The sequence below is a fragment of the Seriola aureovittata genome, chromosome 18 (assembly GCF_021018895.1).
Source record: "Seriola aureovittata isolate HTS-2021-v1 ecotype China chromosome 18, ASM2101889v1, whole genome shotgun sequence".
NCBI classification, from domain to species: Eukaryota; Metazoa; Chordata; class Actinopteri; order Carangiformes; family Carangidae; genus Seriola; species Seriola aureovittata.
The window spans coordinates 906,509-1,050,687 of record NC_079381.1 but is presented as its reverse complement, the minus strand read 5'-3'; the positions used below and the strand labels follow the sequence as shown (position 1 = coordinate 1,050,687).

Here is a 144,179-nt window from a genome sequence, read left to right as displayed (position 1 = left end):
TGCCATGCTTTCATTGATTTCCCTCGTGCTGTTTTGAGGACATTCACAGTGACTTTTAAACAACCTGTATTTAACAAAATGTTGATGGAAAATACTTCAGAAATCTGAAAGAACAAGATGAAATCTGTAGGATTAATACAGAAATATAATATTAATAAACCAAAGTGACTAAATCTCATTCCTTTGGCTGAGGTGTTGTACAGCCTGATGGCAACGGCAACAAAGGATCTCCTGAACCTCTCCGTTTCAAAAATGAAAGAATCTGAATGTTTGAATGTTTACCCCTGCAAATACACTTTCATTTTATAACTATTATCATTATATGTCACATAGAATGACACCTATGAAAAAACAAGCAACAAATTGACTCAGATTATATTCAGATTTATGATTCAAAGCATCACAGATCATTAACATAAATGATGCAGCACAAAGTTTCACATTATAGCAAACGCTATATAAGAATATGTGAACTAGCCCTTAATGTTTTGTCACATTCAATGGGAGACGCTTGGGAAAACACATATGTGGAAGGGAAGAGGAGCCACTGGTAACGTCTATAATAAGAGTATTTGTCTTTACTAAGGGCTGGGGTGTTGCTGATGGAGGAACTGAAGGTCAGTGTGAGATTAAAAAATCAAATCCCTGAAAACATGAAGAGCCTCGCCTGTGTGGCGATATGAAGTTTCTGTCTCTATCATTAGCATTAGTGTCGGTCTGAACGCAGCACATTAGCTACAGGTTTTACTGTGCTATAATTAATCCTCTTCACACTCATCTATAATTCATGGAGGTGGGTTTTTTTCTTGGATTTGGAAGAGAGAGAGGAGCTTATTTAAATTTAACAGTTTGATGAAAACAAGGTAGTGGTGGTGTGTGTGTGTGTGGGGGGGGGCACTCTGTAATTAAACTAATTTTTAATGTTTAATTTAATGTTTTAATCTTAATATTTTCCCCCACTGCATGGCTCTGTCCCTGGGGGAATTTTTTTTTAACCTTTAATCATCCAGAAATAAGAAAAACCAATAAAAACTACGATACAATCCAGAATAACAGGAAGAACAATGCCCAAAAAATCTCCTGTGTTCAGTCCCTTTCAGTTTGTCCTCATACACAGGTTGTTTAAGCCTTTTTTGAAATTTAAATTCAAACAAACCTTGATCATGTATCAGTCTGATGACCGTAGAATGAAGCTTTACATAGTTAGAGAATTAAATCTGTTACATATTGTTTCTATAAAAATAAAAAATAAAACATTTTGGTCGAGCAAAGGGAGCAGATTCAGCTCTTTGTGCTAAAATAAGATAAACAGAGATTAAACTGATCCATCTTCTTATTAAACATGAATGTTTATGAAATTTAGTGGTAATCCATCCAACAGTTCAACATTTCACTGAGAACCACAAACATCAAACTCATGGTGTTTAGTTACTGAGAAAGTGATGGACAGGCCGAATCATGTTCTTAGTCTGGCTGAGAATCGTGTAGTGCATTAATACTGCAGCGACCTGCCTTATAGACACACACTGATTTTTTATTGGAAACAGGCTGAAACACTCTGCTTCAGTAAATAGTCTTTTAGCACTCACACACAGACAGTAAAGTCTTGACAGGATGGAGAAGTCTTGTTTCTTCACATTGGAAAAATGTCTCATTTACAGAGCTTCAAAGATTATATGTCTCATATGTATCAAGATTATATGTATCGTTTGCACAGGGAAAGTGATGGTTATATGTTGTGCGCAGAGGTTTTTTTACCACATGTACAAAATAATAATGATAAATAATTGTAACAATAACAGAATAATAACTTTATCTATATAGCACCTGATGATAAGAAGATGACATCACATAAAGCAAGTCTGTAAGAATGAGTTTTAAGTGATTAAACTAAGTTACTAATTCTAATAGGATGTAGATATAATAGATATAACATATAAGATATAGATATAAAATGTTACATGCTTGAGACACTAATAATATATTGATCTAATAAACTGCATTATATATGGTTCTTGTGTGCAAAAGATAATTATCATCTTTGGGAAAACAATTCCTGACGTTGTCTCTTAACAAACAGATTAAACGACCAGAACATCTTTAAATGATCAAGCGAGTGTTTGAGAAAGTTATTCATATTTTAACATCCTGAATCTTCTCATCACAAACACATTTTAGTTGTAAACTTAAAGTTAATAATTGTCTTTTCCTAAATGATTGTTTTGTAAATTAAACCATGGTGCCTTTTTTTTCCCTCTGAAGCCCCTGGGAGTAGATCAGAGTCTAATCAACATGGATGAATCACTTGGAGAAACGCTCCAACATCCTCCTGCTCGGCGTTACAGAGCCGTGAGTCACTCCAGTGAAGGAACCCAGCGAGGGATGAAAGTGGTATTAGTGCCGGTTAATTCATCCTGACAGTTGGAAATGTTAAATCCTGCAGGGGGCTCAGCTTAGCATGCTCGCTCTCTGCCTAAGTAGGTTAAATACAAACCAGTGTGATCAATCTGCAGACACTAAATAAATATACGCAGCCCAACCAAACACTGGCTGGAGACTGTTGTGAGGGGGAAACACAGGGAGAGTGAATGAGCAGAGCCTCCGACAGTATCACAGAGGAGCCCTGGATTAAGACATTCAACCACCAGCTGCCCAGAGGCAACCAGCACACACATAGATGGATTACTACCCAGAACAATGAGACCAGGTCCCCGGGGACTCTCATCACCAGGAGCCTTTGACAACCAGGAGCCTTTTACCACCAGGACCCCTGAGCACCAGGACCCCTGAGCACCAGGACCCCTGAGCACCAGGACCCCCTGAGCACCAGGACCCCCTGAGCACCAGGACCCCTGAGCACCAGGACCCCCTGAGCACCAGGACCCCCTGAGCACCAGGACCCCCTGAGCACCAGGACCCCCTGAGCACCAGGACCCCTGAGCACCAGGACCCCCTGAGCACCAGGACCCCTGAGCACCAGGACCCCCTGAGCACCCGGACCCTGTGACCACTAGAAAACAGGAACAAGGAAGAACAGAAGAACAGATTCATTTGGAAGAGGAAGACTGGCATGCAGATAGAAGAAGAGAAGAAAAGGGAAGAAAAAGGGAGGAAATGAATTTAGAAAAGGAAGACATGACTGGAATAAAGAATGGAAGACGGAAAAGAAAAAAAGAGAATATTGATTTATTTATTTTTTAAAATCTTTTTAAGCATTGCCACCACGGCAGAGCTCTGCCTCTCTCACATGTGAAACAGTGAGACACAAACACAAACACACAGCAGCATTAGAAACATGAGGTGAGAGGCTGCTGTTCCATGCACTTCCTGAAGCCAACACTCCCGTGTTAAAATGTCCAACTTGGCAGCAGAAATAAACATTTACAGCCTGGTACAAAAACAGCCTTTATCGGAATGTGTGTATTTGTATTCCTACTCCTGTTAATAGACTTATCATCATGTGTAGTAGATGCAGAAAGTTGTAAAGCTTGTGTAACTCATATGTTTACACAAGTCACCTGTTTACATTTTATTAAGGCTTAAAGTTATGTAGAATTGAGGGCGTGGCCTCTTTGAGTAACAGGTGGGTGAGCGTACCCTTGCCACAAAACACATGAACTGACATAAAGTCTTTGCTCCAAACAAGCGCCACCTTTTTGACCATTTTTGGATTAGCTGGGAGTTAAGGGTCAGAGTCAGGCACTGCCAAGATGGTGACGGTGGAGCAGCTCACTCTGAGCTTCAGAAACCTGTGGGTGACATCACAGAGGCTACGTCCATCTTTATTTCCAGTCTACGGTTCAAATCTGACCCCGCTGATTAAGACTTGGATATATCTAATAGGCTCAAAACTCATGCACATGAAAACCGTGCACATGCACGTGTCATGATCACACAGAACAGTAGCCGCAAGCGTGACAGCGTCCTCAAGGGGAGCATTTCTACATGCTTGCAACAGCGCAACAGTCACTCGCTCACTTTGAGACTTTGGAGACGGGAACCAGTGGCTGATGTCTCCGCTCCTTTGATTGGTCCCAGCTGCTGTTCTGTTCGCTCATGTCAGTGTCTGTTATCTGATGATGATGATGATGATGATGATGTGGTAAATGCCCCCAGTCATAACACTGTAATTCCTCTTTATATATAATTTACTATTTTAATTTTGCAGCCAATAAAAATGTGTCTACACCATCAAACATGACGTCCATCAACACTCAGGGACCAGACTCAACTATAATTTTCATAGATCAGGAAATTAACAAAGTGGCTTAGTTATCATTCAAACCTGCTTTGCTTATCTGTCACGTTCACACCATGACATCAATATACAACTATTGATTTCTACCATTTCTATATGAAATCAAATTTAACAGACGTGGAAATGAGAAAGAAAAGGAAGCTTTTCAAAATGAAAAGGTCCACCTTGTACATCTGAGGGCCCTAATCAGTGGATCACAGTGGACGGACAGTGAAGTATTAGAACCAGCTACCATATGTCATCATAACCTTTGTTGATTATATTTGTACCTCTATCATCGTGGTGGGCTGCAGTTCTTTTACTGTTAATTAGATCAACTCAGGCCACACCAGAGTTATAGTTTTGCTGCACTGAGAAAGTTTAAGTCATAAAATAAATGAATATGTGGTTGTTGTGAATGGATGAAAGGCTGGTGAAACTATCACTTATAAAAGAAATGACCTACAAAATTAAAATGCCCTGAAGAAAAGTGTTAGGAATTAAAAATCACCTACAGCGTCATATCAGTGAATTTATCGATTGAAAAACAATTATGTTTGAGAACGGAGGCGAACAAGTGAACAATAACTGCCATGCAAAATCACAACAGCAAAATACCTTGATGTGTACGTAGGAAGACTCACCTTTGTGTCCTTTATTCAGTTTTTCCTTTCATTTTTTCACCTCCATACAGAGTTTGCTTTAACCTGGCAAGCATACTCAGTTGTGAGACACAGCACAAGTGTGTGTAGAGTGTTCAAACACAACGGTGATGTCACTCAGAAACAAATGACTTTTCTGGGATTTGGAAGGTTTTACAAAGATTAAAACCCCATGAATTAAAAATATACAAAGACAAAGAGTGTTTACAGCTGGAGGTGTCCTCTCAACAGTTTGACAGGCGTCTCTTTTACAGTATCTTATGATACATCCATTGTTGCCCAATCACACAAGAGCCACAGGATTTTATGGCCATTGTAGGTAAAGGGAAAAATGATAATATTCTTGGTTGGTCAAGCATTTGTTTTGGTCTGAGATAGTGGCAGTGACACTTGTTTGCAGAAGCTTTAAAGGTTGTTTGTGAAATACCAGTGTTCACAATCTGAGTAATAACATATGCAAACGGTGCTCATTTAGAGTAACAATGACACATTTGCAGTGTAGGACAGTACATGTCAGGATTGAAAAAAACACTATCTTGTTTTTTTTTTTTATAAATTTGTGGAGGTAATTTCTACAGAGGAGGATCAGGGCCACATATGAAAAAAAAGACCAAACATTTTCACATGTGGTCGTAATCCTTCTCTGTAAATTTTGGATCAAAAAAGTATCATGCACATGTACAACTTTAATGTTGGTGTTTCGTCTCAGAGTATTACCCCCCCCCCTCCCTGGCACCATCATTTTTTATTTTACTTGCAATGGCCCCACTATGTTGACAGTCTTAAATTTGACAGCATAGTGCATTACATCAGCAACAACACATACCCCATCATTGTGGATACGTAAGGTTTCCAGGTCAGAGGTCAAACTCATAGTGTTAAAACAAAAGGGGAAAAAATCACATAAATATTGCCTTTTAATATACGTAGCTGCGCCCTGTTTAGTTTTCTCTTGCACAGTCCCCAGCAGGCCTGCTTATGCAGTTCACACATCATGTGTAAATGGTTCCTGACATCCAGATCTCTGCAGCCTGTGTCGTTCATTCAGCTACGTGCAACTGTGACCATGTATGAAAGCCAACTCAGCTGTGCGTTAAACAGTTTACCCGTCAAAAGAGTGAGAGTGCTGCTCACAGCTTTCTCTCTCTCTCTCCCACACGTCAGTGAGCACTGAACTTTAATTTATCAATTATATTAACTTGTGTTTTGATATATAACAGTGCGCTCTTTGACACTCCTTCAACCCATCTGGCTCAGATGTCAGACTCATGTCTTACACATAACATCATCTCATCTAAGTCCTTTATTTTTAGGTTATTTGTTGTAACTCATTGGGGGTGAAGATTGTGTGTTAGCTCTGTATTTAAATCCTCTCCCCACCCCAACTAACTTCCTACTGTCTCTTGCCAACTAACCTTGCCACCTAGTTATAATGACTATATTACCAGGTGTCGGAGCCCATTGACTTATTTTAAATATTTGTTTAACATAATAATTGTTTTTGGATTATTTGTAAATTAAGTTGAAAATTAATTTCTATGGGTAAAATAAGAAAAGGAATTAAGAAAGAATTAATATTTATTATTATTATTGTAATGTATTGTTGATTAGGATCCTCCTCCTCCTTGTCGCCCGTGATTACAGGGGGACCACAGCTGGCTTCTTTGTGTCTTTTTGCCTGTTGGATTGAGTGAGGCATGGGAGGAAATGATACAGTTTTTCGACCGCTAAATACGTTAACAATAACAATAAAGACTCTAAACTATAAGTCAACCTAAGTTTCTTTTCCTTTTTATTTATTCATTTGTTTATATACCGAAAGTCAACCGGAGATCGTTTTTTGTTTATAGGAGTAAAAACCAAGTTTTTAGTTGAAGCCATCTCCGTGCGTGCTTATTTTGTTTTAGTGAGTCGTAGCCCTCCTCCTCACAGACTGTTCTTTTATTTTGAACTTTTTTGAATCATTTTTGACTTTGTTGGAATACAAGAGCAGCCATAACAAGTCGAAAAACTTCACGGACGACTGGAAAGAAGACGGAGAATCCGCGGATTCAAGCAATCGCTCCACTCGCTGATAGAAACAATGGAGAGGCCAGCTGGCGTGAGTAAAATCAGCTGATCGATGGAATTTAAGAAGGAATGCGCCGCTGCGCTACAAGTAAGCAATTGGACACTATTGAATGCAAAGTTGTGGACTGTGGATGTGGATTGGAATAAAACGGGGATGTTTGAAGGATGTTTAAGGATCGGCTAAACTGAAGTTAAAGGAATTTGTGCGATCATGTCTGACTCCCAGGGGACCGCTGTGGAGAAGAAGGCAATTGAGCCACAGGACGTGCGCAAATCACGGCTTGCTTCACGTAAAGCCAGATTGGGAGCATGCACGAGGAAGTTGAATGAAATAAAGACTTTGATGGATGACGCTGGAAATGTTGATAAAGTCAGTGATGCGTTAGAAGTGTTTAAAGGAACAGTGGATGAATTTATGAATGTTCATGAATCTGTGCAACAACTTCTAACAGAGGAAGAAAAGGATGATGATTATGTTGACTGGTATGAACCCAGAATAACTAACCTGAATTATTTTATCAAAGAAGTTGAATCATGGAAAAGAGAGATTGCACAATCGAAAGTTGGACCACTGGACAGCATGTCAAATGTTTCACGCAGATCAAAGTCTTCCACTTCTTCAGAGCTCAAAAAGGCCCAAGCAGATCAGGCTGCTGCCCTGGCCCGAGCCGCTGCATTGAAAGAAAAACATGCTTTGCAGCTGGAGGAAATCAAACTGAAATCAAAGATGGAGCAAATGGAGTTGGATGCGGACCTTGCAGCATCAGCTGCTAAAATAAAAGTACTTCAGAGTGAAGAGGATGATCAGGAAGCTCCAGTTGATTATATGCAGGAGTATTATGACTCTCGTCAGGAACCAGAAACAATGGAGAGCCAAGTGGATTTTGTGCAATTGGGTGCCATACCCAAAACCCCACTTCACCAAACCATCCTAAGTCTCCACCGACCATCACCTACAACAGCTACAAGAGGTACCAAAACATCAGACAAACCCCAAAACAAAAGGTCAACTAAAAGACATGAAACAGAAATTGAAAATCACAGTCACACCATAACTCATGCTGCACAAGATTATTCAGATATGGCTGTTAATGATGCTCGTAATAACTTGGATGTGGTTATCCAAAAACAAAGTGACATTGCAGAACTTATTGTCTCACAGCAAAGGCTGTCTAGGTTACCTGCCAGAGAAATTTGTGTGTTTGATGGTAACCCATTGGCATATCAGTCTTTTATTCATGCATTTGAACACTTGGTTGAAGACAATACTAAAATTAATCAGGACAAGCTCTACTACCTTGAGCAATTTACCTCTGGTTTGCCTAGAGAACTGGTTCGCAGCTGTTTGCACATGGAGGGGGGCAGAGGTTATCATGAAGCAAAACAACTTTTGAAGGAGCACTTTGGGAATGAAATTAAAATTTCTGGTGCTTACCTGGAAAAGGCCTTGAACTGGACAGCAATTAAAGCTGAGGATGGGAAAATGCTGCATGCATATGCAATGTATTTGAGAGGATGCTGTAATGTAATGCAGGACTTACAGTATTTAGAGGAACTTGAGATCCCATCGAACTTAAGGCTAATAGCATCCAAGTTGCCCTACAAACTCCGTGAAAGATGGCGAACCACAGCCTATGAGACACAACAGAAGACTGGCAGGAGAATCAGATTTCAGCACTTTGTGGATTTTGTGGAAAAACAGGCTAAAATGCTTTTGGATCCGTTGTTTGGAGACATTCAAGACCAAATACCGACAAAAAAGTTTATCCCAAGAGGCAAAAGTGAATCGAAACCAATAAGAAGCAAAAACAGCAGCTTTGCTACCTCAGTAGCAGTGAATACAGAGAAAGCAGGATGCACTGTAAAACAATCATCTGTTCCACAACAACCTTGTCAAACCGCAATCAGCTCTTCCTGTGGATTCTGCCATGGGAAACATACACTTATAGACTGTTCACAATTCAAAACACAGTTACGTGATGACAAAGTTGAATTTTTAAGAAGCCATGGACATTGTTTTGGTTGCTTAGTAAAAGGTCATCTGAGCAAAAACTGCAAGAAACGATTAATGTGTCAAGTTTGTCAAATGAAGCATCCTACTGTACTCCATATTCACAGTGCAAAATGCTCAAAACAGGAAAATCAAGTAATGCCCACTGCTGAGACGGAAGAGACCCCCATAAGCAGTGCTCTTGTTTCAGCAGGTGATGCAACTGGGGCCGGGAGGGACTGTGCACTTGCAATTGTTCCAGTAAGAGTTAAAGTGGCGAAAGGGAGTAAATATGTTCAAACCTATGCCTTCCTTGACCCAGGCAGCACCGCAACATTTTGCACCGAAAATCTAATGAACCTGTTAAATAAGAAAGGACGTAAAACAAAAATACTTTTGCGAACAATGGGACAGGAAAAGCCCACAGGGACCTATGAGGTCAAAGGACTGGAGGTGGGAGATTTGGAAGGCTGTACATATCTGGACCTGCCGAAAGTTTACACACAAACTAAAATCCCTGTGTCAAAAGAAAACATAATCACACAAGCTGATGTGAAAAGATGGCCTCACCTCAGTGGAATCCAGTTAAAGGAAATTGAGGCAGAGGTTGAGCTCCTCATTGGGACTGATGTTCCCCGAGCGATGGAGCCATGGAAAATAATAAATAGTCATGCTAATGGACCATATGCAGTGCAAACCTTGCTGGGGTGGGTGGTAACTGGACCGATCAGTGTTGATAGTGCGGCAGAACAAGCTGGGCCCATTGCGGTGTTGAGTAACAGAATCTCTGTGGTTGAGTTGAAGGATTTACTCATCAGACAATATAACCAGGATTTCTCAGAGAATAGGTATGAAGAGAAAATTGAGATGTCTGTCGAGGATAAACGTTTCATGGAGATTGCTTCCAGCTCAGCATTTCTCAAAAGTGGCCACTATCATCTCCCACTGCCCTTCAGAGATGAAGCCAAGGTCATGCCAGATAATTATGATATGGTAAAAGAACGCACATCGCAACTCTTGAAGAAATTCAAGAGGAATAAGACATATGCTGAAGAATACACCACCTTCATGGAGGACATTCTCAAAAAAGGTTATGCAGAAAAGGTTCCACCTCAGCAGCTTAACAAAGAAGACGGACGGATCTGGTACATCCCACATCATGGCGTCTACCACAAACGAAAGCTTAAACTGAGAGTGGTATTTGACTGCGCATCATCATTTAAAGGAACGTCTCTAAACAAGGAGCTCCTTCAGGGGCCAGACTTAACAAACACCCTCATTGGAGTTCTCTTGAGGTTTCGCCAAGACCGAATTGCAGTTATGGCAGACATTGAGGCGATGTTTTATCAAGTTCATGTTGATGAAAAGGACAGAGACCTTCTAAGATTTCTATGGTGGCCAGAGGGTGATATCAGCAAACCACTGGATGTTTACAGGATGAAAGTTCACCTCTTTGGTGCCGTATCTTCCTCGAGCATCGCTAATTTTGCCCTGCGTCAAACTGCTGACGACAATCAAAAGCATTACTCTGATGAAGTTGTGAGAACCATCAAAAGTAACTTTTATGTGGATGATTGCCTCAGATCTGTAGCAACGGTGGATCAGGCTATAAAGCTCGTCAAAGATCTCACTGAAGCCTGCAAACAGGGTGGCTTCACGTTGACAAAATGGATCAGCAATAACTGGAAGGTGTTGGAGAGTATTCCTGAGCATCACAGAGCAAAGACTGTCAAAGAGCTGAACCTCGATAAAGAAAAGTTGAAAGAGCAAGCCACAGTTGAGCCTGCACTTGGAATCTATTGGAACACTCTAAGTGACACCTTCAGCTTTAAAGTGACTGTCAATAGCCGTCCTGCTACCAGAAGAGGTATACTCTCCATAGTAAGTTCAGTTTATGACCCCTTAGGTTTTCTCTCTCCTTTCATCCTAAAAGCCAAACAACTACTCCAAGAGCTCTGCAAATCCAGGTATGGATGGGATCAAATTATTCCACAGGAATTTGCGAGGCCATGGCAAAGATGGATCGAGGAGCTAAGCCATTTGCGTGGATTTCAAGTGACAAGATGCATCAAGCCTGAGAACTTTGACCCAGTGGTGACTGCTGAGCTTCATCACTTCTGCGATGCAAGTGAGTCAGGTTACGGTACAGTAAGCTACCTTAGACTCACAAATCATGAAGGCAAAGTTCACATCTCCTTCATATTTGGAAAATCCAGGGTCTCACCTCTCAAACAAATTACCATTCCCAGGCTTGAACTCACTGCAGCAACAGTGGCTGTAAAAGTGGATCGGATGCTGAGGAAGGAATTACACTTACCTCTTACAGATTCAACTTTCTGGACAGACAGTACATCTGTATTGAAATACATCCACAATCAAACAAAGAGATTTCACACATTTGTATCCAACAGAGTTGCAGTGATCCATGATCTATCCCACACAAGCCAGTGGAAGCACATAAATTCAAAAGACAATCCGGCCGACGACGCCTCCCGGGGGATGCATGTAGAATCTTTCTTAAGGTCAAAATGGCTGAAAGGTCCTGAATACCTTGGCAGAGACAAAAAAACATGGCCGAAAATCACACAAAGTTTAGAAAAAATATCAGCAAATGACCCTGAGGTGAGAAAACAGGTTACAGTCAACAGTGTGCAGATTGAAAAACAACATCCAATATGCTCATTAATAAGATATCATTCATCATGGAACCGACTTCAGAGATCTGTGGCATGGATATTAAAGGCAAAAAAACTACTTCGACTACTGAGTCACCTAAAAAAGAGCCAGACACACGTGGGTGCACAAACAAAGAAAAAATTAAAAGACGAACAAAGAACACGAAACCTATCAGTGGAGGACATGCAAGAAGCTGAGAGGGTTATTATTTGTTTTGAACAAAGGTGCTACTTCAGCCCAGAGTTTACTTCCCTGGAAAATGGCAAAACCCTCAGTTCAAGAAGCACCATCAACAAGCTGGATCCAATACTTGATAATGGCATCTTGCGAGTAGGAGGTAGAATAAACAAATGTGCAATGCCAATGCACCAGAAGAATCCGATTATTCTCCCTAAAGATTCTCATATATCCAACCTCATCCTACGTCATATCCATCATCAAGTTGGACACTCAGGAAGAAGCCATATGCTTTCCAGGCTAAGTCAGAGGTTTTGGCTCCCTCATGCAAACTCCTTAGCAAGGAAAATCATCAGGAACTGTGTATTCTGCAGACGCATGCAAACAAAACCTGGAGAACAGAAAATGGCCGATCTTCCTGAGGATCGTTTATATCCAGATTTACCACCTTTTAGTCACGTTGGCATTGACTACTTCGGCCCTATTGAAGTGAAGAGAGGCCGAGCTCAGGTGAAACGGTGGGGGGTCATCTTCACTTGCCTGGTGAGTCGAGCTATTCACCTGGAGATGGCAAACTTCCTAACCACAGACTCATGCATAAACGCTATACGCAGATTCATCTGCAGAAGAGGATCAGTTTTAAGTATCAGGACTGACTGTGGAACTAACTTTGTGGGGGCCCAAAAAGAACTGCAAGAAGCTTTGAAAGAGCTAAATCATCAGAAGATTCAAAACACTCTTTTGTCAGAGGGAATAAAATGGACATTTAACCCACCTTTTGGAGCCCATCACGGAGGAGTTTGGGAGAGGCTCATTAGACTAGTCAAAAAGAGCCTCACCTCAGTTTTAAAACAACAAACATTGAATGATGAAACTCTGTCGACAGCCCTGTGTGAGGTAGAAGCAATCCTGAATGACAGGCCAATAACCACAGCGTCAAGTGATACCAATGATTTGGAGCCATTAACCCCAAACCATTTGCTTCTGCTAAAGGCGAAAACATCTATGCCACCAGGAGTTTTTGAGAAAAATGACCAATATTCAAGAAAGAGATGGAGACAAGCACAGTATCTCGCAGATCTGTTCTGGAGACGTTGGACAAATGAGTATCTTCCTCTCATGCAAGAAAGAAGCAAGTGGAACACCAAAAGGAGGAACCTCAGCCCAGGGGATGTGGTCATCCTGGTGGATAACACAGCACCAAGGAGTGCTTGGATTATGGGCCGTGTTACCAGGATATTCCCAGATGCCAAGGGCCTTGTGAGAAGCGCTTTGGTTAAAACCAAGGCCAGCGTAGTTCAAAGACCCATAGACAAACTCTGTCTTTTGATGGAGGCTGATGAATGAATTTATGTTGTTATTCTTTTTTGGCTCCTTTGAATGTTATTCATGTAATTGTTTTCCTATGGCCAACAATTAGGGGCCGGGATGTCGGAGCCCATTGACTTATTTTAAATATTTGTTTAACATAATAATTGTTTTTGGATTATTTGTAAATTAAGTTGAAAATTAATTTCTATGGGTAAAATAAGAAAAGGAATTAAGAAAGAATTAATATTTATTATTATTATTGTAATGTATTGTTGATTAGGATCCTCCTCCTCCTTGTCGCCCGTGATTACAGGGGGACCACAGCTGGCTTCTTTGTGTCTTTTTGCCTGTTGGATTGAGTGAGGCATGGGAGGAAATGATACAGTTTTTCGACCGCTAAATACGTTAACAATAACAATAAAGACTCTAAACTATAAGTCAACCTAAGTTTCTTTTCCTTTTTATTTATTCATTTGTTTATATACCGAAAGTCAACCGGAGATCGTTTTTTGTTTATAGGAGTAAAAACCAAGTTTTTAGTTGAAGCCATCTCCGTGCGTGCTTATTTTGTTTTAGTGAGTCGTAGCCCTCCTCCTCACAGACTGTTCTTTTATTTTGAACTTTTTTGAATCATTTTTGACTTTGTTGGAATACAAGAGCAGCCATAACACCAGGCATCTGGCTCTGCTTGTTTAGCCAGCTGAACTTCGTTGTCCCACTTGCTGAAATGAGCACACTGGTGTAAATGTGAACATGAGGGCACTTGTGCACACAATTATTTTTAAATTAATGTTATGTGTTGTTCACAAATGGAGCATTGAGACAGTTTTTGAAATCATCCACCATCACATAATATGCTCAAGTGTTGACATACAGCAGGGTCCAAAAGTCAGGGCTCACTTTACTGAAGTCAGTGCCCAGTAAGTTAGATTTGATTCAATTCAATTTGTTTTCACAGTAACTACTATACTATACAAATATAGATAGTATTGTTTTATTTATATTTTGTCTGTAATGGCCAAAAAATAAAAGTTTATAACATGTGTTGTGTGATTATAAAGCAGGTCTAGGTTCTATATTAATACTGTGAAAGTAACAAAGTGCTGAGTCCACAGAGAAATGAGAGCTGCAGAGAGAAGCCTGAGAGAGGAGATGTAAAACTACACTGAGATGGTTCTTGGTTCTTAAAACCACAAATATATCAACTGATGGATCAACACTTCAAATAAAACACAGGAGAAGAAGAAAAGATGGAGCTTTTAAAGTTTCCTACTTAAAGAATAGTTTTTGATGTAGTTAACCTCAAAAATGTATCAGCTAATTAAAAAGTGTAACCTGCAGGCTCGTTTGTACGATGTGTCGTGTGACTATTTAAAAGGCAAACGTGCTAACTGCCACATTGGAAGGTGCCATCATCGAGAAGATTGAGGCATAATAATGATTAAAGTGACATTAATAGTGCACACTTCAGTCATACATAGACATTCATGGTGTTGAGCTTGTTTGTACACACAAAAGTGGCAGAATTAATTGTGTAAGGACTAAAACAAGAAAGAGAAGGTCAAAGTTAATCAGGTAAGTTTTAAACAGTGTTCACACCGTGGTCTTTAGCTGCTAAACCCTATTTACACGGTTGAATATCTTTGCTTTCAACAGAACAATATACGACTGAACAATTACAATCTTTCTAACTGATGTCATTGTGGGTTGTCTTGAGCTTCATTTTGGATTTTTGATGTTCATCTTTCGACCTGCTCAGGGACTGGAAACGTGATCAGACAGTCAGACAGACGGACATTGGAGGAAAAGGCCCTACAGCTGCTCTGCTGCATAAAATTACAGAAAAAAACACGACAAGGAAATTTATGCTGCTGCTGCGTCTTTGTGTTCACGCTGCTGGAGAGCAAGCTGAGCGGAAACTGATCAGATCTGATCAGAGCCACATTCAGGACAAGGCCAGCGGTGCAGGGCTGACTCTGGGTGTGTGTGGTTGTGTGTGTGGGGGGTGGGGGGCATTGCACATTCACGGAGCCATAAACTAATTTCATCCAGAGTCGTGGTTGCAGCTCGTCTAAAAATAATAACGCCTCACATGTTGTATCTTCAAACTGGAGGTCAGAATCAGAATCAGCAGCAGCTTTCCCTTCTTTACTGCAGCTGTCCTACATTTACAGATTTAGTTAAAAAAAAAATTTAAAAAAATGTCTGATTTTCATGTTATTTTATTCCTTTGTAACTTTGATAAATATCTTTCAATAAATTTTACATCTGCATCCTTACTATAATCCCCATTATGACCTTTTGCCTGATTTCAGACTTCATTTTATAAATCTATTTATTTATTTATTTAGTCTAATTTCAGTTTTTAAAGAAAATATTGAAGATGATATTGGGATCAATGTGTTTTATTCTGGAGGTCAAAGGTCATCACTGATCAAAATGATTTATAGACCCAAAACTTCAGGCCGAAAACTGGCACTTTCAAGGAGCAGACCGCTTCTTTCCATACACACAACTCCTAATCATTCACATCCTGAACCAAGTCATCTACACATCATGTGTTAGGACTTCTAATGAAAGTCTGATTTCAAAGTAAAAGCACAGTCAAGCTGTTTTTGCCAGTCTGATTTCAAAGTAAAATATGGTGGCCCTGAGAGCTCAACACACTGCAAGTCAAGAAAACACATGCAAACAGACAAAACACAAACAAGTTCAGAAAACATCTTCATCAATTTGACAACATGTGCTGTAAATACTGTGTGCTGCCTCTTGACTCTCTTCCTGTTGTTAACCAGCGATCCATTTTCATTTTCCAGTTTATCTTGGTTACCATTCTTGTTTGTCACCCCACAATATTTTGTTACGGTCTGAATGTAGCACAGTTAGCAGCCTGTGTGAACATATCTTGTGATGTAGGATGCAGTTTTTCTGCGGGTATTTATTGGACTTGCTAACATTCACAGCAGCTACAGAACAGACACAAACTGGGGCCATGGTCGGCCAGTGTTCTGCTATTTATACTTGGCACAGCTGCTGACATATGACATAGACCTGATAGATCTGAGTCTAACCAATCACATCCCAGTCAGAAAGAAACCAGATAGTTTGGCTGAACCAAACAAATAAATTCCAAAAAAGCACTTTTTACAGATGTTTTTAGTTGGACAAATCAGCTGTATTAACATCATATGACCTCAATAATGTAAATGATTATGTGTACAGCGCAAAACATTTAGTGTGGAGGAAAACAGCCCGGACTGCAGGACTGAGCTGAGGCGGTTTCAGTGTGGCCAGGACTCAATCTGTTTCCGCAGCCTCAGATTAGAAATATCACCTCTACTTCCTCATGTTTGAAGTTTGTTCAGTTTGTCTTGAAGCGGATTATCTATCTATCCATTTTCTGCTGCACATGTTTCTGAATTAAAGCTGACAAATCCCAAACAAATGACTGACACAGATGTGTGTGTGTGTGTGTGTGTGTGTGTGTGTGTGCGCGCGCATGTGTGAGTTGATGTTGACATACATTCAGTGTTAATTTGTTACGCCGTCTGCACTTTCAGATTATTATTAGCAACAAGGCTTAAGGTGATACACACATGAATTATTCATTAGTTTTGTCTACATACAGGATGTTTACATGAATCCATCACAAACTAAAACAATGTTAGATTCTTCTCATTGATTCTTGTCTCAACTGAAACAACACGCCCTGCTCTGATAGACTTTAGTAGCTTGTTCCACCATCAGGGAACCACAGACCAGAACAGTCCGGACTGACGCTGTCTTGTGTGCAGGGATGGGGAGCCAGTGTAGGTAGATGAGCAGCAGAGTGACATGTGACCTTTTAGGCTGATCAAAGACCCAATTTTGGTCCCAGCAATCTGGACCCTCTGTAAAGGTTTCTCTGTGTGAAGGGAGGTCCACCAGAAGAGCTCCGCAGTAGTCGAGGTGAGAGATAACTGTACTGAGTCAGGTAAGACCTGATCTGCGGCCGTGTTTATTGTATTATTCCATCAAGATGATGGAAAATGACAACAACAATAAAAGCCAATATTCTTTTTCTTTTAATGGTATGAAAATTGGAAAATGACTTTCCTGTTTTCATTTTCACTTATTTACTGTCTCTATGACCTTATACAGTGTTTACTTTCTGTAATAAAACAACTGCAGCAGGAAACATACAAATACATTCATTTATGTAATAACACACAGATTTCCTTTCAAATACAGGGACCGAAGCCTCTTTCACACATGGGATCTCTGCGGCTTTATTAAAGGGGAACTCCACTGATTTTACACATGAACTTAAGTTCACTCAGCCTGTGTTTTTTCTGTAGTTCTGGTGCAGCATTCTTTAGTCTGAATAAATAACCCTGATGATGTATGTATTTATTCATATTTTTTAATTCATATTTTCAACATAAATCCTCCATTACATAACTGGAATATGGATTTTTGAATGAAGTGATCATTTACCAGACAGCGGGAAAAAAAAGATACTATCCAGTTGTATTATGGGAAATACAGGGTGCAGCATTTCTGGAGATTAACGAACACTAAGGACAAAATGTCAGAATATCTTTATCCATGACCCTACTGCTGTAGTTCTGAGCAATCCTTTTTTAATTTGTTTTTTTTATTTTTAATTGTTTTCGGGTTGTCTGTATCTCAGTAGCGTAACCATATTTCCTGATACTTGGCTGCAGGTAACAACAACAAGCTGGTGATTGTAGTTTATATATAAACTTGTCTCTTGGAAGACTCACATGGATGTGCAAAACTAAACCCCTGTGTACTCCTCATTAAATGGGTCCACTTCTCATAGACTGATCACCCCTGTAGATCAACTGATACATTTTCTCATCAGTGTCATTTATTAAAGAGAATATAGGACTGAGCCACTGAGGGACTCATTTAATTCCTATTTACTCACCTGCTGAATGCAAACTAAGTCAGATTTGTTTATAATACTTTTCACAGACCTAAGTCACAAAGTGCTTTACAGAGCCACACAAAATGTTCACGATATAAAAGTATATAGCATAAAAAAGTACATCAGCAAATACATAAAATACAGGCTTGATACTGACAAATTACCCAGATGCCTGTCTAAACGGATGTGTCTTCAGCAGTCTTTTAAAAGAGTATCCAGAATCAGACCGTACAGGTGAGGGTATAACATTCTACAAGTGTAGTCAGAATAGCTCAATCAGGGTGTATGGGACAGACAGTAAATTTAGCTGATTAGACCTAAAAGAGTGAGCTAGCTGTTGTTACCCCGGAGAGAAGTCTGAAGTCAATGCCTAGTAGGTTATATTAGATTCAGTTCAACTTTATTGTTTTTGCTGTAACTACTATACTACTATACTATCCAAATATAGGTAGTATTGTTTTATTTTATTGTATCTGTAATGACCAACACATTTTAAAACATTTACAACTTTAAAGATATAGTCTAAAGGTCTCTGTCCATGTGTAGTTTGATTATAGATCAGGTCTAGGTTTTATATTAATACTGTGAAAGTATCAAAGCCTCAGTCCACAGAGAAATGCACACAGCCTGTATTCAGAAACTGAGCCTTAAAACCAGCCGTCAGGACTTCTGGAACTTTGTGATGTCACACCAAAGCAGTCACCACTCTTCAAGCCCCGCCCACCTGGACCCACCATCCAGCCTTGCAGGATATGGTTTTTCTGAGTGTTTACTTGAAATCTGTTATATTTTCATTGGATCAATCAGAAAACAGTCAGCCTGGGGCGTCCAGTGGCGCAGTTGGTTGAGCAGGCGCCCCATATGCAGAGGCTAAGGTCCTCGCTGCAGTCGGCCCCGGTTCGAATCCCGCATCAGACGGCCCTTTACTGCATGTCATTCCCCATTTCCTGTCTCTCTCTACTGTACTAATAAAGGCATAAAAAGCCCCCCAAAAAATTTAAAAAAGAAGAAGAAAACAGTCAGCCAATCAAAGGCTTAGAGCCTCCTCTCTTCTGATTGGCTGACTGACCTGTTGTTACTAGAGCTCCAGAGAGAAGCCTGAAAGAGGAGATGTAAAACTACACTGAGATGGTTTTTGGTTCTTAAAATCACAAATATATCTTCTTATGGATCAACACTTCAAATAAAACACAGGAGAAGAAGAAAATATGGAGCTTTAATGTTCTGTGCGTGTGTTACGATGTCCTGTGAAGTTCAGTCAGTGTGTTAAAGTCGGTCTTTGATGCCTGTTTTCTCACAAACTTTCTCATGACATCAGGCAGGAATTAAGCTGTCAGACATGACTCAAACCAGCAACACACACTGCTGCTGTGTTAATGTTCAGCTACACACACACACACACACACACACACAAATATATAGAGAGGCTGAAACTACGTCGCTATGGTTGCAGTGTGTCATAGCGACGCCCTTTAGCCCCAGAGGAGTGATGTCACTTGGTCTCCACCCTGGTGTGCGTCATGGTGATGCCAACAGACAGAAACTCTCACAAAATAATAGGTCTGTGTTTACTTAGTGGATAAATAACCACTCACTGAAAAATCATCATTTAACTGTAGCACAAGCAATGGACATATATCAGGTGTATACATGTATATACATATATACATATATATACAGTATATATATACAGGCCTGAGGAGTTGCTGATGGTCAGTTTGATGAGGATGAAAATTATGTGAATCATACGTTGTGGCCTTCACAGTCACCAGATCTCAACCCAGTTGAATTATGGGAGATTTTGGAGCGACGTGTTAGACAGCGCTCTTCACCACCATCATCACAACACCATATAAGGAATATCTTCTGGAAGATCCCTCTAGTAGAGTTCAGAGACCTAAAGTTGTTCTGGTGGCTCATAGTGGCCCAACACCTGACACTTCCTGTTGGCTTTTCCTTTAATCCGTCACTTGTCTATATTTACATCCCCTGAAACACAAACAGCAGCTTCAAGTCACACTTTCATCCTCATCTTCCTCCACTCATCCCTTCACTCCTGTTCATCTCACAGCATCTCCTCTCTGACTCATTTCCCTTTGCTGCCTTCAGATCCACTCAGTAAACAGACTCTGTAAGGAGAACAGAGTCATTTAGGAAACAAATGACTAATTACTGTTCACTAATGTCTGTGCACGTCCTACAGCATGAATTAAGTAAATGTAGGACACAATCATAAGGAAGGACCAAGCTACAACCTCCGGGAGCAAAAACCAAAAACTGCAGTTCCTCTAATGACCACTAGATTAAGATTTAAAGTTATGTAGAATTGAGGGCGTGGCCTCTTTGAGTGACAGGTGGGTGAGCATACCCTTGCCACAACGTCCACAGTCTTAGCCATAAACTGTATATAAAAAGTTCTTACCTCCACACACGCACCTCCTTTTTGCCCATTTTTGGATTAGCTGGGATTAGGTGGGCAAGTGGGTAAGATCAGGCTGAGGAATGGATCTAAGATATTGCCAGTATTTAGAAATTAATGCAGTTGTGACAGAACGATTTTTTCCAGTATTTTTTAAATAAAGGGCCGTCTAGAAATGGGTCGATAGTTATTTAAGAATTTAATATGGTGACCTCACAGAGGCTACATCCATCTTTATTTTAGTGTATGGGAAGGACTTGTCATGTGTGCCTTAGCACATGTTCACTCACAGCCACACACACATTCAAACAGCCTTTATCTGAATGTGTGTATTTGTATTCCTACTCCTGTAAATAAACTTATCATCATGTGCGGTAGATGCAGAAAGTTGTAAAGTTTGTGTAACTTATATTTTCATAACCATTTGAGATGAACTTGTTTTGAAAGCAACATCATTGAGGTGTAGGTCTGACACCTCCAATATTGCATTCATCAGTTCTTTCAGCAGAGCATCATGGGATGTGTAGTTAGTGTTTGCTGTGTTGTTGGTGAGTCAGCCTTTGTTCGTTGTGTTCATTCTAAATGTTTAAAGGAACTATTTGTACATTTAGCTATTGCTGCATAGCTAGCGTTAACAGCTGTTCACTCACCAGTCTAGAAGAAACATTGTGAATTCAGCATCAAACTTCATTCCTTTACTCACCGACAGCTGTCTCCAGAGCTGGAAACAAACACCAGTGTTAACTCTTTCTGATAGCGACTCACGGGAGCCTCCAAAATGTCCTGAAGACGTAGCTGCTCAGAGGACGTATAACCTCTTGTATTATAAAGACAAAGATGGCTGAAGCTCTTGTTAAGCAACAATCACCACAACCTGCTGCTGACAAAAACACACAAGTTCAAAGAAAACTTACAAATAGCCTCTTTAAGTGTAAAGTTGCTCTACACTAGTTTGTAATTTGTGTGCACATTTGATGTAATTCTTGAGTACAAATTTGTGGTCAGTGCTCACATATAATGAAATAAGTGACAAATTATGTAAATACAGGTCATCAAAATGCCTGCAAATTAAATGTTTCTAGAGCTCAAGTGACTAATTAGTGTGTCTACATTAAGTAATTCAAGTGCACAAATTAAGTACTTCTAAGAGTCTGGATTACTAATTAGTATAAATGAATAGGGACTCTCGGGCAGAAATGATTAATTCCAATGCATGAATTAAATTGCAATAATTAGTGCTAACAAATGAAACAATTCAATAAAGTTAAACTGGCAATCAATGCACACACCAGATTAAGTCATTTCAGAACATGAATTAGGAAGTTCCAGAGAACAAATGACTGATTGGTGCACATCAATATGAGAACTTCTAGTGAAACTGTTACTAATTTGTTTACGTGAATGAAGCTGAGAGCACAAATTATTGATTTGTATGCAGGAATTAAAAAAAACTGTGCTGCTGAGACCTGCCACTCAAAGAGACTGAATTAAAGACATGAAACATTTGAATATTTGATCATTTATATTGTTTTTTTTCCCTAAGTCATGTGTTGTAGTTTGACATCTGGTTTCTGTCTCCTCAGCAGCTGCTTTGCTCAGCAGCACGTTGGCAGCATCATCCTTGTTTCATTCACCCGCTCCCTCTGATCTTTCTCTTCTCTCTGGGATTTGAACAAACAGCTCTCTGCTCACAGTTACAGCAGGACTCCTCCCTCCTCCCCCTTGTTTTCCTCCCCCACTCCACTTCCTCCCTTGAGGCGTTTTTCAGTGTTTTTGAGGAAGCAGCAGATTATTGGCAGAGAGATCAGACAGTGTTATAGATCTGATAAATGCTGCCGGGCAGATTTAAGTCTTATGGTAATGTTTATATTTATATACTGTACATCACCATCATTATCATCATTATGTTCATCCCGCTAACCTCCATTTACTTGAATCCTGGGCTCAGTGCTCCAGGTTGAACACTGAGTCCAGACTGAGAAGAATGAGAAGTGAAGCTGTGTAGTTTCTATCTGGGTCAGAGGATGAACCGATTCATCAGCAGCAGAGTCTGAACACAAGAAAATGATCTGATAGACGGAGAAAGTCTGATGTGCACACACTGTTCATACTTAACCTCAGTGATCCTGACTCCTACTTTAATGTACCCTGAAGTGGTATTAAGTCCATGTCAGGAACATACACTATTTATGGAACAATGAAGTATATACACTCACATACACATTCAAATATTTTATCCGTTTTAAAATCATTCATTTAATTTGTTTGCGGATGTTTTTGTTTATCTTTTTCTTGTGGGGTTGTTTTATGTATTTTTCATTTATTATGTTGTGTTTCAACAAATTTGTTTTTTAGTTGAGAGCATTGTACTGCTAAAACTTTAAGTAACATATATTAACTAGCCTTTGTTTACATCAGTAAACAAGAACTCAGCAGAATCTCTTTTATAGATGACCTGTTTGCAAAAATTAAGCAATTAATGAAATTAATTATAACCTAATTATGTTCTTTCCGTATAAAAAGTATTCTTTATAAAACCCAACATTATCTTTGTTTTTGGTTGCTGGTGGCAGCAGCAGCAGAGCATGCTGGGAGCAAGAGGTGATCCAGGTGTTGTTTAATGAGAGCGGTCAGATTGCATCCTGAGGAGGGTTACAGTTCAGACAGGACGACCTTGATGCTGCGCCAGGGGGCGGAACTTCATACCAAACACGTCGACCGGGATCAGATGTAGCCCCACAGAGGTCTGTTCACCTGAGGACTGTGGGGGGTGGGGGGGTGAAGTCTGTGTCCAAACTGAGACTCAGCTGAGAAACATCAAGGATTAAAGTCCTGCTAGTGTCCCCTAGAGGCTGCAGTGTTCATTACAGCAACATAAGAGACTGTTGGACAGAACAAACACACTGATGATTTAACTACACCCCCTCACCTGTAGTTACCAGTGGAAAACATAATGTGAATTTTGCATTAAGAGCTTTGCTGGAGGAAAGGTCATGTGGTCATTCAAATATACAGGGTTCATCCTCTGGGGAAGAAGAATATTAGGAAATGTTTGTTTATTTGGCTCTCTATTGTTACCTTAACAGGTCCTAGGCTCCATATAAAAATTACAATATATTCATCAAATGTAATTGGTTCCTGATCTGGGGGCTGGGGCCCCTCAAAGGGAAATGTCCAAGGTGTCACAAGGTGATCAAAGGTTACAAAACAGAAACATTTACACACATTTTTTTTTTCTAATTGTTGCTTTTTCTTGTCAAATCAGATACTTTCAAAACCTCAGGCCGCTAAAAGTTGGGATGACTGTAAGGAAATGTAATTACAATGTAATTACACAAAGGCAAACATACGACACCAACTACCAGCTTCATTACTGCAGCACATTTCATGCAGGTCAGTGTCATTTAAAGAGCATCCTGAGGCAGTATGCTAAGATAAGAGTGTATCCAGTGTAGGTTTAACTGAACTGCATGTTGGGGTATACTGGTGGTGCATAGTGTTATCTGTGATCACAGAACAGCGGGTCAAAGTCAGTTTTCTGACATACAGCTCTGTAGCACCACCTTCTGGCCACAGGTATCACTGCTGTTCATCTTCCCACCAAAACAATGACTGTTATGTCACATAAATTGACTGGGCTGAATCATACCGGCATGAATAAAATAACAACAATGACTAAAAAGTAAAAATAAAAAAGCGGATGCAGTCAACCTCTTGAGACAAGAGAAAAAATATTGATTCCTTTTTTCTATTTTCTATTCCCATCCACTGCTGTGCTCTGAAGTGAAAAATTCAAGGATGTGTTTAAAAGCAGTGTCAGTAATGAATGAATGATCAGCTGGTATTACGTCGTAATATTGATGTGAATAAGCTGTGATGTTGTTGACTGGTCATGTCATCCCTCCCCCTTTACCTCTCCAACTACTTATCCCTCTCCAGTTGTCCTTGACCCCCTTCACTGAATCAAACGTATTCGCCACAGCACTCATTACATTGAGGTGAACAACTGAAAAAATCTGTATATCTACACAATACAAAGGCTGAGCAGTCTGATCACCTGACTGCTCATGTTTTTGAACCACTGGCCTTTTTGTTTTTATCAGTGTCACTGTCCTTAAACATTTCCACACACTGCATTGGACTAACGTTAGTCTGACTAATGTTACTGTCTCAGTTTCTCTCTTTTTACTTAAAAATTCATTTTTGAAGTGGGAGGGTGCAACATGAGCTGGGATCAGGCTGGCATTGCACCCTAAATACCCCCTTGTTGGGATCTCACCACCATCTGCAATTTGTTTGGAAACTTTTTAGACGTGAACAGCTCCTGCATTTACTTTGTGCAATGCTCTGGATTTATGGACTGAGCCATTGCTTTCATACGTCCAGTGACGTCTTCACCGTCATCACATGGAATCTGTGAGGCTGCTGAACCTCAAGGGATGAACTGTGCGAGGAGACGGGATGTAAAGACCTCATGTGTTTCCATGGAGATGAACTGAAATATATGACGCAGTGACTCATTTTAAAGAATGTTTCTGAACAATTAACGATACAGATGTTCATGATATGTGCAGGTCTGCTGCATCACATATAGTAGGTATAAAAGGTATTGTCAGAATGTGCAGTAAAATGTTCCCTTTACACCTGCAGACTATAACAAATCCAAATTATTCAGCCTATACACATTTACATACATATTCTATATGTGCAATATGAAACTAACTACATCAATGAATCTATACGACAAAAATGAAAAAAGCAAATGTCTTCAAAAGTAAATATAGTACATTATTTATTTATTTTTCACTGTCACATCCATATCACTATGGATTATGAGGTAATTTCAAGTCTGGTGAAGTCTGCAGCCCATGTGGACTCTCTGGAAGTCTGCACAAAGTCCTCCATTTGCTTTCTCTTTCTGAGAGTGGCATCAGAAGATCAATCTAATATCAACCTCATGTCTGTGTGTTTAGTACAAAGCTGGAGTAAGAATGTGATCATCTTATCTTAGCATAAAGACTGGAAGCAGCTGGGAACCGTAGACTGTAAATAAAGATGGACGTAGCCTTTGTGACGTCTCCCACAGGTTTCTGAAGCTCAAAGTGAGCTGTTCTACTGTCGTCTTGGCAGTGTCTGGCTCCGCCCCTAACTCCCAGCTAAATAAAAAATGGACAAAGAGGTGGAGCATGTGTGGAGCTGAGAACTCGGTGCATGCTAGTTTAATAACTGTGTGAGCATACGCTCCCGTTAGCATTGTTAGCACAGCTGGGTGTTTGGGCTTCTTGCTCGAAGGCTAAACCAAGGTACCAATTCATATGTTGGCTAATTAGCTAGATAACCAGCTACGCTAACAAGCCAGATACTGTAAGCACTCACACCGATACCTGCTAATCAGTGCTAACATATAAACAAAATAATACTAGAATTTCATTCACCTCAAAAACAGGAGCAAAGACTTCTTCATGTTCTATTAGTCAATTAACCAGCAACCCTCAATTCTGCATGACTTTACATTCTTAATAAAATGTAAACAGGTGAGTTACATTAACAGGTGTCCTGAAGGAGGAAATTAGCTCCAGAGACCAAAACTGTTTTGTACCAGGTTGTAAACATGTTTATTTCTGCTGTGAAGTTGGACATTTTAACATGGGAGTCTATGGGGACTGACTCACTGTTGGAGCCAGACTCTGGTGGTCATTAGAGGAACTGCAGTTTAGCTTCATTTTTCAGCCCTACAGGTGTCTGCTTGGTGGAAACAGTCTGGCTCTATCTGAAGTTAAAAAATACATCTCCCAGAACCTCTAGTGCTCACTGTTTATAGGTTGTATCTCATTTGTTTAATCTTCAAACAAACACTAATGTAAAAAGCAGTTTATAGATTTATGGGTTCAAATTTAAACTGTTTCTGCACCAACAACAGTTACTCCATCTGCCCAGTGCTTCCGTGCAGAGACTCCTCAGCCGCCCCCAACCCGTCACAAAATGCTTTCAGTTTGCAGCTCTCTCTAAAGACAAACCCTAAATGTTGAACTTTTCGTTTAAAGTCATTTTCAGTGGAGCCTAATCAGAAAACACAAAGAAAGAAAAGCAAAGAAAAAAAAGGATATGTAAGGTGTTTGTTGTATCCAAAAACACAGACTGAAGTTTTCCACATCCTGCATTTGTATTCCCTAACAAGTGAACCTGTAGCTCTTGGCTCCGGAGTCACTGCCTTGCTCAGCAGCAGCGGTCGGCCTGCTGAGATGGAACCCGCAGCAGAACCTAATCTGCTGGTCAGTATGACCACAGCAATGTTCTCCTTCCTCTCCTCCTCATCACTCGATACCTTTCAGTGTGTGGTAGATTTGTTTGGGTAAAATCACGTATCCCTCGCCAAACGCCGCAGCTGGCTCACAACTGGTCCTTGGCACATCGCAGGCGGCCTTCAGCCTCTTCAGCTGCCTCTCCTGCCGCCGACACTTCTGCTGCGTCGTCTTCAGTTTCTTCCTCAGACGCTCCAGCTGCTCCTCCAGCAGCTCAATGCGCCTCTTCTGCCGCGCGGAGTCCTCCGCCGTGTAGTTGTGGTCGCAGGAGACCGACGCCGTGTCGCAGTGGGTGTCAGGCAGGCTCCTCACAGGTTCAGGCTCCTCCTCCTCCACCACTGGGTCAGAGGTCAGAGGCAGAGAGAGGGGGAAGTGGATCTCTGAGGGGAAGGGATGCTCCAAGGTCTCTGACTGTCAGACAGATAACACACAGAGTTATGATGCTGATTCCCCAATTAATGCAGAATAACATGTAGTTATCCAGACCTAGTCTCAATAAACTAAACAAGTGAAGGATTGATTTGTTATTTTGGTTGGATTTATCTTTGATGAGATTGCAATTATTTGAAAATGAAGACTGGACCATGTCTTGATGTGACACCAGACACTTTGTGCCATCAGTCATCAGACTGCACAACACCACCGCACCCACAGTCTAAAACTCAATCCTTAAACCTCAAGACTGCTATGCACAAGCCACACAACCACTTAATTATTTATTTTTAATATTGTATATACTATTTCTATTTTATCTTATTTATTTTGATTCTGTTTCTATTCTTATTTTATTTCTCAACACATTTTCCCCTTGTTGCTGCTATTCCTTTGTGCTGCTGTGTCTCTGCTGCTGCAGCTCTGTCTCTCTACATAGAGTTTGCAGGTTACTGGAATGTTGAATTTCTTTTCATTATAAATTAATTTCGGATTCATTTTTGACCGAAAATGTCACAAAAATGTCTGTCTCCACATGCAGCTGCTGAAATGGTTAAAAAAAATATATATATATTTTTTCATGTTTGTGTCATATTCAGATTCAGCCTAGACATAGAGACTATAGTGGGGGGAGTCAGTTTTATGTGATGTTGCTGCTATGATGTCACTGTAATATCAACAGGTCTTTTCTCTGTCTGTCTCTGCTGGGAGACACGTCACAAATGAAAAATAGGTGAGACACAGAATCTCTAGACAATGCGATGCAGCTGTGAGGTGAGAAACACAGCCAGTGTGTCGCTCTAAATCTGTTAACGTAGGCACTGAAATGAAAACGAAGACGTTCCACATGCCATAAATCCAGTGTGTTCCTGGCCTCAGTCATAAAATGACAACCACAAACTACAAGCAAAATAATGTGTTTGCTAATTTGGTGGTTTTTAAAGATGACAGTGTAACAAAGAGCATGTATACTTGATCCAATCATTGACATTCAGTGCATCAAGTCCCATCCCCACAGCTCCAGAACCTTCAAAAAGTACTGAAAATTATCCACACTAAATCCAACATGTCATTAATACAGACGCACTGGCGGGACATGAACGTTCACTCAGTGCAGGGAAAATGATTGTGATAATCTTCAATGTGTTTTGTTCATTATTCTCCCAAACCCCAGATATTGTGTAGATCAAGAGATCATCAATTAGATGACAGAAGATTCATCAGCAACTATTTTGATAATCAAATCATTGTTTTAGTTATTTTTTAAGCAAAAATTGCAAACAACTGGTTGGGTTAGGGTCCTCCTCATATGTCAAGATTTAATTCTCAATTTAATTCTTTGTCAAATACAATAGTAAATTTAGCATGTTTGGTTTTTGGACTGTTGGTTGGACAAAGCAAGACACTTCAAGACATCACTTTAGGCTGGGGGAAACTATGATGGGCATTTTCACAATTTTTGACATATTATAGATAAACCACACAGATTAATCAAGAACATAGTGAAAATAACAGTTACATAACAGTAAAACTGCAAGCAGTGTTGAGCGGGCCCTCGCTCTCCGGCTCACCTCAGGATTTTTTTTGCCGATTGACATTTTTTGTTCTTCGTTTTTGTTTCGTCTGATGTTGGAGAAAATAATGTACACAAAGGAAGAACTCCTGGCTTTAAAGTTTACCAGATATAGAATTAAACATCCCATACTTCCCATAAGAAGCTGTACCGTGGATGCAGAGCCGGGGCTAAGCTAAAGGCTAGGAGATGGAGATATAAGCTTTTTCTAACATCAATCCTCATGGGAAATGTCAACTCCCTGGCTAACAAGTGTCATGAACTGGAGGCACTTGTGAAGAACAAGCGAGCATATCGTGAGTGTAGTCTCATGTGTTTCACGGAGACCTGGTTAAACAACAACACTCCCGACCGTTGTGTGGATTTACCTGGTTTCACTGCAGTACGAGCGGACAGAGACGCCAGAGCAAGTGGGAAGAATCAAGGTGGAGGACTGGTTCTGCTTGTGAACAACAGATGGTGCAACCCCGGTCACATCACAGTGAAGGAGAAGATCTGCTGTCGGGATATTGAACTGTTGGTAGTTGGTCTTAGACCGTACTATGTACCGAGGGAGTTCTCACACATCGTCGCCATTGTTGTTTATATTCAACCATGAGATTGTTGCGAGAATACAGACCCAGCACCCTGATGCATTCATTGCAATATCGGGGGATTTTCACCATGTCACTCTCACCTCTCACCTGACCGGCTTCACTCAGTGTGTTGACTGTCCCACATGGAAAATAAGACACTGGATCTGTTGTATGCAAATGTCAAGGAGGCCTACACTGCTTCAGCTCTACCACCACTTGACAGATCAGATCATAATAACATAATAATTTTCTTCAGCCTTCCTACAAACCCTGTGTACTGAGGCAGGCTGCAACCACCCGCTCATTCAGGAACTGGACCCTGGAGGCCAGTGAGTGTCTAAAGGACTGTTTTGAGTGCACAGATTGGAATGTCCTGCTTTCCAAACAACAAACCCTGGATCAGCAGTAACATCAAGTCCCTCCTCAAGCAGAAAAAGGATTTTTTCCATTGCATAGGTATTAAATTGAGATTAAACTGATAATTCTATTGAAATTTGACAATAATTCGTGGACATGTCATATTCACCTCGCCACCAGAGCCACACCCTTGAATGAAAACTTACAATTTTCACAATAAAGTATCATCAGGGTCTAGAAAGTATTTTGCTGTTGATGAGGGCCAGGTCAACCTCCTAGGAAGGGTAAACTAAACAGTCAAACAGGATGTTACAACAACATGCTGCCATGAGGTGGCGCCATGAGTATTACCAAATATGGGCATGAAGATGTGTTCAGGACTCTTGTCACATGTCTATGGTTTGGGGCAGTTTGGACAATACATGCTGGAATTATAGCGAGTTGCCTACAAATTTTAGTGCATGTAGATGAAACACAGAGCAGGGGCTCAATTTCTAAAAATTTCTAGGTGCCGCTATCGAGCCATTCTGCCACACCCATGCACAAGACCCATTACATATGTAAGTTTTCACCAGGCCAAAGAATGGGAAAACCACCCATTATTCCAGCTTGGGAGCATTCACCCGTTAGAAAGGGGTTGGCAATATATCGAATATACTTGATGTATCGCAGCTTGTTCCATGTGGGATGTAGTTTGGCTCAAATTAACTGTGGGGAGGTTGCCAGTTTAGCTGGCATCACTTAGGCTTGTGTGAAAGCTGCCTGTCAAACAAACAACCAGACCAAGAACACCTGAAAAGCCACTCGCACTGGGTGCAGTTTGTCTGTGATGTGAAAGCTAAACGGACCTAACAGAGACTGATAATGTTTGACTCTAACATAAATTCAAATGATAAACAACTATTCAACTTAGAATTTAAATTCAGAGAGTTTCTGATCAAACATTTAGACAGTTTTCTTTCTCCACTCTTCAGTCAGGAGTGTGTGGACTTCACCTTGATGCTGAGGCTGAAGGTGAAGAGGGATGGCACGGCGTTCTCCTTCAGCACTCGGTTGTTGCACTCTCTCTTGAAACAGTCTTTGGTGAAGTGCTGCGAGCAGATGTTGCTGTACTTTGTCGGCTTGAAGTTGTTCCTTCTCATCGCTGCCACCCATTTACCACAAACATCTGGACGTGCAAGAGGAAACCTGAGAAAGTCAAACAAACAAAAAGAGAGAAATATTAACTCAACTTTGGATTTTGTTTTCTCTCTTCAGGATTTATTTTATCATCAGCGGGATAAAATTGTACATTTTTATCTATTTAACAAACCACTTAATATAAAATATAGATATGATCTGTCTGAATCCTGTTTATTCTGTGATACTGGTACATTAACTATTCTAGATTTATTTTGAGTTCATTTATGTTTAATTGTTCTGGACTGATGCTAAATATGTATTTGATACATTCTCTATTGTGTCTCCATGATATGGAGAGAGCCATGTCTTTATTTGAAAATTTCCCATTTTATATGGTAAGTTTTATATCCATAAATGCAAACTGTCTGAGAGGAAACCCAATACTCAACCATTCAAGCGTGAAATGAAACTGTTCTCTAAGGGGAATACCAGATCAGAAAGCACCAGGATTATCATCTAAAAAAAGCATTGAAACCTCTTTTTCATTCTAATTTTAATGTTTGCACCATTTCTTCTTCTTTTTTTCATTAATAGTTTCATTCCTGATATTTTTTTCTGTATTATTTTATGATCACTGAATCAAAGAGGGTTGAAAAAGATCTCCACATGTTAACCTTGATCCAGCAAGAGAGTCCTACAGGGTCTGTAACCAAACTCCACCCAGAAGTGATGCAAATTTACATTCTTGCATTTCTGGATAAGACAAACACGCTAAGAGAATATAATAATATGTTTTAACGAACATGTTTAATGTAATAAAACAAAATGAGGTGAATGAAATGTCTTGTGTGTGTATCGCCACCATAACCTCCATCTATGTTGCTACTTACTTTGGTGCAGGGAGCGCGCGACTGGCAGAAGAACTTGATACAAGACTTGACATTTCTTAAAGAGATTAATGGAGCTTTGGTGAGTTGAGCTGATTGAACCAGTGAAATCTAGCGGCGGGAGAACTGACGTGACACTTACAGCGCTGAGCCGTGAAGCTTTGCACAGACTGCTCAGTAAACGCAGGTTGGTTGAACTCTCTGTGGTGTTCACGGTGCTCTTCCACCATGTCTGGTCAGCTAACGCGGACTAGCTCACACTCACGGGTTTTAAAGAACTTACTTATGGAAGGAGATGTCTTTGTCTTTGTGGTAGCGGTTCTTACATCCGTACGCTGAGCACGTCTGAACCATGGCTTCTGCCCCGAGCCGCGCTCACACACACCCCGGTTCACACTCTACCAGCCTCGGAGAAGTGCTGGTCCTCCTGAAGCTGCCTTATAACCCCTGATCCTCCAGAGGCTATAGTTCTGCTCCTGCTGCTTCTTCTTCGTCTACTTCCTCCTGCTTCTTCTTCTTCGTCTTCGGGGGTTTTACGGCAGCTTGCATCCTAAATGTGGCACTACTGCCACCTTCTGGAAAGAAGTGCACCATCTACAACAGCACAAGGAATGACTGGATCATTTTCTGTTTTTCAGATTACAGTCAAAATCCTGGAGGCACAAGGACAAAACCTACCAAGCAGAGGAAGAAAGCGTTAATCCTCCTATGTTATACATATGTGTGTTTATATGTATGTATATTATGCTGATGTTTAAATTGCTGGGGTCACTTTGACACCAAACATGAAAGATGGCTGTTTATTTGGACTTTAACAACAGAGGATGCAATAACAGAGTCAAGAGTCACTGTCACTTTTTACACACCAATGTTTTAGACAAAATAACAATCCCAATGCTCTAAAATCAGATGTTTTACTAATCACACTTTTTCATTTTTGCTTTTAATAATCTTCCTTTTAGTTTCGGCTCATATTTTGTATTCATACTAAAAAACTATGTTCGCCAAATGTTGGACTGATTTTTTTCAAAGACTTTTGAGCAGAAAAAATTGTTTTAATTATGTTGTTGTCTGTTTGTGACAAATCTGTGGCACCACAGACAAGTATGAAAAGATCGAATACAATATATACAGTAATTACTACCATATTTACAGCCAGGCTGGCATCAGCAGTGTACGTGCTGTTATTGTTTGGAGATATTTCTGCACAGTTTTTAACGGTGAATAATCGTGGTGCTTTTTCAGCTAACTAACATTAGCACAGGTAAGGCCAGAGTTATTGATCTGTTCAACCTGCAAATCAAACAAAAAAAAATGTAAATAACAAAATATTTCAACAGTTTTCTAGGGAAAAAAGTTGCATTATTTATAGCTGAATAGTTGTAATATTTGATTTAACAACACGTGATGTGTTCAGGTGTTAGTGTACTATGGCTCCAACACTCTATATAATTCAGGTCAAATTAAAAATGGCTAGGACAGGCTGATTCATGGGAAATGTAGTTATATGCCAACAAAATTAAGATGTGATGATTTCCAACAAATAATCTGTCAAAACAAGAAGCTTTATTTATAAAAGTGTTTTCAACAGGGCAGGTTGGTCTGAAGAGCCTTATACAGCAACAAGAGACCAGAAATACACTGGAAAACAAGTAAATACACAGCACTGATATGTAACTATGACGTATGCGTCTGTGTATCATCATGATACTGTAGAACACACTGAGTCCAGTAGTTGAGAAAAGCAGAAAAGGCCACAAGGCTTTTAAACACTCTGTAGGTTCAGGTTCAGTAGCTGCACACTGGCAGCTTATTTATAGTGTTGTGGTCTGTTATCCATTTGGTACGAGTGTCCTTAAACGCACCACCACAGAGAGAGGATCTACAGAGGAAAGATTATTAAAAAAAGAGTTTACTTCAAATTAGGGACATTATTTGTCCAAATTTTACATTAGCACATGAATGCATCACTGTGACAGACTTCAGAAAGGAAGAAATAAATAGAACAAGTACAAAAAGAACTTTTTTGTATGAGGCGCTCAATTAATTATATATAACAGAGACATGATTTCTTTTCCTGTCACATTTATACGTTGACATTTACAAAAATGTTTGACCAAATTAAATTAAAAAACTTGCAGTGAAAGTGCAAAATGTAAACTGCAATCAGTTTTCTGCTTTTAGGAGATATGTCCAGAATCTCTGATTCGATATGAACATAAGAAAAATAACTCTTTTTTGTTTCTTTTACAGTCTGATTCTTATTTTGATAGTTGTGTGCATCTTGTGTCAATTGCGTCAACTGTGAAAACATTTCACTGGAAAATATTCTGTCCAGCTTTGGGCTTTTCAAAGGTTGGCCAGGAGTACCTTCAAAAATTTTCTTTACTATACACTGTTCCCCAAGGTCAGCGTTATAGCTCATTTTGGAGAGAAATCCCGCAGTAAACACACCTTAAATACAGGCAGTTTTTCAAACAACTAATCTGTTATTATTTTTTGATTAATTGTTTAGTCCATGAAATATAGTGAAAATGAGTATCAGTGTTTCTCAGTGTCCAAGGTGACATTGTCAAAAGTTTTATCAACCAACAATCCAAAACCCAAAGACCTTCAGTTTACTATGAAAGAGAATAGAAAAGCAGCAGATCCTCACAACAGAGAAGCTGTGATCAAAGATAAATTAAGCCATGACTGAGAATCTTAACAGACATGTTGTAATCAAAGAGCAGCTGCTGAGACAAATGTATTTATAACTAGGCCTGGGTGATAAAACCATAGTGATCTGTACCGGCAACAGACGCGTCATCAATACTAATATGAAGATTGATCGACAGAAAGTCAGATAGCTTCACAGTTGCATGAAACAACCCAGAGCGTGCCACCTCCCTGGCTCATAAACAGCCAATCACATCCCTACAAGTGACACAGAGTCAGGCATTCAACAGGTTTCAGTTGTACCAATAACAACAGAAGTGTGGAGTGAGAGAATGATCACAGCTGCTGAAGGTAGGTTGGTTTCTTTAATTCTAAACAATATCAAATCAATGCTGTGCAGGAAAACAACAAACTCATCACCTCAGCAACTCCCTTTGGATCACGCAACATGCCGTCAGTCTCGACCAACATCTGCTACATCTCAAGAGACAGGCCACAGGCTCCACGATGGAGAGGAGCTCAACAGCGACACCGTATGACGCAACATCCAAACGGTACAAGCACATAACCCACGCAGCAGTGTCCCACTATTCTCCTGGTCTTCACTAAAAATGGATCACTGGAAATTATTAATGATAATCAATATTGAGTGTGTGGCCCTACTTTCAACTCACAGCAGAGATGGACAAAACTATCAAAAGATACAGACGCTTCTGCAAACACTGCCTTTAAACTGTGACCAATAAAAAGCTACTGTACAAGAAAACGTACAAGTGTTTCAGTTCATTCAGTCTGAATGGTCTGCAGACGTCACACAGGAGCCTGAGAAAAACAAGTACTTCTGCTTTGCAGGAACTGGCTCCGATTTAATCTCATTTAAAGAAGGAAAAGTGCAACACAGAAGAATCTCAATGCTGTCAGTTGTGGTATGCTGAATGTCTCCAAGTACTAAAGTACCCATAAGCCTCAGCGGCCATTGTCCATCCAGACCAGTGAAATCAATTTCATCATAGTCAGGATGCTTCATCACTGCAGACAGGAACAGAACAGGAGTCTGAAGCTCTCCAGGACTTCTGACTGACTTCTCTCGTTGTTGTGGACACAGTGTGTTGACTGTGACTCTCTCACATTTCTTCAACTCAATGTATCAACAGGAGAATTTCATGTGTCACTGAGCAGATCTTCTGTCTTCCTGCTCCGGCTGAAGCCCTGACATCATCTTCATGAACTGTTGATTGTTGGGATGCTGCTGGTGATCCACTGGCGTAATAATGGATAGTGTTATTGTCAGTGCATAGTATTTCAACCCTCACTTGACCAACACTGTAATCATACAACCATCTTGATTAGGCTGATAACGTGAAGGTTTGCAAGTAAACATGGGAATGTTCCCATATCCACAACACATGCCATATAACTTAATTGCAGCATTAGCAACCACTAAAGTATTAGCTTCCATCAGTCAAGTGCCAGTTGTCAATGGGAAATGAGACATGACGTTGATTGGGAATCAACTACTGCGATTAGTGACTCTGGGACACATAAATAAAACTGCCCTGACTTGAAATATGATGAGTGGCGTATCAGAACCGAGTTGGTTCATATCTATCAACCATGTTTCAAACTCAGCATCTGTCTACAGCTCTGTCCCATGTCAGGCTCCACGTCCTTCACAGACTATGACGTATCACTTCACTTAGGTCGTCCAAATCCACTGGACATCTTTCTGTTGCATGTCACCAACAACTGTTGCAATGGGGAAAAGATGGCAGTTCTAAGTGATTTGCTTTCCACTTTAAGCTCTGAAGGAGAAAGTAAATGTACAATAATGAGTCATTTTCAGATGGCTAAAGTTTCTGTCTCCATGAGAGTGTGGATCTATTCCTTCCCCTCCTCCTGCTCCTCTTTGTCCTTGTCCTCCTCGTCCTCCTCCTTGTCCTCCTCCTCCTCTTCCTCTCTGCCTCCTTCATCGCCTCTTTCAGCCTCTTTCTTGCTGCTGCCTCCATCCCCATCTTCATCACCACCAGCCTCATCCTCACCTTCTTTAGACTCTTCCTTGTCGCCCTTGCCCGTACCCTGAGAATACAAACACATTTTAGGATTTGACTGATGGTCTGCCTCTGAGAAGTGTCACATTGTTGTGATGTTTTCATCACTAATAAACTAACAACTAACTGGCTGGTTTAAGGTTAAAGTCAAGGTGGGTCCAGAGGTGTACCTGCTTTAAGCGGCTCCTCCTCCGGCTCGGGATTCGGGCCTTCATCCTTTGGGACAGCGCCAGCAGTTTGCTGTGTCTCTGCCTCCTCTTCGCCTTCTCCGCCTCCTCTCTTCCCTTCTCCTCCGCATGGTCCGAGTCCGACTCGTCCTGCCGCTGCAACCTGCTCCGCTTCCTGGGCTGCACCATCCTCTTCGGTTGGCTCCTGTCATCCTCTTCATCGTCCTCCTCTTCATCGTCCTCCTCACTGGAGGACGAGGAGCTGTCGTTGCCTCCCAGGAACGAGCGCTTCCTGCGGGTCACGGAGCGGCTGTCGTCGCTCGAAGTCGCCCCTGACTCGCTCCGGCCCCGGTAATCCTGCTCGCTGTCGTCCTCCGGGGAGCTCTGGAAGTCGGACTGGGATCCGGAGGAGGAGGAGGAGGAGGAGAAGGAGCCCTCGTCACTGTCGTCCAGTATGGAGGCGGGCAGGCCGATTTGCCGCTTCTTCGATGCATCCACTTTGGTTTTCCGCATCGACGCGAACATTTTCCGCTTGTACAAACTCTCCATGTCTGCACGCGGAACTGGAGACCAGTGACATTAAACAGAAACCGGGAACCGGACTGAGAGTAAACAAGCTAACGCTGCTAGCTGGCTTGTAGCGTCTGCGCGTCTCAACGACGAAAACAACCGAGGTCTGCGTCAAAACCGCAACAAAGCAACTGAACTCTCCTCTGTGGGCTTTTATTGTGGAGTCTTTTCACGGAAAACTTCTGTCTGTTTGTGTTTAAGCAACATTAACTACCTAACACCTGTACATGTCGGAGATTTTCACCCCAGTCCTGTTAGTTATGTTTTATTATGGCTCTTGCTTCTTCTTCGCTTCTTCTTGTTTTCCTCTTTCTTCTTCTTTGACGTTTTACGGCAGTTGACATCCACGATGTGCATTACTGCCACCTTCAGTTTCTATTGGGCCACTCACATTAAAGCTGTATCCATTCTTCATTGAAAAACTAAACCACTTCTTATTTTGAACGCTGTCTCCACAGTCTAATATACTTTTAACGTTGTCCTCTACCCGCCCTATTTTAATTATGTCATCAGTTCTTCTATTTTCTGTGTTTATTTCCTGCTTTATATAAGAATATACTAAACTGTCTTTACCGGGTATAGGGTTCGATTTGTGCCAAAATATGTCTACATGTGCACTGTCTATGGCTGTGGAAGCCGAGGGCTGAAGTACATGGACAAATGTTTTGTGACATGATCAGCAAAGAAAGACCATACTAGCAAATATTTTATATCCTATCTTCTCAAGAAAACAAAGTTTGTTATCCCGAGATAAGGAAATATCATCAGGAGAAAACAATTTTTTGTCATCTCAAGATATTATGAGGAGAAAACTATTTTTTGTTATTCTGAGTTGGTGAGATATTATCAGAAGTAGAAGAGTTTTGGTTATCCTGAGATAACGAAATATCGTCAGGAGAAAACTGTATTTGTTATCCCAAGATAACAAGATATTATCAGGAGAAAACGATTTTGACTGAACTTCATACACTACGTCTTAGTGACTCTCCTCCGTAGCCTTAGTAATTGTAAGCTGACGAGGATCTAAAAATGATCTTGTATGAAAAGACATAGTGTGACCTCTGCCCATGATTGAATTATTCTCTGGCGCGTTGATCAATGCCCCGCCCTGACATTTTCAGTTTTCAGCACTAGAAGTTTCCATCTGCATCTGATCTCTGATTAACAAAGTCATATTGAGAAAACAAGCTTTGTTATCTCCAGATAAGGGTATAATTATCTTGTTATCTCAGGATAACAAAAAATGGTTTTCTCCTGATAATATCTTGTTAACTCTAGATAACGAGCTTTGTTATCTCAAGATAAAAAAAAATTAGCGAGTATTGCCTTTCTCTGCCTCTGTACGATGTCAACTGATCATGTGACAAAACATTTGTCTATAGCCATGACAAAACTATTTTGACAGTCAGATTGTCTGTGTCTATTGCTCACCTGACAAAACATATTTCTGTCAACACCTCTACTTTCCACACAGTACATTCATGTATTTATAATACATTTCATTAATTTATAGACGTGTTCAAAGTTTTGGTCAATAGTTTCCAGGCCTGCTGGTATCTTTTCCAGGTTATCTTTTTGGAATATTTATCACCTTTTTCAAGCTCCCTGGAATTTTTCTCTTATCCCACACTTTTTTATATAGCAGCAATAATTTCTCTAAACTTACTACAGTGTAAAAGTTTTATGTTATTGTCTTCTCTGTTAAAGTTATTTTCATCAATTAGAAATACTTTTAAAGAGAAAAAAGTAAACTGAAAATATATTACGGTGTTAAAGGCTGTGTCAGGTGGTTGGACTCACTGCTCTCATCAGCGTCATTCCCAGCAGCAGCAGGCAGTTGGTTTCATTAGAAAAGCTCTGATACACCCCCTGCACCTTCTGACCTGCTCAGCAGCAAACAGCAGACAAACACAATTAAAGAGCAGTTGTTGAACACAGAGGAGCATTTAGCAGCTGGAGATCCTGATATTTTTATCCAGGAGACCAAAACAGAGTTAAAAGAGAGGGAACACAGGACTTTTCCTCAGATGAGCAGAACCATGACTCCAGTGGGATGACACCATTGCTCTGTAGGCAGCTACTTGGTAGCATGCTAAACACAACGACTTTATAAGGTGGTAATATGTTCAGGCTGTGAGTCTGTCAGACGGTTGTGGAGCTCTTCTGCCTTTGAACGCAGCTTTAAGAAAGAAACCAACTATCACATCGAACTTTTACTGGAATTTTAATGTTCACATGAATTTATAACAGGTTTCTGAGTTTTCACTGTTGGTGTCACATCATGAAAATGTTGATATATCAGATTCTGGAATAATCTCCTTCAGTAAATGGGCAAAGTGAATGTCTGATGACCTCTGACCCCTAATGTGTCCTCTATCAGGTCCTCAGGACTTCTGTGCCAGCAGCGTGCTCAGTTTGATCTTCCCATCCATAGAGGCAGTCAGGCAGGTTCCACAGTCCACTGCAGAGCACCAATCAGCCGTCACTACTGGAGCTTTGTGCCCACCCAGCGACAGAACACTCTCCAGTGCCGGCTCCCCATTGGTCAGCTGGAAGAGGGAGAGAGGTTAAATAGGTTAACAAATAAAACTTTAAAACATTGAAATTCAATTTGATTCAGCAAGGGGAAACAAAAAGTGAGGACCCTTATGTAAAAATAAATAAATAAAAATTAAATGTACTTTAAATAAACTAAGAAAAACATATTAAAGAAATTTGATGAACGGTAACAATTGATTTAACCAGTATAAACTGAATTATTACACATATCTATTTTACTTCCTACTTAAAAAAAAAACAAACAACAAAAAAACAAACAGCGTCAAAAAGACACTACATAAAAAACAAGTTACTACTGATATGATCCAAGAAGAGTTGAATCGATGGCAACTGGACGTGGTTGTAGATACGTAAAGACGTTTCAGTCCAGTTGCCTTCACACACATTAAAATGATATGAAAAATAATGATAAATTAAAATTATTCAATACAAATAAGAATATTGAAAACAAGTTTAGAAATGAAGAAAAACATTAAGATAATTTCAAGTTTGACCAAAACAGAAGTTTGGCTGAGAGGTGGACTAATGATGAAGGTTACTTACTCTGTAAATGAGTCCTCCGGAGCTGGAACAGGTCAGGACATGTTGTCCCTCGGAGTCGAAGGCAAACAGTCTACCTCGAGGAATCTGAACCTGAACCAGAGTTCAATGTGTCATTCCATTCATTCATTCTCTTATATCATTTTACATCTGCAGGATTTCTTTTCTTGTGACCCATAAAACTTAGTAAACCAATAAAGATACTGACTAATGCATGTTTTCATTTTCTCATTATTTTCTTATGAAATAATTCACTGACTCCCTGCTAAGTCAGATTTGATCCTGCTCACTTATAATGTTGGTGAAAACTTTATCTTCCTGTTTCTCTAGTGCTGTAGTGGTCAGAAGGGAGATAAATAGATGTTCACAAGCTGTCTATGAGGTAATCCAGTTATTTCCATGGTAACACTACGTACCTGTTTGTATCCACTGTACCCTGAGAGGATGAAGGGCCCAGTGGCGTCCTGAGGTAAATCCTGCTCTGACTGCTTCACCCCACAACGATGGATGTTCCACTGGATGAACTGAACACACACACACACACACACACACACACACACACACACATTGAGTATACATAGGTCAGGCCAGTAAGAGTGCTAGTGAAAAGGTAGAGGTGAAGACTTTGAGAAGACGCCAGTAAAAGCTTGTCAGACATCCTTGACCTCGGCCTAAAGTATGTTTCATAATTAGAATCCTGTTCAGGTGTTCAGTCAGGCAGGCTAATCTTTTCCACTTTAATGTGAGGGCTGAGCAGAACTGCTATACCGGAGTGCCTGGGTAACACACCCATGTCTCCTCTCTTAATAATAATCTACCAGATCCAAACCAGTCTGGTTTCAAGAGCGGTCATTCCACTGCTCTGCTGTCAGAGATTGAAATCTTGTAGTCAGGAACAAGGGATGTCCAGTCAATGGTTCTCATCGTGGAACTGCCTTTGACACTGTCAACCACCAAATCCTCCTGTCCCCCCTTCCTGAAACACTCATCTGTGGTACAGCAGTACTCTGGCTTGAGTCCCGCCTCAAAGAATGAACACTGTATGGCAAGACTCCAAGATCATTCTCTTTCCACTGGTGTACCGCAAAGATCTATGCTTGGTCCCCCACTCTTCTTAATTATCACCTTGGTGCCATTATCCACTCACATGTTTTTCCTTACCACTGCTATGATGAGGCTCTGTTAATCCCACCAGATCACACAACTGCCAGCTCGGATCTCAGCCTGCCTCCGTGATATCTCAAGATGGATGATAGCCAGTCCTGTTCAGCACAACATTAGTAATCCAGCTCAGCTCTGTCTCACTGTAACCAACAAAACCCTCTGAAATCTGGGCTTTGTGAGTGAGAACTAACTCACTTCCACTGATGTTGCTTTACACTAAATAATATCAGGCTGATCATGCACCTGTAAGCCTTTTGGAACATGTGTCAGGTGGAACTTTTTCTCCACGACTTTTCCTCTCCAGCTGACAAATATATAAATGTAAATGTAACACACACACAGGTTCATTCACTCCACTGCAAGTTTTAAAAGACATTTTTAGGATTGTGTAGACATTCTGTCCATCATGATGTGTTTTAAACACACACACCTTGCCATCTTCTCCGATGCTAAAGACGGTGTTTTCATCGTAGCTGAACTCCACACTGTAGACTTCTCCGTCGTGAGCTCTCCAGCTCATAGCGCTCTCGTAGCGCTGCATATCTACATCAGCGACAGGCAGAGGATTCACAGAGTTAATGTTTACGTTTTAAAGAAATTGCCACAAAACCACTAACAAGCAGAACAATGTTTACACACATACGATACATGTACATAACTACACACACTGTACAAGTCAACTGGGTCACTAAAATCTCAGGCCAGATTTAATAGTCTCTGCTGAGCAGAATCAATCTGTGTGGAATTTTAGGCTGTAAATCACAAATATAGATATTTTAATGTCACTTTGAGCTCTGGTATCTGTTTGTGATTGTCTGTTGTTATTATTGATGATGTTTTACAGTTTACAGATGAAATGAATCATCAGATGAAGACTGACCAAACAGTCTGATGACTCCGTCAGCAGCTCCGGTCACCAGCAGGTTTCCATTGTGGTTGAAGGCCGTGCAGTTAATGGCTACTGGTTCAGGTTCTAAAGAGAATTGGAGCTGAGAGACAGAGGGAACAGTGATTATAATGCAGCCATAGAAAATACAGTGGGGTCCATTAAAAATATTTTCACCTGGAAATAATCAGAAAGTTTGAGGATTCAGAAACATTTAAAACACAAAAAGTTATGTAAAATAAAGAAGAAATATTTAAGACTCTGCTCTATTTCTATGTCAGTGATCAAATTTAAGCAACTGAACTTCTGTGTACCAGAGGTCAGATTTCCTCAAGTTATATCCCTTCCACTGATGCTTGTGTTCAGATGACACTGGATCTGATCTACTCATCAGAGGCTGGTTGAAGTAACTCAACTTGCAGCCAAAGTTCACCTGATATAAATAAGGCCGTTCCTCACGTTTCCAGCAGATCATCGCTAAGTCGAATTGTAATAGTGGAAAAATGGCATCAGAACTAAGTGAAAGTGTCAGAAGTCAAATAGTTATTCTAGGCAAAGAGGCTTTTCTCAGCATCAGATCATCACTAGACTGAAGGTTTCTAAGGTGCAGTGCATGGACTCTAAAACGCTCTGCAGAAACTGGATCAGTTGTATCTGAAGCACAATCAGACAGACACAATCACTCAGAGGTAAAGGAGCAGTTTCTAAATCACTTCTCAGGAGGCAAAACAAGGTCCTAACACTTGAGGTGGGCTGAGAAATACCAGCATTTCATAGCGCATGACTGGAAAGAAAAAATTCTATTTACTTGATGAATCCAAATTTGAGATGTATGACAGTAACAGAGTCATGCTATACATGTATCTTTGTGGAGAAGGATTCATACCACTGAAGGATAAAATAACAATTAAATAACACCGTTAAATAACCGTTACTGAACCAGCTGGTTAATTACCTGTTGCTTGACAGTTTTGGTGTCCCAGAGCAGCAGTTGTCCAGACACCGGAATAGGAAGTCGAGTGACAGACTCGACACTTCCAGATCGACTGAGAGCTGCAGCCGAACACACGAATGATGATCCGCTAGGACTGCAGGCTAAAGACAAGATACTGAAAGACAGACAAACGTCACATTATTATCTGAATGTGTAGTTCAACAAACAATATTATCTATTGATGCGTGACAAAATAGTTCCAGCCTGTACCTCCCCCTAAAACCACAAACTGTCTTTTTAGCCATGCTGTCAGCTTTTACTGTTTAGTGAAATGTCTTGACGGCCATGTTCCCTGCAGGATGAATTGTAAAAACTTTGGTGATGCTCTAACTTTAATTTTGCTAATTAGGAAATGTTAGCATGCTAATATTTTAAAACGGGTGAACATGAAAAACATCACCTCAGATTTGCATGTTAATATTGTCACTGTAAGTATGTTAGCAAGCTGATTTGGCACAAATCATCCTTGTGTCCCTAAGCACAGCCTCACAGAGCTGCTAGCATGGCTATGGATTCGTAGTCTTGTTACTTCTCTGTATATGGTTTAAATAAATTTGACACATTATGTTAGATCATGTCATATTCATGTTTAAAGCATAATTATGAGCAACTGATTGGGGAAAAAGGATCATGTCATCCTTCATTTGTAATTCAGAGTCAGATATACCTACCTACCACCTACGATATCTCCCACCTGGGAGATTGCTGGCAGAAAACCACCAGCAGTTACTTAGAAAAAAAATCCAATATCAACACTAATACAACTCATTCAGCTCTTTTCATAGTTGCTACATGCTGTGGATGCAGTATTACAGACATGAGATTGATATTAATCTTTCCATCTCACTCTCAGAAACAAAGTTAATATGTTTAACTGTTCTTATAAAGCTATGTGTATTTCTACTTGTACTATCAGCTGATCCTCCACTCTACACTTGTACATGCAGTGCAGTCACTTCATACAGTACCGTGGATGAGTTTCATCAATGTTCATCTCATAAAGATTCTTCTTTGCATCGGTGTCATACAGCCGCACTGTGCCCACGCCGCTGCCTAGTAACAACTGACAACACACACACACACACACACACACACACACACACACAGACAGTGTAATAAGAATATGTTGAATTTCAGACATAATCAGAATCAACTTCCACTGGACCACTGTTTTTATACTTTTTACTGCTTTGTGTTAAATTTTTTTTCAATTAAATTTAATTCTATTTGTCTTGCATATCCAGGTCCCATGCTGTATTGGATCTGTGTTTTCTCTCTTGGTTCTTCATGTTTATACTTATGTATACACAAAAATTGAACAGGTGTGTTATCTACATTTTGTTTAATAACAAGTAGAAGTAAAGAATTTGTTTTATTTTATTAATAGTAGAATGTCCCAAAGAATCGCTGTTTTAATCTGTTTTTAGTAGGTTATTCTCTGACTTCAGCATTTTATTGACGATGTAAATTTGTTTCTTTCATCGGGCTAAAGTATTAATAGAAACCTGAGTAATACTGTTAAACACACAGTATGTAACTTCTGCAGCAACTCAAAAAATATAGAACTTAGGTCCAGTCGTTTTTTAGACTGTTTAATGTGGAAAAATTACATATTAAAGCTTAAATGTCTATGTCTATAATGTAAAATAAATGTAAATGTAAATGTCTATACTGAGTTAATGTGTGTCTCTTGTTCATACCAGTCTGTCAGGTTTGGTGGCCCACTCCAGAGACAGTAGAGGAGACTTGGACATGATGGTGGCTTTAGTCTGTATGATGGGGTTGAATGACCACACCTGAGGAGGAGGAGGAGGAGGAGGAGGAGGAGGAGGACGAAGGCTTTATTGTGTGTTTCAGTTGGATGGATGCAATTGTGGAAGTAAATTTGTTCATAAAACCCCATCAGAAAATGATAGAGACTCACCTTGATGACTCCATCTACATCTAAACTGGCAACCCGGCGACCAGAACAGTCAACCCTGAAAGAGAAAAAGGTGAATTTTTGTTTTCATTAAAGGGAACCAAAAGTTCACTCCTGTCCAGCTGTAGTTAACATCTGGATTCTACCAGATGATGTTCAATCTGCTCAGAAACCAAACAGGTTCAGAGGTGTATGAGACACTGTGGAAGGAAGGAGTGAGGTCCTCAGCCCAGTTTAACCAGTTAAAGTGAAGTGGGAGTGCTGAAGACATACCTGCAGTGCATGATGGAGGAGTGGTGTTCCCCATATTCCTCCTGGCTGAGTTTGATGAACGGCTGTTCTGCTGACAGACCTCCTCCCTCTGCTCCTCCCCCGCAGCTCCTGCTATTGGAGGAGGAGGCCGAGTCAGGAGGTTCACTGTAGGTCTCGGCAGGAGGCTCCACCTCCCCAGTCTCCCCCTTCTTCTCTGGTGTCTGAAGACAACACATGAATGATGCAGTTAGTGTTAATGAAGTCAGTGACCAGTTGTATTAGCCTTTAGATGCTAACCTCACTGTCGTCTACTGCAGGTGGCTGTGGCTCATCAAGTATCACAAGGTCGGAGGTTCAATCTCCCAAGTGTCCTTGGGCAAGATACTGAACCCCAAATTGCCCCGGATGTGTTATCTGTGTATGCGATGTGTGACAGAGATGCGCTGTGTGTATAGCAAGTACTGTATGAATGTGTGTGTGATTGGGTGAATGTGACTCATTGTGTAAAGCGCTTTCAGTAGTCGTTAAGACTAGAAAAGCACTACATAAATTTACCAGTCCACCTATGGAATAATGGTACTTTGTAGCAATTGAGAAACCATTTAGCTGGTGTTGTAGAGTTTAGTCTAAATGCCTGTTAGTGAGGTATTTTTAAAAATCATGAGTTGGGATGTGTTGTCAGAAAATGAAAAAGAAGTAAGCCGAGTTACAGTATATTTTGTGGATTGCTGTATTTGTTTATTTTCACAGTTTGAAGCCCACCAACCTCACTTATGTGTGAAGTTTGGCTTAAATTCAAACTCCAGCCTCTCACTGGACAAAACCCACCAGAATCCCCTGGAGGGGGGTAATAATACCCAACTCGCTCTGCTCCTCTCTGCTTTTTCCCAAAGCTCCAGGTTCTTTCTCCTGTGACATCGGTTGCTAAATGGAGCCACCCTGCTCAAATGTCTGAATTCAACCTTGAACCTTGAAGCAGACTTTTGGTACACAGCCTCCAAAATGACGAAAGTTTGAAATTTTGGCGAGGGGATAACAAATTACATGTTTATTGACCAGATGGATCTACGCGCACTTCAAAAGCTTTCTGAAGTAACTAAAAGTTAAGAGGCTTGTGTCTGGGTAGAGACTTTAGTTATCAATAGTGTGCAATGTAAGCTGTATTGCTAACTGTTTACTGGTTAAAAGACCAGTGCTAGATCTTGCTCTGCTTTGGTTGCTTCTTTCTCTCTCCTTCTTACTAACACACACCTACACACACGTACAAACATCCTTGGCGTGGCAGTGGAACCCAGGTCACCCCAGCGCCATCTTCTTGCCAGAGGCACGTCTTAGATCACATCTACTCCTTTGTTTCTCACCTCCCCAGTTCAAATCTCACGATTGAAACACCATCTTTAGCTTGCACAAGACGTTCTGACTCATGTGATCTCGTCCACCATCTTTCCCTCTCTCTCTCTCCACACACCAAACCCATTCACACACACAGAAATGTGGGACTAATCTGTGCGCATACCGTCTTCACATCGTTTCACTCACTGTGATAGAGATTAGGGTTCGTGTTGAACAGGTTTGTGGTGGAAAAGGCTTTGTTAGATGTGATGATGATTCTGTATTTACTCTGAACAACTTCTGCATCACCAATATGTAGGACAAATCACAAGCAGCTTATCACAGCTCCTGCAGTCCCCATCTGCCCTCCAGTCACTGTAGCCCTGATGCACAGCCAAGTTTTTATAAGGGGCACATCAGCTATAGCGTAACCTATGGTGCAACCTTAGAGCACAATGCAAGTAGCTGCTGCAGATAATCCCTAACACAAATATAAATCCATCTTCATAAGTGTGGTATTGAACTTCTCATCTAACAAGACAAGAAAACAAATAAACTTATTTTACTATTCTTTTTAATAAAACTGAACAGGCATCAGGTTCAGTAGAAATACACCAAACAGGTGTGACAGCTAAACGTCAACAGAATCATTCTCTCAGGTACCTGTTGTGGTGGTTTGGAGAAAAGCTCCTTCCTCTCTTTCTCATGGTCCTGGATTCTCCTGTGTCTGGGATGTGTCAGCTGGTTTGTTGACTGGTTTGTCGATTGGTTTGTTGACTGTTGGGACTGGGAGCTCGCAGATTCACTACTTGATGCCTGACTTGCAACTGGCTTCACCTCCTTAGTTTGGACTGTGTCTCTCGATTTTGCAGACTAGAAAAGACAAATTCATTTTAGATACAAGATGATCTCGGGTCAGAACTCTATCTGCCACACACAGTGGTGAGCACCTTCAACATGGCTGCCAGAGGAGACCATTGCCCCCTACAGGTAAATGAATAAACCAATGACTATAAAGATGGACGGCATGACAGCTTCCTGAAAGTGATTGCCCCCTGGTGGCTGGCTGCAGTACAGGTCATAAACTTCGCCCCCTTCATGTTAGCAGATATGACATGGGCCAAACTAAAAAAACAAAGAAGGCATCAAATTCATTTTTCTCCAAAAATGGTTTCTGCCATTTTAGGTAGTTACAGTAAGTGTTCATTTTTCTGAGAGGTGCAGTTTTAATTAGTTATTTGATGTTGAAAATGACGGAGAGAAGCCATGATTGACAGCTACGATTGACTCGCAGTTGAGTCTGGTGGGTATATGGGCGGGACCTCGATACCAGAGCTCCACCCCTCCATCATTTCTGCGCAGACTTTGCCTCCAAATGACATCACCAGTGCAAGATGGCGGCACCTGTCTCCAGAATATTTTGGCTTCATTTTTGTACAGTGGGAGGAAGTGGAGACACATCGTCCATCTTTATATACAGTCATTGGAATAAACCTTATAAAGCCACAACATCTGAGGGTAAAGGGGAGTGGCGTTGTTGATAGTGTCACAGACAGAGTCATACCCAATCAGACCAGCCAATGGGATACGTCTGTTCAGTAGTTGATTTCCAGAAGGTTCACAAAGATTTAGAATTTTACATTTGGTTCATGATTTCATTGACTGGATGGTAACTTTCTAAATCTCCACTCACATCAGAATGAGGTAAATGATCCTTAGAGCTGAACTTGTGAAAACATTTTCTTGACTTTGTGTAAGTACAGAGAAGTTGGGGATTTTCCAATGAACTTCAATAAAGTACAATACTACAGCTGAACACACCCACCAATCAACACCAATCAACTTTCAGAGAAATTCAATTTACTGTTTTCAATCCCACTGAGCTTTTAAACTTCTGCTTCGCCAACTTGCTTTCACCTGACTGGTTGGTGCGTCCTTCCTGCTCACCACTAGTTGGCTTGGTGAAGACCCAGCAGTAACCTGAGGTGGTTTCCCGGGTGTGCGTCGGCCCTGTGGTAGGAATGTAGAGAAGAAATTTCTGGAAGGAGTGGTGGTGGTGCTGACGGCTCGCTGGCTTGACACCAAGTCCCTAAGAGGATGGAAGGAAGACAACCAAGAGTGAAAAAGAATAACAACAAAACTACTGAATGAGTGCAAAACAAATCCAAACTGCAATGAAGTCAAGATTTAAGAGCGTGCAGAGATTGACTGTTAAGAGCTGAACAAAACTTCTACCCATGAACACTTCCTTATTTTGGAGATTTGGATTAACTTTCCAAAAGCAAAGCATGAGGAGTCAGTTTGGTAAAATAACTCCACTATGGAACAAGACATTCATGACTCATACAACAGGAACCAGGATCCACCAGCAGAACAGAAACACTAAGACCAACAACAAAGGTCTGAAGTGTCATTGACGATGACTTTGTCTGGTAAATTTGCCCATGTTTTGCTGTAGCCTTGTTTTTAGGCTAAAGACCAGCTGTTGTCCATTTGCTTTGTCATTAGCCAGGTTTCCATCCAAATGTAGCAAACAATTCTAATTAATGAACATTTCCATCCACTACAGTTATGTGAATATTATGAGCTGTTTCATCAAGATAAACATCTGGTGGTGCTAATTCTCCAGCAAGTTGCCATTGAACCATTCCTGAAGAACCAGATAAATACAGTCAAACCTCAAACTGTGGGAAACCATGTCGAAAATGTGATAGAAATTTAACGTTTCTGTTTCATGTATTCATTTGAGTAACTTTACAGACTCCTCATTGCTCTACACAGATCTGCTGTTTTATTTTTAGTCTGTTCAGTGGCTCTGAAGCTTCAGTGGATGTTTAAGTCGCATGTTTCATGTCAGTCATGTTTAGTTCGTTAAGTCTGTTTCTATTGCACTTTGTTGCATCTTGCTTTCATCAATACATGCATGAAACTTTTGTAAAATTAGTAATAACTTTTTCTGAAAACAAAAAATGAAAGCACAAAAATGAAAATGTAGATAACTAGAATTATCACCGTGTGGTTGTCTGCCTCCACCTCTGAGACTAGTTTCAGATTACATCCCTGTTTATCCAGTCATAGAAAATATTAATCATTTGTGTGAAATTTTGTTTTGGCTAAAAAGTGTTTTGTGAGGTCACACCGACTTTGAGCTTTGACCTCCACAATCTAATCAATTCATCATTGAGCACCAGTGGATGTTTATGCCAAATGTGAAGGGATTCCCTCAAAGAGTTCTCGAGATATTGTGATCACGAGGCCAACACTGCGCTTTGTGAGGGCAACGTGACCTTGACCTTTGACTACCAAAATCAATTTGTCCCCGAGTCACCTGAAGTGAATGTTTGTACCTAATTTGTAAAAGTTCCATTAAGGTATTACTGAAATATTGTGTCCATGAGAATGGATAGACAAGCTGAAAACAATGTGCCTCCAGGCCCTGACTATCACTCGCACGGAGGAATGGATGGAAACACAACTACTGATGCTATCTTTCTCCTTTTCACTGTTTAGTCCTGCTCATAACTGAAAGTCTGAAGTGCAAAGCAACGTTCATCCACATGTCCTTGAAAAATAGGTGGTTGTATAAGCTTGTTGACATTGAGACTACTTGAATGGGCTGTTTAGTAACCTACTGAAGCAGGCATGCTAGTATGCTAACCAGCGGGAAACATACAAGTGCTAGTGAGTAACTGTAGCTCTTCAAGTTAGCAAATGTCAGTACTGTGAAGATCTTAATGGTCAAAGGTGCAAGTGTGAGCATCAAAGCTGAAAAGTTTGAACAGGAATGTGAAAGACTTGCTGTGTCTCCGTTAGCATATTCACTATTCACTGTTTGAAATGCTGGTGGCACCGAGTCGTTAAAGATTTCATGTAGAGGAAATCAGTGATGAGGAATTTTCTGTTATCTCCTTGTCCAGCCAGGGACCTTTGCTGCATGTCATTCCCGTCACTCTTTCCCCTCAAGTTCTGTCATCTCTTTACTGATGACTCTATGATTAAGGCACAACAATGCTCCAAAGATACTGTGATGGTCTTGGTGTTGGCATCCCTGAGTGATGGCTGTTTTGCTAGGTAGCAGTTGCTTAAATAATGTAAAGGTAACATAATTTAATATGTCACTTACCTCAGTGACGTACTGTATGTTAGCCCAAACAACATCTTCATCTGATCAGCTCACTGTTTCTTTATATATATGTACACCTTATCTGCTGACAGAAAACTCCCTACAGGACCGGGTCTTTGTACACCTATTATAACGCACATAGCAATTAGCAGTTGCTGAAGTTGATGGTTATGGCCACAGGAAGCTGTGAAGCAACAGAGGGAGAAATGTCTATAATGACAAAGACTTCAACAACTGCAGTTTTTGAATATAAAAGACATAATCAGGGAAAGACAAGTACAAAGAGGAAATGTTAAATTGACTGAATTGCCATGAAATTTTGTATAAACACCCATGATCCCCAGAGGAAGATCCCTAATGACTAAGGAGATTCCTTGCCTTTCCCTCTAGCACCACAAGCAGTTTTTGTTTCTTAGTAAAATGTCTCCACAACTATTGAATGGGTTGCCATTAAATATGGCACAGACCATATTGCTCAGAGGATGAATTCTACTGACTTCAGTGATCCTCTGACTTTTCCTCTAGTGCCATCATCAGATCAACACTTGTGATTCAGCGTGAAATATCTTGACAACTCTTGGATGGATTCCCATGCAATTTCTTGCAAACATTGATGGTCTTTGTGAACTTTGGAGATCTCCTAACTATTCATCTACAGCATAAATTTCTAGTGGTCCAGTACTTTGGTTTATCTATTCAGTTTTATCACAAATGGAACCTCATGCTGTTTTTTTTTTCCTTTTTCCTTTTTTTGTTGTAAGAAAATGTCTTAATGTCTTACAATTGCTGCCAAATATGAGTCATGTGAAGTAAGAGCTGAATGAATTTCCCTAAGGGGATAAATAAAGTATCTATCTATCTATCTATCTATCTATCTATCTATCTATCTATCTATCTATCTAAGTTTTATGTTGCTGTAAGGAAAGCTGCAACAAGATTTTATGTATTTTTTTTGTGTTATCTATGTATTTTGAAAATCCAAAAATCATGGCAATCCTCATTTTACTTTATTAAATATCTTGTTTAAAACGTTGATTAAAATGTTTTGGTTGCTATTGCAAAAATATATTTCTTCTGAGAAACATGAAAGATCATGATTTATTGGGATATTTTTGAAGGCCCTTATATCTTGCAGGGTCTTGTTAGGGGTCATTATGGGGAAAATTTTGTTGCTATGCTGATGACATGAAACTCTATATGGTTGTTGATGCCAATAGAAAGGTAAACAATATAAATAAATAAATAGTTTTTTATGCTGCTACTGTTGTCTCGTTTTATATATATAATCATTGTATTAATTATATGTATTATATTCTCCAATGCTCTAGAATTTTTCCTCAAATCTCATGATCAAAGAGTAACAGACCTTCAACAAAAGCTCAAAGATGCACTAAATTAACTCCTCTGTTGTTTTTGTCTGACTCCTCTGACTACATTAATACACTGTAATATGGATTTTCTTTGTTTTCATTTAATTCAGCTTTTACTGTCATAATTAAATGAAAACATCTGTTGAAAGGACAACCATTTAGCTTTTTTTCTTTAATAACTGAATTAACTGCTTTCCATTGTGACATGAATTTTTCATGCTATTTAACAAACTGATTCAGTTATTGAAAACAAAAATAAAAACAAACAGAAAAATTTGTTTGGTTTTTACAGACAAAGGCTAAAGTATAAAACTGTCCTTTTAACAAATGTTTTAATTTGATTATGACACAGTAAGTGCATACAGATAAACAAAATATATATTCAAATATATATTGTGTTTGACTTTTCTTCCTTTGTTTAAGTTTTTTTTTTTATTTAGGCATTTTGAATCTTCCATAAGAGAGCACTCAACAGGCTCCTACTAGCAGAAAATGCAGCTGCTATACTTTTAACTAAAGCCACTTATAGCATTACTACGCTAGTTATCATTTGTTGTATTTGAATTCACGTTTCAGAGTTTGGCCTGAGGTCCTCTGACAACAACCTCCTGGTTTTTCCCGTGAATACATTTAAGAATAAAAAACACATTTAGAGGGAACCGTGGCTTAGCACTCAGGCTCTCCGAATCATAAGAATACTAAACTAATACTTCTAATTTTCATGTTTTTAAAACTCAATGTCTCATTATGTTTTATACTAGCATTTATTAGTAGCAGTATTTATTTTAGAGTGTACTGTATTTGATAGCTCAGTCTACAGTTCTCTGTCAGCGTGTGAAAACCCTAAATGAAATTTTTTAAAAATGGATCGAACTGACAAGAAACAACAATTCATCAGGTGAATTGTTTATTTGGCAACATCAACCGCATCACAGCACACAGTGTATAACAGCATAAATATAGTATCATTAACAATAAGTTAGTTAAAAGCCTTTTAAATATATATTTTATACGAACAGATACATAATAAATCTGCAGATTGGTCTGCTTCAAAGTGCCTGAAAATTCTTTCAAAAGTGACTCTGGGATGAGGATAAGAGGTTTCCGAATGACTGCCTGTTAAAACCTCACGTCTAAAAAAAATCCTCACATCCTTCCTGTCTATTATCATCATGTTTTAAAATAAAACTCCTCAAAATTCAGACAGAAATCTTTGAACTCAAATGATCTACTTTTCAGTAGCATTAGCTCAGAACTTTACTAACCGTCATTCAGCAGGAGGTTGGCCACGTTATGGCCTAAAATTCAGCTAACAAAGAGTTTACCACAGTATACCATACCACATATTAGACGTTTCAAATAAGATACCAGGAAGACAGATGCAGTCAGTCGATGCAGTGCGGTAAAACTGAAAAAAGAGGCTAGCATGCTGAAATGCTAATATCAGAAATGTGTGTGTCTTTGATTGGTGGTAAAAAATAAAAAACTTTTAAAAACTATCAGGATGAAAAACACTAAACTGCGAGATAGATAGAAATTCAAATTTAAAAGACCATTTAGGTAGAAGATTTAAGATAGCTGCCATCTGTAACTCCAACACATGATACAGTTTCTATATAGTTTACATAGTTTTTGATATAAGTGCTTAAACTGATATAAAACCAGAACATAGTTCATACCTGATAATCTTTGTTCCACACTGTTTTTATCCAGAGAGTTATAATACTTTAGTTTAATTTGAAGCATGGCCGCCATCTTGGGTGCACAGAAGGAGTCAGTGGGATCAGGCATGTTATGAACAGATTGACTCTTAGTCCAATAAATAACTTTGGTTGAAAGCAGATGTTGTCAACTGTATTTTAAAGACTTAACACTACGAACATTTAAAAAACTGACAGAATGGCAGCCATCTTAGTTGTGTCAGTCATCAGTAAAGACAATGATGTTAGTGTCTCACAGCTCAGTGTCTCCCAGACGGTCCATGTTCTGAACGTATGCTGGCAGTTTGTGGTGGACCATTTCATCTCCATCCTTCTGGTCCCGGGTCTCTGTCTGCAGGGCAAACAGCTGGATGAGAGAGGACAAGACAGACAGGTCAGCCATAACATATCCATCCTACCCCCCCCCTCCATCTACCCAAACTTCATCAAGGGACAGGAACTACATCATTAAAATCATTTAACCTCAGGACAGGGCTTTTTATAAAACTACACAATGGGACGTTTTATAACCAAATTACTGAGAATTATTAAATAAATGATGGGATTTTTTTAAAACCAAAAGATTTGAATTTCTACAATATTGGGAATTTTAACTTAAACCATGCAACTTCTTAAAATATTTTTGGCTGGACAACATTAGCAGGTCCAGCCCTTTAAACATAAATGTCACTGACTCACTGACTGACTGAGTGATAAGGTTACATTATTGGTCGGCCAGTCAAGTGTTTCCCAATTGGTCGTTGCTCTTTCTAAATGAATTGGCGTGAACAAGCAGTGTTACCAATTTAGCACCTTTGTCACTAGATTAACTGACTTTTCAGACCCTTCAGCAACCATGGCAACAAAAACAGTTTTGGACAAACCTTAGCTACATTCTGTAGAAGAAAGTCACCAGTACCCAAGTGTGAGGTCAGCCTTCCCTCCGCAGAAACACCTCTCTCTGCTGATCACACAGCAGCTATCGTGATTGAGCTTCTAACTTTCTCTGTGAGTGATCATGTTACAGTAAATCTAGCTGAAATCACAGCTCAGTCTTTGTCTTTAACTGATGTGTTTGGTCATGTTGTCAGATGACCTCTGATTTTAGCAGCAGCTTGGAAGTGACTGCTGGTTAACATGTAGTCCTAATGGACCACGCTTCAGTCACTGTTTCAAGCTTGTTCCATTGTCATGATAACAGAAACAGATAAACATGTCAATGACAACAGCTTTATTGTGAATTCCACTGCATTAAAATACTGTATATGTGAGGACAGAGAGGAGAGAACAGATAGAGAGCTGAAACCAACTGACACTAGACTGAAATTAGACAGAAACCAGCTGATACTTGACTGAAACCAGCTGATACTAGACAGGAGGCTAATAGCCTACGATGCGGTCCAGCCATATACTTGGTTTTGACTTAGTCCTGTTGACTAGATGAACAGATAAATGGTGTGACTATTTTAAAATAAATGACCAGATAATGAAAGACGATGAACGGACTTTCAAATACATAATCAAACTCAAACTTAATTATGAGACTTTTTTAACCAAATGAGGCGACTATTTAAAGCACTTTAAATGATTGAACTTCTTGAAACTTTAAAAGTTGCTTTCACCACACGAGGCATAAAATGTGCATTCACTTTTTGAATAAATTTTTCTATTGAAAAGTTTGGGTATTAAAAAATTCCTTTAAAACAGGACACACTGTTGGAAAGAAGTTTGTTTGTTTTCTTCTCACCATCTGTCGGAGCTGTTCGTTCTCTTCTGTCAGACTCGTCGTCTTCTGGACTTCAGCATCAAAACTCAGAAGGACGGGCTGAGGTGGAAAACAGTTAAGGACTGGAAACCATCAGATCCAGAATTTAAATGACACAGACACAGTGGATCAGCATCTTATTCTTAAGAGTTTCAGACATGCATCACAACATCTTCACTATCATATCTAATCCAGCTACAACCAACATTCAGCTGTATTGTTGTTCGTGACGTAACTGAAGGATATGCATACACTGGAAGAGCACCGACAGGAAGTTGTGCAGAGAAACCAGGAAGGTGTCGGCCCACTGGCGGGAGAAGTATGGAGAGAAGGCGGGGTTCTGCTCGGGGGCGGGGATGAAAGGCAGGATGAACCAATCACGCCACTCGGCCTGACCCTGCAGCTCCATTGCCTGCTTCTGGAAGAATTCCTGAGTCCGCTCCAGGTTTCCTTTCTGGAGGGAGAAGAGGATGGAGGAACAGTTTTACCACAGAGATTTTAACTGTGGTTCTGTTTCAGTAACACACAGTGTGATCTGGTTCATTTCTCTGCAGGACGTTACCTGGATGGTGTTGATGACGTAGTATCTGTACAGGCTGGTTCTCAGTTTGTTGACGGTGGATCTGTAGACATCCTCCAGTCGGCAGAACAGACGCCTGTCCAGGTAAAGCCAGTACTCCTTCAGACCAAACAGGTCGAAGCTCTGGATGAACTGCTGCAGCTGATCGATGATCTTATCCACCTGCAGAGAGACGACGGTTTAAAAAGAATCTGCCTGTAAAACATCCCTGTCTGAGATCAGGGACAACAACCACTTAAACTTTAATTCTTTGTGTTCATTGTCACCCTGAAGCCTTTCTCCTTATCAACTTTGATCTCGCTGTCCAAATGTTTCAGAGTGCTGGTAAAGCCACGGTAGATCAGATACTCCTTCACATGTTCGTCTGTCCTCTCCACAGCTGACCCCATGGTGACCTCTGACCCTGCAAGGTACAATAGAATACAGTGTTTCATACAGTTACAATACAATTTTTCAACCAATCAGAGAAACTGATCTGTGTCTTCTGTAGTTCTTCAGTTAAACTGTTCTGATCATATGTTGAACTGTAGCTGGATATTTTGTTTTTCTCTGTCTGTGAAACAGAATTGGCTCATGATGAATTTCAGAGGAATTCAAAAAAAATAATGATACCTCATATAAAATGCAACACAGCAGAGAGAAGATACAGAGACTTCAGAACATATTCAGACAGCTTCACTTTATTGTGTTGGAGATTTAATTGTAAATGGATAAAACTGCCATTTTGCTCATCAGTCTACACTCAATAACTCACAATCACAAAGTGAAAACATGTTTTTGAGAAATTTATGTAAATGTATCCATTTACAATCAAATCTACAACACAGTGTGCAAAAAGTGAAGGGGTCTGAAGACTTTCAGAAATCAGTGTATGTTATGTTAGATTTCTGACAATAGAAAAGCAGCTGTGGGTGTCTGATTTAACTTTTGCTCTCCCGATACTGATTCAGATACCAGCTCAGGAATCTGCTCTCACTGAGCACTGATCAGAAACCAGCAATTTAAAATCTGTAAAGCTCACTACAGGGAACTTGTTAGATTTATAGAAACTCTATACAGGATAACACGAGGTCAGAGGTTACTTTGGCAAAAAGTAAGGGACCAAAATATTGATATTAACTGAGAGCAGAAATTCTATATCTTATCATGTCATAAAACAAAGAAACTATGGATCAGTCACATCATGGCCGATACCCAGTCTGTAATAAGAGTTGACCTGCATCTCTGTAGAAGTTGACTTGGGGCCAACAAAAATGTAACAACTAATGCGGCTTTACACCAAACAATGTCAGGATAAAATCATGAGAGTTTTGCTCACATCATCTCAATCATTTGGTGTAAGGTGATCATCCATTGTCTGTTTTTCTTCTTCATGTTTTGATAAAATCAAACATGTTTAATATTAGTGAAACCTTTTAGTCTCAGCTCAGGCAGATAGTGATGTTCAACGGCACTTTCCCCAGTAGCAAACAGGAAGCAGCAAACAGAGCTGATAGTGAGCATGGAGGAGACTCCAGGTGAGTTGTTTGGTGTGAGGCAGAGACAAGGGTAATTGGACGCAAGGAAATTTCAAAATAAAACAGGAAATCATAAACACAAAGTCCAAACACAGGTATTTTAGGAGCAGATCATGACAATTATAGTGTTAAGTTACCAAATTTATATAATAATAACAATAATAATGTTAAATTTCAAAGAGCAAAAAAGTCTGGAAAAAAGAAACTGCTTTTCTTCCTGTAAATTTCCACCAGGAGCATAATGGGAAAAAATCTCAGAGGAATCGAGTCATGCATCCCTGGATTAATCTGGATCCCCAGTCATTATAGAATCTTATAGTGTGTTACTAGAATCTCTGAGACTGATGACACAGTGTCTTTACATGTGAGCAGGGTGTCAGGCTTATAGACAGACAGTCATATAAAGTCTTCTAGTGTCTGGTCGGCATAAATCTGAACCTCCTTGATGTAAACTATGGAAACAGAAAGGGAAATACTTGTGATAGATCTTTTTACACCACCATCAGTAATGTCCACTTTATGTACTTTATAGTCACACCAGGCTTGACCCTGAACAATGCTTTATGCAGATGCATCTGCCTAAAGTTGTATAACTACAGTAGTATATTCACACTTTTCACTGTGTGAATCTAACTTTGTTAAAAGTGTAAAACATAAAATGAGGTAACTGTCTGTCTGAATCTAATGCTCTGTGTTGCAGTTGCACAGTCATAGATAGTGATTTTCACACTTACATTGCTGCTATTTATCCATTCTCATATACCTCTTATATACGGCGATTATGCACCAATACTGTACATGTAACAGGCTTTTTATTGCACTAATATTATCTTTTTATACAGCTTTTTTATCGTTGTTTTAATGTGAACAGTTTGTCTTGCACTGGTTGGGTTTTTATGGGTTTTTTTATGTGTTTTCATGCGTTTTGTGAATTTTTAATTTGTTTACAATGTGTTTTTACTTATACTACATGTATGATTTTAACAACGTTTGACATATACGCCAAGGTTTCATGCCCCCTTTAAGTTTCTTGAAGTGAGTTTTATTTTGTAGTAAGTCTTTACGATTCCTTCCGCATTCGGTTGCTAAACAAAAAACAGAACTCAACATTCAAAAATCTTATTAAACTGGACACGTATAAAGTCTACAGTCATATTCATTCTGTACCTTAGTAAATACCAAACATTTGTAATGTCGTTCAGTGACGTCGTATTTCCACTTCTTGTGTTAAATGTGAAGTGACAGTGAAGGTTGTTATTTTCCGCAGTGATGTTTTATCACCGGAACGAACCGTCTCTTGTGTTTGGACGAGTTTTGCTCACACTTGGTGGATTATCTGCAGCACATCGTGTTGATATATCGTGTCTGAGACTGTAGCTACGTACCTCGGTGCCGGGCAGTTATGTTCCGGTGAGCTCGTGCCGCAGTAAACAAAAACCTTTAACCCGCGAAAAAAAGGAATGCTCGTCACTCAGATCCAGGTAACGGCACCGAGCTGCTCCTCTCTCATTTTCTGAATGGAATCAAATGTAAAATATGTACAACAGAGTCTCTTCCTGTTGTGTTTTCCTCCTGACAGTCATGTGACGAGCTCATGTGATGTCGGCAGCCTCGTTGTGACCACAGAGCGCCCCCTCTGTTTTAATTTCCCCACAATATCAATGTACTGCAAATATTTTTAATAAAGTTTTGACAAAAAAAGCAGGAAGTGTTGACACTTTATTTAATGGGACACAGTCATCCAGGTAAGCAGGTTAAACAAGAATTTATTCTTAAAATAATAAATAAATAAATAGGGAATAAATGTTAATAACGTTAAAGTGGTAATATTCATCACAAATGGGAATCTTACAGTTCCATCATCATGAATATATAAATATAACAACCATAAACTGTTCAGAAGTTCACTGTTGACTGTTTTTTTCATTCTTTTCTCCGTTTACCTCATGTTTTCCTTCTGTTGTAGTTGTTATAAGTTGTCGTGGTGCTGTTCTCTCATCACGTTTGAAAACAGGAAAACAAAAACTGAGAGAAAAGCATGAGTACAGTCAATGGCTGCAAAACAAAAACAGATAGATAGATAGATAGATAGATAGATAGATAGATAGATAGATAGATAGATAGATAGATAGATAGATACTTTATTTCTTCCCTAGGGGAAATTCATGTGTCAGTTAGCTCATTGTTGATAAAAAAAAAAAAAAGTTATTAATAAATAAACAATAATAATTATGAGATATATGAATAATAATGAGAACTCAACTTCACGATAACACTTCACAGTACTGTGCACTAATATTCATTCATGCTTAAGTAATGCATAGATCATGAGTTAATGAATTACTCATTAAGAACTGAGCTGTGCATTATTGTTTAATATTGAAGAGTCTATCTGATTAATAGACTGAGTTATATATGAATTGCTATTAGTTAAATTTGCCATCATGGATTAATTTCCTATCAACATCTAACATTAATTAATACTGTAAATTCAAGCCATTTATTTCACCTTGAAACTGTCTGCACCCAAGATGCACCAGTTCATCTGGTAAAGTGGCGTCCTGCTTTAGTTGTTCATGGGATCATTCCTGGTGTAAGTTTGTGGTCTAGGACTTAGAGGCGGGACACTGAGGTGCTGCTGATTCAGGAACAGTAACAGCTGTAAATGGTTCAGTTCAAACACACATCCTCTGACACCGTAGTCACTGTTCCACAGACTCTTTTCCAGAATTTGGAAAAGCTGTTGAATGAATATCACACTTCATTCACAGAGTAATTACCAGCACACAACAGTATATAGAAATACCATTTCAAAACCCCACTAATATTTAATAATTTACAAAACAGACCTCAGATCAGAAAATTTAAAATATATTGTTAAAAAAAGCAGGTGTCAAAGGGTTGCTATGGTAATAGTACAGAGGGAAAGTAGAGCTAGGCTGTTCTGTGTAGAGTTACCATAGCAACAGGTAAACAAGAAGCTCAGAGGCAGAGAGAAAATGTCGGCTCAAAGGAAAGCAGCAGATGAGGAGAACAAGGAGGTTTTCTCAGAGGAGGAGGAGGACTTAGAAGAGGCACTGAGGGAGGCTGCCACCACCACGGCTGCCAGAACAAAGTCTGGACTGTCCAAACAACAAGTCATCTCCAAAATCCCAGAAGTGGTGGATGACTTCCTGAGGAACTTCCTCCGAAGATCTGGCCTGAGCCGGACTCTGAACAGCTTTGAGGCCGAGTGGTACAGCTCAGCACAGACGCTCCTGACAGAAACCCTGATGCCAGCGACGCCAACAACAGGCATCTTCTTCATCCCTGATGCTCTCACACACAGGCAGCTCCTCCACAGCGAGCTGGAGAGGATCCGCAGGGAGACACACCAGCTCAGACAGGAGGTGCTGGCAGCGGGGGAGAGCATGGTGAGGATGCAGAGGGAGAGAGATTTCCACCGGCTGCAGTACCAACAAGTTGCGAAGGACAAAAACAGGCTGATTGAGGACTTCAAACAGCTGAAGAAACACCTGGAGTCCTATGAGCCAGCGCTGAGACAGCTGGATGACAAATATCAAGCTGCTCTGAGGCAGAAAATGCTCATCAGTTTAGAAAAAGACAGAGTTCAAAACAACTCAGAGGCAAGACTGAATCATGAAAAAACCCAAATCAAGAAAGAGAGAAGCATCACAAGGAGTGACAACACTGATAAAGCAAAAAGCCCCAAAACTAGACGTCCAAAGTCTTCACAGTTTCCCATCTGCAGCAGGCGAGTCAGCCCCAACCTGGATCCCCCCAGATCCCTCAGCCTGTCCTGCTCCATCAGAGCCCACAAGCTTCCCATCAGCTGCATCAGTCTCCATCCACGAAAACTGATCCTTTCCTCCACCAGTGACGACCACAGCTGGAGGCTGTGGGTGCTGCCTGCTGACGGAGAGAAGGTAGGTGCATGTAGATATGAGAGGAGATGAAACAAGGTGACAGATGTGGTCAGATTATTATTAATATTATGAGATAAGAAAACACACAATTTTATGAGCTGAAAACGAAGACATTGTAGAGTGTATGTAGATACTGTGATAGTTCACACATGCAGGCAAAATGAGACAGAAAAGACTAAATGAAGTAAAGAGACAACACAAGAAATGAAATAACAAAAGATCAGGACAGTGTTAGTTAAAGGACGTGGTTATAAAATGAGAGAAAAGACAAATCAAACTAATCATATTTTGTTGACATTCTAGGGTCACTCTGATTGGCTAATGAACTTTAATGGGATGTGATGTGTGTTTTCAGGTTGGTCAGATGCTGCTCACAGGTGAGGGTCACTCTGATTGGTTGTCTGGCTGCAGTTTTCACCCTGATGGGTCAAAATTGGCAACAACCAGTGGAGACACAACAGTAAGTTAATCTTCACTATTACCACATAATTACAACATGTACAGCCAGATGACATATCAAGATGAAGTGTCTTCTCCTCTGGCTGTTGCCCTGGTGACCGGATGATTCCTCGTGCAGGTGCGGCTCTGGGACTTGTGTCAGGGCTGCTGTGTGTCGACACTGTCCAGTCACAGCCAGCCCACCTGGGGCTGCTCCTTCCACTCCTGCGATCACTTCATGGCTTCCTGCTCTGCTGACAGAACTGTCAAACTGTGGGACCTGAACAGCCAGTGCTGCTGCCTCACTCTGCGCCGCCACACCGCGTCCGTCAACAGTGTCTGCTTCCTGCCCTTCTCCAACCTCCTCCTCAGCTGCTCGGCCGACAAAACCCTCGCCCTGTGGGACGCCAGGCTGGGCGTCTGCACCACCACCCTCAGTGGACACTTGCATCCCTGCAACCACGCTGCCTTCAGCCTGGCTGGTGACATCATGGCCTCCTGTGACTCCCACGGCGTTGTCAACCTGTGGGACATTAGGAGGCCTGTGTCGGCAGTGGCCACTGTGGATGCTGGACCGCTGGGCGCCAACCACGTGGTGTTCAGCCCATCGGGGCAGACACTGGCGGTCGCGAGCAGTGACAGGCTGGTCAGACTTGTGGAGGTGGATTCTTGTGCAGTGAGCAGCCTGTCAGGACACAGTGACTGTGTGCAGAGCGTGACCTTTGACCACAGCGGTGATACTGTGATGTCAGCAGGGAGCGACGGGCTGATCAACGTGTGGTCAGAACATAAGGAGGCGGTTACTGAAACCAGCTGATGTTTTAGATGATGATCAGATTGTCCTGCTGTCGCTTTTCAGCGTCCAACTCAGCCTGTGATGATGTCATACTGATGTCATCAGGGTTCTCTTGGATTGGAGACTTAAATTACAAACTGAAGATGTGGAGTTTGACAGATAAACAGATTATCAGCATTCTCTCTTTAATCCGTCTCTCAAGTCTTCCTCCTTTATGAAAACAACACTTCAGTCACTGGAGATACACGAGCCTCTTCAGCTTCCCACTGATACAAGAATTTAACCACACTTCAATGTGGTTTGAAAAATCCAGACATGCATCTGTTTTTGAAACAAGTTGTGAAAATATAAAACGCACAAAACCACTTTTCAATTCCAATTCCCACCAATATCCAAGACATCATCAAATGAAATGCACTGACACCATGAAGGCAGACACCATGTTTTAATGTGAGCTGTTTGGGACGACCCTGTCACATGGAAATGAACATTCAAAACCTCATCTGTTACAATATAAATAACTTTTCATGCTGTAACCACAGCATGTAAGAGAAAACACTGACAGCCTGTTAATAAAAATACTTTGTTTCCTATCCAAATCAAACTATAAGTAATTTCATAACGAAGGAACAAAACCTAATGTCTTCAGACAGTGTGAGGCTGTGATGATCTTTACACACCAGAAAATCAAATATCTGACATGTTAAAACTGTGTGGATGGAGCCAGAGGAAAGACAATGTTGTTAGTGTCTATGTTCCCATCACATTATAAGTGATGGATGGTAGAGATGGCAAGATTCTCATATGCAGTGGACAACTCAAGACTGTAAAGAAAAAAAAAAATACTGTTCAGTTTCAAACAGCACTATATCCATTACATCTGTTTCACTGACCCTCAACAATATACTGTAGCTAACATGATGCATTTGGCACATTCACAAATGAGTTCGACATAGTCTCAGAGCTTCGGTCTCCACAGTCAGAGCAGAAGATGGACATCATGTTCATCTCGGCATCCAGTACAGAGACAGGTCTACCATGTGCTTAGCTTAACTTAGGACAAAGCCTGGAAGCAGGGGAAACTCCTCCATACACACTGCAAAACATTCCACCTTCAAATAACTCTGAAGCATCTGACTTCCATGCTGCATCGTGTTGTATTGTATTGATAAATGTGACTTAGCATGTAATAAATAAAATGAGAGTTTCTTTAATGGACAACCGTGGTAAAGTTTTTAACCACCAAACAGACAACTGTATTTAAGCTTTCACAGTTTCCTTCACTCTAACACGTCACATGACTTCATCACACATTTCATATATTTCATAATAAGTGATTTGCTCTCTGTACTGTTGTTAAGATGCATGGCGTCTGTTCATCTAAAGCACAGATGCAGAGAAGACTTCATCCACATTCATTGGCAACTTCTTTGACTGTTTGAGGAAACAAGTGGACTGATACAGACGCTGACAGGAAGACTCTTGTCCTTCAGCTTCAGGATCGTTTCTGCTGAGTACAGGTGGGTCCGTCAGCAGATGAAGACGAGTAGCGTCCTTCATCTTCATCCTTCTCCTCCTCCTGTCTGTGTTTCTCTCTGGGTTCTTCCACCAGGAGCTTCAGACAGCTCAGGTGATGCAGAGCTCTGAGGATGGAAACGATCATCAGAAATCTGTTTTCTGACATGTTGCTGTGAATTCATAGTGAACTGTTTCAGACCAGCAGGATGAGCTCCTCAGAAAACACAACTCACACAGTTATCAGACATTTTCAATTAAATGAGCTCTTTTTAAATTAAAAAAATGTAGATAGATTCACTTCCCTTTAACAGCATGTGCACCATTTATTTTAAAATACTATATGTCAACAGTAACAGTGCAACAGCTCTAAAGTGCGAGCATGCGACCATTTTTCTCTATTCTCTATAAAAGTATGTGTAATGTAAAAGAAAACTGTAAACAATACTGCAATACTACAGCAAGGTTTAAGTGTTTCCTTCTGAAAAACAGAAAATAATGGGAAATAAATAATTAATTAATGAAAAAATAAATTAATATTGAAGATAAAAAAAATACAATAACATTGACATGCTTAAAGAACTGGTAAATTGAAGTTTTAAGTGAAATCAAGAAGGCCACAATCACTTATTTCTTCATTCTTTTTGGGTTGTAAACAAAGAAATTGAGGCTCAGAGCCTCCTTTCTTCTGATTGGCTCACCAACCTGTTGTCACTAGAGCTGCAGAGAGAAGCCTGAGAGAGGAGATGTAAAACTACACTGAGATGGTTTTTGGTTTCTTAAAACCACAAATAAATCTTCTGATGGATCAACACTTCAAATAAAACAGAGAAGAGGAAAATATGGAACTTTAACTTTGAAAATCAAATGATGGGAATTTGTTCTGTCAATCACCACATGATTAGAAATTTTAAACTTTGTCATTAAACTGTTTCAGTCAGCTTAATGAGGTTTGTATGGTATTTGAAGGACTTTCTCTTTGAACAAACACAGGAAACATGATTCAGTTTCTTTCAGATCTATGCAAGGGTATGAACAATTAGGAAAAAAAAGTTCCTTGAACCAAAGGTGTCCACTAAAATCTGAGCATTCTCACCTGTAACTAGACTCCACTAGGTCGCCAAGTCCCTCCTCATTCTGATGTTAATCCTGACATGAGATATCACGTGTGTGTTCAGAGTGAGTTACCTGTGTAGTGACGGTCCACCAGAAAAACTCTCCAGCTCCGCTTCACCTTCAGTCCTCTGCAACACAAACACGATGCATAACCCGCGTGAGGCATGTTCCCCACAGCTGAATGTTGACAGCAGAGTCTTGAGGTGTTAACGAAGTGTTTTTTAACTACCTGCTTCACTGGAGTCTCCTCTGTCTGCAGCCCGTCAGTGAGAGCTTGTTGCCCCTGAAGCTTCCCCTCCACTGCTTGCAATCTGAACAGCATCTGTTTTAGAGCCTCCACCGGACCAGGCTGCTTCCAGATGCTGTTTCCATGGGGACCAGAGTCCAAAGTCTGGGAGAGACAGAAGACAGATGCTGTGATCATAAATCTGTCGGTGGATCATTTAGGAACCACACAGGAAACCCAACACAGGTCTCCATTCACTGATCCACCAATCCACCGTCATGCATAAGAGAGAAAGGGACTGACAGCATGTTTCCAGTGGGAGGTGAGGAGTGAAACAAGACAAAAACCCTACCTGAGCTCCTCTGTGAGTCAGAGCCAGTGTGCCGCCCCCTGCTGCTGCTGCTGCTGCTGAGTCCCTGCAGGTTCAACATAACAAATCTGATAAGTGTGTTCAGTCTCAGTGCATCAGAACTAACAGAGGGAGTATGAATGACTCTTACAGAGTGAACGAAGGACAGTGTGAGGACGACCTGAGCAGCAGCTCCTCAGTGTTCACTGAACTCACTACAGAACAACAGAAACACAACCAGTTATGCATGAGCTACAAACATAGAAAAGGAAAAGCCTGTTTTTGTGTGTGAAAAACATGAAGACATGAAGTATCGTGGGATCATGGGAGTTGTTATCCTAAACACCATTGTCCATTGGCTGACTTAGCAACCAGTGTTAACTATTTAGCTATTTGTGAGTTTTGCTATTGCTGCATAGCTAACATTAGCATTAACAGCTGTTTACTTACCAGTCCAAAGGAATTTTAGGAAGGAAGTTTAGCATCAAACGCCATTCCTTCAGTCACCAAGAATAAAACAAGAGAGTGGGGGAAAACAACTCTCTTGTGCTTCTATTTCTATCACTTCTTTTCTTCGTCTTGTAAGAGCAACAGTGGCTGGAACGCTGGCTATGTAGCAAAACTTACAAATAATGTATGTTTTGTTTCTTCTTGTTAGAACTGATTTTCATTACAGCTGTTCCTAACGCACAATGAACTAAGTAACAATGTGCAGCTTTTCTGAAACGTAACTTTTGTCAAAACCTTTTAATGCTGGAAAGAGACACATCAAGGAAATTGTAAATTGAAACCAAACCCAGATGTTATTATGATTGTGTTATTTATGAACAGAATATAGTAAAACTGAACCGTCACACTGATATGGATTACAAAGCTGTTTATGAATTTGTATGGTACCTGACCTGTGTTAATGCTAATGTGATGCTAGCTGGTCTCACCTGAACCTGCAGGATAGTCTACTCCATCACAGCTCTGAGACAGAGAGTTCAACACCTGATCTGCTTTCTGGATCAGAGATTCGATCTTGTTGCCTGACAGAACACACACGCACGCACACACACGCACGCACGCACACAATCAGGGGTGTATAATAATAATACAAAGCAATACACTTTTCTTCAGCCTCTATGATTCAGTAGTGGGTAATTTAGTCTATGCTGGAGGAAAGTGGCTCTTTAATAACTAAATGTTTGTTTTGAGATAGATTACAGAATTATAGAAAACACATAGCAAATGAGACAGAGAACACTATCATCTGGAAACTAAATTATTTGACATTTTCTCTGGAACAGTATATTACGATTTGTCATGTCGTTGATGCCGTTTAGTCTAATGAGCCCACCTGAACAGGGCACCACATGGTGACGGACGCTAACATCAACAGAATCTATCAATCTAATGTGTTCTTACCTCTTAACAGAGTTTCCTTGATGTCAGAGCTTTTTCTCTCTGTAGCAAGCAGCGAAATCTGTTCAGCAAACTGAAGCCTCAGATCTCGGAGAGTCTGCTGGCTGTCAACCTGATCACACAGAACACACAGAACACACACAAACACAAATTATCATTCAAACAATCTGGCTTGAAAGTTCATTCTTGACATTGGGACCACTTTTGGGCAAAAAGTTTGGGCACCCATTGACAAATTTCATATTTTGTTGATTCTTCAAGTGATAGAAGTAAGGAGAACTCCTGCAGCAAACAAAAATGTCAGGGGACTGTGAAGTGAAACCGAAAACAGGCTAGCTTCTACAGCAAGACAATGATCCAAAGCAAATTTCAAAATCCACCATGAACAACTTCAAGAAATACAAGCTGAAGCTTTTGGAACGGCCATCACAGTCGCCTGACATCACTGAGAATCTGTGGGTAGATCTTTAACATGTTGTGTATGAGACAGCCTTAAAATATCTCACAGCTTGAAGTGATCTGCAGGAAGAATGGATGAAAATCTCTGAATACGGAACAGAAAGACTTCAAAAACTGTTTGCAAGCTCTTATGCCCACTCCAAGTACTTTTCTTTCTATTTTCTTTTTTTAGAGTTCATGAAATAACAGATTTCAAACTGTTTAATGTCTATTTTAATGTCTGTTTGCTGCAGGGTTTGTATTTACTTCTTTATGTTCAAAATCGGCTTAATATGTATTTTGCCCTGAGGTGCAGAAAAACTTTAGCAAACAACTAAATGTGACAAAATCATCTCTATGTAAAGGTCCACTGCCAAGAACTGAACTGCATCTCATGGTCGCCTTCAGTGACTGGAGTCAGGGGTTACCAGCTGCTATCATGTGAAGAGAGTTCCATGATGATAACTAAGCTATCTCCATGCATTAATGAAGAAATTTTGTCACACATCATAGAAATAATTCTCCCACCTGTTGTCTATCAAGAGACACTGATAGATCATTCTGCTTCAGGTCCTTGTTCTATGATTCATCTCAGTCACTGTTTTTTTTTTTTTAGGCCAAGTACAGTTTTAGTCAGATGACATAAGCTGCTGGCTGATTACTTTAAAAGTTCTCTCACCTGTGAACACGTCTGGTCGGGATCATTATCATCTAGCTCTGCTAACCAGGATGGAGCTCCGGTTCTGGGAGCTGCAGGTGGAAGAACACCTGGAAGAACAACATTCAACCTCACCAACAAACGTACAGATTGTTTGATGCTGAAATTGTAAAATTTTCATTGTGCTTTGTTAAGAAAACAAACTTTTCTACAGGGAGTATAACGATGATTCATATCCATCTTATACTTGCAACGGACTGTTCACTGAGCAGTCTATTGCTCAGTGTTGTAGTTGTACTCCTGTCAAGCTTTTCAATTCTCCAACAGCACATGCTACTGTACACAGCAAATGCTATGGATTTAGTGTCTGAAACGGCAGCTGTCACTGGCAGGTTTCATGAAACTGGGATTTTTTCAGATGCAGCTAGTTTATGTAATATTATCTCTGTGAATTGGCTGCAAACACCATCTCTGGCTGACTTAATTTTTTCAGTTGACTTATTTAGAAACAAGAATCTTGTGAAAGGGGTCTTAAGTAGACTTATAGTATTGCTTTTGTTTTACAGTGTAGACCTAGTTAGTGCTAAGTTAGTTAGTTAAAGGAAAAATGGAAAATCAGACTGTTTCTTAGCTTACATGCTTGTTTCTTGTTTCTACCAAGTGTGTTTGACAGGCTTGACACTGCCTCAGGTACAGAACACACATAGATCGATGAACAGCAGCAGAAACTGCTTAATTTTCTTAACACAAGCAGGACTCCGCATACAACTCCTGCTTCACGGCAACTCTTCGGGGACACACTACCTCCAATATGGAAATTCAAAGTGTGGGATCATTCCGAGAGGCTAAAAGGTGACCCTGAGAAGGCAACATGCACTCTCTGCAAGTGACTTGCAAATTCGATGACCTCAAACACTGCTCATTATTTGAAACATGTATTAGCCTAACGTTAGGCACTTAACATTAGCATGGCAGCTTGCTCTAACAGTCTCCTTGTCGGTTGTTCCAACACATTTAGAGTCATTACAGCCTTTGCTGCTGCCATTAACAGGCAACATTTCTCTGTAATGCAGCTCAGTGTTAACAATCTTACTTATAACATTCTTTCTTGGCCCTGGACTCAAACCATTACCTGATGAATATATATTCAAATAATCAAAATAATATCATAAACATTCAACGAATTGTGACTAATGGCTTGAACTAATGACCATTAGTCAACCTGGAAAGTCTTTTGTCAGGGGCAGCCCTAATACAATAGACTTGAACTTTTTTTTTTTTTTTATATATGACCATTAACCCCACAAACTAGTGTGGTTAGATACTACAGTTGTTAGTTAGCGAATTAGCTGGACATGCTAATGATTGAAACTTAGTTACAGCAGTAATAGAAACAACAGTTTACAATTTTGGTTTTGGAAAGAATGAAAAAACAGACACCATACTCCAAACTCCCAGAAGAGTTTCTCTATTAATATAACAAGATCCAAAGCTTGACAAGCTTGGCATGCCCAGTTACAGTTGCTAAACTATGATTGGACAATGGCGGCCAAGTGGAGGGATTTCGTGAATAGCCAATTGAAAAAGTCACCTACCTCATTTACATGCTGTCAGAGGTGGACAAACTACACAACTCAATTACTGGAGTATAGGTCCTCCTGGTGAAATATTACACCAATACAAGTGAAGGTTGTTCAGTCACACTTTAACTTGTGCTAAAGTACTGGAGTATTAGTAATTAAGTATTCAAAAGTACATAATAATAATAATACATTTTATTTAAAGGCGCCTTTCTTGGCACTCAAGGACACCTTAATAATAAACATAAAAACATAATTGAATCAACAAAAGGAGCCATTGTTGTTTTCATATTTCTAGCAGTATCTGTGCAACACATGACCTGCAAATACTCACAACACAACACAGCACTGTTGTGTATTTGGATGTGTTTTGAGTATTTACAGCATACGTGTTGTCAAATTCGTGAAGATGTTTTCTGAATTTCTTTGTGTTTTATCTATTTGCACCTGTTTTCTTAAGTTGCAGTGTGTTGAGCTCTCAGGGCCACCGTAGAAATCACTGGAGTCACTGTGTAATGAACACAGTGTAGGGTCTATCACATTTTAGATAATAAAAGAAAATGAATTCCACTCACATAAAACTCAAAGTAAGAGTACTTCATAGAAATGTAGTGGAATCAAAAGTACAATATTTGTCTTTGAGTGTAATAAGGTAAAACTCATAAGTTTGCAAAAGAAATAACACTCAAGTAAAGTACAGATTATCAAAAAATGTACTTAATTACAGTACTCCAGTAAATTACTTAATTACTATCCACCGCTGCATGCTGCTGATTCATTAGTCTGTATTTACATATGATGTTAGTGGTTTACGATGGTTTAATAAGATAGATGCTCTCAGTAATATGGAGTAGCATGCAGTATGAGTCATGGAGGGAACTGAACCGTGAACCCTGGCAGTGCTGGTGCCTTGCAGCGAGTGTGTTACCGTGGTCGTCACACAGCTTCAACTCTGCGAGCGAAGGCCCCTTGCTGTGGTCACAGCCCTGGATCCAGGCTTCCACACTGGATGCATACTTCAGGTCAGGCATGCTGCTCATTCCAGAGCACTCCATGTCAGCCTTGTTGCTGGTGAACTGGTATGGGCGGTGGAGCAATGAAGACGGCTCTGCCCTCTCTGACCCTGCTGCTCTGTGTGCAGACTGTCAGATGGAGACAGAGAGAGGGAGCAATGAGGCTCGCTTACAAAACACAGAATGCACAGGAAAACAAAGTGTGAATGATAGTCACCTTCAAACTGCTCACAGAGAATATGTCATCAAGTGTTTTAAATGTGGCTGCTCCTGGTCTTCCTCTGCATTATGTGAGGAGGAGAAATGAATGAAATGACAGACTTTTTACAGAATAGAACAGATATATCATGACACAAATTATACAGATTATTGCCAACAGTGTGAACCTGTACCTCCTGGGTGTCCTGGTTAGGTGAGGGTGTTGGTAGTTCAGGCGGGGGTTGGCGTGGCTGCTGCTGAGCCCAGCACAGGCTCTATGTTGTGGACTTGAGGAGGAGCAGTGGGGCTGGGAAGACCCAGACTGAGACAGGAGGCCTGGACCAGCACACAGAGGAATTGAGAGACACAAACTTAATCAAAGAATGCAACTAATCAATACTGTTAATATTGCTTCACCTATCAATTATTTATTCTATCGATCCATGCATCAAACGATGATGAAACTTGTGAAGAACCAGCGAGCATATCGTGAGTGTAGTCTCATGTGTTTCACGGAGACCTGGTTAAACGACAACACTTCCGACCGTTGTGTGGATTTACCCGCTTCACTGCAGCACGAGCGGACAGAGACGCCAGAGCAAGTGGGAAGAATAAAGATGAAGGTCTGATTCTGCTTGTGAACAATAGATGGTGCAACCCCGGTCACATCACAGTGAAGGAGAAGATCTGCTGTCGGGATATTGAACTGTTGGCAGTTGGTCTTAGACCGTACTATGTACCGAGGGAGTTCTCACACATCGTCGCCATTGTTGTTTACATTCAACCACGAGCTGAGCCTGCAGTCATGTGTGACGTCATTCACGAGACTGTTGCGAGAGTACAGACCCAGCACCCTGATGCATTCATTGCAATATCGGGGGATTTTAACCACGTCACTCTCACTGCTTCAACTCTACCACCACTTGGCAGATCAGATCATAATCTGTTTTTTCTTCAGCCTTCCTACAAACCCTGTGTACTGAGGCAGGCTGCAACCACCCGCTCATCACCAGTGACATCAAGACCCTCCTCAACCAGAAAAAGGAGGCCTTCAGGGATGGAGACAGGGAGAAGCTCAGGTGTGTGCAACATGAGCTGATGAGGAGATTAAAGCAGGCGAAGGAAGACTACAAAAAGAAAGTAGAGAAGAACCTGCAGCACAACAACATCAGAGAGGTGTGGAAGGGGATGAGGACCATCACTGGCTGTAAAGAGAAGAACAGCCAGGCAACATCAGGTGATGTGGACAAGGCCAATGAGTTCAACCTGTTCTACAACAGGTGTGACACAGCTTCACCTGTTCTCTCTTCCACTGCTTCAGCTGCAGCTTCTCCTACAGCATCTCCTCCACAACCTGACACTGCAGCTGCAACTCCCTCCACACTGGGGTCAAGTCTCCTGTCCTTTACAGCAGAGGAGGTGAGGGCGGAGCTCAAGAGGCTACGTCCTGGAAAGGCAACAGGCCTGGATGGTGTGTGTCCGAGGCTGTTAAAGGACTGTGTTGCCCAGCTGACTGAGCCTCTCCGGTCCCTAAAGTAGGACAACTGGCTGAGATAAATGACTACAGACCTGTGGCCCTCACATCACACATCATGAAGACCTTCTGAGGCCACAGGTTGAACATGCACTAGTCCCCCTACAGTTCACCTACAAAGAACATATTGGAGCGGATGATGCCGTCCTTTACATGCTCCATCAGGCCCATGCTTACTTGGATGAGCCAGGTGGTTACATAAGGATTATGTGCTTTGATTTCTCAAGTGCATTTAACACCATCCAACCCCCCATTCTTAAAGACAAGCTGGAAGGGATGGGGGTGGATCCCTGCTTCACGTGCTGGATTGTGGATTACCTGACAAGACGACCACAGTACATCAGGCTGGGTAACTGTGATGAGCAGCACTGAGGCTCCACATGGGACTGTTCTAGCTCCGTTCCTGTTCACCCTGTATATGGCCGACTTTAAATACAACTCTGAGTCCTGCCACATCCACAAATACTCGGATGACACAGCTATTGTGGCGCGTATCAGGAACGGACAGGAAGAGGAGTACAGGGATCTGACGATGGCCTTCAGTGAATGGAGCGACAAGAACTGCCTCCTTCTGAACACCTCCAAGACCAAGGAGATGGTATCTGGCTTTCGGCCCACCCTTCAGCCAGTCAACATTAGAGGGAAGGACATTGAGGTGGTGCACAACAACAAATACCTAGGTGTGCACCTGGACAGTAAACTGGACTGGTCCCTGAACACAGATGCCATCTACCTGAAGGGGCAGAGCTGGTTCTTTTTCCTCAGGAGGCTCAGGTCCTTTGACGACTGCAGTGAAATCGTTTTATCAGTCAGTGGTGGCCAGTGTACTTTTTAATGCTGCAGTCTGCTGGGGCAGCAGCATGTCAGACATGAACACAAGGAGACTGGACAAGCTGGTCAAAAAGGCTGGGTCTGTGCTTGGCAGGAGTCTGGACTCACTCAGGACTGTTGTGGAGAGATGCATACAATGTAAGCTGGAGGCCATCTTCGACAATACCAACCCTCCTCTCCACAACATTCTGGCAGGACAGAGAAGCAGCTACAGCTGCAGCAAACGTCTCATCTCACTGCGCTGCAGAACAGAGAGGTGATCAGGAGATCCTTTGATCCAACTGCAATCAGGCTATACAACACCTCGGCAAAAGGATGTGGATTGATCTAGTCATTATTGTTCATTTGTTATTCACTGTTTTTATTATTATTATTATCATCAACAATGAGCTAATGGACACATGAATTTCCCCTAGGGGACAAACAAAGTATGTATGTATCTATCTATCTATCTATCTATCTATCTATCTATCTATCTATCTATCTATCTATCATTTAGTCCAAATGTCTGAAATACAGGCACACTTCCATCACAGCTTCGTGTTTAAAGCCCTCAGTTAGAAAACAGTTATGGGTGATGCTTTTAATGTCAATGGTTGCATTTAAAGACCTCAATAGAGGTGTAGGTATGGGTGATTTGTGGTGAAGGCAGAGGGGGAGGTGATGCGTTTAAAAAAGGTGATAGTTTGGCAGATGCATTTTAATAACTTTGGCTGAAGGCGCAAGTGTTGGTAATGTGTTCAAAATCTTTAAATGAAGGTGGAGGTGTGGGTGATGCATTTAAAGACCTGGGATGAGGTATGGGTGGTGCACTTAAAGGCCAAGGATGAAGGCCGAGATTGATAGATCTCTACTTCATTCATCACCTAGAGGAAATTCAATTGTCCAGCAACTCAATAGTAGTAATAGTAATAGTTAATAATAATCAATAATTGTTCAATAATCCAGTTCATGAGCCACTTCCTTTCGAATGATGACTGGCTGAAGGGTGGGCCTAGACCTCCGAACGTCCATGACCATCTCCTTGGTCTTGGAGGTGTTCAGAAGGAGGAGGTTCTTGTCGGTCCATTCACTGAAGGCCATCGTCAGATCCCTGTACTCCTCTTCCTGCCCGTTCCTGATACGCGCCACAATAGCTGTGTCATCCGAGTATTTGTGGATGTGGCAGGACTCAGAGTTGTATTTAAAGTCGGCCATATACAGGGTGAACAGGAATGGAGTAAATAGGAACAGGAGAGGTATGCGTGTAGGGTTGAGGACTCGGTTCCAAATCAGACCCAGATTCAAAATGCCAAGAACTAAGAAAATTGAATTTCATTTTTACAGTTACACAGTCAAGAGTGTGAAGTGTGGCTTCACTTTAGAAAAGAAAACAGACAAGAACATCGGTCCAGGCTCAATTCACTTTAAGTTCAATAAGTGCAGTTTGCAATTCACTTTCAGTGAGTGGATTTACTTATGAATAGAATTAAATTGTGATTCTTGGCCGCCATTGTTTTCTTCCTTTAATATTTTATGTAAAACGTTTTGATTCAAAAGTCTCATTTACATTTGCTTGTTTTAACTGTTAAATTTACCTATGTGTTGATAATAGGGACAGTGTTTGGCGTCCTTGACAAGTTACAAATAGCACAAACAAAGATGCCTGCGTTTGTCACCAGAACATAAAAACAAAACAACCAGCAGTTGGTTTAATTAACTGCTCTAGACTCATCTTTATCTAGTAAATATCTTTAATGCATATATCTGTGGATAATTAGTAAATATTAGAGCCCCACCAATGGATTTTTGGGGCCAATGCCGATACCGATATTAGGGAGTAAAAAAATTCTGATATCGATGTGATATCTGATATATATATATATACATATATAGTGAGGTAAGGTATGAGTGATGTGGTTGAAGATTTTGGATAAAGATGCACATGTGGGTGCTGTGTTCAAAATCTTTGAATGAAGGCAGAGGTGTGGATGATGCATTTACAGACCTTGGATGAAGGCAGAGGTGTGGGTAACAGGCATCGAGCCGTCATAAGGGATAGACAGCAGCTCGTCCGTCGTCATGGAAAGTCTGTCTCGGTTGCCAGCATGATGGAGGGAGCTGACTGGGAGGTCCAGGAAGTCCAGCTCCCTTTCAGTCAAACTCTCCATGAGAACTATCAGTAGAAACAAAATAAACATAAGTATGGTTAAAAAAACTAACTGATGCAGAAAGATACTAAAAACACATATATACACGAATCAATCAATCAATATATATATATATATATATATATATATATATATATTGATTGATTGATTGATTGATGATATGATTTAATAACATGATTTCAATAACACACAGGGGTGTGGCTAAAGGTTTTGATTATAAAACGAATTTTGAAAAATCCAAAAAACAAATCAGAATGAACATAATTTGGACCTGACGGAGAGGACCACTAAACATCTCAGTGTTGCTCTTCAATGAGAGTCTTCATGATGACCTACCATCTCTGTTTCTGAGTGTTCTCACTCTGGGTCTGCTCAGCCTGGAGATGGGACCATGTGGCAGAACCAGTCTTCCTGTCAATGACAAGCTGTTCGGACAACTTCTCTCGAAGTCTGCGATGTAGGCATCTAACGCTGCTGAGGCTGAGTCATAGTCCTGCAAAATCAATCACTCACTTAATCAATGAATGAACATTAGGCATTTGTTTTTAGTAAGTCCAGCACCACCAAAATCTTTTTTTTTTTTTTTCTTTTTTTACCAGCAGCTTTTCTAGAACTACGGTAATACAAAGAAAGCAAAACATGATGTCATCACTTTTAACATGAAACACTAAAATCATGAAGAAAGTAGAGGGGCACTCCGCTAAGGCCTATGTCAAACAACTGCACTTATTATAGCACTTATCAACCACTCAAAGTGCTTTACAATGGAAGCCACATTCACCCATTCACAGTCATACAGCACATTCCCCTATACATAAAGCACTTTCATACAAACAGTAGAAGCAGAGTGAACCTTGTCTCTGTATCTGAAAGAGGTGATGTGATCAGGCGGCCGCAGGCTGCTCCTCAGATGACCTGAGCTCGACAGCAGGGAGGTCACCGTAGACTCTGGAGACAGAGAGTCACCAACCAGGCCGCCGCACTCCATGCTGACAAACATAACAACAGCAAGTAAACTCTGAGGTTACACATCACTAATAGGGTGGTCTGCTGCTGGAGAGGAGTTTAACATGTCCACTGTGGAACTGTCTCTAAATTACATTCTAATTTCAATAGAAGGCTGTGCAAGCAGCATAAATACACTGCTCAAAAAAATAAAGGGAACACTTAATCATCACAGTATAACACACAGTATAAGTCAGTTAAACTTCAAGGATATCAATCTGTCCATTTAGGAGATTGTGAATCAGTATCACCTGCTTTGGTGCAAATGAAAGGGACAACAGGTGCAATGGAGAGGCAAAAGCAAGACAACCCAAAAAGGGAATGGTTTTACATGTTGTGGCCACAGACACTCTCTCCTAATCGTTCCTGACTGATTCTTCTCTAGTTTTGTGTTTTGCTAGTGTCCTTGTCACTACTGGTAGCATGAGGTGGTACCTGCAGCCCAATCAGGTTCCACATGTAGTTCAGCTCCTCCAGGATGGCACATCCATACGTGTGGTCGCAAGAAGGTTTGCTGTGTCTCCCAGCACAGTCTCAAAAGGAGATACAAGGAGACCGGCTGTACACGAGGAGAGCTGGACAGGGCCGTAGAAGGGCATCAACCCAGCATTACCTGCTGCTTTGTGTGAGAAGGAACAGGAGGAGCACTACCAGAGCCCTACACATGACCTCCAGCAGGCTCCTGGTGTGCATGTTTCTGACCAAACTGTCAGAAACGGACTCCATGAGGGTGGCATGAGGTCCCGAAGTCCTCTAGTGGGAACTGTGCTCACAGCCCAGCACTGTGCAGCTCGAATGGCATTCACCAGAATACACCAGAATTTGCAGGTCCGCCATTGGCGCTCCGTCCTCTTCAGAGATGAGAGCAGGTTCACACTGAGCACATGTGACAGGCGTGATAGAGTCTGGAGACGCTGTGGTGAATGTTATGCTGCCTGTAACATCATCCAGCATGAGCAGTTTGGTGGTCTTCAGTGATGGTCTGGGGAGGCAGATCCTTGGAGGGTGGCACAGACCTCCATGTCACAGCCAGCGGTACCCTGACTGCTGTTAGGCAGTGGGCCCTTGGTTCCTCCTGGTGCAGGACAATGCCTGCCCTCATGTGGCCAGAGTGTGTAGGCAGTTCCTGGATGACGGAGGCACTGATGCCATTGACTGGCCCTCACCTTCCCCTGACCTAAATCCAATTGAGCACCTATAAGACATTATGTATCAGTGCATCTCACGCCGCCAAGTACTGCCACACACTGTCCAGGAGCTCAGTGATGCCCTGATCCAGGTCTGGGAGGCTGGGAGGAGATCCCCCAGGACACCATCCGCTGATTCATCAGGAGCATGCCCACACATTGTCGGGAGTGCATACAGAAACGCGGGGGCCATACACACTACTGAGTCACATTATGAGTTGCTGTAATGAAATTCACACAAGTTGGATCAGCCTGTGATTTCAATTTTCGGTGTGATTGTGAATCCAGCCCTCAATGGGCTATTGGTTTTGCTTTCCATTGACCAGTGTTGTCATTTTGTTCTCAACAAATTATACCATGTAAATCAGTAAATATTTTCTTGATTCTTTACTTGAATAATTCGTTCATCAAGATCCCGTGTGTGATTTAAGTGTTCCCTTAATTTTTTGAGGAGTGTATAACTAACACAAGCGGTGAAGATCTTTTTCCTCATTTGCTTGTGTGTCACAATTGTGACCTATCAATTAATCTATGGCAGGGGGTCTCCAACATGTGGCTCATGAGCTAGGGTTAGGTTTGTTTACATCAGATATGCTCTAGGCCACATGCAATGATACCAGCTCTACATATAACATAACAGATATAAACTAAACTTCTCCAACTAACAGGAAATGTGTTGCCATGGACACAGTGAGTTAAACTGTGGCTTCAATTTGAGCCCTGTTTTTTAGCCCATGTTTGTTTACATTTTGAAAAATGAAGTGACGTGAATGATCTATTTTAAGTTCCTGTTTGTTATTTATGATTGATGTTCTGACAACTATCACTGATCACTGACTGAGGAGCTTATTCTTTCTCTGCTGTCTAATCAAATTCATGGAGGTTTATTTGCAGTGGTGTTTTCATGTCTGTTCAGGTTTGACTAAATCATGACAGATTTTTGTCTGATGTGAGCTTCAGATGTTTTTGGATGTTGATATTTGATAACTTGTTAAATTATCTTCTTCGTCTAATATGGTTTGGAGATCAGTTTGTGTGTTTTGATACGATATCTGAATAAATGTAACCAGTAATATCAGACATGAGGAGCTCTCAGCTACTTTGATTTGGTTAAAGAATCTCTCAAATTAAAAAGGTTAGAAACAGCTTTTCTAGGGGGTCACAACTTTAAAATGTAAGCTATCACATGTGTTCCTACAAGTGACATTCCGATCAGGTCAGTGAGTCTGATGGAGCACAGAGTTCAATATAGCCAGGCAGCTACCAGTGAAGAGCATTTGTCAGATTTCCCCATCAGTGATTTGGATGATAGTGTTGTCTATCTAACCACCCCAAATTACATGTCCGTGTGTTTTCAAGTGATTTTTGTCAGTTTGTTTTGTCTTCTAAGAACGCCCTGACAGTATCGAGATAAAGTTATTTTAAAGTTACAAAGCTGACTGACGTTAGTTTGCTAATTCGGCTTTAGCCTTGCCAACAGGTAGCTACCCTGACCTGCCGTAGCTAACTTAACAACCAAAACACAAAGCAAGCAATACTGAAACAGGCCCAACAGACACAGTAATTAGTGCGTATTTAACGTTACGGTAGTTAGATACATATACAGTGTTTAAAAGACCTTTAACAATGTGCTGACACATATTCACAAAATCTTAAGTTAGTTAAACTCACCTCTGATGTTCAAATTCAACTTAGCAGCTCCACTAGGCTAAAAATACGACTCCGTATCCAAATGCTCCAAGTCACACCTGTGAAACTGTGTCGAATAAAAATAACACGCCAACATTTTTACTTCAAATGTCTCCTTGTGTGTTTCGTGTCCAGCTCCCTCTGTGCCGTTGTCTATGGTTCAAAACAGAACATTCAAAGCTCCCGGGTAAAGCTAGCTCAAAGTTAGCTGCTCTAGCATCAGTTCTGCTAAAGACGTTACGACCAAACACCATTCGAACATCTGACAGGAAAGTCTGTTCATGGTTATCAAAGGAGATACACCATGATATACACACGGCTGTTACAAAAAGCCTGAACGCAGTTTACCGACTTTTAGGATGTTCAGGAACATGGGCTCAACTCAACCGACCAACAGACTGTCGCCATGAACTAGCGCCCTCCACGGCCTGGTGTGGTAACTGTATGGGGCTGGAGCTGGTTATATGAGGGGATATCAAAAATAAAGTTGAAATTGCATTCAAATGCATTATATTTGGCGCATGTGACCCATGCCGAATGAAAGAAAGTAGGACTTTCTACTGGGTCAAAGTAAAAATCGTTGGTCAGATTATTTTATCAATTTGCAATTGTTGCAAAGCAGAAGCAGAGCAGAGCAAGCGGCAGCAACAGGAGCCCAGCTGCAGGGGGCAGCCTGTGCCATTTTCTTCCAGTCAACTTTATTAACATCACAGTAATGGTACATAGTACCATAGGAGAAAAATAAAAATAAAAATCAGAAATAAAATTGCACAATAAAACACATCTTCTTGACGTGTAAACGGTTGAAAGTGTGTGAACCGTTTGGAATAACCTGGTTTTCTGCATTAATTGGTCATAAAATCAGATAATTTATCTAATCTAATAATAAGTCACAATGTAGACAAACACAGTGCCACTAAGCTGATATGACACCAAGCAATTATAATATTTTGAGTTTTTATTGAACACACCCATTAAACAATCACAGTGCTGGTGAGAAACCTATATGAACCCTTGGATTTAATAACTGGTTGAAGCTCCTCTGAAACCGGCTCTTCAGTAGCTGCTGATCAGAGCTGCTCAATGTTAAAGAGGAAGTTTGGACCATTCTTCCTACAGAGCTGCTTCAGTCAGACAGATTCTCAGGATGTCTGGTGTGAGCGGCTCTCTGAGCCAGCAAGCAGCTCTCTCTTATTAGAATTGATTCCAAATTAATATAATCTTATCAGATCAATCTTCAGCTTGTACTCAGTCTTCAGTTGTTTTGATATTCTTGTGTATGACAGAATAGACTATTAAAATCCAATATAGCCCATCTCTCTATTCATGTTGAACCTACATAAACAGGCAAAGGAAATAAATACAAGACAGTCACTTCATTATTGATCATGGCTTCACATCTGCACAGATGTTATTTTAAGAATCTTCACATATCACCAAATATTTTTCTGTTAACACTTCAACAGTTAAATCACTAATATTCCTATTGTAGACTACAGCTATCATAGATTGTCTGCAGTCTGGGCTCAATGTAATACAAGCTGAATGTATTCAGCTCTTCAACACGTATTCCGTTCAGAGAATGAACAAAATCACAAAATCCGACTAATGACATATAAATCTCTCTAAACAAAAAATGAAAAAATTCTATAACATGTCTGTCGTTGAGGCAGCTGTTAGCCAGTTGTTTCCCATCATGCCCTCAGGTCTTGGAGTCAGTGGAGAGCAAGTGTGCCGCCTGGCTCCTAAAACTACAGTAAACACTTAATCTTGTGAGGTTATCATTCATGTTTTCATGACGTCAGAGCGAGTCGGGATCAAGCACAGATGTATTATGGGATTATGGAAGAAGACAACAATCAAACTGGCTGCAGTGTGGGATGACCACCAGTTATCAATTCTGAGCAGGCCTGACTCATCTTGAACAAGCCTAATAACAGACAGTGTGGGACAGCTGGGACACATCTTTAGTTCCAGCGTTATTTCACAGAAACCATGTGAAAACTTTAGGGCAGACCTGGTGGGACAACCAAATGTTTTTCCAGGCTTCATGACTACTGCAGGCCCCTTTAACCCAGAGCCTGTGATGTCACTCAAACAGAGAGGTGTGAAGGAAAAAAATGAAGGAGTGATCACTCCCTTATTTTTTACTCCAAGTCCAGGCTACAGATACTATGGGCTCAAATTAGGGTCAAAAAGATTTTGACTTGGAAATTAATGTTCACAAATAATTCTAAAGTTTGTCGTCATAAATCAGCCTTTGTAAAAATGTAAAATAAACCTACATGAGAAATTCAAGTTTGTACATTTGTATAAAAGATTTGTATTTGTAAAAAAAAAACTGTGGCTGTGTAGAGATAGGGAGTTTCTCCCATACAAAATTAAAAATTACACAGTTTATTTTGATTTCATCAAACACAGACAAGGTAAGGCACAATTTAAAGTTTTGCACTCACCAGCCTGTAGTTCTGTTAATATCCTGCAGACAACGCCAATTTGTTACTGACCATCTGAGGTCTGCTGTTATCAGCTTTGTCTCCAGCCCTGTCACTGAAGAGATACAGCCAAGCTCGGTAAGATTTAGGGGCAGGCTTGCTTAAGGGCCTCACGTAAACTCTGTACCCTCTATACTAGTCATCCATGCATTCATCTCTGGAAAATTTTAGAAGTAAGATGAAAATATTATCTTAAATTAAAAGAATAAATAAAAATGTAAAAATGTAAATTATTTGCTTATTTATTAATCTATAGAACATTTTGGCTTAACTCAAATAATTTTTATTATTTGAATTGATATATTTTCTTCTGCTTGGCCAATTTTATAGAGGCCTAAATAGCCTATTTTATGGGCAGTTAAGACATGCAGGTCAAAGGGTTAGGGTTAGGGTAAGGCAAATAAGAATAAGGAAAACAATAATAAATAAACTAATTTATAAATAAGATATTTAGGTGAGGGAAGTTGAGAGCAAGTTTTCAAAAAAAAAAAACATAAACAACTGCAGTTACAGTTAGAATTTCAGACCTTCCTGTCTAAACAAAATTCATAACTATCTTACAATATCTGGCACTGATGAAATGACCAACATTAAAAGAAAAAAGGCTTCTCGCCCTCTCTCTCAGCTTCTGTATTTAGACTACAACTGAGTGATGCATCTTCCATAATAGACGATCTCTGAGGTTTTTTTTTTTTTTTTTTTTTTTTTTTTTTGTGCGTGTGTGTGTGCGTGTTTGTGAGTGAGTGTGTGTGAGCGTGTGCGTGTGTGCGTGTTTGTGTGTGCGATATCTCAGACGTCACAACCTGCCGTTGGTCGAGTTCAGCTCAGTTCAGTTGGGATCAGATGAGCCATTGGTTCCTCTCCGGAGGTGAACTAAACTAGATCCGGATGTAGAGGCGGCTTTAGCCCGCGTCATCCGAGCTCACGGTCTGAACCGGGACACTTTTCACATTTTATTCAACCCGGGACAACTGCTGCAACTGGCAGAGAGAGCCGGGGCGGAGGGGAGGAGGGAGAGCCGCCGTTAACGTAACATCCGTGACGTCGGTCCGCCCGGGCTGCCGCTCTGCTGGGTTTACCACCACGCTGTTTGTCAGGAAGGTTCCTCATCGTGTTTACGGAGTTATCGATTGATCCGATCGAGGCCTAATCGTGGGATCGATCATTGTGTGATGATGGAGAGGAAGAGGACGGACTGTCCCGCTCTGCCGCCCGGCTGGAAGAAAGAAGAAGTGATCAGGAAGTCCGGACTGAGCGCCGGGAAGAGCGATGTCTACTACTACAGGTACTCCGTCACACTCATCGATCAGTCACTGATCAGTCACACAGCAAACCGTTGATCGATCGGTCAGCCTGTGGTTATTGGTCCTACTCCTGAGTGACATCATCGCTCATCACTACTGCTGCTCATAGTTGATCAGGTGTTGAAGTGCCTCAGTTGAAGTTACAGTGTGGCGTCTGTGCTGCTGTGATCAGAGAGAGGCTGAGGGTCAACACGGTGTCAGGAAAACATCAGGATCATTATGTGACTTTAATAACAACCCTGCAATGTTCCTGTTGCACAGTGGCTCTGTGCTTGTCCACAAACAGTTAATTGACACTGACAATGTAAAAGTCAGTGTCAATGAACTGTATTGTATGTAATGTAAAATTCAGAGTGTGGTTTTATTTCTGTGTTCATTTATTGGCCAAAGACTGAGTGAAGCTGAGATGAAAACTGACACATGCCACTTCTGAGTGATATATCACTGCTGTCTGTATCTACTGGCATATGTCACTTATCAACAGTGTGCTGCTCATGACCACTGGCAGATCATATTTTCCCTAACATATATGACTGCTTTTAGATTCAAAAAACAACAACTTTATTATAGAGATTTTACACAAAATGTACAACTAGCACACATCCAGCGCCTTCACCTTGTCAAAGAGTTTGAAACCACATCCCACCTCTGAGAGGGAGTTGGCCGTTTTATCATGTGAACGCCCACTGTCTTGTCTATTAGCTAACAAAGTCAAGGATTCAGTAGTAGCTTATATCAGGATGCATGCACCGCAATGAGATTACAACACATTTCCAAAAACAAGGTTACAAGGTTATAGGAGGGCAAACATCTCTTTGGGTAACACCCCTCTGTATGTCAGGTGTTTAGTATTTATAGTCAGCTTACAAACCTTTAGTTTACACTATGAAGGAAGTGACATGCAGTTATAAGGCCGATCCAAGTGTGTAATTATGTACAGGGTTTCTCAACAATTCAACTTCTCCTACAAGACATTTCATATTATTACAACACTGCTTTGACTACTATATCATCATTCATTATCCTGTGGTCCTCCACTAATGGCTGCCCACAGCTGGAGGTACAGCTGTTTACAAAGATATAAATAAACACCTACATCTCAGGTCTGGATTAAGAATGATCACAACCTGAAGTACGATATCAACACCTGTAGATATTTACACCGCATGACAGAAACAATACTGTCCTGAGCCAGCAGCAACAATCTCAACGCATTAGCCTACAGTGTGTAGCTGTATGACACACACACACACACACACACACACATCATGCAGGATCACACATCCTGACGCAGAGATGCAATGATAAAATTACAATAGGGTCCTCGCACCAGTCGGTGCTTGGGCCCTAATAACCAAAGATTTGTCTATATGGACCTAATATTGCATTTTATATAGTTATATCAATGTGTTATACCATGTTATACTTTATATCAATAAAGTTTGATAAAGTCAGTCAATGATTGGCCTGTGAATGACTCAGCTACTCATGATGAAGACTACGATAAGGAAACGTCAGTACAAAATATAGTTAACACTGCAAGGTTATTACAAATTCATAAGTAAGTAAGTGTTTCCTTTTTTTTTTGTCTTTCTTGTATTTAAATAATTATATCCACTCACCATAGGGCAGAACGATTAATGGATATATAACTGAAATCACAATAAGGCCAAGTGCAGTATCCAAGTCACAGGAGCTGTAGTTTTTTGATAAAGGTAAAATATGTTACAACAACAGACCATAAATGAAGTGTTGTGTTGCTACAGACACGTCCCGGACTACAAATCATATCCTGCAGACGTAAAGTAACATGTTTGTTCGGTACAAGACCAACAAAAATCACCATTTTTACATTTTTATTCTGTGAAAGTGAAATTCAAAAGTGACCATTCACACTGGAACCGTGACTCATAATCTCAATATGTTGCTAGTTATGATTCATTGGAATACGTAAATAAAGAAATGATCAAGTAAATAAATAAATAAAAGGTGATCAAGCAGTTTCAGTTCAGTTTTATTCTTTTTGCACATTACATATGATTTCACCAAGAGGCCTGAGACTGTTGGTTTCTCTGCCTCAGTAACCATCACTGCAGTATGAAGGAGTTCAGCTTCTCCTTAAATCAGATCAGATTCATCTGTGAAGTTTCGCCTTCTGCTCTTTTCCTGGTTCTGTATCTTCACTCATCGCTGTTGTGTTAGATGGGAGAGGAAATGTTGTGGCTGTGACGCTCATGAGCTGGCGGCTGTTTTCAGGGGCTGCGTTCATGTCTTGTTGCTGAGTGATGGAGGCAGCTCTCACTCTAGCAGATTAACAGCTCAGAGTCAGAGACACATGCTGTCCTGGTCCAATCCTGGACTTCTAACATGAAGGAGATCCACATTTCAGAGCTGAGACTTTACTTTCAGTTTGCTTTATAACGTGACTCATCATCACTTCCAGTAAGGAAACCAGTCAGCAGGCCGACTTACTGGAATAGCAGCAACACCCTGCTGAGGCGTCTACTGGCTGCGTTTCTACAAACTCAACTGTGTCTCTGTTCAAAACCACAGAGTCCAGATTCACAGTTTCTCAGATATAGTCTTCACAAGATGAAACACAATATACATGCCACAGTCAGCCACACACACACACACACACACACACACACACACACACACACACACATACACACACACACACACACACTCGCGCGCACACACACACTCACACGCATGTGCGCGCACACACACACTCTCACACACACTCACACTCACACACTCACACATACACACACAGAGCCAGTGATCTTTGATTTGTAGCTGCTGACCTACATGTAAAACACAGCTGAATGACTGTGTGTCTTGTTCTTGTGTCTTTGTGAGGACCAGTCAAACTGTCAGAGCTTCAGAGGAGCTGAAGACATGTTGTCTGCTGCTCCCACTGCTGCAGGTTAAAGCTTGAATTTAGGCTTCAGGTTAGAATTAGACTTAAGTCAAGGTTAGGCGCTTGGCGATGTATTATTCCCCCACAAGTATAGCAGTACAAATGTGTGTGTGTGTGTGTGTGTGTGTGTGTGTGTGTGTAAGTGTGTGTGTGTGTGTGTAAGTGTGTGTGTTAGTTCAGAGCAGTGAATGAGGAAGTGTGTGACAGTTGCTGCTGGTGTCAGATGTGATGTCATAGCTGACTGATTTTCTCAGAGAACAGAGAACACCAAACGATGGCGAGTTTAAAACCATGGGAGTTTGAAATTGACAAGTGGGACTAGTAACTTTCTGTTGCCCGGCAACTGTTCAGCAGCGAAGACAGTCCACTCATGTGACAAGTGTAACGCCATGAGACAAGTGAACATGGTAGCTGTAAAGTGTTGATCAATATATAGAATATATTTTACCAAAATGCTCAATATATGTTGGAGTTTTCCGTATGCTGGTGCAGTGCACTACAACTAATATCATCTCATTTATTTTGGTCTAATTTATTTCAATTTATTATCTTTTTATACTGAATATATGTTTAGTAGTTTTCAGTAAGTTGTGGAAGTACACTAATGAACTACAACAATTGTTTTATATTATATATTTAATTGTATATCTGTAGATATCATATATTATTTATTATTTTATTTATTTATCACACTTTTTAAAAAAATGTTCAGTTAATGCGTGGTGTGTCCAAAGTCAATTAGTAATTGTGTTAAATAATCCTGATCTCAATATTGATGAAAATGATCTTGATTATGATTTTTGCCGTAATGGAGCAGCCCTACACTAAGTGATGAACAGATGTCAGGCAGCCATGTTTGTTCCTTCGGTCTGGCTGCTGTTTCAGCTTCACTGGATTCTCATTATATAGTTTGCTGGTTACTAGATAAAGCACATACATCACTGTTAGACATGTATAATGACTGTAGTTTGTTTGGACTCTCAGTGTTTGGAGCCTCTGTGACATCATCACTGTAATATTACGACTCCAAAGTCAAATTCTCTTGTTCTGTCCCATATTCATGAAATGTCCACTTAAGTTCCGGTCAGTCACTGCGTCAGTTAATATATTTCGATTGCCCGACAATTAAAAATATATCAATGGTCTAACTCTCTTCCTTTCAACCTTCAGTCCTTCAGGGAAGAAGTTCAGGAGTAAGCCTCAGTTGTCCCGTTACCTAGGAAACACAGTGGATTTGGGATGTTTCGACTTCCGGACGGGGAAGATGATGCCTGGGAAACTGCAGAAAAACAAACAGAGGCTTCGACACGACCCGCTCAGCCTGGCCAAGGTAACAATGACGGATCACACCTGTGAGGGAGGGGCTGCGGCTGTGCCGTGGTCATGTTGTGTGTTATCGGATTATCAGATTAACACGGCTCTTCCTGCAGCAGGTTGACAGTTCAGCAGGTCAGTTGACAAACATTCACTACAGAGGAGGAGAGTCACAATGTGGCTGAGCGCTCTGTCCACAAACCAGAGCTGTAGGACTCACTACAGTCTCAAGAGTTTTTACTGTTATCTCAGACTGTGTCAGCCCTGTTGGTTTGACACAGACTTGTCCAGGTCTTGTCAGTGTTTTCACATGGATTGTCTCATGAACACTCTGATTTGTCCTATGGGTGTTTTGATTCAGACTTGTCCCTGTGTCCTGGGTGTCCTTGGTCCAGTGGATGTTTTGATCTGGTCTTATTAGTATCTTGACTCACACTTGTCTGGGTGTTGTGGGTGTTTACTTGAACTTGTCTTGGTCTTGTGAGTCCCATGATCTTGATTGATGCCACTCTGAGTCTTAACACTCTGTTACGACCCACTTAAGAAAATGTCCAGGGGAACACAGGGAGTAATGTGAGGTTCACAAGGTGACTCTAACAAACCACAACAACAAAGAAAAGAAAAAGGTGTTTGAGACACAGGAATTATCGCATGGACCGGTGTTTATTATAGTAACACATAAAGCAACAAATAACCAACATAAGATTGCAGGAAGCAAGAAACGTTGGGGTCTCCAAGGCTAAAATAACAAACAAAACTCCCCATGCCACCTAGGAAATAAAACAAATAGACAATCTCTAACCTCCCTGAATGTCCACAAAACGGGAGAAAAACAGGATAAAAGGAGGCAGAGACCCCTGCAAAGCTTCCTCTGCATTGATAAAGTTGTTTGCACAACAGAAACACTTGGGAGACACAGTCAGTCTGCAAGGACAAGAAAGACAACAACCACAGAAGCAACACAACAGTCTCATAGGCAGCTTGGTGGCCAAAGGGCCTGGAACTCCAGTTGTGGGAGGCTGATATAGATGTCCACTGATGAGGAAGTGACGAACATGCATGATAGACCTGCAACGCACATCACAACATCAGTGGACGTAACACATTCACAAAAAAGAGACGAGCCTTGAGGACATTTTGAGTTGGACCTGTCTTGTCAGGGTTGGGATTCAGACTTGTCTGCATCTCATGGGTTTTTTGACTCCGACTTAGTGTGTCTTGGTCTTTTGGGTGTTTGGATTGTGACTAACCTCAAACTTGTGGACATCTGACTCTGAATTGCCCTGTGGGTGTTTTGACTCCGACTTGTCTCAGACTTGTCCCTGTGTCGTGGATGTTCTTGGTCGAGTGGATGTTTTGACTTAGACCTATCTTTGTCTTGCAGGTGTTTTGACATGGTCTTATGAGTGTTTTGACATGTACTTGTCTCAGTCTTGTCTTGTCCTGGTCTCGAGGTTTTTTTCTGTGTTTAGACTCAGTCTTGATCTCGGGAATTTTGTCTCTCAGTCTACTGGATGTTTTGACTCATACTGGTCTTGGTTTGGTGGCCGTTCAGTTCACACTGGTCTGTGTCTCCTGGGTGTCTTCACTCAGACTCGGCCTGCTCTTGTCAGGGTTTGTCTTAACACTCACAAATCACAGACAAGTCTTGTGGGCATTTGGACTTGGACTTGTCCTGTGGGTGTTTTGAGTCAGTCTTGTAATGGATGTCACATCATTGGTTCAGACGACAGTAAACAGTGTTTGTTTTGAAGATCAGTCCACAACTCTTTAATTAGCTGCATCCCATTTAGTGTTTCCAGCTGCGTTTTCCTCACATGGCTCAACAAACCTCACTGTGAGTAGACTGGACTCATTAACATGTTCAGGCATCCGTCTAATTAAATTTGGATGATCATCCAACCTGGGTCAGCTGACACACACACACACACACACACACACACACACACACACACACACACACACACACACACACACACACACACAGGAACAACCCTGACTCACAGAGGATAAATCGTCAATATTTTTACTGGTAAGTTGACTGAAAACAATACTAACAGTCACTAACAAATTCCAGTAGCATCAGTACTGTTGCTATGGTTACAAGCAATTTAATATACCCTGAGCTCTAACCAGAACTGTAGTTACCCTGCTGACCAGATGTGTTTGAGCCGTCCACTTGTATCATTTTAACAGATGCCTGACACAAACCAGGATTTTCCGCTGTCATGGTGTAAGCTACGCTAACGGACGGACTGCTATAATAAGCTCCGCCCACACAGATCAGACTGCTCTGTGTGTGTATGCGTGTGAGCGTGTGTCGGGTGAAGTATGTGTGCTTGCATGCCTCTGCACACGTACGCATGTGTGTGTGTGTGTGTGTGTGTGTGTTGTTTTGTTTGTGAGCTGCAGTCTTTGTGCCAGAGATAACAGCAGCATGGACCCCTCCCACACAGCAGACACGTCTCAGTGTTTCTTTAAGTGAAAACACACAAACACTAGAGCTAGGGGAAAGATCATTCGGTCATTCAAATGTACAGGTTCACCCTCTGGAACAGGAAGGAAATCGGAGCTTGTATGTTACCAAGCGTAAAAAGGTAGAAAGTTTCAGAGTGACCCTCTTAGGACCCTCTATTCAAGTGTCCCAGTGAGTCCTGCCAGTGTGACAGGGAGGCAGCATGAACAACACCAGGACCCTAAAACTAGAAGGAGCAAACGTCTACCTCAGCAGACAAAGTGATTTACAGTTTAGGCCGTGCAAGGCGGTCGCCTGCTCAGCAGCAGCAACCTGGGGTTCATTGTCCTGCCCCAGGACACTTGGACATATGGACAGGAGTAGCCAGGGATTGAACCACAAGCCCTTTGGTTAATGTACAATCTGCTCTGCCTCCTACCTGCTGAGCCACAAGTTGAATTTATAAGCAATCAAACACACCCTTAGTCAAATGAACACAATGAGGTGTGTGCTTATAAATAATTACTGCAAAACACTATAAAACACTGTTGATTATAACCTGTATAATTAGATGATTTATAAACAGAGTATAAATGCAGATGTAAATCATTATTAAAGCCAGTGGAAATGGCTCATGTGCATCTGACCGGTGAAGTCCAACTGTAGTTTGACGGATCAGTTCACAGTTTTTACTAAACATACAGATGATTGTCAAACAGTTTATTTAAACATAGAGCATACAGCATACAAGCATAGCAGCTTAACAGATGAGCCAGCTGTGCTTCATCAGAAATGATGCTGCTTCAGATGAAAGATCAGAGGAATTTCCTCTTTAGGTTATTTGCATGTATAACCTGCATTAGTTAAACTACCGCATTTCAAATGTTAGCTACTTTTTTAAAGTCCATATAGTCTAAAGGTCTCTGTCCATGTGTAGTTTGATTATAGATCAGGTCTAGGTTCTATATTAATACTGTGAAAGTATCAAAGCGCTCAGTCCACAGAGAAATGCACACAGCCTGTATTCTGAACCTGAGCCTTAAAACCAGCCGTCAGGACTTCTGGAACAACAAAGCAGTGACCACTTTCATCCACGCCCCGAGCCCTGCCCACCAGCACCCACCAGCACCCACCATCCAACCTTGCAGGCTTTGGTTTCCTGAGTGTTTACCTGAAATCTGCTATTTTTTATTGGATCACTCAGAAAACAGTCAGCCAATCAGAAGAGAGGAGGCTTTGAGCAGAGATGAGAGATTGAGATGGTTTTTGGTTCCTGAAACCACAAATATCTCTTCTCATGGAACACTTCAAATAAAACAGTTTGCACAACAACAATAGTCTGCAACTGTCTACCTATGCTGCCATAATTACTGCTTATCAGCTGAAGAGTGTGGTTGAACAGCAGTGTCACACTTCTTTTGGTGAGTCGTCATTCTGCTGAAAGTCAGAGTAGGAAGCTTCTTAAATGACTTTCAGTCCTGCTCTGACAGAGGACTGCTTTTTGCCCTGGTTTAAAGGAATAATGCAACATTTTGTTATGTTTATTTACTGACATGAGAAGACTGGTACATACAAATACAAGATTCAATTGATACATAAGAATCATCTTATTTTACTCACAGCAAGAAAGTGAAGAAGTGTTCCCAAAATGTTGCATTGTTCCTTAAACTTTCAGTGTGACTCCTCTGAGGGTTTCTGAGATGACTGATAACTGCAGGCCTGTGTGTGTGTGTGTGTGTGTGTGTGTGTGTGTGTGTGTGTGTCGGGACCTGTTCTGGTATAAACACTGATCTTGTTGGGACCAGTTGTCCTCATGGGGACCAAATCCTGGTCCTAATGAGGCAAAACATCATTTCTGCGATGCGACTGATTTTTTATCAGAGAACAACAAACTTGAAAACAGCCAGGGGAGTTTGAAATTGGCAAGTGGGACTAGTAACTGTTCATGTGCTGCATGCAACTCTGCATCATGCTGCTGCTCTTCACACATCATTACTTTGGTGTATGAACACACACACACACACACACACACACACACACACACACACACACACACACACACACGTTTCCTGTTGTTGTCTGTGAAACCTCAGCTTACAGTTAACCCTTTAAAGTCAACTGACACACACAAACACAGGTTACAGGTTTATTATGGTAAAACAGACCATGAAGGAGGGAAGGAACAAGGAAAAGAACACAGGAAGGAAGGAGTTAGGAAGAAAGGAGACATGTCTCCGACACTTAGTCTCTGTCTCTTCCAGGGAGGAAAACCAGACCTGAACACAGCTCTGCCAATCAGACAAACAGCGTCCATCTTCAAACAGCCTGTTACCAAGGTTACAAGTCATCCTGGCAACAAGGTGAAGACAGACCTGCAGAGAGCAACCGAGCAGCCCAGACAGGTGAGAGTCTCTCACACACACACACACACACACACACACACACACACACACACACTACTAGTGTCGCCATGGTGAGGACGAGGTCAGGCTGTTGCACAAGAGATGGCTGATTGGAATAAACCAGGTTGTCATGGTGACTGCAGCCACTAGAGGATGCTGAGGCATCATGGGAAAAGCATGACACACACAGGAGCTGTGTCTGAAATCTCTCCCAGTTTACTAAGTGATGCACTATAGTTACTATACTAAAGTACGAACAGGCAGAGAAAAAGAAACTGGAGAGAGGGATCAAAGATGAAAGAGGGGGGGTGAAGGAGGAAGAGGAAAGGAGACAAAACAAAAGAGAGTTACTGTTTTATTTTTTGATATCTTTATGATTTTGAAGTTTTCTTGAATGATAGTTGATCATATTAAGATGTAGTCTCTGTCTGACCTCTGTCTGACCCTAGACTCTGTCTTATTGTGCTTTATTAAAACTATTAACTATAAAAAATACTCTAAAAATGTACTTAGTCTGTTCAAGCTGGCTATTTTAAACTACTTTATATACTGCTCTATAGTTTAATCTATAATAATGCTCCATATTCTATTATAATGCTGATCATATGTTTTGTGTAATGACCAGTAACAAACTGTCCAACAAACAACTAACAAGTCCAGGTTTCCCTCAGATAAAGTACAAGTACTGAAAAACTAGTGTGAAGTGAAGTGTAATACTGAACAATGTACAATGCTATTTTCCACCATTGATTTTAAGGAGTTTGGTAACTGACATGGACACAATCATTTACATTAGTTTAACCCTAACCCAATGAAAAGTAACGAGCTTCTTTCAATCAACACTTGTACTTAACTGGAATATATTCATTTTATGTTACTTTACATTTCTACTCTGCTACATTTGCAGATCAAGATTTTAAATACAAAATATATCAACTGATGAAATATGATGCATTACACATATTATACCAGACAGCAGAACATAAAGTAGCTCTGATTCCACCAGCTACAACATTAAAACTCCTTAGAGTTTAGACCATTACAACCTAATTCATCTGTAACAATGAGATGAGCCAATCTTGAGACTGAATATTCTTACACCCGCAGCAACAAGTTTGTGATGCACAATCGTCACTATTATGTCTCCTCTTATTTTGTGGTCAAAAGCAGCTGCCTTCTTTGCCTAATGGTGAAGTCCTCCCCTGCTTTTATCCACAATCCATATTTTGTCTGTTTTTGCATCTTGCATTAACAAACAAATGAGCAACAGTCCAGTTCACTGAGGGCAACACATACTGAATACCACACAGATCAGAGGGAGAGGGTGTGTTACTAATGACCCCTGCTGGAGGACGAGACACAGCCTGGTGCACTTAAAGTCTTTGAGACTGTGTGGAGTGGACTGTGACATGTTCATGTTTAAAAATCCACACTGAGAACTTCCATCTTTGAAAAGCTAGTAAGTGGACCATTGAGTTGATGTTATTTTGTCACATATAGTGTGCATTCGGTTTGAAAAGATCATTGCAGATTGAATATTTAATATGTTCAAACAGTAGTTTGAATTTCTCCTCATTATGTCTTGTATAGTCTTTTTTGGCAAAACTATATTCGAATGGTATTTCCATAAAGTGAAGTTGAATTACAGAGAGAGAGAGAGAGACTGTATATTCTGATCCATCCTGCCAACCAGCTGTGTGTGTGAATGTGTGTGTGAGGGTCTCGTAATGGCTGCAGAGCTGCCACACTCTCCACCCTCTGTTTTACGCACATAGACAGAAAGTGGACTGTAAGTTGGTCTGACAAGCTGCTCAGATAGAGACTGAGGCTGGTAAATGAGATACGAAGTATATGACACCTATTATATGGAGAACCACGGGTCACAGGAAAAGTAGTAAAGCATTTCTATAATTTCATATTCTAATAGGCATTAAAAATAAGAATTGTAGAAAGAATTTATGCATTTTAAAATGGGAATACATTCCTGGATTCCCTCTTTAATTTCCTTTTTCCAACTGATTTTCCTTTTCCTTTTAGCTAATCGATTAGCATAGTCATTTAGCTTCTCCTGTTAGCCTTTCTGTGACAGTCTGGACCTTCAGTGCTGGTAAAACCCTCTGGATTTGATAAGACTGGTTAGCTCTCCAACCAAACAGAGAGCTTGTTACATCTCATGGACAATTGGGATTGTGTAACCTGGTTTTACCAGCACTGAAGGTTCAGAGTGTTAAGTATTTTTACTTTGTTAATTACTTAACTGTTTTCAGAAGAATCACTGTAGTGGGTTGCCTTTAACACTGATCAGGTCATCTCTCTCTCTGTCTGTCTGCAGCTGTTCTGGGAGAAGAGGTTGAAAGGTCTCCGGTCGTCAGACGTCACAGAGGAAGTCCTGAGGACCATGGACCTGCCCAAAGGGCTGCAGAGTAAGTCTCCAGTATGACCCTGGATTCTCACCATGCTCCAGTCCTGACCTCTGACCTCAGACCTCTTTGTCAGCAGGTGTGGGCCCAGACTCCAGCGATGACACTCTCCTGTCAGCCATCGCCAGCGCTCTGCATATGAGCTCTTCTCCAATCACAGGACAGACGTCTGTGGCTGCTGAGAAGAACCCGGCCATCTGGCTGAACACGTCCCAGCCGCTCTGCAAGGCCTTCACCGTCACTGACGAACATATCCGGTGAGAAACACAGGCTGAAGGTTTCCTTTTCCCATAGTTACTATTTCTACTGTTTTATTTGGACAGTAACTGTTTTAACACTGTATTCATTGGGGAGTGATTTGCATTTTATAAAGAAAAGAAGAATGTGTCTCTGCTCCTGACTCAGGGCTGAAGACATGTCCAGCTGTTTGTTAAGTATCTTGGGACATTTTGCTGTTTATGTCAATTAATTGGAATGAATGTTACTTTACTCCACCAGCCAGCAGGAGGAGCTGTAGACTGTAACAGCTGAAACCATTTAACCTTCAGCTCTGAGTACTAATTAAAACCAAGGGTTGTCAAACTATGAGGCTCAGCTTTCCACTGGGGAGTGGAAGAGTTGTATGGAGAGAGTGAAGGTAGATTTCCATGTGTTGTTTGATTATAAAGCAGGTCTAGGTTCTATATTAATACTGTGTATCAAAGCCTCAGTCCACAGAGAAATGCACGTTTTCACAAACTGAGCCTTAAAACCAGCCATCAGGACTTCTGGAACTTTGTGATGTCACAACAAAGCAGTCACCACCCTCAGCCATGCCCCAAGCCCCGCCCACCTGGACCCACCATCCAGTCTTGCAGGATTTGTTTTTTTCTGAATGCTTACTTGAAATCTCCTTTAAATTTATTGGATCACTCAGAAAACAGTCAGCCAATCAGAGCCTCCTCTCTTCTGATTGGCTCACTGAACTGTTGTTTCTAGAGCTCCAGAGAGAAGCCTGAGAGAGGAGATGTAAAACTGCACTGAGATGGTTTTTGGATCAACACTTCAAATAAAACACAGAAGAAGATGAAAATATGGAGCTTTTAAAACTTTAGTGTCCAATCATTGTAATTTAAATCAAAATTTGTGTCAAATCTGAACAGGCATTATTTTAGATTGAGTATAACATACGCTTTCTGACATAAACACAAACACGAATTTCTATTTGTGTCCATATCCTGAGTTTTCCTCAGTATCACAGTAATCCAGTGATAGTATACATCCATGATACACTCAGACAGGAACTGATTCTAGCTTATATGACATTTCTAATGGTGCCACTTTGCCAAAATGTCAATAAATATAGGTTAAATAAACAGGAACAAGCTATTAACCCAGCCCACAGCATAACCCACTCATGATGGTGGTGATGGTGGTGATGGTGATGAAGGTGGTGATGGTGGTGATGGTGATGATGATGAAGGTGTTGATGGTGGTGGTGATGGTGTTGATGGTGATGATGGTGATGATGGTGGTGATGGTGGTGATGGTGTTGATGGTGATGATGGTGATGATGGTGGTGATGGTGGTGATGGTGTTGATGGTGATGATGGTGATGATGGTAGTGATGGTGGTGATGGTGGTGATGGTGATGATGGTGTTGATGGTGATGATGGTGATGATGGTGGTGATGGTGGTGATGGTGTTGATGGTGGTGATGGTGTTGATGGTGATGATGGTGGTGATGGTGTTGATGGTGTTGATGGTGATGATGGTGATGATGGTAGTGATGGTGTTGATGGTGTTGATGGTGATGATGGTGATGATGGTGGTGATGGTGGTGATGGTGATGATGGTGGTTGATGGTGTTGATGGTGATGATGGTGGTGGTGATGGTGTTGATGGTGGTTGATGGTGATGATGGTGGTGATGGTGTTGATGGTGATGATGGTGATGATGGTGATGATGGTGTTGATGGTGGTGATGGTGATGATGGTGGTGATGGTGATGATGGTGATGATGGTGTTGATGGTGGTGATGGTGTTGATGGTGTTGATGGTGTTGATGGTGATGATGGTGATGATGGTGATGATGGTGGTGATGGTGGTGATGGTGGTGATGGTAATGATGGTGATGATGGTGATGATGGTGGGGGTGTTTAGGTGATCAGTTGTCTGGAGTTTGTTTGGGGAGGGTCACAGCTTTGAACAGTGATGACACTGGATGTGCACTCATGTTAGATAAGGTGGCTCCAGCTGCTGCCCATTTGTCCTTTTCTGCTTATGTGCTCCTCCAGACCAGAATAATGCCAAATCATTAATATATACCCACACTTCAACTCTTAGTTTTGCCCATGCTGTGGCAATTTTTAAGATGCTGCCGAGTTGAAACTTTAGCAACTCTGAGTACAGCACACACCTGAACACTCACACAGCTGTAACAAACAATAAACAAGATCCTGTCATTCAGTCACCTATAGATAGATAGATAGATAGATAGATAGATAGATAGATAGATAGATAGATAGATAGATACTTTATTTATCCCCTAGGGGAAATTCATGAAAGCTTTAGTTATTTTAGTTTTTCTCAGTTGCTTTGATGCAGTTCTCACATCAGAAATGTCGTCCTCACTAGTCTTAATGCAGGTGTCAGCACAGTTCATGCATTTTTGCATGCAGAACTCTCTAAAACTTGTTCACGTCAAACGTCATACAATTCAACATTGTCACCAGAGCTTCAAGACTTAGACTACAAATGTTTTGATGTTTTGATAAAAACCTGACTGACTTTAGAAAAAGAGAACTGCATTGGTGTTTACTGTGCTGTGTACATTTCAAGCCCTCTCAACAGATCACTGTCCTGTCACTTCACAACACTGTATGAACATGTATACACAAGCCTGTGGAAAACAGAAGAGCTTTAGATTTAGAACATTGTAGTATAATGAGAAACGTGTTTGGCATTTGATGCAAATACTTGATTTTTAGATGTGTTTATGATATTTTGAATGCAGTGTTTGCTTTGCAGTAGATTTGTGGCACTTTGTATTTTGTGAGCAAGTTTTGGATTTGTGTGCAGAGTTTTGAAAACATGAGGCCTAGTTTAGAAAATGAGTGAAAGCAAGTGAAAAAACTGTATCTGTAAATTCACAGAATATAACTGCTGTAACTGAGGAAAGCAAAATGATAAACATGGAACTATGCATCGGCAAATAGACAAAGAGAAATAAGAAATCATACTTAGAACATATCATCGATTATAGTACGTGTGTGTGTGTGTGTGTGTGTGTGTGTGTGTGAGAGAGACTATCCTTGCTCTTTCATACATATTTGAAGAAAGTTTAAAGTGATCTGATTGAAAACACTGATGCTGCAGGACGGCATCAAAGTGAGTGAGAGGTCTGTCGTTCTATCTGACGGAGGAACAAACTGTTTCCATGAGTTGTCAGAGTCAGATGAGAAATGCATCAACACAATGAGAAAACATCTTTAGTAGTGAACTATGTGTGGATACAAAGGAGGTTACTAATACAATATGAAATGCTAATGTGTCTGAGAACAGCATTAAGAGAGGTGAGAATGATGTTTCTGATGTGAGAACTGCATCAAAGCCATTGAGAAAAACTGTAAAATCCCAGTATGACAACAAAAACAGCTTATTTTGTAACACAACTGCAGATAGAAGGGTAACACCTTACCTTCTGAATAGCAGAGGCCTGTATTACGAAGCAGGATCTGAGGTTATCAAGGTAACTTCAGCTTTAACTCTGGGTTGTCAGTCTCTACGAAGGTGGTTCACTTGTTACCGGGCTAGTTCACCATGGTAACCTAACTAACTGAACTCCTAACCTTCTCCGGAGCAGGTTAACTTCAGAAGATCAGATCAAAACCTGTCAACAGCCAAACTACTGACCAATCAGATCACTGGAAAAAAAAGAGTCATCATTCCTACAGGATCCTGACAGGGAGTTTACAATGAAGTGATCAATAATAAAGCTCAAGAGATATTTTTATTCATTGGTAGAATTGTTATGCTCTTCCAGACAAAACAGAGATTTACCACAGTGAATAAATACATCATAACTATTATAGCTTAATACAGCTGGACAAAGATTCTTAAATCATTAATTTATTCATGGTCGTGATGATGCCGTGCTTGTAGCCTGATAGGAAAACCCAGAGCTTTTAACCAGCTTCATAGTACAGGTTATCCAGTGAAGCCAGATAACCAAAGGATATCCCGGGCATGCTGAACCTGCTTTGTAGTGCATGCCTCAGGTGCCAGCTACAGTATGTTGCTAACTCCAGTTAACAGTTAGCACATGTTTCCATTCAAAGGTGGTTGTTAAGGCGGTTAAAAAGCTAATTGTTGTGGTTAACCAAGGTTAACGTACTTGTCATTACATGTGATGAGACGTGTCATATCACAGAAACATGTCAGACATGTATAATGCCGTTTCTTCTCACTCCGCCCTCTGATAAAACCTAAAGCGAGTGAATCCAGCTCAGCACAGATCGGAGAAAAGCAGATGACTGATGCCTGCTCGGTGGTGGGAGTAATCAGCTGTAGGGACAGATGAGGATGAGAGGGTGATGAGAGAAGAGACAGACTATGAGAGATGAAGAGTAATGAAGCATGAAGGAGGAGGAGGAGGAGGATGAAGCAGGCCCCACTTCAGTCATGCTGAGAAATTTATACCAAACGTGATTCAAGACATCTCTGGGTAGCAGCTGGAAGAGAATCAGTCTTCACCTCAAAATGATCATCATTTGCACAAATATCCAGTCCACCTGTTAAACAGACTCACCTGGTGTTGTGTTACAATACAGGCACGTTAGCACAATAGCTACAGGTCACAATTACCTACATCAACTATTCAGCTTTTACAGCAGTTTCTTTTGTCCAGGCCGTCTCTGATTTCACATATTGGAAAGAAGGAATGAAGAAAAATGATCACCAATTGAAACTTAATTATGCATGATGATGATGATGCAAACTGCAGTGGCGGGCTTTGAGGCGGATTCTCGGTAAGAGGCATGACTGCAAAGTGCTGCTGCAGGACGTCACGGTACAGTACACTGGCTGGCTGCTTTCCCCAAATGTCCGAAATCGTCGCAGCAGATTTACAAATATACGTTACTCCTATAAATGGGCCAAAAATTGTGAGTCTATCCAGTTACATTCTCACCTGACAAAATGTTCAGTACGCAGGTAGGTAGCTGAGTAGGCAGTTCTGAACACAGCCTGGGTCTATTCCTTGGCGTGTTCTAGACTTACTAAATCACCCAAGATGTTTGATGTACTTGTAATAAATCTTTTCAGGCTTTTCAAAAAATTTCAGACAGCGTGTTTCGTTTGTACTCCATTCACCAAAATGCATTTGCTTGTTGTTGCCTGTTGTCGCACTTAAATATGATGCCACTGGCACACAAACTTGAAGATCAAGTTGCAACTTGCTGTAGATAAATAATCCATCACAGTCATCATTTAGTCAGAATTAGTTTCTTATGGCTTAAGTCAAAGTCTCATGTGTTACTTTTTGTTTTTCCGGATTTACAGCTTCTGAGTTCAATGAGAAGGCTGATGATATTCTATTCTACTGTGTCTGTAGCTTTCAAGTCCAAATTTCTAGGTTTTTCCCATATCTATCTATCTATCTATCTATCTATCTATCTATCTATCTATCTATCTATCTATCTATCTATCTATCTATCTACCTATCTATCTATCTACCTATCTATCTATCTATCTATCTACCTATCTATCTATCTATCTATCTATCTATCTATCTATCTATCTATCTATCTATTGGTGCAAAAACAAGTTCGGCTCATCAATGCAACAAGGACTGAGACAAAGACCAAATGTGAACAAACAGAAATGAGAGAAAACGAGAGAGAGGGCAGAGAGAGAGATACAGAGGCATTGAACAATTTGGCAACCAATGGCTGTGATTTGGATTGGCTAGTTTTACAGGGGGGTTATTGTATATTATTTATTGATTGGGGGAATGCACAGTGAAAAAGAGTGGCTTTGGTATCATCAACAATCATTTTCAGCCATATTCCTAGTTGCTGTTGCTACAGTTGCTCCTCTCTTCAGCTCTGGCAAACCAATGCATTGTTGATGAACCAGCGCCACAGACACTGTGACACGTGAACTCTGGTAGACTGTGAAATACAGAGAGGTTTACCTGGTGCTGGGCTTAATCAGCAGTGTGTCAACTCATTTTAACAGACGTTCATTTATATGTAAAGTCCCACACTCCAGCATTAAACTTAAATTTACTAGAGTTGATGTTGTGTTTCCACAAAGGTCAAAGGAAAGTGAACTTTGCTGTCTGATAACCCCCCCCCCCCCCCCACACACACACACACACACACACACACACACACACACACACACCCATCCCCATCCCCACCCCCCTCCTCTCTGTGATCTACAGAATCAAATTACCCCTGAGACCACCTAAAACACACAGACAGTTATTGAAACCTGACAGCAGGGGGCACTGTGGGGACACATACTGACTGTGTGTGTGTGTGTGTGTGTGTGTGTGTGTGTGTGTGTGTGTGTGTGTGTGTGTGTGTGTGCGTGTGCGTGCGTGCGTGTGTGTGTGTGTCCCTGTTTGTGTCCAGTGGAAAACCGAGTAGAGAACAGCTGGCTGAAGCCATTACAGCAGAATCACTGGAATACATCACTGCATCCTTCACTCCCTCGTCTCCTCTCCTCTCCTTCCTTTTCCTCCTCCTTACACCCTATTTTCTTTCCCAGTATTTCTTCCCTTCCTTCCTTGTTTTCATTCATTCTCCTTATCTATATTTGTCCTTCCCCTCCTCTGTCCTGTTTTTTCCTCATTTCATTTCCTTCTTCCTTATATTTTTCTTTCATTCACTCCTTTCATTCTTCCCTTTCTTCCATCCCTGTTTCCTTTCTTTAATATTACCTTCCTTCTTCTCTTCATTCTCCCCTTTCCTCTTATATCTCCTCCTTCCCTCCAGCCTGCCTCCTTCTTTTCTTATCTCTCCCGTCCATTAATTTCCAATTCTCTCCCTCTTCCCTCCTCCAGCTGAATGTGCTTGTCATCCTAAATCGCTCTCATTCCTCTCCTCTCCCTCCTCCACCTTTTCATCTTCTCTTCTCCTCTTCATCCACATCAGACTCCCCCCAACCACCACCACCACCACCACACACACACACACACACACACACACACACACCCTACACCCTTTGACAAAAGGCGGCGGACATCTTTTCTCTGAGAAAACAGAAACAAACACACATGTCGCCTCTGAGAGGAGGGAGTCGTCTGAGTTCACGACGACCTGCTCATATGCTGAAAGGTTCAACTCTGTTTTTTAATTATCTGAGGTCATCTTGTTTCTTTGTCTTTTTAATTTGTGTATTAAAAGTGGAACCTCAGCAGACTGATGTCAGTCTGACCAACAGCCAGAACTGTGTGGACACCTAAAATTAAAGCGAGTGTATCAGAGTCTCCGTGCGGACGTCCAAGAGCCCTCCAATTTGTTGTCCCCACACAGACTTCACTGTGCCGGTCCACACGGCCTCTAGAAAGAAGTGTAATAACAACAACTACACGTCCATGTGTGTCCATAAGGGATTGTAATTGCGGCCTAAGAGTTGAACTTGTCATTTACCAAGCATCGACCTCTGAGGCTGAAACATGAAGCGAACACTGAAGAGCCAAAACCTGCAGTTCCTCTAATGACCACTAGAGTCTGGCTCCAACAGTGAGTCAGTCCCCATAGACTCCCATGTTACAATGTCCAACTTTACAGCAGAAACATAATAAAGTTTAAGTTAATAAACATGTTTGCAGCCTGTTACCAAAACAGTTTTAGTCTCTAGAGCTAATATCGTCCTTCATGACACCTGTTTATATAACTCACCTGTTGACATTTTATTAAGACTTAAAGTTATGGAGAATTGAGGGCCTGGCCTCTTTGAGTGACAGGTGGATGCTTGCCACAAACTGGCATGCACCAAAGTCTCAGCTCCACCTCTTTGACCATTTTTGGATTAGCTGGGAGTTAGGGGCGGAGTCAGACACTGTCAAGATGGTGACAGTGGAGCAGCTCACAGCTCAGCTCAGCTCGCTTCAGAAACCTGTGGGTGACGTTACAGAGGCTGCGTCCATCTTTTATTTCAGCCTCTCAGTGTATTTATTGATTCCTGACATTAAATCAAGAGTGTGTGCAGATAGTAAACCAGCAGACTGTGGAACAGGACTTACAATGAGACATCCTCTCCCACATCTGTGTGTGTGTGTGTGTGTGTGTGTGTGCAGGGAGCAGGAGCTGAAAGTGTACCAGGCCAGGCGGAGTCTGGAGGAGGCGCTGATGGCCGATGGTTTGGCGCGGGCCGCCGAAAACAACCGAGAGCTGTTGGAGTGGAAGACAGCCTGAAGACAGAACAGATGAGGCAGGTGACTTGTGTTATCAATGTTCATGGGTTCTACTGCAGTTTGTTCTTCTTCACGTGTCTGCTGCACAAGCCAGACAGGTGTTTCAAAAGATCTGTACATTTTCTTTTGTTAAGCAATAACTTTTTTTCTCATCTACAAACTTACATTTTATATTCCAGTGTCCACGGTGTGGAAGAAATACATGTTAAAACATGTTAAAGGGCCCCTCTCTAATGTGCAGATAAGATGCAGATGGGATTGGAAATCTGATAGCTAACATTAGTTAGTTGTCATGGCAACACTACCTGCTTTCAGGCAGGTGAGATGAGGTGCACATCAGTCAGAAACAGAATATGAAAAAAAAAAAAAAAAGACAGATGTGTCAAAGTAAAGAAGGGAAATAAAAGCCACTGAAGTGATGAGACGCTTCAAAAGGTCTACAGCTTCCTGTTCAGACACATTCACTCCCTGGATATGTGGAGCAGAGGGATGTTTGTATTCTACATACGTGCAAGGCGTTGGTTCTGAAATACATGGACAGAGTTAATTTATAGCTTCTAACCTCTGACAGGAGGTTGCTGATATTTTCATGTCTCTGTCCCAGTCAGGACCAGGTTCAGGTTGTCCGTCCATTCTCGTGAACGGGATATCTCAGTAACGCCTATAGGAAACTTTTTCAAATTTGCCACAAATGGCCTGTTGGACTCAAGGATGAGCTGATGAGAATTTGGTGGTCAAAGGTCAAGGTCACTGTGACCTCACAAAACACATTTTCAACCATTACGCACAAATTCATAATCTAATAATGACACAATTAAACTCAAATGTCTATCAGGATAAAATTAAGTGAAGACATTTTATATCCAAAAGATCAAAGTTCAAATTCACCGTGACATCATAATGTTTCTCAAAAACATCTCCGGTCATTATTCACGCTGTAACTCAGGAAGGAGAGACTGTGACCATGTTTCCTGATTGGCGGGTTGATGGAGGAAACAACTAGAGCTGCACAATTAATGGAAATATGATCGAAATCTCAATATGGCCAAGTGCATTTGTGGGTCATGCCATGACCCACAAATCATATTATCCAGACAAGGAATGTGTTTGCCTGGTACAAAACTCAACAAAACATCATCATTTTTATATATTATTTTCAGTGAAAATGAAATAGAAAACATTTATTCCAACTGAAATCACAATATCTGCCAAAAATAATCGCGATATGATTTTTTTTGCATATCATACAGCCTTACATACAACCACGCGGTGGTGATTCTACTGCTTGCAAACAATAAGCTCAACTCATAAACTACTAAAGTATTAAACTACTAACATACTTCAAACTGCACAGACTAGTGAACTTGTAAAGTACTGAACTACTAAAACCTGCAGAACCACAGACCTGCCAAACTACTGAACTACTGAACTAGAAAACTACTGTACTACTAATACTACAAACCTAACTAGTAAAGTGGTTTTTGTCTTTTTATGTGAAGCACTGTAACATCTGCTCTTGAAAGGTGCTTTGAACATGAATAAACTTAGTTAACCTGCTGTAGTAGAGAACTAAAGCTCTGAAGAATCACCGATGTGACATGAATGACTCAGTATCTGTGCTGCAGTTTCGGTGTCTTGAACGATGCAGAAGCAGAACCGGTCTGCTCTGTCAGAACCACTGTCAGTGTGTGTGTGCGTGTGTGTGCGTGTGTGTGTGAGAGAGAGACTTGTGAATGCTGATGGGAGTCTCTGCATCTGATTGAAAGTCAGCCATGCAGCAGACTAACAGACTGTGTGTATGTCTGTGTGTGATTGATGGGCTGTAGGCTTGTTGTGTGTGTAATGGTTAATGTGAGGTGTGTTTTTGTGTGTGTGTGTGTTGTATTACAGTTTGTTTGGTTATTGGTTGTATTTCACTCTGTGGAGCCTGTAAACAAAAACCAGATTAAAAAACATTTACTTTCAAATTCACACATCCATCCATCATCCTTCTATTTCCTCATCCAGGTCAGGGTCGCTGTGGCAACAGGGTAGCACTACACCATGCTGCTCACTGTGAATGTTTTGCTGCAGAATTTGAGATCTGAAGGAGTAAAGAGTCTCATCTGATAACTGCTACTTAGATCAGTTTAACATAAATCTGACTCCAGTTCAGATTAACTCCAGCTTTTGCTGTAAAATGATTTAACACCAGAGTGCAGTTTGTCCTGAGGGTGGTGCTAAAGAAAAGGTCGGGGGATGGTTACATAACACTGGTCCATCTGCTGGAGAGCAGGAATATGACCAGGAAATTACATGGAAATCTGTATTGAGCCTAATCTTCAAATGTGGTTTAACTAATCCAGGCTTACATAATGAACATGAACTCAACTGTGAAGCTGCCCTCATGATCAGACTGAATTACCATTTCATTTTTACTTCATTATCAGCTTGATTCTGTGTCCCTCCTAGCTGTTTGCAAGGGTGGTGAGTTTGTACTAACCAATCAACAGTGACTTACATATGTGTCCTGCTGACGTCATTTTAAGTGAGAACAGTAGCTGTGGTGGTGTTTGCTGGGACCATTGAACCTGTCATTTATCATGTAGATCATGTAGAGAGTTGATCACGTAACATGGTGAGACAGAGGTCTTGTAGCTGGAATAAAACTGGGGACATTGTGGTCATGTGGTCTACGCTCTAACCATGAGGCTACCTGGGCGCCCAATATGTTATTTATTAAAGTTGACTTACACCGACCTGAACAGCTACTCATTTTTCATGGATGCAGCAAGACAGCTAGCTAGCATACTGCATGTAGGAAGGTAACGTCCAGCTTCTACTAAAAGTGAAGTTAAACTCTTATTATAAAATTCTTTATCGATTCAAAGCGTAAAACTCAGTGCTCAAAGTACGATTTTTAATCCTTTTTTAACACCTTGAATCCGATTGGACAATGACAATCCAATCACAAAGCAGAATCCAATCAAATCCAGGCGTAAAAACAATTTGTATTTGTCACTTCAGTGTCACGCACTGACAGTTTAAGATGCAGTTTTCTGTTCTGTATCTGCACACAGATGTTCACACAAGCACGTCTTGTTTCACAGTGTCTTTGTGTCGCCGACATCATTTGTTTTTACGCCTCTGCGCCGCCGACAGTCAGAACCACAGGAAATGTGTTTTCAGGTTGTCTCAGTAACACCTTGAGGAAACATTCATTTAGACTCAAGGATGAACTGATTAGATTATGTTGGTCAAAGGTCAATGTCATGGTGACCTCACAAAACACACTTATGGCCTTGTGAACAAAACATCTCAGTAACACCTTCATGGAACTTCTTCAAAAACTTCTTCGAAATGTCCTCTTGGTTTTGGCCTCTTGAATGTTATATTTCAAGACCAGCTTGAGGGAATTCATTTAGATTTGGCACAAACATTCACTTTGACTCAACGACTGGTCAGAATCAGAGCCCTTGAATAGAGAGTCGCATCTTCTCCGTTCACTCTAATGGACCGTTTTTTCACAGCAATGGCGAATCATGGAGCGTCTCAATAGTTCCTGGTAGTTAGTAGGAAGTGCTCGCAGCGCCGCGGAGTTGCAGCAGAATATACCGTCTGTGATGCACGTTTAACAGGTAAGACGTGTATAGAATCGGATTGCATACTATCAGCACATAAGAATCTAATTAACATGTGCATTAAAGCATGATAGTGGATTCCTCCACTAAATTAGCATATTTAAGGAAGTTAACAGATAACAGATTAGACTTAGATATTGTATATGGATACACTTAACATTGACCAGGAGCCGCCTATTGATAAATCCCGTCTCGTAATGTCATTTCATCCAGCGTTGTGGCGTTAGAGTAAAAGTCTAGAGGTGCGGTTAGTTAAATATTGGTGAAATGTAACATTGGGTGTGTGTGAATATCCATTTTGGAGCGTGAGCTAATGTTATATTGCATTAATAATGAAGAGAGCTATTTTTGTGATACATCGCTTAAGTGCATTATTAAGAGGATGAGATTTCTAAACGGTAAATGAAAACCTTACGTGAATGTATTTGGGCTTCGTCATTCGTCATCGACCATAACCATATATTACTTTGCAGCTCAGCTGATTTTGGATTGATGACAAAGGGAGAGGGACGATGGAAAAAGACTGAAAACAAACGGTAAATTTAAAAGGTAAGGAAAACTAATAAAAGTATTTTATTACTTTATCATATGAGTAATCTTGTTGGTGTATATTAGTAAGTTACTGTAGGTGTACACAGGTGCTGTGTGGTGCAGGAGCAGTGATGCTGCAGGACCATGTTGAGATTGTTGATGTTTCAAATAAACCACTGTCCAGTCACAGTAAATATCTATTATACAGTCATTTTATATAAGGAATCATACTGAATACAAAACATGTATTATCATTATTATTATTATTACACTTCAAAATAAGAAGTAATACTGTAATTATTAAGAGTTAATACTTGTGTTGCTTTCAACACTACAGCTGTGATCAGCAGCTATGAGTTCAGTATTTACAGGTCCAGGGGAGCATCGATGAGCAGGGGCCCTCCTCTGTTTGACCTCAGCATCTGCTCTCAGCCTAGTTTTGCCCTTTTTGGTCTGAACAAACTGCTCTACCTCGAAATGTACCTGCAGAGTTCCCTCATAACAATTCACTTCTGTCTACCCACATAAATATCCCATAGTGGTTGAACCCACAGTATTAGGGAACACATTATACTTACTGGACATGTATACACTAATTACATTATTACTTCATAGGAATTCATATAAGATCATCATGAAATTTCCTGCATGTCAAAACAAATAAATAAAAAAACTCAGTAAATAACAAAACATCAGTAAGTGATGCTACTTGTCATACTTTGTTTAACATCAGCAGCAAAAGCTTTTGATGATCACAACGGATAAAGCTCTGTAACTTTAATAATCTCTCAAGACAATTTCCTGTCCAAACCTATAATGTCCAGGAAAGGTTGAATTGAGGGTAGCTACACTTGGCTTTAGATACTAGAAGACAGTTCAGAGCTGAAGAAGCCTGAACTGTTGGATGAGAGGTGAAACATCTTCAAGTATCTACAACCAAGTCCACTTTTCTTGGATAACCTGAATGAAGGAGAAGACGTATGAGTGTGTCTAACCCTTTGTCCTCTGTCTTTGCCCTCTTTTTCAGCACAAGAACCAAAAGGAGATTCAGTGGAGCCTGAAGATTCCCTGCAGTGAGACAGCAACCACAACCTGCGTCTCAACTCCCTGGGTTTTACAAGCCTTTCCCTGTTCCTTATTTATTCCTATAAACCAAATATTAAGCTCCTCAATGATGTTCTTTGTTTGTGAAAAAGTGCAAACACAGTGTTTGAATACTCATCATGGTGCAGACTGTGTGTTAAGACAGCACAGTGGAAAGGACACAAAGTGCTTAACATGTTATTCATGTGTCTGTGTTTATTAGAGATTTATTAAATGAATCCATGACAATCACTGACAGTCACCTGTCAGTCTCCGTCTGTCCTATCTGAACATCAGAAAGATTACATTAGTCTAAAGATTACTGAGCCTTCACCTACGATGGGATTACTGACACTTGAATCTGATCAGAACTTTGAAACATTCTTCTCTTCCCCAACAGCATCTTGCTCTTTAACCTCTGCAAGGTGAGCCTTAAACCTTACAGTGTCAACAAGGCAGGTAACACTAGCTGTTATCCTGAAACATAGACTGTATATTATCAAATAGTACAGAGTTTTGCTTAAAAAACACATCGATGTAAATACATTCATGTGTCGATATAAATAAATCAATGCAATTTAATGACTATTAATTAACAACAATCAAAGTTCTGTCTCTGTATTTATGTTTTCAAGTTGCTCACTTCAAACCTGCGGGAACTATGTGAGGTCAACATGAATCACGTGACCATCGAGCATTTTGGATCTCCACTGATGCGACTCTCTCTATTCAAGGGCTCTGATGAGAATTTGATGGTCAAAGTTCAAAGGTGAAGGTCACTGTGACCTCACAAAACATGTTTTTGGTCATAACTCACAAATTCATACATTAATTATGACACAATTTAACGAATAACAAATGTCTATAAGGATAAAATTAAGTCATTTTACATCCAAAAGATCAAAAGGTCAACTTCACTGTGACATCATAATGTTTTGACAAAACACCTCAGGTCATTACTCAATGCTGTAACTCAGGAAGGAGAGACTGTGACCATGTTTCCTGATACAAGCGTGTTATTATTGGTTATTTTACAAATCTTTTCTGCGTGTGTACAAACTTGAATTTCTCCGGCAGATTTATTTTAGATTTAGTTTTAGATTTAGATTTTACAAACTTTGGAATAATTTGTGAACATCAATTTACAAACTCAAAATCTTAACGACCCTTATTTCAGCCCATATACGTCTGTCATGATGTATCTGTTGTCAGTGGAAACTGCAGTCGTGTCTTTGTGTGTGTGTGTGTGTGTGTGTGTGTGTGTGTGTGTGTTTTCAGATGAACGGTGTGTGTGTGTCGCTGCTCTCTGATGTTTCCTCTGAAAGCCGACAGACTAGGAGGGTTTTTTAAAGCACATTTGTTTTCTGTGAAAGTAAAATCGTCCATTAATGCAGATTTATGCAGATTGGCTGGATGGAAGTCGTTTGGGTGAAAAGAGCCGCTGAGAGTTGAGGAGTGATTACTAATGGGTTTTTATAGCTGGACCAGAGAGTGGGCAGCGGCCAGACTGTGTGTGTGTGTGTGTGTGTGTGTGTTTTTGTGTGTGCGTTTCCTATCCTGCTTTCTAGCTGTTGAAACAACCAGAAATCTCAGACTGTTCAGCTTGTTTCCTGCTGCTGTTAGTCCTGTTGCCGCTTATTTATTAATGTTGGTTTTATGCCTGAGTTGGTTTCCGTGACTCCTCAGCTTCTGCTCTTGGAAACATGGAACAGTAGGTGTCAGCAGCACCCTGATGCTGCCTCCACACTGCAGAAGTAAAACGAGAAGGAATGAAAGGAAACAGGTCCAAAACCATTTTGTTGTTAAGACAGTTTCCCTCACTTTTCATCAGCAGCAGTAGGAATGTACAGATCGCACAGTGTCACAGTGCTGGAGTTCTGCATTCAAACTTTTACTTTAAATTAGTTCTATCACCAAAATCCACTAAAAGCTCAAGCAACAGTTATATACAGAGGTTTCTGACGTGAAACTATGGCAGCGCAAAGAAGTACATTTATTATTATTTTAACACTACAAATAATAACAATAATAAGTTAATACATTAATGGGAAAACAGACCAAATATTGACAAAGACATAAACTGATGATTGTCTATCACTGAGATTGTGGTCCATCAGCACAACCCTAAACCGAGATTTATAGTGAAGGGGACATTTTCAGAAGATTTTGGCACTAAAGATCTTTAGCTTCTCCTCCATCGCACAGTGTCTTCTCCAGAATGTGCATTTTAATAACATAACAGACTACAGTCGACAAGACCTGACTATCCGAGGTGAATGACAGTTAAGCTGTGTGTGCATTTGCATGTTTAACAGTCAAAAATAATCAAACTTGTCTTCAGTAAAAGGTTAGCCAACTTAGTTGGGCTACTGACGTTTCACTGCAGCAGTTTCCTGCTGTTGTCAGATGCTAATACGTAACGTTACACCACTGCCTTTAGTATTAGACTTAATATGGCTTTAAAAGTAACATAACATCACTTAATATCTTCACATTAGATTACAAAAGTTTCTGTGTGGTGTCTCCTGAGGTTTGTGGTTTTCTCTCTTGACAATACTACACACCTTTTTTCTCTCTGCAGCATTATATTTGAACATCATCTAATGATTGAAAAGTCGATGGAGGAGCATAAACAAAATCACCATAGTCCAGTACAGACAGGACAGCTGACTGTAAGAGAGAAACATGTTTTATGTCTGTACAGAAAGTTTTTTTGTGAGTCCTTCAACATTCAATATAACCACAGTCCAAAGTGTTTGTAGAATGTAACTTCTTCAATTGCCATCCAAGTTGTAAAAGCTGCAACCGTCAGGAGAAAACCTGCCCTTTGTGAAGACCAAGATTTCTTTTACATTCAATAACAATGTCACAAACACAAACACAGACACAGATGACTCTATTATCCATCTTCTCTTCTGACTCTGGGGAGAAGAGGAGGAAGAGGATTTCACTAAATGTTGGACTGTTCTTTTAAATGTGCAGACTGGTGTTTCTATCTGATCCAGACTAAAGATTCACACTGCTGACTGACAAAACACTGTGACCATGTGATAGGAGTGTGTGTGTGTGTGCGTGCGTGTGTGTGTGTGTGTGTGTGTGTGTGTGTGTGTGTGTGTGTGTGTGTGTGTGTGAGTGAGAGAGAGAGATTATTAGCTTTGTATATTGTAATTTCCAGAGGAGCTGATTCAAACTCCTGCAGCATTTTTCAGCTGCTGGTAATTAGTGGATGTAGAGACACAGAGAATTATCTGCTTCAAACTCATTCACAAGGCTGATAACTGCTGTGTGTGTGTGTGTGTGTGTGTGTGTGTGTGTGTGTGTGCGCGTGCTGTCAGTCAGCTGAATTGCCTCGATTAAGCAGCAGATTATCAGGATTTTCTAATTATTAGAGAGGAATTAAGAGTGAGCCAATGATTATCAAATTGAAACATGAAAATTCTGAAACAGTGAAGAAGAAAACATTCAGATACAGACACATTAACACTGAGACAATAAAACAATGAAACACAAAAACAGTGTAAATCCTTTTGGATTTAGCAGAACCTGCATTTTCCTAGTGCAAGACTGAGGGATTCACAATGGTACAAAGAGGTGTTGAAAATGAAAGATGGGGTGGGCTCAGAAGAAGGAGGTAAATGACACAATAAACTGCTTCAAAATGTAACTTGAAGGGTCTCAATAAATCATAATATATCATATTATATCATAATATATCAATCATAATATAAATCATAATAAAGGGTTCAAAACTGAAACAAGATATTCAAAACAGTCCAATGAAGGATTCAAAATGGTAACAAGTGGGAATTAAAATGGCATAACACTTGAGGGTGGAGGGAAGGCAAATGTATTTGTATAGCACAGTAGTATAGCACAACGAGGGATTCAAAATGGAAACAAGGGGGACTCGAAATTGCATAATAAGGATTTAAAATGGAAAAGTGGAGGAACAGGGCACAATTAAAGAGTAAATCTGAAAGAATCGTGGATTCAAATGGAACAATGAAATATTCAAAATAGAATAATTAAATAATCAAATGGAAACAAAGGACAATAAATGACGGAGGGGGAGATAAATGAGGATTCAGAATGGAAAGAAGAAGGGATTCTAAATTTAACAAAGGGGACTTCAAAACTGAAAGAAGGGATTCTAAATGGAAAGAAGAGGACCTAAAATGGCACAATGAAGGAAATGCAACCTAATGGGTAGGACTAAGGATGGAACTATGAAATATTCAGAATAAAATAGGGGAGGATTCAAAATGGAACAAAGAGTGGTTCAGTATTCAAATTACACTTGCGGCACAATGAAGGATTAAAATGGAAAGACAGGCTTATAACATCTTTAGCAGCAGTCTGTTGATTGTGACGTTTTTCATCATAGTAGCGCTCCTGCTCTCCTGCTGCGTGAATGCTTCACTCTGGTGTTTTATGTAGAATTAAAATGTTTTCTGTGCAGGCAAAAGGCATCTGCAGACTAGTTATCCTAATTGTGGCCCTGCCCCGCTTGTTAATGCAGCAGGAGGGAGGAGGTTTAGAAGGGTTAATGGAGAAGATAATTATTAGCATGGAGGCTCTTCACATTAATTAGACATTTTGTGTCCAGAGACTGATGTTTATTGTTCTTCAGGAGGCGGAGGAAACAGCAGAGACACTGTGCTGTGGAGTATTTAAGTGCGAGTTTAACGAGTCCATTTGGGGTCAGCGGAGGGAGAAGGCAGAGGTGTCTGCAGGGAGCCTCACAATTATATTCACATTTTATTTCTTAGCAGAAGATGTCAGAGCAGACCTGAGTCATTATTAACACACTTGCTGGTACTTCTATACTTGTGAGGGCCCCGTTTGACATAATACATTCCTTCTGTCCAGCTGTTCTCTGATGTTGAATGACAGCTGGAGGATTTTCTGTGTGCCAGAATTGGTCCAGATGTGGATGTAGCATCTTACTATCATGCTGTGTATGAGCCAGATTCGGGCCATGGAACTGGGCCAGAAGACAACAATTATATGGCCCATGTATGGGCCGGATATATTTTGCTATCGACCCCTAACCTGATTTTGACCTTAACCCTAAAAAATGGACTCATTTATGAAAAGTTATGTAACAGTACTGCTTAAGGTGCAGAAAATCACACAGCTAAAAGAGAAATTCAACTTAAGAGAAAATAAACAACAAAACTTAAGAGACAGGTTGACTTTCACATGTTTTAGGCTTTTACTTCCACCAGGTGAATTTGATTCTCCTGATGACCTGACTCCTCCCACTAAAGTCCTGCAAGCAGAGATCAAAGAGTCCATGTCCAAAGAGGATGTCCTCAATTTAAAAAAAAAGCAAGTCATCGCTTTCCAAAAATGTTCTCACTGTTTAATATTGTCCTCGCTCACTTTCCAAAAATGTCCCCACACTCAAACAATGTCCTCATTTTCCAAAATGTCCTCACTCTACAAAAATGTCTTTCAAACATTTCTTCTCCACCAAAAATGCCCCCTCCTTCCTGAAAGTCGTCCTCACTCCCCAAAAAATGTCCAACTTACTAACAATGTCCCCGTTTTCTCAGTGAACTTTATGATGAAACACAAAAGAAACCTATGCATCAAAGTTTGTGTTTGACCTCTGGAACAGAACAGAACAATATCAACTTGTCCACTTACTCACTTCATCAGGAGCTTTCAACTGTATCACATGGTCTTTATTGGCTGATGGAGTCTGCCTTTAAGCTAACGCAGACGGGGTTGGGGTGAAATCATCATAATAGCTTTTCACATTCCAAAAAAAATAGATGAAGACATTGTGATATGGATGAAAGCCCCAGAACAAGCTAGTAAGTGGATCTTGAGTTTTTTGGGGGTTTTTTTTGGTCAAACTATAACTGGAACTAGTTCAGACAGTCAGCTGAGGTGATGACAGAGTGAGCGTCAGGTTGTTCAGACTTGCTCCTGTTCACTGTGTCATTGAACTACAACTATTAAGAGTGAAGTGTGATGCACAACATTAACTCTGTATCTCTCTCTGCCTCTCTCCAGAGTTCCTCTGCTCGCCAGCCTCAGGTTAATCATCAGCATCTTCATCTTCATCCAGACAACAAACCAAAAGCACACCACCCACAGACTTAAACATCACCTGCACTGATCCGTTGTCTTAAGTGGGCGATCGTTTCAACCTTACCGTTAAGGAAACCTTTTTTTAAGGATGACATCACACTGTGCATCTGTCAGCTTCGGGAGACCAATAGCAACCGCGGCAATAATTTCATCAGCAACGATAAAAAACACCAGCAACAACTACACATGACAACAGACAACCGCAGCACAAACTGCACCGGGAACAAGAGGAGCAACAGCAGCAATAAGTGGAGGATCTCCCAGCTCAACGCAGCAACTGAAGCCTTTAATCTCTTTCTGTGACTTATAATCTGTGCAAACTTTACAACAAGCACTTATCTTGTCTCAGTTTTACAAATTCAGGTATAAGTTCTCTTTCTTTTTATATAATGCTGATAAAAAATGATAATAAAAAAATACAGAAGTAACGCCCTCATTAAACCCAATGTCAGGTTGCAAACTGCTGGACGGCTTTTGCTAACTCTAACTACTAAATTTCAATGTGCTCTTTAATGAGTTTGGTTGTTTGTGGTGTCAGATCGTCATCAGTTTTAAAGAAGTCTTCAGGGGTTTTAATTAAATAATGAAATATTACATGCATATGAAATAGAACAACTGCTTATTTAAGACAAATTTTGTACCTAAAGAGAACATACGTGTACATTTCTTGGACTGGAGTAAATAAATGATTATATTCACAATCTTTTGACGGTACTTTTTTAAAAACCTCTTAAACCTTTTAAAGTCTCTGATTCTGAAGAAGTGGATTATAGGTATTCTATACATTCAGTACAGAGCTGGAGTCAGACCATGATTAGCCTAGCTTAGCATAAAGGCTGAAAGCAGAGGGAGACAGCTCCCCTGGCTCTGTCTAAAGTTCAAAAATACACCTGTTTCCAGTCTTTGAGTTAAACCAGGCTGAAGATGTCCTGGCTCCAGCTCTGCATTTAACTGACTTTTTAATTTGACTGACAGGAGCTTGACATCGATCGCCTCATCTCACCCTGAGACCTGCTGGAGTTCAACTCCAAAAGATTTGCTGAGACAGGTAGTCAGCGTGAGCTGTGATGAAAACAAGAATGACTTTTTTCCAAATGCTAAATCCTAATGCTGAAGGGTCAGACTTCAGGACAAAGCAGGAATAAGCCAATGATTTTACTCCGAGATCAAAATGTATTTTGATATATATTATATATTATATTGAATATATTTATTGTTTCAAAAATATTCCCAAGAGTCTCTACACTGAGTTTAACATTTAATTAGAGATGTTTTATCACAGTAATGTCTTGTACTATTGCGTTTTTAAATTTGTCATTATGATTAAAAATGAGATACTGTGGTGTGTTTCATCATAGCAATGATAAGAGATATCATCACGTGGCAACATGTAGACAGAACAAAGGCCATAATACAGTAAATACACACACACACACACATATATATATATATATATATATATATATATATATATATACACACATTATATACTGTGTTGTGCCAGTTCACACTAGTCCAAAGTTCAGTTCATGCAGATTAAAATGAACCAGTTCATGTTCATAGTTCTTTTTTTCTTTAATTTCACAGTTCCAAAAATGAAATAGTTCACATTCATTTGTTCAATTTTTAAAGAAATAAATAAAGGCTTCTTTTTCATTAGAACCCCCTTCTACCCATCCATCACCAGCCCCAAATCACTGCCACTCCCAAACTAAATTAATTATTGTATATACCACTGAAGAATCACAGACATGAGTTACATTTAGAATCTATATATAAATATAATCCGTCTGTACCGTCTGTGCTGCTAGCACCAGCCAAACTGGGCCGTGTCTATGGAGACGTCATGCGGCGTGCAGTAAAACTATCATAAAACATGAGCGGCATTCACACGTTCATCATTTGTAAACTGATATGTTCAGTTCAGCGTTCACATAAAATAGGAATGTGCAATGAACGCCCTTCATTGAACACGTTCATGCACAGCACTGTGTACATATATATATATATGTGTGTGTGTGTGTGTGTGTGTGTGTGTGTGTGTGTGTGTGTGTGTGTGTGTGTGTGTGTGTGTGCTGTCCTGATCTCATTCCTGCTCAGTCCTGATCTCATTCCTCCTCCCAGAGGATGATCCCTTCAGAATCTATTGACCCCATGACCTTTCCTTTACCACCTTTACATCAAACTGTAACATTCATCTCCTCCAATGGTGAGACTAAGAATAGTTAAACCATCAGGATGTTGTTCTGTCAGACTTGGCACAAACTGTTCTCAGTCCAGATGTTGAATTCTGTATTTGTGACTGTATGACTGTATGCGTTTGTGTGCACTCTTCATGTTGTGTGCTTGTGTGTGCGCGTGTGTGTGTGTGTGTGTTAAAGATAGAGTGAGACAAACCAGCCTGCCAGCTCTGCCCTCATTTGCATCTGCTAATGGCTCTATGATGCCAGTTTCTGATCACTGCAACTACACATTTAAATTCCTGCTTCAGTGCCAGATGCTCTCTCTCTCTCTCTCTCTCTCTCTCTCTCTCTCCCTCTCTCCCTCCCTCATCCAGGGATTCCTGTTTCCATCCTTTAACAGCGGCTCTGTTCGTGCTCTGAATCAGAAAACACCAGCTGAGGTTAAACTGGAGACTTGAAGCTTCTGCTGCTAATGATGCTCTAGTTGCTCATGATGAAGCTCATATATTTACACTCAAACATCACAATTAGGTTTGTGATGTCACTCTAAAACCATGGGCATTAATCTGCCACATTTTGGAACCTTTGGAACATTTGGTCAAAGTTAAGACAAGGAATGAACCATTGACTGTAAATGTTGATTCAGTTAGAGAGGTCCAACAGGCTCTGGTCTATGAGGAAGAACTGATGTATAACAGTACAGCCTTGATGAACACATATGTGAATATTAGGTCTCAGCAAAGTCAGGAATACAAAAAGCTTAACACATACAGACGAGTTTGTAGCAGTGGAGGAAGCTGCCATACTTTTATGAGCATATCAGAGGGGTAAACACCATGCTGCTGAATATAGGACCAGATGCAGTTGAAAGCTTTGGAAAAAGCTTGTCATCGGACCTTGAGTTAGTTTGTCTCTCTCTCTCTCTCCCTTCAACCACAGACTCTGCCTTCAACCCAACCAGTAGAGGCGGACGCTCTTGTCATTTGACACTATTCAAATAAAATTGGATTGAATTGAAAGTGCTGATTCAACTTATGTCAGGGGGTGGGATCAAAACAGAAAGGTACTTGTCACATAAGCTGGACATACAAAAAAGCAACAGATATGTGAACATCTTTGTTTGCCTTTGTGCAGCCTGGAGAAGCATCACTCCAGCTTAAGGTGGAGACTAGTTGAGATCTGGTTAACATCAAGTCACTTTTAATGCAGACTCTGTGTGTATGCTTTCCTCTGACTTTGTCCAACACTTTGGTTTATGATGGCTTCCCAGATAACAAAATAAAACCCACACTTGTCTACTATATGCTTCTTGTCTTCTGGCCCAGTATACACCCGGTTTAATGGTGCAAATCTGGCCCACATACAGCATGACTTTAAGATGCTACTTCCACATCTGGATCAATTCTAACGTACACACAAAACATTTTCTGGCTGTAAGTCAATACTGAAAGACATCAGCTGACATCTGGGCAGAGTCCAGCTGATGTCCCACTCACATCACAAGGAACAACTGAATAACTAAAAGTCAAGTTTTGCAAGCCAAACAAATATATGGTAAGAAACTATTAACCTCTAACTGTTGAGTGTGGAGTGTGAGTGAAACAAGTGAATATTAACAAGGGCCAAGAAAAAATGTCCAAGAAAAGAAACAGCAAGCAAAACAGAAAACTTGACTTAAACACTGACTGACACGTGGGGTCAATCAGGACCTCATATAACTTATTTCAACATTTATGTTAATTAACAGTAGTCATCGGTTGAAGTCAGCTGTTTAATCTGGTTTTAAAATGAGCAGAAAAACAGATACAGGTTGAAATCACCACAGTTCTGTTCTCTGATTAGGTATAAAGGTATAAACCAAAACATTGACAGTAAAGGTTTAAATTCACTTTAAACTGAAGATGCAGCTGAAGATGAGGATGTCACTGACAGTGTCCTGGCTCCATGTACTGATTACAGACCACATCCTGCCAAGTAGGAGCTCAGGTCCCGGTTCCGACAGTGATCGCGCCAGGCCACCCTGAAACCAGACAAAAGGATGTCACTCATCTCTCCACATGTGGAGCTTCATCACAGCCTATGTAGTCACTTGATCAGGTCTTACCAGGCTCCCATGCCGTTGGGGTCCCTGACAACACGTTTGGCACAATTGATCGCCACACTGACATCATCAGTCAGAAGCTCTGTGAGGAAATTAAAAAAAAACAAAAGTCTGGACTTCAATGGGAACTGAAGTGGACATTAAAGGAACAGTAAGTACAGCTTGAACAGAAGTGGAAAAACAAGCAAAAAAAACAAACTTTTCCTTGATACAAGGTTGTATTTGCATCTTTACTACAAAGACAACTTTGCTTTATCTTTGAGTTGTACAAGTCTTTAACATCTTTGAAAGAGAATATTAACAGTAAACTAGAAAATTCCAGGGAAATTTTGAGTGCCACGGGGGCTACTGCCGGGATGAGTGCATGATTTATTTCCAGTGTTCAAAAGTCACCCTGATCATATTCTGGTTTTGAGAAATGTCTTGATATAAAAGACTCTGATATAAAACAATGTCACATCCCTCCATCATGTATTATGTGGGAAATATCTCATATTCTGTCTTGTTTTTTTAAATAAAACAAGAGGCAACATGTCTTCAAACTGGCAAAAAAAAAAGACGATTACATTAGGTGTCAATGAGAGTGAGACAGGTATTGCTGCCGGACTCGGCACCCCCATTTAAATTTTGTGCAGACCCTGCCTGTCAAAGTTACATTTTATGAATCCCAACAACTATGTCTACATTTTCAGAAAGAATTATTTGTCTCCTTTTTACGGTTTGGCCGCGAGCTCGAGTTAAAAATAAAAATAAAGGTTATTTTTTACTGCTTCACGCACTTTAGCCAACTGACGCTTTCACTCTAACTTTGAAGAAAAAGTGATTTGCACTCCTCCTTTGAGTGCTCACAGTTTGTAATGTAATCGTCTTTTTTTTTCAAAAGAATCTCACTCTGTCTTCGCACTGAGCTTACACACTCATTCTAAGGAATATCTGAATAAAATAGAGACTGTAAGAAACTTCTGGCCTCAGTGTCTCTCACAATGTTTTCGGTTTTTGAAAAGAAGTAACGGTTTTCTCATAATTTGCAATTGTTTGAAGCCATGTAGAGGCCAAATTCTGAGCAGATTTTCACATTGCCATGGCAACGGCAGCTCCTGACCTGACCTCTGACAGCCAAGGGCTGCGTGATGTCATCGCTACAGTGACACACAGAAGATTTTTTACCCTAACCCTAACCCTAGCCCCCATGGCACTCAAAATTTCCCTGGAATTTTCTAGTTACTGTTAATATCAGAAATCCTGTATTTTCTATTCTAGCTTTTAAGCTTGGTGTTGGATCAGGACATAAGGAGACTGGTGACAAAAACTCTCATCACTATGTGGGCAGTAATAAAACAGGAGGAAAATGTCCCTGCTAGATAAAGTTTTGGGTGTGTTGGTTCAACACTGACCGTCACACCTGATGTTGCACCCATTTGAAGTGGGTTGGCCGTTGTTACACCACCAGCGGCTGTTGATCTGGAAGATGCCGTAGTCGGTGGATCCATCTCTGTTGTGGTTGATGGCTCTGGTGTTGTACTCCGATTCATGCTTGCTCAGGCAGACCCCTGCAGAGGAAACACAACACAATGTAGACCAGCTTAAGTGTCTCCAATGATTGTGCTAAGCTAAGCTAACCTGCTACTTAATATAGCTTCACCTTCACATTTACCTCATCTCACTATCGGCAAAGAAGTCAATAAGTATATTTCCCACAGTGACAAATCTTTTAATTGATTTCCATGTTGCATTGAAAAAATGAAAATCAAGTGGTTAGCTAGCTGCAGCGTGTTATGCCAAATGTCTATGATGTAGGACTCGGTTATATTGTACTGCTGTTAAGAGATATAAATGCATGTAAATGCTCCAGATACAGTATCAGACTGACAGACTAGTACTCACAGTTGGCTAGGCTGTGGCCACGGTAACCATCCATCCCATGACTCTTCAGGATTCGGGCCCATTCACAGCGCTGGTAGAGTCTAGCGTTGGCCACAGCCACAAAGAGTAGAAACACCAGACTCCTCATGATGGATTCTCTGCTGGATCAAACTGCTCCACAGCTGCCGCTGCTCACTTTCCTTTTATAGCCGAGAAGCTCGCCTAAATCTGCTGTGATATTGTTGCAGCTGTTTGTTTTCAGGCTGAGCATGTTATCAGTTTGTTTATACACACTAATGTGAAGGACTGACGAGGTAAAGTTCAGTTAGAGCTCTGGCACAACTTCAGATAAGAGCAATAAAAAGAAAAGCTGATTGAAAATAACCTGACTTTCAAAACCTGATTTAAGGTTCCCTGGAGAGTTTTCCTGGAAATGCCTTACTTTCAGTTTTATTCACCAAAACTAATTGTGTGTCCTTGAGGCCTGACAAACATGTTGAATGCATTTCTTTCACTCTAAAACATTTGCAAAGCTGATGTTTGAATAATTTGAATTGTGCATTGCTACATGGTCGGTGTGTCATGCATTCATTCAATTATTTAAAGTTATAAACTGTAACTTTTACACACTCTAAAAACATGTAGACCTACAGTATGTTATATATGTTGTTGAGTTGTGTTCTTATATTATCCCAAATGTTTTCATTAATTCTCAAACCAGAGAAATCTGCGATTTTAATCATGGTAACAGTACTTTTCATTGGTTGCCCGTCCGTGACATCATATCCTCTATGATCATCGGACGTCTGGATCTGAAGTTATCAGAGAAACAAGCTGAGGAAATGTTAGACAGCTCAGCTCCCAGCTGCTGGAGACGTCCTGTCCTGTGTCACTGAAGAGCGCTGGTGAATCTCTGGGTGATTCTACTGGTTTTAATCCCCCTGTGTGTTTGTTATGGAGAGGACACCTCTGTGGAGAATTCAGCTGCTGGTAAAAACCTCCTGAACATCAAGAACCACAGGAACCACAGAAGAGCATCGGTGAAACACTGAAGTTATTTTTTTGCGTGTGACAAAGCCTTTGTGGTCCCAGCTCTACCAGGTGAGCCCCAGGGCGCCCCGGTCCCCCGAATTACTGATTTTTAAAGTGAAACTGCTTTTTTATTTTGGGCCTTTTTGTCTTTACTCTGATAGGAGAGTCAGAGATAGACAGGAAAGTCAGGGAGAGAGAGTGAATGACATTCAGCACAGGGCCGTGGGTTGGACTCAAACCCATGGCCGCTGCAGTTAGGACTAATCCTGTGTAGTACATCCTCTGCTAGGTGAGCCACTATGGCGCCCCAGGTGAAACTGCTTTATGGGTGTTTCCACTGGTTTTAAATCCCTAGACGTCTCTGTCCATACAGCGCACAGCAAACACCGACTTTAAATGTGAAACTGTTTTATTCAGTGTTTTTAATGATTATAATCACTGGGTCTGTTTGATTTCCTGGGCCACTGACACTGAAACCGGGGGGAGCCCACAGTAATGTTGGTGAAGACAACAACTCCCATGATCCCATTGTATATCATGGCGTCTTTTGTTATTGTTCTGATTGAGAGACCCCTCGAGGCCGAAGTTACAGACTCTGTTTAAAACAAAATGTTGAAAAACTGGCAGGAATTCTGTTTTGTTTCTTGGCTGTAAAAAGGAAAATGACCGTGTGTTTTTCTATCTCGGTGGGTAATCTAGTAAACAATCAAATACATAAGTAATATTTATCTGGATTTCTGAATTTTCTTCTCCATGTCCATGTGCAGAAAGTCCGCACTGCAGCTGTTTTCTGATGAGAACTAGTGTTTATGACAGATAATTACCTTTTACTATCTGGTTCACCACTGTGAGGGAGGGCCAGTAGCCTTTGTAATAATCATACAAGCATAATTACAACAGAAATATTCAGGTTATAGGTTGCAGTAAGCTCAGCACTGTAACATCAAAGAGATAGCTTGATGAAGTATCAGCTTTACTGTTAAAAAACATAGTTACACATCATACACTTTTCTTGGAGAGTTTTTCTTTCAATGTAACCCATGTGTGGTGTCTGTATGTATATGTATGTTTTGTTTATGTATTTATTAACTTGCAGTATGTGCTTATTCTCAGAAGACTTCCCACTTTACGTGATCCCCATACAGACACAACTATTACCTGATTTGCATGATCCCGTCTACTGTGGATCTGTATATCATGATGCTGAACTCTGGGTGATACAAACAGAACTGACTCTCTGGCTACATGTAGTTATGATCTTAAAGGACAGTCTCACTCCCAACTCATCACATACAGACCCCTTGGTCGGGACCCCTTGGCTTCACCCTTTTAGTGTCTCTTTGCAATGTGTTCTCTGCTGGGTTGAAAGTTGACGCATGAGTCAAGCAGACCACAGCCTGTTGGACAACATCACATTATGGTTTTTTAAGTCAGAGTGAACTTTACCTGTATTAAACCAAAACCACCATCTTTCCCTAAACTTAATCAAAGAGCTTTTGTTGCCCAAACCAAAGACAAGACTCCTGACTGATTACTCAATCATTCATAAATTTACAAATTGGCCAAATCTGCTTTAAAGTAGCTACACCACAGGTCAACCATCTAAACCTTCAAGCTTCGAAACGGTGGGGTTTAATTCAACGTTCCACATTTACTTTCATGTTTCTTTTGAGTCTGCACACACGCATACAAAGTATTTCAAAATCAAAAGTATTCAAAAGTTTAAAGTATATCTTTTTTTCTGTTACATTGCAAGTGGAAAAGAGTGTGTAAAAAAAACCCCTTCATACAATCACAGTTGTAATCAGTGCAACGCTCCCTCTCTATATGTGCACTGTGTGACATCTGTATTTATTAACATTAAGTGATGAAAGTTACATTCAAAGTCAGAATTTGGAGAGTTTAGAAACAGAATGACTGGATTTACTGTGGAAAGTAGCGTCTGTTGTGATGAACAGATATATGAAGCCAGTATTGATACTCCACACCTGAAGAGAGCCGATGAGTTAAATAATGTTGCAGGACCTGATGCTTTGCTGTGTATGTGAAGGTCATCTGAATACTTCTGAATGGTAGATTCCATCATTAACGATGAAAACTACTATAGAGAGACAATCACTGAATATAGATACATTGAATGTCTATTGTTGTAAAATTTCCAACCATAAGCAGAATAAATTACCACCATCCTCGGGTCAAAATCTAAATTTGACCAGTACTTGGTTTCTGACCAAATACCTGCAAAACTAAAGCCATTCCTTTCAGCCTCAGGTGTACTTTGTGTTTAGTGCAAATTAACAAAGGTTATCAAACTCACATGCTGATTTAAGACGATAATCATGGATTATCTTGCTGCCGCAAAAACCTACAACTGTGCAGACTGATTTTCATATAAATGAAGTGAAAGCTGTGACTGCCTTCAACTCAACCTAAAAGCTGATTGTTTGGAAAGTCATTTGGAAAATGATCAGCTAGAGTGGGAAGTTTGCAGTAGATGGTATATAGTCAATGCAAAAACACCACTACAGTCCTTTAGAGTTTACGGTATAAAGGAGGACAGCACTGACTGTCAGGTTGTCACAGTGAAACTTATCTCAAAACAAAGCTACTGTTGAAAGTTCAACCGCTGTGACTCACACTGATACTGGGAAAAAATTGTTTCATAATGTTTGTTCGAACTCGCTGATAGTCAAAACAAACACAGCAAACTGTGATGAAAGCTGCTTTGATTTCTGTTGCACTGTCAGCAGAACAGGAACCTGATTTGGTTTCTGTGATTCCCTTTAATTCTGTGTCTGTGATCGGTTCTGTTGGACAGACTGAGACAGATAATACCTATTAGCAGAATCAAGTCACTGTTGGCGCATTTGAGGGGATTTATTGTAATAATGAAAACCTAAAATAATCCAGCCATATCCTTTAATATCTCTTTAGTGAAACATTTAAAGTGAAAATCCGACTGAGACTCACATTAGAAGTAAATGAGCTCCTGGAAGCCTCTGTGTAAAAACTGCATTAACTTTGAATGGCAGCTTGGTGAGGACATTTTCAGAAAATATATATACTCATTTTTATATTTAGTGAGAAAATTATTTGGGCCATTTTTGAAAATTTAGGACATTAAGGTCACAACTGAGTTGGGTGGAATATTTTATGTCAAAGAGAAGAATCCTCACAAATACGTGTGTGTGTGTGTGTGTGTGTGTGTGTGTGTACACTTGCTTATATCTCTATCTTTGTGAGGAGAAATTGAAGTTTAGACCTAAAATGTGAGGAAAATTTGAACATTGAGAAAAATGAAGACATTTTGTTCAGTCCTCACTCATGTTATTGTTGAATGGTGAACTAAACATATTCATTTGCAACTAATGAAGGCTCATGCACCAGAAGATGGCGGTAATACAACAAAAGGAAGAAGAGCTATGTTTTTTTCTGTGTTTTTTGAACTGCTGCATATTTTGGTTCATGCAGGCTAAATAAAATTTCCACTGTCTCTAAAGTCATAGCCCCAGGAAGTAAAGCTGCAGCACTCACAAATTCATCAAGATTCATCGGAAGAACCAATGACTGTAAAAATAAACCAGCAATCACTTCTGTCACATGACCTTACTGACGTAGGTCAGTTGACAAGTGACACAGACAACCTCACCCAAAACAAAAAAAGATTCTGCTGGTCCCAACTTCTCTGCAACGACCAACTCACCCTCCCCACAGTTTGACGATGGGGAGAACATTGACAGAAGTTGTGCTCCTGCAATTTAAACTAGCATTGCAGGTCAAAATGCTCATGTTTCAGAGAATGACCCAGGCTACTGGATATTTTGGACAGTCTCTATAGACGACCTTCATCAGCACCAGCTCACAGAGAAAGGCCACATTTGGAGTTGTGTGATGCAGGTGGTAAGACAGTGTCTTTGGAGATTTGGATTTGGCTTTGTGTATGAGCTCTTGTTTTTCTAGTGTGATCTGTTCACCTTTTGAATATCTGTATGCACATTCCTTTATACATATTTTATGATAAAGTCTTTACAGAGAGGGGTTGATAAGATTAAACATGCTACTTAAACAGCTGTAACTCATTGCATTACTGTTGCCATGATGTTCAGCACCCACTGACAGCATCTACAACTCAGTATGCCCACTCATAACATAACTTTTCTTTTTGCACTCATTGTTCAGAATACATTATCTATGTCTACAGTCTGCACCTCTTTTTTCACTTTCTGCGTCATATAAAATGTCTATAAAGGTGAACTACATTTGTAACTGATCTGTTTTGAGTTGTGCTGCTTTATGATCTCTGTCTGTGACTCTATAGTAATATATACTGACAGTGACTGGGGGCTGGGGATGGATGATGGGTAGGAGGAGGTTCTACTGAAAAAGAATCGCTCAGAGAAGCTCATTAAAAAAAAAAAGAAAAAGAAATGAATGTAAACTAGTTAAGTTTTTAGGACTGTGAACTTAGGTCAAAATTCTAAATTGTTAACTATGAACATGAACTAGTTCATTTTAATCAGAGTGAAGTGAACTTTGAGCTAAACTCTTGTGATGGTGTGAACTTACACAACACTGGTTACAAAGTTAAACCGGAGGAACAGGAGCTGCCTGTCATTGCCCGCTCCATTCAGAGACGTTTTATCATACAGAGCTGCAATCATAGTCATGATGGAGTTCCTGAACTCCATTTACTGCACTAATTTACTCCATTCTCTTGCCGCACTGTGTTTTCAGACTCTTCTTCATCACAACGCCCTCGCCTGCACTCCTCTCCCTCTGTCTCATCTCAAACCTGAAACACAGACAGAGAATGCAATTAATCAGCCAGCTGAGTGAAGGCAGTCGGATCAATTAATCTGCACACACAGAGGACAGACGTGAATGGATCCAGAGGGAGAGAGAGAGAGAGAGAGAGAGAGCGAGAGAGCCTGAGGAGATGTTGAAGACGTTGTAAACAATGATGGAGTAGGGATGGAGGTGCGAGATACTGCTGTGAATTTCTAAAATGCTTCACAGCTCTGAACAAAGAAAAGGCTCTTCACTGCTCCTGTTGAGCTGATGTTGATTTGTTACATTACTTTCCTGTTTAATTTCAACTAGAGACTTCACCACACAAATGTGAGAAGAACATGATTTATTAACAAAGTTTCAGTTATGACTGAGGCTAGGGCAGATCCTGGATTACTACTGAGTAAGCAAGTAAGGACCAAGTGACAGATGAAGCTAGACAACAGCTTTGTGAACCCAGAGTAAGTTGGATTTCATGTGCCACCACACCACCAACCACCAGTAGCCTACTGAAGAACAGTTCGCTGAGCCTCTAGGTTAGTGTTTCTCAACAGAGGCTGTTTAGAGAATGTTTAAGGCGGGTTTACACCAAAGATTCACAAGATGAATTGAAACTTGCAGCTGCAAACAAATGTGGTCTGCAACATTAAAGTTCATCCAGACAAGTTTTAAACTTCTAAATCTTCTGCTATGATTAATATGTTGTTGGTTTTCACACATTAAAATGAAAAAAAATGGAAAACACTGTCTGGAAGCTCATCGACGCTTAACTTCCTCATTGAGAAATCTGGATAAGAGACAGTTTAGAAAGGAGACGTGCACTTTAAATCATTTCCTGTAACTGTGTCATGTGGGTTTCTCCACCTCCCCGCCCCTTTAGGAGACCTGCAGCAGGTCTGAGTCTGTTCACTCCAACAGGAGAAGTGAACCTGATCACACGTTATGATTCTTTCTCCCCATAATAAATACTGGATCCATGTTTCACGGATGAAATGATATTTTCAGACGCATCGGGAGAAAATTCATTTGAGACCTGTTTCTGTCTCAGCAACAAACTCTGAGATCTCACAACACAGATTTCTCTGTTGGTTCTGGTTCTGGTTTCACTGCTGACGCTTTCCAACCGCAGAAGTTTAAAGGGACCTAAACATGCAGCCAAGAATTAAAAAACTGAAATAAAACTTCTGTTTCTTCATATAATAATAATATTATTATTTCACTGTTTCACTTCTTCAAATATGTCTTCCTTCCCTTCTCCAATGGGTGGATCCTTTGTGGCTCAACCTATCCCAAGATTCATTGTGTGCTGGTAATGAACGCAAATAAAACCGACAGAGAGCCTGATGATTACACTGTTAAATCTAAGTATTGTGTTTCAGCTCAGTCCGACAGCTAATGGTACAACTGTTAAAAGCATGGGCTTTAAAACCTCATGTTCTTGTAAAAACAAACAAAAAAGGTTTCATGTTGTCAAGGTTGCTAGGCAACAGGAATGGCACCCTTTCAACAAAACAGTAAGGGCGGGCACAGCTGGTGACGCAAAGTGGAAATTCTCCATGGACCAGACCATTTCATTTCAGTTCGACGTTGGCGGTCTACAGCAGATCCATACATGAGTCTGATAACTTTAATAAATATATTGCATGATATAGATAATAATAACCATAATTATAAACACAACAATAATCAACATTAATATTTGGGGGAGACAAACCTACATTTTATTTGATGGGGTGGTAATGGACCTGGATAACGGATAGAGGCCCAATAATGGTTCAGAACCACCGCTCCAGTATGAGGGACCAATCAGGGTGGATGCAGGATTTGTATGCAGACAATGCACAGCTATCTAATGTTTTAATGATGTGAGGAGGAATACCGCTCTGAGCTGTAGAGGAAGCAGCGCTGATACTGAGGGAGTGCAATGAGAACCTTGAAGGTGAGTAGCCTGTAATGAGTGGCAGTGATTGCTAAACAAATATTTAGTGACAAGGAGCAAAAGAGAGGGTGAAGACCTACGTATCTCAAGGAATCTAAGCACAGTGGTGTAAGAGCAGACGTTACTGTCACTGTGTGTGAAAATGAAATGTTGGAGTCGCAGAGATCAGAGGAGACAGCGAATTTATGGCAGGAATCCATAGCATGCAGAAAGTCTCTGAACGAATGTGAACGTAGTAGCTGAAGTCTGACTTTAAGATGCGTGATTTATGAACGAAGAACATCAGAAGTGATGGGCAGACGACTGACAGGGATGAGAGAACAGGATTTCTTGAACCTTTAAGTAGCAAAGTAGTAATTGTGGGCGATCAGAATAAGCTAGGAAAGTTTGGATTCGTCCACCTTGCATGGAATTTAAAACCTGCTGTGTGTGCATGGAAGAGTTCTTTTGTACTGCAGTTGTAAATAGATGTTGTAATCAAGGTGTTAATGGAGGATCAATGCTGCAAAGGAATTGCAGGCCAGAGGGAATGAAGGCATCTTTGATTCCTGCCATTTGAAACAGGACAAACGGTCTGCAATATTCTAATCACAACATATGTTTGGCTTTGATAAAGAGCCGAGCTATGCAATGCATCAGAGAGGAGGAGCAGGCTTTATTGATAATGTCGACGCCTTGTTGTCGCAAAAGACTGTCACTTTGTCTGGGCCAGGTAAAGCACCAGGTGTGTGATGCGACTGTGATGGGGTGTGTGTCATATAGGGCTATGGGTAATGTGAACAGGTTGAGATGATTGAACTCAGGGAGCAAGACTTCTGTAAAGGATTACCATGAATGAAAAGCATGACATACCACTATCAAAACTTTCCAAATACCAAATCTTACCAGCAACTCTCAGCAAAGCTAATAAAATCAAGATAGACTTGACATTAGAGTCAAGATCAAGGAGGCATTAGATGAATCTGATCATGGATTTGAGACAAGCCAATTAATCTGATTGGATGGATGTTTTTTTCTTAACAGGCAACAAAGTGACTGAAACAGGGGTCAAGTTTTGAGAGAGCAAGGCTTTGATCTGGAGATGGGAAGTGGATCAACAGAGGTAAGCCACTGGGACGGACGGATATGCATGATTTTAAAGGCAACTGCTCTGCGGAGCTAGGCACTGTGCCCAGCAGCTTTGAACAGCTTGATAACATTATCAGTAGATGTATAGTGGCATAAGAATTAATAACTTAAAATCACGCTATTTAGAGTAGGACAGGGGTCATTGTGAGTGGTAGACACATTCAGAATGAACCTCTTTTCCCTCAATATTTACACATGGCTATGAGAAGAAAAATGGCAAAGAGAAGATGCTTACAGGACAGATCATGAAGCCTTTATCGACCTCTTTCTCCAAGTCGCAGAGTGGAGACAGGATCCTGAAATCCCTGAGTCAGACTTGTGATCAGAAAATCAACAGAAACAGGGTCAGAGTGATCAACGAGAGCTGAGTCTGCCTTAGCAGAATTGATAGGAGTGGATGTTGTTTTGTAACATTTTGGAAGGTGAAGACAAATGTTGGCATCCTACTGATCACAAAACACATCTTTGTGTCATTCTATAGGGCATGGAAAAATGATATACAGTATTTAGCTGTTTCAATTTGGAGGACTTGTTGCTCATTTCCCCACATAAACAAATTGATATTAGACTAAAAACATTGTGACGACCATCTTGGATCTCCCACACCGCCCAGTGTCCATGGGACTTCATGGTATCATAATACTACGGTGTCCTGTAATGTACACATTGTTTAGCTTTGCAAATGAGTATGTTACAGTAACTGTCAAAAAAGACAGAATAAGGTTAATTTATGCACTTTAGCAGTTTAGTTATGTAATGTGTAAGATCAGGCTACTTGCTCCACCTCCATAGGGGGGCAGCATTTCACCTCTTCGACCGTGTCCAGTTAGTCATGTTGTTGTTTTCCCCATGTTGCTTATAATTTATTATTTATATGTGCATTTAATGTTGATAGCACTGAAACAAAGTATGAATACTTGTAGTACAAACAGTATGTTTTTATTTACCTATACAAATATGAAGGCAAGGGGACACTGCATGACACATGGGTGTCAGTCAACAGCAGCATGAGGAAGGGATGATGACATCATCAAGAGGGCAGAATCAGAAATTAAGGTTTATTGTTTATTGGTAGGTTTTTATTTACAAGATATTTGGCTTGGTGTTTGGTGCAGTATACAATAAACATATTAACAGGAAATAAAAATAAAAAGTTAAAATACTGCAACAGTCAAAAAGATAAATATACATAGATACACATATAAAAAAAATTAATTTATGAAAAAAACTATGTACAAAAGTGTTGACAAACTAAGCAGGATGTGGAAAAGATCACAGTATAGACGATATGTGTTCTGTGCAGGGATAATACTCTGAGGTGTTACTGTAATGTGTTTGTTGATGGTTAAAGAGGCGAGACGCAGAAGAAAAGGCAGGTGCTGGTCCATCACTGGGGAGGACTGCACTGGAATTCTGGTCCTGATACAGACAAACATGTGAGAGGACAATTAGTTTAGATCATACAAGTTCTTTATATTCAAACATGTTAGGCACTTAGGAAATCAGAAGAAATCCATCCCTGACAAACCAAATTCTTTCTGGAGATGCTCATATGATTTCTAAGTTTCCCCATAGAAAAGTTTGTCCAATGTTTAATCCTTTATACACCCATTTTCTGAAGCCATGGTCTATTTTGATGGGTAGAAATCCTGGTATAACTGTAATTTTATTTCCCGTCACTTTAATGAGACAGGTTAACTGAAGCTGCCAAGTGAGTGCTTATTTCCACAGAGCGCTTACGGACGTAGGAACAATAAAACCTCTGCAACATCTGGCAAGAATGTGTTCAAGGGTTATTGAACAATTAAGTCAGTCTTGAATGCTTCCTGAATGCCTTTACACATGGCTTTTTTGATATCAGATGGCTGTCTGGTCTGCTCAACGTGCATGAAGTGATTAAGTGTGAAAGGGGTTTGGATTAGCAGCTTCTCCCTTTTCCAGTTTTCGTGTTAAGCTAGGCTAAACGTGTCCTGAACCTCTCTCTGTACTGAAACCAGAGTTCAAATTTCAGTTTATTGGAAATTCCCGCAGTGCAGCTCTTACAACAGACAAAACAACACATTGGCACATAGGTAAATAAAATAGCCTACATTATGAAATACAAAATTCAGGGTTCAGAACCAGACCGAGCTGGGTGAGAGAGGGCGGCGATCACCCTCTGAGCCTTGCGTCTTGTACGTGTGTCGTATATGGAGGACGCAGAGGGATACTGTATGAACTGTTTCAATGTTGGTGTGCACTAAAGTAACTTGCAGCCAAACTGACTGATAGTTTAAGCAAACTTTCTCTCCATATAAGCCAAAAGAAATGTAAAAAAAAACAATTTTTTTTGTGCTTTCGCAACAGACAAACAGATAAATCATGATGAGACGTCCCATTATAGAGAATAATGGGGCTGGTTTACCTTCATCCATTATTTTCCTAAATCAGAACAGTACTGGCCAGTGTCCAGGCTGTCCTGTGACCGGTTAGTGAGTCAACAGTCCTGTTAATCACAGAAGGTGAAATAAACACTGCACTCTCTAAAACAAACGCTTGCTATATCCAAAAAACTGTCTGTGTATTTGCTTTTATTCATTATCTGCGTAGTGAGATTGTGTGTGTGTGTGTCTGTGTGTGTGTGTGTGTGTGTTTGTGTGTGTCTGAGAGCACCAGAAAGAGTCTCAGCCCCTCAGAGTCATTCTTTAAAGTGATCGATTGTTGTTGATGGTGTTTTGCTTTGAGAGCACCTGAGAGCTGCTGGGCTCACAAACAACTAATATTCTCAAAGTCTAAACTGTTGGGATCTTATTTGAGGCCCTGCACACACACACACTCTTCCTGATCTGGATGTGAGTTGTACTTTCATGAGGTCACCAAACTCAACTGGCCAATAAAAATTAGGGGCTCACATTTCAGTACATATCGTGGTTTTGAATTCAAAGTTCAGTACATTTTATGTACAGTGATAAAAAAAGAAAAAAAGACATGAAAAATTGATTAACTTGTAAATACAAACATATCATTGTAAACTTGTAACCCAGTGACAAACTAGACATAATTTCCATTTGGATTACTTGTTGTTTGTTGAACACAAGAAATGCACATGAAGGCACATTTCTTAAAAGAAAACATACCCAAGTCATCTAGGTGTTCGTGATATTGCTTCAATCTATTAATAAGACTTAAAGAAGGTTCAGAAGGTTATCAAATAAATAAGAAATAAATGATATAATAATAAAATAAACATCCATTAAAGTGCAGCATGTAGAAAACATGATACATTCACTCTATTCTCTTCTTCGTTTTATTTGTCAGAAAGATGAATGTATCCAGATTATCTGCAGAAAAGGCAGATTTTCTTAACCTTTAGTCTAATAGCCAAGGAGAGAGGAAGACAGGAAAGTCAGGGAGTGACGTGGAGCCACAGGTCAGATTCCAATCCGGTCACTGCAGTTAGGACTAAGCCTTAATGGTACACGCTTTACCAGGTGAGCCACTGGGTGCAATATAGGGCTACCTGGGCTCACTGTAGCTGTATGACTTTCTTCACTAACGTATTGTAGACTGACCATCAGAGCACTAAGCTTTATTGCTGTAATGTGCATGGTTAAAGATAGATATTCATTTGGATCACAACATGAACTGAACTGGACATCCTGACAAATACATGTACCGTTACACCCTTAATAAACATGATGTGGACAGAAACTCCAGACTGTTGGAGATGTAATTGGGTGGCAGGGGTCTTAGTCCATGCCCAACATATATATACAAGCCTTTTGGACCAGAATTCACAAATATATCACAGAAATAGTGGGGATAGATAAACTCTGTCTGGAGCTATACATATTCAGAAGCTCCAAATCCATCAAACATATGGTAAAACATTTAGCTAACAAATATTTAGATACTGATTTTGAGATTTGAAGTTTTTTGAACTAGAGTGAAGCCAGGAATTAAATTGTAGAGTATTATACTCGTACTCGTCGTCTCCTGCTTATCCGGATCCGGGTCGCGGGGGCAGCAGCCTCAGCCGAGAGCTCCAGACAGCCCTCTCCTCAGCCACTTCCACCAGCTCTTCCGGGAGAATCCCGAGGCGTTCCAAGGCCAGCCGAGAGATATAATCCCTCCAGCGTGTCCTTGGTCGACCCCGGGGTCTCCTCCCGGTGGGACATGCCCGAAACACCTCTCCAGGGAGGTGTCCGGGAGGCATCCTCACCAGATGCCCGAACCACCTCAACTGGCCCCTCTCGACATGGAGGAGCAGCGGTTCTACTCCGAGTCCCTCCCGGATGACCGAGCTCCTCACCCTATCTCTAAGGCTGAGCCCGGCCACCCTGCGGAGCAAACTCATTTCGGCCGCTTGTATTCGTGACCTCGTTCTTTTGGTCATTACCCAAAGCTCATGACCATAGGTGAGGGTTGGAATGTAGATTGACCGGAAAATCGAGAGCTTCGCCTTCCGGCTTAGCTCCCTCTTCCCCACAACGGACCGATTCAGCGTCCGCATCACTGCTGACGCCGCCCCAATCCGCCTGTCGATCTCCCGTTCCATCCTACCCTCACTCGTGAACAGGATCCCGAGATACTTAAACTCCTCCACCTGGTTCCCGCTCCGCCCCCCTACCGGATGGCTGCTCGATAACTGAGCTCCCGTCCTCGTGGACTGAAAACACATATTTAACAACTAATTAACGGTGGTTTTTGAAAAAGAAGGAAGGTAAAGTGTGTCTTTTCCGACACAGCATTAAAAATGAGCCAAGGAACCCGCCGCAAGACTGAGACTGCGAGCAGCACAGCGACCGCACTGGAAGCTAGCACTACCGCAGCTAACGAGAAAACAGTTGCTGCTAGCATGATGGCTGAAGTTCTGGCAGAGATGAAAGGAATGAGAAAAGACATGACGGAGCGGTTGGACAAAATTGAAGACTCACTAAAAGGGGTGAAGGAGCAGATACGAGGCTGTGAAAGAAGACTGGACGAGGCCGAGCAAAGAGTGAGTAACACGGAGGATAACGGTGCACGAGCAGACCGGCTGCTGACCTACATGATACGGAAACAACGTTGTTTGGAAGCTCACTGTGAGGACATTGAGAACCGTTCGAGGAGGTCAAATCTGCGGATTTACGGAGTGAAAGAAGGCGCGGAGGGTGGTGAGAATATGCTCGATTTCACAGCAAGATTACTGAAAGTAGCTCTCAAACTACCCGACAACGATGACCTCGCCATCGAGCGCGCGCACAGGTCGCTCGCGGCCAAACCTATAAACACCAATATCTCCAGATCGATTGTGGTGAAATTTCTCCACTTCCAGACGAAGCAACGGATCCTGTACAAAGGCTGGAACACAAAAGAGTTGCAGTTTGAAGGGAGCCGTATCACCTTGGATCATGACTACTCCACCGCACTGCAGCGTAGGCGCAAAGAATATGGAGAGATCAAACGCCAGCTGAAGGAGCGCAACATCAGGTTCAGGTCTTCTTATCCAGCGGTGCTGAGAGTCACTTTGGATGGCGGGGAAAAGAGCTTCAACTCTGCGTGGGAGGCGGCGGACCAATTGAAACATCTGGGCATCACTGCAAAACTGTCAGAGGCCGAACTTATGGAGAAAGAGTTGCACCGGCGGGGGTGGACGGCTCCGCTCCGTCCCGGGGGGGAGCGGCTCACACGCGCATTGGTGAGAGATATTGATTCGCTCTCTAATTGATTAACTGTAGCTGAGGTGCGGAAATGAGAAGAGCATCCGACATAAAGTTAGTTCATGCACAACGGGTAAGTGGGGGCGTGGATCCTGTAACAATTGGACTGTTTTACACTTTTTTTCGGGGGGGGGGGGGGGGGGGGGGTCACCGATGTTTCACTGTTTTTTGGACAATATTACCAGAACACGTATAACGGATACGGAGTAGTGATGCCATAATCGGCCACGGACAGTTGGGAAAGCGCAAGGCATGAACAGTATTGTTACTAGCCGCCCTCTATTTGAAGTTTACCTAAAGAACAGAGTGTAGTGGTGAAAGGAGCTGTGCATTGGCTTTGGCGTTTCCAATTTATCATTTAAAGAAGTAGAAGCTACGTGGATACGTTTTTCCATCAATGCATAGTTCTCAATCTATACCAGACGCTGTATCCCTTTCAGTCTGGCGTTAATACTGCTGTGTACGGTGGGCCACCCACCCCCCCATCCTATTATTATTAATACTGTTGTTTTAAATGGGACCTACTCCCCCCATCTATTTTTATGGTCTGATGCCTTCTAAATCAGGGCTCTTACTGAAACCACCAAAGCATTTGGTAATGAAAGACTGTGTGGTCCGAGGGGGGGACATCCAGGGGGAAACGAACGCAAGGAATTCTTATCAACATCTTAAGAATCTTGTGTTACTGTCTTAACAACAGACAGTTTTAGGCCCAGACATCCAGATGTTCTGGACACTCCTTTTTTCTGTCGCCACCCTGAATTTCGGTACGAGGGATAACAGGCCATGTGTAGTGACTTTGGGTGGCGAGCAGAGTAGGTTCACTGGACAGTGGACCACTACGTTGGAAGTCATTGTATTCCTTTTCGTAGTTATGTATATAGTTTTGTTCTTTTATTGTTGTTACTTGTTTGATACACTCCATGGGACAAGATGTTTACTATTGGCAGCTGTGGTGCCCCCAGTCATAATGCTCTGTCGTAAAGACCGTGCAAGACACATTATATACTCAGGCCTGCAGATAGCAGTAAAGCCCCATGGCTGGGCATTGACACCAGCAGTCCAAGATGTTAGGCTATAGGGTAGTCACATATAATGTGAAGGGTTTGCACAGCCCCCAAAAAAGAAGGAAAATATTAGATCAGCTTAAACAGATGAATTGTAGTATTGCTTACCTTCAAGAAACGCACTTGTCGGATGCCGAACATGAGAAAATGAATAAATCTTGGGCCTCACAGGTTTACTACTCCTCTCATAAATCTGGTCGCAGAAGGGGTGTAGCAATCTTGATACATCGATCAATACAATTCTGTTTTGACTCTTCATTTAAGGACAAAGAGGGACGTTATGTTTTGATTAATGGTACAATAAACGGAGTCTGGGTGTCAATGTTAAATGTATATGCCCCAAATGACAATAGCCCACAATTTATGAAAAGCATATTTAATTTAGTACTAGACAAAGCGCAGGGCATGTTACTAATAGCTGGAGATTTCAACTGTGTGCTAAATCCATTTCTAGATAAAAGCACAAATTCAAACATTCAACCAACAACAATGAGTAGAGCCCTTAAAAACTGTTGTGAAGAGTTTGGCTTTCTAGATGTCTGGAGATATAAACACCCGGGAGATCGAGATTATACATTCTTTTCCCATCCTCACTCCACATATTCCAGGATTGATTACTTTTTTGTGCCGAGTAATGAATCATTTAGGGCAATAGATTGTCAAATTCACAATATAACCCTGTCTGATCACGCACCAGTATCAATGGTTTGGGACGTGGGGAGGGTGACCACTTCTGGTAGATGGAGACTAAATACTTCCCTGTTAGGGATGCCTGCATTCCAGGCCACGATAAGGGACGAATTTATCTCATATTTGGAAATTAATGATAAGGAAGATGTGTCCCCAATAATACTCTGGGAAGCGGCTAAGGCGGTGTTACGGGGAAAGATAATTCAATTAGCTTCAACTTTTAAAAAGGTTAGGACAGCTAAACGTCAGGAACTGGAAAAGAAGGTAGGTGACCTTGAAAAACAACATAAAAAAAATACAACTTCTGAGAATTTGAATAAATTGAAAAAGGCCAAACAGGAACTTGATGACCTCCTGACGGAAAAAATTGAAAGAAACTTAAGGTTCTTGAAACAAAAATACTATGAGCATGGGAGCAGAGCCAGTCGCCTACTAGCATCTCAGTTGAGAAAACAATGTAGCCTTACAACAGTTCACAAAATTAAAAGTAACAAATCAGACAAACCATTCCTATATAAACCAAATGAAATTTCAGAAGCATTTGCTGCATTCTACAAAGACTTATACTCGGACAAAGACAGAGTAAGTGACCCAGCAGTATTTGACAATTACTTAAAATCCATTAAACTACCTACAATAGATCCTACCTCAGCTAAGTTCATTGACAGACCGATAACTAAAGAGGAAATTGAGAAGGCGATTAAAAATCTTAAAAACAACAAAAGTCCTGGTACAGATGGATTCACCAATGAATTTTATAAGAACTACATAGACCTCATCAGCCCAATCTTGGAGAGAGCGTACTCCGATGCTCTTGAGAAAGGAGAGCTGCCGTCGGCCTGGAGGGAGGCGATCATCTCCGTTATACCCAAAGAACATAAAGACCCCACAGACTGCGCCTCCTACAGGCCGATTGCGCTCTTAAATACAGACTGCAAATTGCTGACGTCTATACTGGCTAAGCGAGTCGATTCGGTCATCACCACTGTAATACACCCGGACCAGACGGGCTTTATAGCCGGCCGGTACTTGCCAGATAACGTTCGCCGACTACTTAATGTTATGGAGCATAGTAATAACTATCCATTCCCCTGCATGGCATTGGCGGTCGACGCTGAAAAGGCATTTGACCGCATATCCTGGCCGTTTTTGCTTAAAACCTTGGACAGATTCGGATTTGGCCCAAACTTTAATAGATGGATCCAGCTGTTATATGCTGCCCCCGGAGTATGGTCAGAGTCAATGGACATATATCCCAATCTTTTGATTTAGGTAGAGGGACACGCCAGGGGTGTCCGCTATCGCCACTCCTTTTTGCGTTAAGCATTGAACCACTGGCACAGATGATACGAGAGGACGTAAATATTAATGGAATAGAAATTGGCGACAAAATTCACAAGATCTCGCTATATGCGGATGACATTTTAGTTTATTTATCAGACCCCCTAAATTCAGTTCCAAAGCTGATGGACTGCTTTGCCAAATTTGGAGCCCTCTCAGGATATAAAGTCAATGTTAATAAAACCGAAGCCTTGGCCCTGAACTCGCTTGTCACACACCAGATGAAAGCAGCATTTTCATTCAAATGGCCAAAGGATGGTATTTCCTATCTGGGAACCACTATAACACAAAACTTGGATAAGTTATATAGGGCAAACTACAATAAATTAATTGACAAGATATCCGTTGATCTTAACAGATGGGCTGTGCTGCCCCTCACTATCTCAGGCAGAATAGAGAGTATTAGGATGAATGTGCTTCCTAGGTTGTTGTTTCTTTTTCAGACGCTGCCCCTCGCACCACCAAAAAACATGTTCACAATTTTAGACCGCCTCATCTCCAGATTTATCTGGCAGGGAAGGCGCCCTCGGGTAAGATACAAAACTCTGCAGTTATCTAAACAACATGGAGGGTGGGGACTCCCTCACCTTAGACATTATTGGTTGGCCTGCCAGCTAAGGGCTTTGATAATTTGGATTTCAGATAAGACGGACACAAGGTGGTTGGAAATTGAGAAGTCACTCTGCACTCTAACACCTTTATCTAAGGTTCCATTCACTGAAAATAAATCCCTAGAAGAGACTCTGGGTAGATGGTCAAAAACTACTCTGGCAGCATGGAGAGAGGTGCAGAAGAATTTTGGCCTCCCTTGTGATATGTCAGTCTTGTCGGGTGTGGCTCATTTAAAGGGTTTTATACCTCTAAAATTAGATGCAGGATACAAAAGATGGGGACATCTAAACCTTAACTACATCCACCAACTCATTGAGGATCAGGAATTGAAGACATTTGAACAGTTGATGAATGAATTCGGCCTGCCAAGATCGGATTTCTATAGGTATCTTCAGATAAGAAGTTATTTGTTTAAGCACCCAGACTGGAACCGCATAAAAAAATCGGACTCACCTATTGAGCAATACCTGACAAAAATTCAAAATGGAAAGTACATAGGGAGACCAATATCTAATTTATACCGAATACTATCTGCCATGAAACAAGAAAACACCCTACACATCAAACAAAAATGGGAAGCAGAGCTCGAAACAGAAATAAGGGAGGAGGTTTGGGATAATATTGCATCAGAAATGCACAAAGTCACTAACGCAAACCTATGGAGAGAGTTCCAGTGGAAAATAGTCCATAGATTCTTCAGAAGCCCTCGAATCTTGGCCAAAATAGACCCCAATCGAACAAGTGAATGTTGGAGAGAGTGTGGGGAGGTGTCTGCAGACCACACACATATATTTTGGAAATGCCCCCTATTGGACAACTTTTGGTGTGAGATATTAGACCTATTGGACAAAGTATTTGTTTTTTCTCTACCCAGGGACCCACTACTGACCATCCTTGGGGTCATCCCTGAAGCAGGGTTGAGTAGGAAAAAGATATACCTGCTGCATATATTGTTTGCAGCAGCCAAGAAGGCAATAACCCTGAACTGGCTTAAAAAAGACCCTCCAACATTACTCACATTTCAGACAGTAGTTAAAAGAATTTTTATAATGGAAAAGATAACATATATGTTGAGATTACAAAATGCACAATTTACAGACCGATGGGCGCCTTGGTTGGAAGTGGTGGGGGACGATTGGTGATGAGCAAGTGTGGGGGAAAAAAAGAAAAGGAAAAACCTATATCTTATCAATTTGCATGTCAGGTGATTCGCTGGAGATTAGATGGGAATCCGCGGCTGCTGTTGTCCTATGTTAACTTTGGTGTGTATACTATCTTTTATAGCCCGTCGGGCTTGTTCACTTAATTGTGGTCTTTTTGTTTGTTTTTTGTTTGTCTTTTATTGGGTAACCAAACAGATTCTAAACACGAACTGGCTGTTTGTAGAAAAGAATGGCTTATTTTACATCTTGTTGTTTTTATTCACTACTGCTATTGTTTCCTTTTCTTTTTTAAAAGCAAAATATAAAAGGGAAAAAGAGATTGTGTAACATCTGAAATGTGTGATATGTATGAAAATGTTGCTCAATAAACATAAAGTTGAAAAAAAAAATAAACTCCTCCACCTGAGGCAGAACCTCCCCCCGACCCGGAGCGGGCAATCCACCCGTTTCCGACTGAGAACCATGGCCTCAGACTTGGAGGTGCTGATCTTCATCCCAGCCGCTTCACACTCGGCTGCGAACCGCCCCAGCGAGAGCTGAAGGTCGGTGCTCGATGACGCTAAGAGGACCACATCATCCGCAAAAAGCAGAGACGTGATCCTCCCGCCACCGAACCCAAACCCCTCCACCACCCGGCTGCGCCTAGAAATTCTGTCCATAAAAGTTATGAACAGAACCGGTGACAAAGGGCAGCCCTGGTGGAGTCCGACCCTCACCGGGAACAGGTCCGACTTACTGCCGGCTACGCAAACCAGACTCACACTCCTTTGGTACAGGGACTTGATGGCCGCTAACAAGGGGCCATCCACCCCATACTCCTGGAGCACCCCCCACAGGGAGCCCCTGGGGACACGGTCGTAAGCCTTCTCCGAATCCACAAAACACATGTGGATGGATTGGCAAACTCTCATGCTCCCTCCAGCACCCTAGTGAGGGTAAAGAGCTGGTCCACAGTTCCACGTCCAGGACGAAAACCACACTGCTTCTCCTCGATCTGAGGTTTGACTACCGACCGGACCCTCTTTTCTGGCATAGACCTTACCAGGGAGACTGAGGAGTGTAATTCCCTGGTAGTTGGAACACACCCTCTGGTCTCCCTTCTTAAAGATGGGGACCACCACCCCGGTTTGCTACTCCAGAGGCACTTCCCCCGATGTCCACGCAATGTTGCAGAGGCGTGTCAACCAAGATAGTCCTACAACATCCAGAGCCTTGAGATACCCAGGGCAGATCTCATCAACCCCCGGGGCTCCGCCACCGCGAAGTTGTTTCACTACCTCGGCGAATTCTGCCCCGGAGATTAGATCATCCATCCCCAGGTCTCTTGGCTCTGTTTCCTCCACGGAATATGTGTTGGTGGGAGGAGCTCCTCAAAGTATTCCTTCCACTGTCCCACTATATCCTCAGTTGACGTCAGCAGCTCCCCGCCCCCACTGTAAACAGTGTGAGCGAGTTGCCGCCTTCCCCCCCCAGAGGCGCCGGACGGTTTGCCAGAACCTTTTTGGAGCCGATCGATAGTCTTCCTCCATAGTCTCACCGAACTCTTCCCACGCCCGAGTTTTTGCCTCAGCAACTGCCGCGGCCGTGCTCCGCTTGGCCCGCCAGTACCAGTCAGCTGATCCCGGAGACCCACAGGCCAACCACGCCATGTAGGCCTCCTTCTTCAGCCTGACGGCTTCCCCCACCTCTGGTGTCCACCAGCGGATACGGGGGTTACCGCCACGACTGGCCCCAGCTACCCTGCGGCCGCAGCTCACAACAGCCGCCTCAACAACAGCAGAGCGGAACAAGGCCCATTCAGACTCAATGTCCCCCACTGCTCTCTGGACGCGAACGAAACTCTGCAGGAGGCGTGAGTTGAAAATCATCTTGACGGGTTCTTCTGCCAGGCTTTCCCAGCAGACCCTCACAACCCGTTTGGGCCTGCCAGGTCTGCGCAGCGTCTTCCCCGCCATCTGATCCAACTCATCACCAGGTGGCATTATATTGTATTGTGCTTAATGTTAAATTGTTCTTATTATCCGTTAGTATGAATGTTGTATAACATATACATCAATTAAAATCTTAAATTCCTGTTTGCAAAATCAAACAGGTCAGGTTTTATGGACATAGTGAGAGACACCCCTGGAGATCATTCCTATTGATGGAGAGCCTCCCAGTGTGATTTTACTTGGAAACTGGAACCCAGAGTTGATTCATCAAATATTGATGCAGGTCTCCAGGACTCCCACACACATCCACAAAGAGTGCACATTATCTCAGAAAACTTTCACAGGATAGTCATGATCATTAAAAGACTGAAAAGACTGAAAGTGATCACTGATAAGAGACTTCATTGACTTTTGATACACTAAGGACTTATTTTTAAAGGGCCTTTTTCCTTATATTTTTTTATTTTTCATGAACCTGTTATTTACATGTTGTAAATGCAAGTTCATTTCACTAAAAAGATGTCTGCTGGCTTTCCTATCGTCCCCTCTGCTCTGGAACAACCTCCCTGCTGATATCAGACGGTCTGACTCCGTTCAGACTTTTATATCTAAACTTAAAACGTATTTTTTATGCCTTAACTTTCAGTTAGCTTCTTATTCTTTTACAAACTCAGGCTCTGTACCTGTTGCCATCCTACCAGCGGCGGGTGGGCCTCAGTCTCAATAAACCAGTAAATTTAGTACAGTATAGTCCAGTTTGTCCTGCCGACGAGATCATTGTAAACTTTCTGAATATCACTGCAGCATTTTAACCGTTCGTTTTTTCCCCTCAACCACATGAAGTGCCCAGGCTGTGTGCCTCTCTCTCTCCATTCTCCTTCTCTATCTCTTTCCTGTTAATCTCCGCAGGTCCTCTCGCCTCCAGAGCTGCAGCTGTAGAGTCTGCAACTGCAAACCACCTACTGCCCCATGATCCTGTTCAACACCTGCTGCTAAACCTGCCAAAATTTACTATAATTAATAATAATGATCAATGTTATTAGCTTTCATCATTACTTTTATCAGTAGGATCACTACAGTTGCCATTATTTTACTATTGCTGTTACTGCCACTACTATCACTATTATTTATATTGCTATCATTGCATGTTCTTGTTCTTTTCCTTTGTGCTCCCTCTTGCTCTCTTGCTTTCCTTGGTGGGAATTATTGGGTCTCTGTAAATAATATTATAAAGAGAACGTCTAGACCTGCTCTATTTGGAAAGTGCCTTGAGACTTTTGTTGTGAACTGGCGCTATACAAATAAAATTGACTTGACTAAAGCTTTCAAATTGCAACTTACCTTGTGCCTCATTTATGGTTATTTAGTCTGTTTCTGAGCTCCTTATGAACCTTGTAGTGGTGTAATTATCAGAAGTGGGTTACAAAAGAATATCATATAGCCTGATAAACAAGGTAGAAAGATACAATGATAAATGGTGAATGTTTATGTGATTTCACTCATTGCAAGAGACTGAATGAACACACTCTTTAACTGTTGTGTACTGTCCGTTTCAACATGAAATTTGCATCTGTAAATATATCTCTTTGGGATGGGGGCAGTTATGAATGTGGAGGGATGGATGTGGTGATGGTGCAACAGAAATAAACACATGTCTTTTCTACAAGGGTTTTGATT

The 144,179-nt window shown here is 40.9% G+C and overlaps 7 protein-coding genes across 12 annotated transcripts; 2 read left to right on the top strand and 5 right to left on the bottom strand.

Moving 5' to 3' along the window:
- Positions 1-25,254: 25,254 nt before the first annotated feature.
- Positions 25,255-32,243, bottom strand: thap1 (THAP domain containing, apoptosis associated protein 1). 3 transcript variants are annotated; one of them, XM_056402919.1, is made up of 3 exons: positions 32,007-32,243; positions 30,710-30,902; positions 25,255-27,188 (listed from the first exon to the last, which is right to left on the bottom strand). In XM_056402919.1, exons 1-3 carry the CDS (start codon positions 32,075-32,077, stop codon positions 26,790-26,792), a joined length of 663 nt encoding a protein of 220 aa, XP_056258894.1. In that variant the 5' UTR covers positions 32,078-32,243; the 3' UTR covers positions 25,255-26,789. The 3 variants fall into 3 exon arrangements, with proteins under 3 accessions (XP_056258894.1, XP_056258896.1, XP_056258895.1); XM_056402921.1 differs by lacking the exon at positions 32,007-32,243 and adding an exon at positions 31,866-31,981; XM_056402920.1 differs by lacking the exon at positions 32,007-32,243 and adding an exon at positions 31,727-31,859.
- Positions 32,244-33,267: 1,024 nt separating this feature from the next.
- Positions 33,268-39,228, bottom strand: ccdc82 (coiled-coil domain containing 82). Its single transcript, XM_056402918.1, has 2 exons — positions 36,600-39,228; positions 33,268-36,457 (listed from the first exon to the last, which is right to left on the bottom strand). The coding sequence occupies exons 1-2, from the start codon at positions 37,143-37,145 to the stop codon at positions 36,260-36,262; spliced, it is 744 nt and encodes a 247-aa protein (XP_056258893.1). The 5' UTR covers positions 37,146-39,228; the 3' UTR covers positions 33,268-36,259.
- A 145-nt stretch (positions 39,229-39,373) lies between these two features.
- wdr91 (WD repeat domain 91) lies at positions 39,374-59,472 on the bottom strand. 2 transcript variants are annotated; one of them, XM_056402915.1, is made up of 18 exons: positions 59,255-59,472; positions 56,619-56,755; positions 56,335-56,514; positions 56,020-56,226; positions 55,755-55,838; positions 54,265-54,374; positions 48,732-48,903; positions 47,478-47,687; positions 45,504-45,703; positions 45,234-45,288; positions 45,010-45,105; positions 44,278-44,372; positions 43,271-43,424; positions 42,310-42,418; positions 41,860-41,972; positions 40,682-40,789; positions 40,269-40,358; positions 39,374-39,715 (listed from the first exon to the last, which is right to left on the bottom strand). In XM_056402915.1, the coding sequence occupies exons 2-18, from the start codon at positions 56,739-56,741 to the stop codon at positions 39,551-39,553; spliced, it is 2,271 nt and encodes a 756-aa protein (XP_056258890.1). In that variant the 5' UTR covers positions 56,742-56,755; positions 59,255-59,472; the 3' UTR covers positions 39,374-39,550. The 2 variants fall into 2 exon arrangements, with proteins under 2 accessions (XP_056258890.1, XP_056258891.1); XM_056402916.1 differs by having other exon boundaries at positions 48,762-48,903.
- A 153-nt stretch (positions 59,473-59,625) lies between these two features.
- On the top strand, positions 59,626-63,855 carry LOC130186828 (sperm-associated antigen 16 protein). The gene is made up of 3 exons (XM_056404119.1): positions 59,626-61,795; positions 62,151-62,255; positions 62,373-63,855. The coding sequence occupies exons 1-3, from the start codon at positions 60,869-60,871 to the stop codon at positions 63,048-63,050; spliced, it is 1,710 nt and encodes a 569-aa protein (XP_056260094.1). The 5' UTR covers positions 59,626-60,868; the 3' UTR covers positions 63,051-63,855.
- c18h18orf54 (chromosome 18 C18orf54 homolog) lies at positions 63,458-80,555 on the bottom strand. The gene is made up of 15 exons (XM_056404120.1): positions 79,908-80,555; positions 76,898-77,033; positions 76,381-76,537; positions 75,882-76,049; positions 71,724-71,865; positions 71,549-71,612; positions 71,247-71,460; positions 68,760-68,848; positions 67,646-67,754; positions 67,174-67,266; positions 66,387-66,450; positions 66,239-66,302; positions 65,890-66,051; positions 65,733-65,788; positions 63,458-64,672 (listed from the first exon to the last, which is right to left on the bottom strand). Exons 2-15 carry the CDS (start codon positions 77,030-77,032, stop codon positions 64,525-64,527), a joined length of 1,665 nt encoding a protein of 554 aa, XP_056260095.1. The 5' UTR covers position 77,033; positions 79,908-80,555; the 3' UTR covers positions 63,458-64,524.
- A 2,591-nt stretch (positions 80,556-83,146) lies between these two features.
- On the top strand, positions 83,147-119,085 carry mbd2 (methyl-CpG binding domain protein 2). 3 transcript variants are annotated; one of them, XM_056403316.1, is made up of 7 exons: positions 83,149-83,705; positions 87,821-87,980; positions 92,681-92,821; positions 95,154-95,244; positions 95,321-95,498; positions 103,531-103,668; positions 114,906-119,085. In XM_056403316.1, the coding sequence occupies exons 1-6, from the start codon at positions 83,593-83,595 to the stop codon at positions 103,646-103,648; spliced, it is 801 nt and encodes a 266-aa protein (XP_056259291.1). In that variant the 5' UTR covers positions 83,149-83,592; the 3' UTR covers positions 103,649-103,668; positions 114,906-119,085. The 3 variants fall into 3 exon arrangements, with proteins under 3 accessions (XP_056259292.1, XP_056259291.1, XP_056259290.1); XM_056403315.1 differs by having other exon boundaries at positions 83,152-83,705; positions 103,531-103,664; XM_056403317.1 differs by lacking the exon at positions 103,531-103,668 and having other exon boundaries at positions 83,147-83,705.
- Positions 118,924-121,315, bottom strand: lyz (lysozyme). The gene is made up of 4 exons (XM_056403318.1): positions 121,152-121,315; positions 120,662-120,817; positions 119,271-119,349; positions 118,924-119,186 (listed from the first exon to the last, which is right to left on the bottom strand). Exons 1-4 carry the CDS (start codon positions 121,276-121,278, stop codon positions 119,120-119,122), a joined length of 429 nt encoding a protein of 142 aa, XP_056259293.1. The 5' UTR covers positions 121,279-121,315; the 3' UTR covers positions 118,924-119,119.
- Between the last annotated feature and the right edge of the window lie 22,864 nt (positions 121,316-144,179).

Bases quoted from the DNA above. Each gene is read 5' to 3' on its own strand.
- thap1 (XM_056402919.1), bottom strand. From the start codon at position 32,077: ATGGTTCAGACGTGCTCAGCGTACGGATGTAAGAACCGCTACCACAAA. The intron at 30,903-32,006 runs GTAAGTTCTTTA...TGACTTTCTCAG, and splicing joins AAAGACATCTCCTTCCATAA to GTTTCCTCTTGCACGTCCAG. The intron at 27,189-30,709 runs GTGAAGTCCACA...TCTGTCTGACAG, and splicing joins CCTTCAGCCTCAGCATCAAG to TCAGAGACCTTGGAGCATCC.
- ccdc82 (XM_056402918.1), bottom strand. From the start codon at position 37,145: ATGGAGAGTTTGTACAAGCGGAAAATGTTCGCGTCGATGCGGAAAACC. The intron at 36,458-36,599 runs GTACACCTCTGG...TTGTATTCTCAG, and splicing joins GGAGGAGCCGCTTAAAGCAG to GGTACGGGCAAGGGCGACAA.
- wdr91 (XM_056402915.1), bottom strand. From the start codon at position 56,741: ATGGGGTCAGCTGTGGAGAGGACAGACGAACATGTGAAGGAGTATCTG. The intron at 56,227-56,334 runs GTAACGTCCTGC...TTCTCCCTCCAG, and splicing joins ACGTCATCAACACCATCCAG to AAAGGAAACCTGGAGCGGAC. The intron at 48,904-54,264 runs GTGAGACACTAA...CCATCCTCTTAG, and splicing joins CGTCTGGGAGACACTGAGCT to GGACTTGGTGTCAAGCCAGC.
- LOC130186828 (XM_056404119.1), top strand. From the start codon at position 60,869: ATGTCGGCTCAAAGGAAAGCAGCAGATGAGGAGAACAAGGAGGTTTTC. The intron at 61,796-62,150 runs GTAGGTGCATGT...GTGTGTTTTCAG, and splicing joins TGCCTGCTGACGGAGAGAAG to GTTGGTCAGATGCTGCTCAC. The intron at 62,256-62,372 runs GTAAGTTAATCT...TTCCTCGTGCAG, and splicing joins CAACCAGTGGAGACACAACA to GTGCGGCTCTGGGACTTGTG.
- c18h18orf54 (XM_056404120.1), bottom strand. From the start codon at position 77,032: ATGGAGTGCGGCGGCCTGGTTGGTGACTCTCTGTCTCCAGAGTCTACG. The intron at 76,538-76,897 runs GTTCACTCTGCT...TTGATTTTGCAG, and splicing joins CTTTCAGATACAGAGACAAG to GACTATGACTCAGCCTCAGC. The intron at 67,267-67,645 runs GTAAGAACACAT...GTGTTCTGTCAG, and splicing joins CAAGGAAACTCTGTTAAGAG to GCAACAAGATCGAATCTCTG.
- mbd2 (XM_056403316.1), top strand. From the start codon at position 83,593: ATGATGGAGAGGAAGAGGACGGACTGTCCCGCTCTGCCGCCCGGCTGG. The intron at 87,981-92,680 runs GTAACAATGACG...TGTCTCTTCCAG, and splicing joins ACCCGCTCAGCCTGGCCAAG to GGAGGAAAACCAGACCTGAA. The intron at 95,245-95,320 runs GTAAGTCTCCAG...CTTTGTCAGCAG, and splicing joins CCTGCCCAAAGGGCTGCAGA to GTGTGGGCCCAGACTCCAGC.
- lyz (XM_056403318.1), bottom strand. From the start codon at position 121,278: ATGAGGAGTCTGGTGTTTCTACTCTTTGTGGCTGTGGCCAACGCTAGA. The intron at 120,818-121,151 runs GTGAGTACTAGT...TTTCCTCTGCAG, and splicing joins TGGCCACAGCCTAGCCAACT to GGGTCTGCCTGAGCAAGCAT. The intron at 119,350-120,661 runs GTCAGTGTTGAA...ATTTCCTCACAG, and splicing joins GTGCAACATCAGGTGTGACG to AGCTTCTGACTGATGATGTC.